The 144,179-nt window shown below is 45.1% G+C and overlaps 1 protein-coding gene and 1 long non-coding RNA gene across 2 annotated transcripts; one reads left to right on the forward strand and one right to left on the reverse strand.

The window, feature by feature from the left end:
• Window positions 1-16,283: 16,283 nt before the first annotated feature.
• Window positions 16,284-109,879, forward strand: LOC146863936 (uncharacterized). Its single transcript, XR_014976588.1, has 3 exons — window positions 16,284-16,532; window positions 54,288-54,439; window positions 108,300-109,879. It is a non-coding gene; the product is annotated as an uncharacterized LOC146863936 (long non-coding RNA).
• A 4,210-nt stretch (window positions 109,880-114,089) lies between these two features.
• Window positions 114,090-115,297, reverse strand: LOC146863937 (carbohydrate sulfotransferase 5-like). Its single transcript, XM_085640699.1, has one exon. The coding sequence runs from the start codon at window positions 115,295-115,297 to the stop codon at window positions 114,152-114,154; it is 1,146 nt and encodes a 381-aa protein (XP_085496825.1). The 3' UTR covers window positions 114,090-114,151.
• Between the last annotated feature and the right edge of the window lie 28,882 nt (window positions 115,298-144,179).

Genomic DNA, 144,179 nt, shown 5'->3' on the forward strand with positions numbered 1-144,179 from the left:
TCCATAAACGAATGGACGCACAAACATAGAGACCACCCCACATACCGTCTTGAAAGGAAGAAAATGCAACTCCACACACACCTATATTATCTATATGGGGGGAAAGGGCAGCTCACGACTGCTACCGGCGACTCAAGCAACACTATTGGTGTGGAAGAGGGCTAGCAGGACCCTGGGTTGGACGAAACGGATTACGTGTCCAACATCGCTCTAGGAGGGGACCTGACTTAGAGAAATACGTAAACTCACCGGGTTCGAGACCTGGGACCTCCTTGGAATCTCCACGATAGGGGACATAGTTGAAAAAGGGGAACTTAAAACATGGACTATATTTAAGCAAGAATATAATATGGCAGACTCTCAATTCCTTAAGTACGCACAATAGCGACATGCGTGGCGGGCGGAGAACATCCCCCATGAACAACTCCCGGAATACGCTCCCCTAAATGTAGGCTCCTACAGGAGGAACCTAGCGGTCTCCTTCACATATAAAAGCATCAACAATAATCTTCCCGACGGCTTGCTAGGTTTATGACCAAGATGGGAGAGGGACGTGAGGTCCCTAGAGGATATCGATTGGAAAGCGGCATTGATGTACCCCATAAAGGCTCGACTTTGAATAATTTAATACAAAATATTGCACCGAACGTATTACGATAAGGAAAGACTCCATGGGATGGGGAGAGAAGAGTCGCCGCTGTGTCTGATGTGCAATATCACTAACAGTGATTTCTATCATACGATCTGGGCTTGTCTCGCACTCAGGCCATACTGGACGCCGGTGTTTGGCTTATTGGGAACGGTCTTGGGAGTAACATTGCCAATGAAACCCAAATTCGTGCTCCTGGGAATCCCTAACGAAGTGGACGTAACTTGGTCTCAGTTTATCTTTGCCTCTTTGAGGCTGGTGCTGGCCAAACGGGACATAGCTAGGAACTGGGGAGTAGCAGACAGACCGTCCATACAGGAATGGACTAAGGGGATGGACTTAAACATGACGGCTGAGCAAGTCACATATCGTAGCAGAAGGTGCCCAAGGAAATTTCACAAGATATGGGACGCCTGGTGAAAACACTTTGGGTTGGATACTGGGAGTGATACGCAGCAGTACACCGGTCACGTGACACAGGAGACTTAGGCAGAGACCTGAGTCTATAACGTTTCACAAGACTATCCCACTAACTTACAGACAACCGTTTCTTGGTCCAAGACACAGTCCCCTCACTACGAGGACAGTTGCCACCAGCATACAATCGTTTTCAATGGCTCATTGGACGGGAGAAGGAAATGGGTCCAATGATAATGATTATATTCACAATGATTTGAGCTCTACTTCTGTTACTGTACCATATATGACTTCCTTAGTGCTGATTGTTCAGTTGCATAAAATAAAAAAAATAAATAAATAAAAGACTCACCTCATCACGTTAACCTATAAGGTCCAGCCTGTAAGTGCAACCACAATATCCAATTAAGCATGAAGCTAAATGCCCAGTTAGGGTAATTCTAACACAGTTAGAGTATCAAGGCGTCGTTGAGCCTTGCATTTCACCAATGAGAAATCCTTTGCTTCCGGTAGCGAAACCAGGTCATTCATATTGCTTCACTTAGACTGCAGAAATTTAAACAGTCATACAATCACCTTTGCAATTAAAAATGTACACAGATCAGCACTAATGAACAACAGTGAGCAAAAACTCCAAAACAGCAGTGGACATTGATAATGCTTTTTCTGCCAAAGCATAGCACCTGAAAGCGATTTTAGGGGTCCAGAAAAAAATCTGTTGACTTTCTCAGGGGTTTAAGAAGAGCCTTTTACAAGAAATTGTCTTAGAAGCATTGGCCTATGTCGATGACATACATCGCACGGATGATGTCTTAAACACACATCTAGTGTAAGAAGATTGCATTATTTGGGGTTTTACTGAACATGACTACAAATTCAACTTCCAAAAAACAAAAATTGCCTATCTCAGAGTCCTATTTTTAGGATATGAAATTTCAAATTAAGGAAAAAGTCTTGCACCACATTTATTGGAAAAAAGCTATCATCACATTTAGACTTTCTCAACTTTGGTAGAGCATACATACCAGAGGATGCACAATGGATTAAACTGTTTTATGAATTAATTTGTCCAGACTTTTCAAGCACATATTGGACACCAGAACATACACAGATTCTGAGAACATTACAAACAGACATGCTTGCACCCAGATACTTACACACGTGTCAACACAACCAACTTGGTGATTTGCATAATTGCAGGATCCACTGGCTATACATATGTCCCTTTCAACAATGGTGATACTGTACCAATTGCATATAAATTACATTTATATTCAAATGCTGAAATGCATTTTGTACTGACAGAAAAAATACTGACTGCAGTTCAGAGAGCTGTTTTAAAGAAAAGACCGTTGGCTCAGGGGAAATGCATAATTGAGCTAACTACAATTCCAGCCTTAGAGGCCATCACTAAGGCCAGCATTCCCAACACAAAAGCCTTGCATCCAAGATGGATACAGTGGGCCACCTCCTTAACAGCTACTGATGTTGACTATGTCTTTGACCCCAGTTTATAAACACAAGAATTACTCCAGTTTGAACAAGAATACCCTATGGGCAGTGACATTTTACCTCTTGATCAGTATGACTATATTGTGTATACTGATTGTTCAGCCCAGCCCGCAGTTGGAACTAAATAACAATATTCTGACGAATGCGCACCTGTACGCAGTGTCATGAGAAATGGAGAATTCCATCCTCAAAAAATATTCACACAATCTTTAGGAGATTGTACCGCTCAGCTGGCTGAACTCAAAGCATTAATTCTGGCAGTAGGGAATACTAATCCTGAATTCCCCAGACTTATAGTGTGTGATTTGTATTACTGTGTTCAGTCTTTTAATGAGCATTTGCATTATTGGCACTTGAATGAATTCAGAGATTCAAAAGTGCATGCTATCAAGCATAAATTGCTTTGGGGAAAGGTGGCATATCTTAAAGAATGTTTGCGATGGGCTCATGTAATTCATCACTGAGCCACCAACGTGTTGGAATACACTTTGTAGAGAATTCACTGGCTGATAAAGCCACCAAAGCAGCTGTTCAGACTGCTGTAGTAGCTGCAATTACTCGTTCACACACAAGAGTGGATGGTGACATCATGGTTACGCATGGCACACCATTGCCTAATATATTTATAGCAAAATACTGCTATCTACTGAGTGCCCAAAACATTCCTTTTGCTTGCATTTACAGAGCGGGAGATCAAGTGATACCAAATCAAGACTGCAGGCTAGAATAGATGTTCATGAGGGTTAGTGTCTGCCCAGGCAAGTGTGGCGGCTACAGTTTCCTTGCTACAGAAACGCTATTGGTGGCATGGTCTTTACAAACAGACTAAACAATATGTCCTCAGCTGTGACATTTGTCAGCAAATTAAACCTTCCACCTCAGCTTGCCCAGTGCAGACACCTCTCTTAGTTTCAAACAAACCTTTGACATGTGTCTATCTGGAACACTGTGGACCACTGTACTGTTTCACTGTCTTCTACAAGACTTCTGAGATGAGCGCTCAAATGATAATAATAAATGTTCTGCCACTGAAGAAGTGAAGGAGCAACTATCAACTCCTGGCTAAATTCCTAAAACTGGGAATCTAGTTTGAGAGTAGATTACCAACAAGAAGGAGGTTGTCCCATCATACCAGTGCCAGTCCTTGGCATTGCAGGTAGCAGAACTGTGATTTTCCACCGTTTGATGGTTGTATAAACAAATTGTTTGTGTCAATTGATCCCATCAGACCACACCATCTGGCCAGTCCTATACAGTAGGCCACGAGGGTTACTCGGTAGTTACCAGCCTCCTCTCACTACCAAACAGGAAATCCCTCTACAAGTATTAAATAATACAGAAATTGCTACTTCCTGACTGGGGACATCAGATACTGAAATTTTACTACTTCCCGTTAATACTGTTAACACAGAAACAACATCAAATATGAATTTATAGTCTTTAACTGCTATTCCCAACTCTACCCCGTGAGGTCCCCTATTTTCGCACAAACTGCCTCTGGTTATATTGCCGACATTGATGAATTTACTTCAGATTCGTCACACACTTCACTGCATGGGATGAATGCATTCCTTTCCTGAATAAAACAGACTTATTTGATTCAACCATTGTCATGTATTCAGATTCCCATTTCACTGCTTTTCTTATTCATTTGGATTGTATTTGTTACAGTTTTCTTTTTACTTCTAAATGCACACCATCTCCCAGAAAGCTCTGCTGGTGAACTGGTAGCTGAGGTATTGAAGCCTCATTCTTCCTGTCCCTTGTGAACATTTTAGCATTTCCTGTCCCTGATGGAATTGTTCGAGGTTAGGCCCTGTTAGAAATGGGGGTCTATAGTTGGCAATGGTTTTCACCTTTGTCTAAGTAGCGACCCTTCTTCCTAGTCAGGGTAAGGGGGATATACTTCCAAAATAACCCTACTCGCCCCTGGTAGCTTGGCAGGAGTAGACAGGCTTATCTCAGAGGCAGTGTACATGCATACAGTAACACAGTGAAGACACTATAAATAGACACCACACCAGTTTACAAAAATAAGAAATACTATATCTAAACCACAAAAGACAACATAAAAACACAATACAGTTCTGAAAAATATGCAGTTTGCATGAAAACCTTAAAATTGTAGACAATATTCCCAAAACACAGTTCTTCCGAGTCGGTAGCTCTGTCCGGGCTACTGCTAGGCAGAAAATGACAGAGTCTAACAATTCCAGCCAACCGCGTCGGTATGGGTCAGCTAAAGCATCAACAGACTCGTAAACAGTACCTTCCTCATCCCATCCGACATGGTGCGATTCGGTCGGGGAAACCATCATGATTGCATTGCAAAATGAAAGCGGTGTAGGGTGCAGTGCCCTCATGATGCGGTGCAGGCAGTGGCTCGGTGACGATTGTCCAGATGGCATCAGTGAGACCAAGGCTTACGGTGCAGGGTGAGACGGTGCTCGATGCGGTGCTGGCAGGTTGCGGTGCAGGAGACAGAGACAGTTGGTGGGAGCTGGCGTTGGTCTGCCCGGACTGCGGTGTGGGACGAGGCAATGCATCGTGGAACTTACGAACCGGTGCCCCCAACTACGATGCAGTCACAAGGTCAAAGCCAGCAGCAGCGACAGCTTCGGTGAGATCAGGATGGCGAAGTGAAGCGAGGCGCTGTGGAGTGCGGTGCCCACAGGTCACGGTGCAAGCAGCGGCTCAGTGGCGGCAGAGTCGGTCGTCGTCGGTGAGACCAGGGTTGCGGTGCATGATGCGGACGGTGCCTTCTGAACTAGCGACAGAGTCGGTGACGGAGTCATTTGCGGGTCCCTTCTCTGTGGCAACTGCAACAGTCAATACACACACCAAGGCTTGCGGTGCTGGGTGAGGCGGTGCTCAATGCTGTGCTGCCAGGTTGCAATGCAGGCGACAGAGCCAGTCGATGTGCAGCAACGGTGATGTCCAGGCAGGGTGAAACAAGGCAGTGAGGAGTGCAGTACCCACAGGACGCGGTGCAAGCAACGGCTCGGTGACGATCGTCCAGATGTCACTGGTGAGACAAAGGAAGCATTGCGAAGTGCGGTGGGGCCTTCTGCGGTGCATTTGCGACGGACTCGGTGACAGAGTCGGCTGCTCCTTTCTTCTGCAGCGACTGAAACCAGTGGTTCCAAAGAGGGTGCTCAGAAGGATGGTGAGGTCTTTGCTGTTCCTGAGACCTCTTGAACGTGTGGCAAGCTCCACTTCAAGCCCTTGGAGACATTTTGCAAGCAGGATACACACACAGTCCCTCTCCTTGGCAGAAAGAGCTACTGCAGGCCAACCCCAGACAGCACATAGCAAAGGGGCAGTACGTCTCCTTCAGCTTTTGCCAGCTCTTCTCCTAGGCAGTGGGTCCTCTTGAATTCCAGAAGTAGTCTAAAGTTCAGGGGTCTGGGCACCGCCTTTTATAGCACAAATTCCTTTGATCTCTGGTGGCAGCCAAAACCAGTTCTGTCCTCTCTGGTGCATTTTCCTGGTAGGAGGTGGAGACAGCATTGTCCAAGGCAGACCAGACCCATTCAGGCATGAAAGTAATCTCCTCCCCTACTCTAAATGCAGCCCACGTCTATTCAGCCCAGTCCTGACTCACCCTGGAAAGGCAGGACACACCTCACCCCCCAAGTAGCTATCTGAACAGAATGCACATCCCCAGCCCCTGTCACTCCAAAGCCAAACAGTCAATACACACACCTAGTAGAGGCACTCTGGATGGCTAAGCAAGAAAATACCTACCTTCAAAAAGTGGTATTTTCAAACTCAGAATGTAAAAATCATCCTTACTAAAAGATGCAACTTTACATTCTGAGTTCAGGCACACTAAACTCTATTTTCCTATCTGGTTCCCATGGGCAGTTATACTTATAAAATGTTCTAAGTAAACGCCCCATGCTACCCTAAGGGACAGATAGCCTTTCAATAGTGAAAAACGAAGTTGGCAATATTTCACTATCAGGGCATGCCACACACATCAAGGCATTTCCTACCTTTCACATACACTGCACCCTGCCCTCAGGGGTACTTTGGGCCTACCTTAGGGGTGACTCACATGTAAGAAAAGGGAAGTTTAGGGCCTGGCAAGTAGGTGCACTTGCCAAGTCGACATGGCAGTACTAGACTGCACACAGACTCTGCAGGGGCAGGTCTGAGTTACCTTTGAAAGGCTGCTTGTGTGGGTGGCACAATCAGTGCTGCAGGCTCACTAGCAGCATTTGGCTTACAGGCCTTGGGCACACACAGTGCTCTGTAGTAGGGGCTTAATAGTAAACAAAAAAAGCTAATTATGGAAATACTAATCCATGACAACAATTTATAGAGGGAGCACTTGCACTTTGGCACTGAAAAGCAGAGGTAAAGTGCCCAAAGCATTTAGACCAGCAAAAATGAAGTCCAACACAAAGCAAAATCACAAGAGGCAAAGGCAAAAGAACAGGGAAAACACACACCAATGATGTCAGGTCTAACAGGTCCCATTTGATATTTTTTTGTCCTACAGAAACATTACATATTCCTTATGTATCTAACATAGCAATGGACCAAGATATCACTCTTAGTAGTATTTCTGATTACTGAGATGCGACCACTGTGAAAAGCATGCTTTTGGAACTAGAATCATATACGATATTCTAAATTGAAGGCTTGGATTTAAATTCTTCTGATTACGGTGAATTGTATTTAATCATCATTATGCACACCATTATATACAGAGTGCTAGTACTCCACGTGCAGTTTTCAATTACAGACAATGGGAACACTGCCCAACACCACTGGTGGGTAGTATACAAACTTATGTGCAAAAGTTTGTATATTTTTCTGGTAACAACCCTCTAGACCCATTTTTTAAAAATTATTATAAACTTACACCTTCCCGAGAGAAGAAACATATGCTGACCCAAACACAATTAATCATTTTAGACTCATTCATATTCCAGCTTTGTTTAGAGTTTGTCTAATACCTAAACAAATGATGATTCTTGATAACATAGTGCGGAACACTCCCTGCCTGGTTTAGGCTAATATTAAAGACATGAATACACCTAACATTCCCTCTTTTGCACGTTTTAACAATTGGCAACACTTTGCAAATTTCACAAAAGAACATCTCAATAATATAATACAGAATGATACATATAATGCTTCACTTTCAGGTTCAGACCGGTGGTTAGTGTGGCCAGTCAACACTAAAGGTTGGCATGAACATTTTTTAAACACCACAATGGGTTTTAAAGCAAACGCAACACAGTTTGTGTCCTGGCAGTTCTGTCTGGACTGTTCCCATGAGGCACAGGGTCAAGATTGATTTGCATATGGCTGTGTCTGAACTGGGATGGCGTGGTGAGCAAAATAACAATGGATTAAACCTAGATCTGTGATTGGGGGTGAATGTTTGACAATGTTCAACATTCCGTCCATCATCTTTTTGTGTTGCATTTTCACCCTAAGTGGGAAGGGTATGCCCAGACATGGGTCCCGTGCTCACTACGCTACTGGAGTCAAGCTATCCTGGCTGATGAGGGCTGAAAGCCCGAAACCGGTCCTAGGATGCTTGATTCCTGTCCAGGGAAGACACGGCCTGGCAGTTCGGTCTGGACTGTTCCAATGAGGCACAGGCTCAAGACCGATTTGCATATGCTATGTCTGAACTGGGGTGGCGTGGTGTGCAAAATAACGATGGATTAAACCCAGATCTGTGACTGGGGGTGAATGTTTGACAATGTTCAATATTCCGTCCATCATCTTTTTGTGTTGCATTTTAAAGCAAACAGACCTCACCCTCGATATGTGCAGACACAAGACTTAGGAGTGGTTACTACCTATAGTGTAGGAAAGTTATGCCAGCAATGGTTGCAACATTCCACTTTATCTGCAGTGAAAGAACATTTATCTCGCCTTTCAGATTACGTGGATTTACAAGATTTCTTGCTGGGCCGTAGATTACCAAGTTCTAAACGTTTCCTATATGCCATTTACAATGAAATGTGGAAGGTTTCTCAACGGGAAGCTGCTAATATCTTAACAGAAATTGACAGGGCTAATTTGGAAAATGCTTTAGCTTGTGTGGACAATGGCATGAGCAACTCACTTTTATTCTTTTAATTAAAATTGTATCATCTGCATTTGATATAATACAGAATAACATGTCTCTCCTACAGCATGGACAAAGTCAGCTAAGATCGATTATGCAATTGAGTTGGACATTACAGATTTCTTTTTGATAACCAATTTTATTGAAATTTTATGGCAAGACACATAACACCTAAAGGCAGAGATCACATACATATCGAGGCGGTTGCATGGATTGACATTAATGTAACGAAGATGCATAGAATTTCAGACAGCCCATAATAATGCAGCATTTCCCCCATGTGCGGCTGTGCTGCAGACGGCAACCACACACTACAACAACTGTGTTTTCCTGCTGCGTACACCAGCCTACCCCTTTACGCCAGCACCTGATAGTTATGGGGTGTGCGCTGCTTACAGGTGCGGGCTACATCCCTCCTCACGACCAGGCATGCCATCCCCAGAATGGACATTGCAGATTCAAAAATCAAACTGTGTGCCATGGAAATATCTGAATGCAACTGTTAGACCTGACCACATTGAGGTGGTCTTCCCTCAACTTTTTGCCTCCCTCCCTCCATTTTTCTGTACTCGTTTTTGCTGACTTCAGGACTCTGCCCACTTTACCACTGCTAATCAGTGCTAAAGTGCTTGTGCTCTCTCCCGTAAACATGGTAACATTGGCTCATACCCAATTGGCCTAGTTAATTTGCTTATCAGTCCCTAGTAAAGTGCACTACATGTGCATCTATTGGGCCTGCAGCACTGATTGTGCCACCCAATGTAGCCCCTTAACCATGTCTCAGGCCTGCTGCTGCATCGCCTGTGTGTGTGCAGTTTATTGCCACTTCGACTTGGCATTTCACACTACTTGCCAAGCCTTAAACTCCCCTTTTATTACATATGTCACCCCTAATGGAGGCCCTTGGTAACCCAAAGGGCAGGGACCTATGTAAGTAAAAGGCCGGGCATGTACTTCTATGTTTTACATGTCCTAGTAAAGACACACAGCTACATTTATTTTTCACTGCAAGGAGGCCTACTCCTCTCATAGGCTAGAATCGGAAATTCCTTAAAATACCTTTATGCTGTAATTCCTGATCAGAAAGAATTAGCTTTTTCATGTTTGCTATCTTTTGGATGGTAATGATAAATGCTCTTTATGGGTAAAGTCGGATTTAACATTACTATTTTAGAAATGCCCCTTTTAGAAAGTCTGTAGTAACAGTCTACAGGAGGTAGCCCGTAAACCCTATAGAGACCAGGGGAAATATGTGTAAAAAAGAACAGTGTCTCTAAGGGTGTTATTTAAAAGACAATTTATCAGGAGCACAACTAATTGCTAGGAACACTGGAGGAAAAACAGGGAGATAATAATTTGCAAAGACAACGATGATTTGTTGTATATATTTCTTCATATATTTAAGAAACATGAAAAGCACTGCGTTTCATTCAATGACATGTAACCTGTGTTATACTGTGTACAAGTGCTCATGAAATCGTGAATGGTGCAAGTAACTCATGAGGAAGTATGTACCGCGGAAAAGGGGGCATAAAACAGAACAAATTATATGCAAGGGTCTGGCGATACTGGTTCTGGTCAAAACAGCAGAATAGTCGGGAGCGTCAAGGCGCGTCCATTGTCTGGGGTCGCAGGGGTATAACTCCGATGTCGGTCACTAGCAGCCTGTGAGTGGAGTGGATCCTCAGTTAGCGAAACCTGAAACACCGGCGCATCGCCAGACCTTTGCTGGCTTCCTCCATACTGCCTGCTCTCAGCCCCCAACACCCTGACCCGGACGCGCCTTATTTAAATCGTAGCACATGCCCCTACGCCTGCAACTGGCTGCCTTCACTACAGCCTCTCCCCATCTGGAACCACCTTCCTGAGGGGTCCTTGTCCGAAACATACCTGTTGGATCGCTACAGCCTTCTGCCTGTGACCACCTAGCTCTCGCCTCTCATCTCTCATTGCCACACTGTTTTGTAACAATGTGTAACCTGGTCCTGATGATGGCCTAACATTGCTACAGGCTGAAACGCCGTCGACTTTTACAGCGAAATTTACTGCGCCTTTTTAGAGAATGCCCATTTAAATCACTTTGTATTTACTTGCATTTATTGTATGGGTAATTCTATGCTCACATTTTGTATATAATTTGTTCTGTTTTGTGCCCCCTTTTCCGCTGTACATACTTCCTCACGTGTCACTTGCGCTGTTCGCCATTTCACGAGCACTTGTACACAGTATAACACAGGTTACATGTCATTGAATGTAACGCAGTGCTTTTCATGTTTCTTAAATATATGAAGAAATATATACAACAAATTATCGTTGTCTTTGCAAATCATCATCTCCCTGTTATTATTACAGTGTTTCTAGCAATTAGTTGTGCTCCTGACAACCAAATATAGTTATCAACAGTTTCTTCATCGCCGTCGTCTCCGGAAGCCCCAGGATGCGGATGTTGCACCTACAAGATCTGGTCTCTAAGTCCTAATTTTCCTCTTTTTCACTTTAAGCCCAAGTGCCATGAGCTTGCAGTCCTTGGTCACTGTATGAAGAGTATTCTCTGCATCAGATACTCATTGTTAGCTTGTCGCAAGTCGTTGGTTGCGCTCTTCCAGTTTTTCTTTCATGGAATCCAAGCGTAGCGTTAGCACCTAAATCTTCCCATCAATCTTAGCTAGACTAACCTGGATCGTCAATAGCAACGATTTCACCTCGTCATCCACTTTGGACTCAGCATGAGATTCTGCCACCATATTGTAGTCTGTGGTCATGTGTTTCTCTTAGGAATGTACTGCTTTTCTGGATTTAAACAGCAGACTTGCAAGTACTCATTTGGTGACGTGCTTGAAAAGCTTGTGCAGCTACAGGGGCAGGAGCAGGATACAGCGGTGCAACGTGAATTGCTGCTCTGGAGTAGAAATCTGCATAGGTGTTAGATGTGATCTAAAGCACATAGAGCGAGGCCGCAACAGTTCATTCTGTGCAGTCCAAGAGTTGCGCCGGGTTAGGTGTCTCCAGCTCCATGGACCTATCATCCCCTCTCTTAAATGGCCTCTCTCCATGAGCTGGGGGGAGAGGTGGATGAGTACTTGTATAGGTGCAGGTGTAGCCCAGTATTTGGTGCAGGGGATTGATTTAATGGCCGTTCATGCTACTCGGGAAGCGCATTTAGATATTGCTGTCCAGCTGGCACATTGTGTACGTATAATGGTGTAGGCTACAGGCCTAGGGGTCTGTGGTTCCTTTTTTCTGCAGTGTTAAACCAATGCAGGCGCTCAGTAATTTCACAGAGCCATGTAGGCCTCAATTGGCCATGTAGGCCAAATTGGCTGACATGTGGTTGTTGTGCATATGTCTTCCCTCCCCCCTCAATGCTGCCAAGAAAAGGGTCAATGCTGTCCTACCTTAAGTGTGTTGGGGGGTGTCGTCGCTGGCTGTCCCCGCAGTCCAGCCTCGATGTCGGAATCTCTTGCCCAGCGTGTTCCCTCATGGGCAGTGCAGCCGCGGCACTCAAGATCGGGGATGTATGGGGGGTGGCAGATATGCCTTCCTCATGCGTTTCCTAGCCCTAGAGTCATATGCAGGTTCAGCGGGAGCAGCAGGGTGGAAGCTGGCGCCTCTGTGCCTGATCTACTAACCTTCAGAAAGGCTCTCAAAACCTGGCTCTTTAGCAACTTATGGACATGCACCTCTCCTTATCCTACAGTGCCGAGATGCCTCTGGGTAATTGCTGTGCTTTACAAAAACATTTAACAAACCATAGCATGCTAGGATCTGTGCCACGCAACGAAGCGCAAGCATACTACTGTCCAGCGTTTTTTCCCCCAAAGTCGCCAGATCCCGACTATGGAGTGACTATCTTGCTCCTAGCCTCGCCCCATTAAATGCAAAACTTGTATTTTTAAATACAGAAAAACGTGAGAATGGAACTTTTTTGACTTGATAAAGAGATAAAAACAGGACAGGGTTTGCTAATGAAGTTTTTTCTGCTACTGTTAAGCATGTATGTTTGTATTACAATGCTCAAACTTCATATATGGGCATGGAAGTGTCATATATATGCTTCCTTTAAAGAGCGCAAATCCATCGGATACCTAGGTTCGAGTTTACTTTCTTGGTCGAATAAATGTGGAAATGTACTAGTTACAGCTTCATTCTTCTCAAATAAATATGGATAAATACCTATAAAACGGTCAAAAGTGTAAACATAGAATACAGACAAAAATGTAAAAAATAAATCCCATAAAACCAGCAGCCCAAATTGTATTATGTTATGAGATCAGAATCTGTGTGAGGAGTGTGGGTGGGGGGTGCTGCAGCACTCCCAAAAGTAACCATGCCGGAATTCAGAAGGTGAATGCTCAGTAAAGATGTCTTTAACTTTTGTGTTTATCTTGTCATATTTGCTGCGCGTTCGAAGACAAAGTTCAAATGTCAGGTTGAGAAACTGGTGTTTATTTTTATTTCTCTGACTGCAAGGTGAGAGGATTTTGCAAAAGAGATCTAGGGGACAATCTTGCTGGTGTACAGGAAGTGAAGGGAAAGGCTGTAGGATGTTACTTAATGTTTTTCCTAACACAGAAGAACTTTTAAATACCTATGAATGAACTATACACATATTTCAAAATACATCACCAATTAGGAAAGAAGAAAATTAGAAAATGCCCCAGCAGCTGCATACTACACCCTTACCACTCTTCTGCTGAATGGGGGTGGCACGTTTGCTACACTTGATTTTGTATGACATTGGATTTTTCACAATCCCTTTGAGTTTATTGATGTAACATTTATGGCAGCAACCCCACTCAGAAAATTGTTCCAACACCACTGAGGGGAAATATAGTACTAGGCATTAGTTATTGGTGCTATGATTTAGGGCTTTGAATACTATTGTCTGCAGTTGGTTAACCATGTAAACTATGCAATCCCCTCAGTTTCCAGTGATTGCTGTTTTGATAAGTCCAGCCTTACTCCAGGATGGGGCTAGGCGTTATGATCAATGCATAGAGTGACACAGCTACCCACACACACACATTCTGATCTTATAAGATAATACAAACATAGGGTCTTCCCCGGGTGGCAGTAGTTCAAGCTACGCCACTGGTTGTCCGGACGGAATCTTCCTCTTTCTGGCTAAAAACGTTGTGTGTTCTTGTCTTCAAGGATTGTTCGTACATCTTACCAGCTGATCCCAAATAAGAGTCACACAAGTGACCAACTGTAGAAATGAAAAGAAGTCTCGTAGACAGCTCTTGTAGTTGTAGTTTATTCTTCAGTTACATCATACAGGTTCCTTTGTAAGTCTTTATGTAAGCCCCACCAGGAGCAGCCTCCTGGCTACTCAGCCCATCATCTTCAACTGCCAACCTTCAAGTCCCAACATCCCTAACATTCTACATGACATCACATTACTAGGCAGAGAACCAAGGCAAGGGAAATGCACAACATTAGAAGCAGATCACTACATATCTTCCCCCTTTAAATATTAACAAAATGAAATAGCATACAATTCTATAAAAGTAGGAAAAGAAGATAAATATCTTAGAATAAACACCATATAACAACAGTACTGAAATGAGAAAACTCTTCTTTTGTTGTAATAGTAATAATAATATTGTTAAAAGTAATAACAGTAATACAATCACAATAAAGCAAGAAATAGACTGTAAATATAAATAAATAAATAAATATAATCAAATAACAGGGAATATCCCATGTCTTCTACTGCATGCACAGTAATATACCATTTACATCCCAGTTACGACCAGTTAATGTAAAGGGGGAATCCTCCTCCCTATACATCCCAACCATTTCCGAGAACAATGTAAAGGGGAAATCCTCCTCCCTATACTTCTCAGTTACCTTCTAAATCTATGTAAAGGGGGAATCCACCTCCCTATACATCCCAACCACTTCCGAACACAATGTAAAGGGGGAATTCTCCTCCCTAAACAAATAACAGGACCAGGGAATATTACATGCCCTCTACTGCATACACACTTACACCTACTGCACAGGGGGAATCCTCCTCCCTATACATATCAATTACCTCCGAGAACAATGTAAAGGGGAAATCCTCCTCCCTATACTTCTCAGTTCCCTTCGAAATCTATGTAAAGGTGGACTCCACCTCCCTATACATCCCAACCACTTCCGAACACAATGTAAAGGGGGAATCCACCTCCCTATACATCCCAGTTACAACCAGTTAATGTAAAGGGGGAATCCACCTCCCTATACATCCCAACCACTTCCGAACACAATGTAAAGGGGGAATCCACCTCCCTATACATCCCAGTTACGACCAGTTAATGTAAAGGGGGAATCCACCTCCCTATACATCCCAACCACTTCCGAACACAATGTAAAGGGGGAATCCACCTCCCTATACATCCCAGTTACGACCAGTTAATGTAAAGGGGGAATCCACCTCCCTATACATCCCAACCACTTCCGAACACAATGTAAAGGGGGAATCCACCTCCCTAAACAAATAACAGGACCAGGGAATATTACATGCCCTCTACTGCATACACACTTACAACTACTGCACAGGGGGAATCCTCCTCCCTATAAAACACATAAAACTACTACGCAGCGCATATGAAAATAATGACCATACACTGCAAATAGCACTGGGGTCCTAAGTAATGGTTACACACTACAATCTTCAAAAATAGCACTGTGGGCCTAAATAATGGGCACACTCTAGAACAACTAAAATATAACACCGGCCCCCTAACCAGCCCACAACTTCACATAATATCCCGAAATATCAACATATGCCCTTCTATACGTAAAAGAACTGAAATACTCACGCCCGCAGTGTTAAATAAGCATCAGACCCCAAAACACATTTTACAACATTTAAAATAATCAAATTACAAAGTGTTGCTCCAGTGAGCACGCTAACATTTCAAAGCATCACCATCTTCCTTCCAAAGCTCTTCAAATAACTCGTGTGTCTCTGGTTTCGCCGTGTTTCTTATCTTTGCTTAAAGTGAATTAGTGCACAAAAATGTGGACAACATTTTCTTTGACTCTCTGTCAATGGTGGAATTACACAAATTACCCTCTCTGAAGTTACTTGTCATGTTTTTCCGATTTAATATGTGAATAAAATCCATAAGGTACCCCTTTTGACACTTCAGTGACGCTACTATTTGTGCTTTGGAACATCACCATCACAACCATCACTGCTCCGATTCTTGGCTTTCCAGATTGTGACCATTCACTACTTTATTCTACGAAAATGAGCCACAGATAATATACTTAAAAAGTCCACAAGGTGGCGCTGTTGTCACAGATTTAACCTGTCACTGTGACATATTCACAAACGATAGAAATGTAACCCACATCCGATCACCTGTAAATTCGTTTGTTCATTTCCAACAACAGTTTGCCATGGAGATGTTAAATAAAACATGCCAACTTCACAGCACTTGATCATGGACCAGAACAACAGCGTGTGAGAAACTGAATGCCAAAGCTCCCCTTATCGCTGCATGAGTGCCTCCATTCATTTCTTGGAAATTTGCATTAAAGGAAAGTTGATGCGTGTGAGTTAGCACAATCCTCTGAACTGCCATTACAATGCCGCTGAAACATAACTGTCTGCGCCACACAAGGTAAATTAATCTTTGAGCCGAGGCATTACGATGTGTTCCAGTAACCATAGGAACAAATGACAATATGGCTGCATCACGTTGTGAAAAGCTGCGTGATGACGTGTCCACCCTAGCAACACGGAAAGAATTACTTTACCGTGACGATGCACTGCCTCTTCACCAACACCCACGGAGATTCCAATACGTCATCAGTAGGAGGAAGACAACACCCAGGGAAGGATCTCTCCACACAGCAACGGTAAGAAGAAGTTTGATACGTTATTCTGAAGGAGTTTGACACGCTTCACCTATCTCTCCAAATTATGCCAATGTCGAATTCTCTCACTTTCAGCTGCCTCATGAACTATTTACAGCTTTCCTCAAGTTCATATTTAAATCGGTAAAATTACTTGTGAAACTCTCTTGTTTAGAGTTAAAATAAGAACATGCAGCTTGTAATGTTGAGTCGATATTCTTTTGAGAAAACATGGATTTCGATTTAACAGACTTGACTCAGGACGCAGTGCGCACGCACCAACAGGCATCTCTAAACACTGGGGCTCGATGTATGCCCCCGACTAATACATCTCAGAGTCATGTGCGACATCCATCTGTGAGGCATCAAACACGCTCCATTATTTCTCAGCTAGTTTCAGGGAGAGCGCCATAATTTCCCTGCACCATTGCAATAGTTAAATTTTTTAGCTTTTCACTCAGCTTTTTACATCTTATCAAGCTTGGGAATTGACAAGGTAGCTGAATCTGGCATCTTTAATTTCCAGGGCGACCGATCTCAGGGTCACTGGTGGGGCAGATGCCAGATAATTTAAATAATTCAGTGTCTTTAATAAAATTTGTACCTTTAGTTGCAGTTTCAAAGTTCTTCTCCTTTTCACGCGTAAATTCTTCTCCAAATCGTCGCCAATGTAGAAATGAAAAGAAGTCTCGTAGACAGCTCTTGTAGTTGTAGTTTATTCTTCAGGTACATCATACAGGTTCCTTTGTAAGTCTTTATGTAAGCCCCACCAGGAGCAGCCTCCTGGCTACTCAGCCCATCATCTTCAACTGCCAACCTTCAAGTCCCAACATCCCTAACATTCTACATGACATCACATTACTAGGCAGAGAACCAAGGCAAGGGAAATGCACAACATTAGAAGCAGATCACTACACCAACGCATAGCGCTGCCTAGCGCTAGTCTACGTTTGGTAGACATTACATGGGTGGAGTATGGGCGTTCACATGCATCCACCCATGTATTTTGACGCAAACCCAGATTTACAATTACTTGTAAAATCTGGTGCGCCTAACCCACAGAGGTGTAGCGAGAATAAATATCTTTATTTCTCCTCGTCACTTCCTCTTTCCATCTGTGCTGCACTCTCCAGCACACATAGAAAGAGTAAAACGCCTCTGAGGATTTCTTTTTTGCAGGAAGGTGTTACTTTCTGCTCAAAAACAAGCCTGCCCGTAACACAGGCACCCACAATGGTGCAAGGGTGCCTGCATTGGCGCTAGGCAGAGCACAGGCCACAAGAGTAAGAAAAGAAAAGAAATGCTCCATATCTTAGTAAATATGGAGTATTTCTGTTCTCTCTCCCTTTCACACAATGGAGCGCAGCGCAGCAATGAGATAATAATAAATGTGCCCCCAAGTTTATATTCATTGACAAAATAAAGCAGTGCCCACTATTTTGCTGATAAATGTGCGTTAACACTTGGATGACTGTCAGGTTTTTAGAATTATGAACACCAATACATATTACAGGAATGCATTCAATAAAATTCCAGAATTGTAGTACACATGTGCATATCTACTGTTATTTAAGGAAATCTGATTCTTTGTGAATTTGCACAGCTATCGGCACAGCATTCATGACTGACAATCAATAAAGTTACTGAAAGACCTTGCTTCTGTATTTTTCCATTTTTTTTAATAAATACAGACAGAGACAATTTGTGTGTATTTTACATGTAAATTTTTTTTTAAATCTAAGAGCCTGAAGCATAACATAATATGACATGGCATGACATAATATAATATAACAACCAGACTTTCAGGTCGGTCACTCTTCTTGAAGGATTTGCCATCACTGTTAGGACTTACTTGATGGTGAGTTTCGGCAGGCTTTGTCAAAACTTACATGATGATTGTCTGCTTCTTCACCAGTGGGTGATTGCAAAAAAACACAAAATGCAACCCACCACTCCCTCTTATATGTACCCACACCCAAAGTGCTCTGAGGCTTTCCGGGGCAGGGGGAGGGAGATGGGAGGTATTGCGCATTACAAAAACAAAATGTTACACTTCGAGCTTCTTGCACCCGGGCTTGGTGTAACTCGCTCCAAACTACGAATCCCACAATGCATCCTTTCTAGAAATCCCTTTAGCCTTGTTTGTGTATCGCCACAAAATCTCACAAAACTCCAGTTCTCGCGTGATTGGCCAGAGATAAAAGAAGGCCTCTCACAATTCACCATGCTTGGCTTACTCACTCGAAGTATTGGACCATGCCCCCTGCATTAATTTCCCCTCTTTCGCGATCCCGACCTTGTTGTGAACTATCGGACTCCTGAAATCTCTGGGGAACATCCAGCGTCCCTGGAATCGGTACGCTTCTCGTCCCACCGGAGGATTCTCTTGTGCATTCTTCTTGCCGGTTCCAGGAAACCTGTTTGCTCCACCTTTCCCATTAGCAGTAGATGCTTGGAGCAGTGACAGCTGTTTGCCAGTTTTCTGTGTCTCACTCTCCTTCATTATTCTTGGATACTTTGTTTCCTCGTCTGTTTGGATTGTAAACCCTCACTCTTTTTTTTTAATTTCAAATATTTTTTATTAAGGAAACAGAGACAATACAATAACTCTTCCGTGTACCAAGATCAAAATAGTCATGTCATATGTACAAATACGAAAAAATAAATGAGTGACAAGACAATAAATGAAGAATAAAACCCCATTCCAGCTCGCATCAACAAATACAGGTACATTCCCATTACATTGCTTCATGTGTGGCGCGCAGCGCCCCGGGACTCGATGGATCAGTCACACCTCACCCAACCACAACCCCACGCAGAGGGACAGACAAAGTATACCTCTCAGGGTGGTTCGTAATGAAAGGAGGATGCATCCAATGATCTCCAAAGCTTTTTGTTTGAAGGGCTCCAGGTAGAAGCCTGAAGCGCCGGATTACTAGACCCCCTCAGGAAAGATAACCACTCCTGCCAGATTTTAAAGCTCACTTCAGACGCATTTTTCCATTTGCAAAGAATCACTTTACATGCCATTGTTAGCATTAAGTCCATCAATTGGCGATCTTGGTCAGTTGTTATTTGTGGGTCCAGTGCCCCCAGAATGACGTAAACAAATTCCTGTACAGGTGTTATCTTAAAAACATGGGAAATGCAATCGAATATTCTCCCCCAATAATCCCCTAATGAAGAACAGGAGAAAAGCATATGCGCAAGATCCCCAGTACCTGACTGACAATTCCAGCACACAGGGGAATCTCTTAATTTACATCTGAAAAGCCTGTCGGGTGTCCAATAGGCCCTGTTGAGAAGCATATATTTCGTCTGGAATAGAATGGGTGAGACTTTATGTGTGAGAGCTAACTTATGAATCACCTCCCAGTCAAAGGATATGCCTGATGGATTTGGCTCCGCTTCCCATACGCGTTCCACTCTTTTGTGTTTTTTCATGGGTAGGGGCAACAACAATTTATATATCTTCGACACAAAGTGACCATCACGTATTAATCGTGGAATATGCTGTATTAGCCAAGGGACATAAGGAGAGAAGCTGTTCGCTGTCAGAATCGATTTAAGTTTTAGGAAATCATAAAAATCCATCGGGATAAGATCATGCCTACGCTGTAAGGTCGAGAATGGCAGAGGAACCCCATCCTCATACAAGTCCTTCACCAAGTTAATGCCCTTCTTGGACCATGACTCCCAGAATATACTACTACCCTTAAGTTTAAGATGTGCATTCCTCCACAGGGACATATACAAAGATCTGTCGACTGTCAAGTTTGTTTTATGTGTTTGATCGAGTCTAAGTAAGGCCCTTCTAGTATTAAGCATGATGTACTTAGAGTGAGGAAGGTGTGACAGGTCCATCGTAAGGAGGGCCTCCAAAGGCGCGTGATCCACCAGTGCCTCCTCAATATTTATCCATAGTGGTGTGTATGTAGGGGATTTTAACAGCCACTGAGTGCCCTGTTTGCACAGAAACGCTGTCTGATAGCACCTGAAGGAGGGGAGACCGAGACCGCCTTTATCTTTTGCTAATTGTAACTTCTTCAGAGAGACTCTGGCCTTCTTGCCCTGCCACAGAAAATTCCCAAACACCTGATCCACCTTAGTAAGAAAAGCATTAGAGAACGTCATAGGGAACATACTGGCCAGATAATTGACCAACGGAGTCGACATCATTTTAAGCGTCTCTGCTCTACCCCACCAGGAGAGAAACTTTGGTGACCAACCGTCTAGTAATGTAGAAATCTTTTTCAAGGTCAAGTCTTCATTTACTTTCAGCGTGGAGATCAGGTCCTTGTCGAAATCCAGCCCAAGATATTTAAAGCACCGCGGTTGCCATGTAAGCCCAGAGTCTCCAATAATCCCCTTATCCCCAACACTGTTCAAAAGTTTGACCTCTGTTTTATCTTTGTTGAGTTTGTATCCAGATACTCTGGAAAAATCTTCAATGTCAGCCATGAGGGCCGAAATCGCTTCATCCGCTCTCTCCGACATTATCAGCACATCGTCCGCATAAGCCGTTAATTTTATAGTGCAATCACCAAACGGTATACCGGCTATATTTGGGTCATGCCTTATATGATATAGGAACGGTTCAATCGCCAACAGAAAGAGTGAAGGAGACAGGGGGCAACCCTGTCTCGTGCCTTGTTGTAAGCGGAAAGAAGAGGAAAAGGATCCACCAGCCCTAACACGCGCCGAAGGGCAACAGTAGAGGGACATTACCAGTTTAGTGAATGACTCTCCTAGATTGAATTTACAGAGAACAGCCCGGAGGAAGGACCAATCCACCTTATCGAATGCTTTTTCAGCATCCAGTGTTATTGCTGCAGTCGGTGTGTCTAAGAGTTTCGCCTTTTCTAGTACATGTGCCAGAATTCTTGTGTTGTCACTGGACAAACGATTCTTAAGGAAACCAGCTTGGGATGGGTGGATCAACTTCGGGAGAACCCCCTGCAGGCGGGCGGAAAGTATCATGGCCAGGAGTTTGCAATCAATATTAATCAATGAGATCGGTCTATAATTTTTCGGTAGCGAGGGGTCTTTCCCATCTTTAGGAAGTACGGCAATTATGGCCTCAGCCAAAGTACCTCTAACTTCACCAGATTTATTAATACCTTGGAATAACTGTAGGAGGGGGTCGACCAAAAGGGAGGGGAAAGTTTTATAAAATTTTGCCGTGAATCCGTCAGGGCCAGGGGCTTTCCCAACCTTTAAGCGTTTAATCGCAGCCTCTATTTCTACAGAGCTAATTGGACCATTAAGATTGACCCGATCCTCTTCCGAAAGCTGTGGGAGATCACACGCATCTAAGTATTCCTTAATTCTAGGTTCCTCCACCGCTTCATTTTTTGCATAGAGGTCCTCATAGAAAACTCTAAACACCTCCGTTATTTTGTCAGGATCTGAGTGTGAGTGCCCAGAAGCATCCTTAATAACACTAATAGAGTTCTTCTGAACCTTGAACTTTAAGTATGAGGCGAGGGACTTACCTGCCTTATTAGACTCACAAAGCTTAAATCGCCTGCCCTTGTCAAGCCAGACTCCCGCCCTCTCACTAACTATTTTATTATAGTCATATTTTTTATTCGCCAACGCAGCAAGAGACATCTCATCCCTATCTTTTAGATGTTTAATCTCTAAATTTCTAATGTCCATCTCCAAAGCCTCCAACTTCTCATTATAAGATTTATTCATCTCTGACCTAATTTTGATGCACACTCCCCTTATAGTACTTTTTAGAGCCTCCCACCTAATGAGATCGGACGTGTCCCCTTGTTTATTAATCTGAAGGTATGATGATATCGCCTCCTGTACAGTGGCCCGGTGCTTGTCACTAGTTAGGATTTCATCATTCAGCCTCCAAGCTGTCTGACGAGAGGATGGTTTAACATTCGTGATCGTTAATGAAATGCACGAATGATCCGATAATACCCGGGGCTCAATGGTTGTAGAGTCTAATCTAGGAACGCCATTCTGTGTGATAAGGAGGAAGTCAATCCGGGAATATGAGTCGTGTGGTGGAGAGTAGAAAGTATAATCCCTCTCCGTGGGATTCTGGAGTCTCCATGTATCTACCAAGTGGAAGCGCTTACACATACTAAGAAAAGCTTTATGAGCTTTCGTTGATTTAAAGATGCATCGTGAATCTCTATCTAAAATTGCATCTATTGGAAGATTGAAATCCCCAGCTACTATGTGCAACGCATTATCCGGGATAGTTTCAAGGTGTTTATTCAGTTTGTCCCAAAAGACCAGATCGCTAGTGTTGGGTGCGTACACGCTAGTGACATAGAACTCTGTATTATCCTTACTCATCTTGGCCGTGACCCATCTACCATCTGCACTAGCTTCAGACGATAAAACCTCCACCTTAGATTTCTTCGCAACAAGTATCAGGACACCATTCTTTTTATTCACAGCCTCTGCACCCACCACCTCATTATAACATTTATTTCTCAGGTGGTAAAACTGCTTTGCCTCAAGCTTCGTCTCCTGGAGCAAAACGATATCACCCTTCAGTCTTTTAACATAATCTAATATCTTCTGTCTCTTCACAGGCTGGTTCAGGCCCTTAACGTTGAGCGACAGTACCTTCAGTCTGTCCAAACTACATGCTCCCACCGGCGAGCTAAGTGAGTTATTTATCATCAGGAGGTTGCATCATCATCACATCAAACACATACTTCACAGTGTAATCGCAATTAAAGCCGCAGTAAAGCCCAGTACCCCCCACACCCACACGAAGCAAGAAGATGGAGACCATGCAAGCCGGAACAACCAACAATAAAAATAAAAAACAAAGAACACATACCTCTATCCCACAAACCCCCAGCCCCCCACCCTTCCCACCCCAACTGAACGAGTTAGACATGGTGACTGGAAAGAGAATGCGTCGGAAACCCCCCCGTGCATAGCTTGTACTGAGAGATAAGAACCATGGACCAGAGGAACTATCCCCCTTAGATTAAGGCCTGTTACAACCCTTTAGGCATCAACACCCCCCCACCAGCGCATCTTACGGGCACCTCATCAACCATTCTAGACCAGTCGTTTAAGCACCCCGTCAATCGCTACCAACCCACTTAATAAACCTGTGGAACATTATGCATAACCATTAACTATCTCGGCCCAGTAAACTGAAACTCCTCTATTCAAAAGGTAATAATTCTAAAACATATCACATGGCTAGGTATCCTAAGCATCTGCAACTGCATACTGCCAATAAAACTGTTTTGGAAAGAGCCCGGAGGCAGGGAATATGCCCTAGGCAGCCTGCCCCATCAAGTAGCATTAGACAGTACATAGCTGTGTTCACTTATAACCTGAGGCTGAAGCCTGCGCTGCTGCCCCCAATGAGGCACTTGTATCCATGTCCTGATCGTCCGGACCATCAAGCATGCGTTTCAATTTCAAAGGATCAGAGAAGAAATGAGGAGACCCGTGGATCAACACACGGTACTTTGCAGGGCCAGCAAACCCATACTGGAAGCCCCTTTTCTTTAGCATTGGTCGCAGCGCCAAGAACGCTTTCCTAACCTCCACCGTCTCTTTACTGTAGTCCTGTGAGACGTACACCTTGACCGATTTCCATAAAATATGGTTGTTTTTCCTCATGAAGTCAAGAATCTGTTCCACATGTTGATATCGTAATGGTTTGCACACAATCGCTCTGGGCCCTTTCTGGTTTTTACTTATCTTGCCTGGTACTCTATGAGCCCTATCAAACTCCAGTGGATGGTGAAAGGACAGATTAGTAGCCTGGGAGAACCAAGACTCCAGGAAAGCCCCGCAGCTAGCATGCTGATCCTCCGACCCCTCCGGAAGGCCAAAAATGCGTAGGTTCCCCCGTCTGTTCCTGTCTTCCAATTCCGCCAGTTTCCGCATAGTTTGATCCGATGATATGCATAAGCGGTTGATGGCTGCACACGACTTTACTTCTAGATCCTCAAGCCTGCTGATCCTCGACTCTGCCTCCACCAATTTTGCATTGGTTTCACGATTATCCTGCCTGATAGCCGCCACCTCATCTTTAGTAGCCTTAGCTAGCTCCCTAACTTCATCCAGCTTATTAAGTATCAGTTCCATCGGATCGGGATTACCTTTCGCTCCCTTGCTGGGTGAACTAGGATTTGATTGATCAGATTTGAGCCTCTTCATGCTTTTCATCGATTCTTTACTATCAGCCATGGTAGACCGTCGAGTAGATACCTTTGGCAAACAGAAAGTCCCAAATTACTTCAGCCTACTCCAGTGGAGTATCTCTTGGTAGCCGTTCCCTCTGCCGACTAAAATGGCGCCTTCCCGTCTTCTAGCAATGTGATTGGAGGGTCTCAGAACATGGCGCTCGTGTTACCCACCAAGCGCAGGGTGCGTGATCACACCATGGAAACCAGTGTAGACGAACAGGGAATGGCCGCACCTCCACTCGTCGGGACCATGGTGCAAGGCAAAAGATTGCAGGCGAGATCACCCATTGGCAGGGAAGTCATGCAGGCTCAGAGCAACACAATCGCAGACAAGAAGTGGAACTCCGTATTCACTCTGTAGGCCTAGCTCCACCCTGGAGGGAGCCGTCTAATCCATGCGTTCTGCCACGATGCCATATACACCATCATCATTTTTACACAGGCAGCACTGAAGGTAATAGAGTCAGCCTCACAACTCAACAGCTCACAGCATCAGGGTAGGCACACATCCCTCGCGGACTGCGGATAGCTCGATATGCTCAAGCGCCCCACAGACTCTGCAGCAGAAGCTTGAGGGCTCTCCTTTTATGTCGCGGTAGCCGCCATTTTGTCAATGCGACATCCATCAACGATTGTTAATCGCGCTGCGCAGCTCCTCCGCCTCACCCTAGATGCGCTCCTGCGCATTCACCGGCTGAGTTCCGATATCCGTCACACTTGGCCTCGATCCACTCCGGCAACCGCCCTGCCTCCGACACCTCTCCCGTCACGCGGTCCCGTAATCTGCCGAGGTCCTCACAGGCATCGGACGGATCGCGTAAGGCTGTGGCCGAGCCGCTTCCCATCAGCAAAACGGCTCCAAACTTCTCCTCTCAGGCCTCCTCACCTTCCGATCACTTTTTCCGCCATCCGTTGCTGGAGAGGAGCGGTGAGGCCCGTTCCTCTGCCCTCATTCGTTCAACGCACGGGCAGAGAGAATCACCGAGCCGCCATCTCCTTCGGCGTCCAAACCACGCCCCCCGTAAACCCTCACTCTGATAGTTTGACTGTGGCAGACGTATGCTAAAGTTTCTTCGAGGTAAGAGTCTTTTCTGCTATTTCACGGGCAGTACACAACCACAAAATTACTTTAATTTGGATATTACGGAAGAGACTTTTTTCTTTCTGGATTGGAACATCGTTCATGTGCTCCTGAAAGAGCTGTGTGATTCTCTACCTTCCTTTATTATTGTGAGTATGTGGTTGTGCGCAAAAAATGTTTAAGGGAGCCAGATAGACACTTAATTACTACTGGTTAGTTTTTTTTGAGTGACAAATTAATATTTAATTTTCTTTCTCTCTTCTTTGTTATTTTTTGTTTATGCAGTGCTTGAGTCACAGTATTGAGGAACCTTTGCTGTATCTAACAAGATCCACTTGTCCTCATCCCCTGGTGGTCCATTCCGTTGTCTCTTCTCTCCCTAGAGGGAGTAGCCATTACTTGAGTGACTACAAGATACTCAGTTGGGCACTACCTTGGGGAAGAGTGGGGGGTACATTTTCGCTCTTGTGGATACACGCTCTTCTGCAATCCTGAGTTAAGTCTTGATAGAAAGCCAAGCCCACGTTTTTTCATTCACCCGAGCGGAGATGGAAAAGGGCACCACATTTGATCCAATGATGGATGGCTCCCTTTCTACTGAATCCCACAATCCCACCATGAATGAACTAGCTTCTTCAGTGGTGAATTTACAGCCAGAACTCTGAATGCTTAGAATAGAAAATTAGCGTTTAATGCAAGAATTAGAACACGTTAAAACACATAGACAGGTTGAAGCACAAGTAGCTGATATCCATCCTAGACACAAAAAAGCTATATACAGCCGGCACATTTTCATGTCCCTCCTTCAGCTTCTCAATCATCAATACCTGGGGGGAGTGGTACTCAACCTGTTAGTCTTATAGTAGTAACACCTTCCCCAGTACCTTTAGCTATGCCGGAAATGAATCAGTGTCATCTGCAATTCCTCTGTAGATTAGCCTCTTTTTCAGATGATGCAGCTAAGGTCGCTTTTGTAATTTCATATCTAATAGGGAATGCGGCCCTTTGGGCTATACCTTTGGTGGAAAACGATGATCCAGTTTTGTATGATTTTCCACAAGTCAAAGAAAGAATGCAGAGCCTATTTGCTAGACACACCTATATGCAGGCCAGTGATAACTAATTATTAGGTTTAAAGCAGGGGTCTAAAGACTTGCTTACCTATATTACCACCTTTAATCATTTAGTCACAGAGACGCAATGGCCTGAAGACAAAAGGACTTCTTTGTTCTACATGGGGTTAAAAGATGAGTTAAAAGACATATTGTCGCAAATAGTAGACCCTCCTGAGGATTGTCCCTCTTTTATTGACTTGGTAGTGAAACTGGATCACCGTTTAAGTGAGAGAAAAAGGAGAGAAATCTAGAGGTGATTTCTCTCATCTTGTAATGTTTCGAGGAGATAAAAAAGAGGTGAAAGATACTAGCAAACCCCTGCAAATCGATATTATTTGTGGACCATTGTCAGTAGAAGAGAGAGACAAATGCAGGATGCTTAACCTCTGTCTCTATTGTGGTAAAGGGGGGCATTATGCCGAGGACAGCCCAGCAAAACCAAACCCCTTTCTTAAATCCCCTATTGTGAAGACTGGTTCTGCTACACAGTTGGAAAACTAGTGGACTTGAAAGAAAAGGAGATCGATCCTTCAAGTTTGTTACTCTATCTGATCTCTCAGTACCTAGCCAACATGATAGCTCATTTACCCAAACATTTCACCATATCTGTTACCTTGATATTACCGTCGCAGGGCAGAAAAGCGTTGGCGATTTTGTTAGATTGTGGGGCAACAGGAAATTTCCTGGACATTACACTTGCCAAATCCCTTGGTGTAGAATTCATCCCTAAATCCCAACCTGAGAGAGTAAGAGCTGTAGACGGTACGGTGCTGTAATCAGGGCTGCTTACATATCAAACAGCGGATGTCACAATATTATGTGACAATGGACTTCGGAAATTATCAGATTTGATTTGATTGATACACCCAATTTTGGAGCCATATTGGGGGTTCCCTGGTTACAACTACACAATCCCCATATAGACTGGGCCACAAAAAAAGTCACATTACGGTCACATTATTGTGTGTTGCATTGTTATCAAGAAGCGGTGCAATGGCAAACACCTGTGTGCAGTGCTATATTCGAACCGTGAGTCACATCCAAATTGCCCAGAGAATATATCAAATACTTGGAAGTATTTCATGGAGCGAAAGCGGTTGCATTGCCACCACATTGATCCTTTGATTGTCGGATAGACTGAATCCCTGGTGCAGATCTACCGGTTAGTAGGATTTATGCCCTAACCAAACCGGAGACTAAATAGCTACTTGAGTACATACAGAACATGTTACAGAAAGGGTTCATTAGACACTCTACATCACCGGTGTCATCTCCCATCTTTTTCATACCTAAGCAAGAAGGGGGCTTGAGGGCTTGTTTGGACTATAGAGCCCTCAATAACGTGATGGTAAAGAACAAATACCCTCTTCCCTTCATCTCCGTCCTTTTGGATCAAGTGCGAGGAGCCAATGATTTATTGAGCTTGATCTCCCTGCGGCCTACCACTTGATCTGAGTCAGGGCGTAGAATGAGTGGAAGGCGGCGTTTCAAACCAAATTCGGGCTCTATGAGTATTGTGTAATGCCTTTTGGCTTATGCAATGCTCCTGCAGCCTTTCAGTTTTTTGTGAATGAGATATTGAGAGACTACCTAGACCTTTTTGTGATCGTGTATATCGATGATATACTGATATATTCACAGTCAGATCAAGAACATGTTAGTCTTGTTAAGAAGATTTTACAACGTCTCCATGAAATCACCTCTTTGCTAAACTTAATAAATGCACCTTTCAAGCAACACAAGTTGATTTCCTGGGTTTTGTAATCTGCCCAGAGGGAATCCACATGGACCCCTCTAAAGTTACTGCCATAACAAATTGGTCAAACCCTAGTACTGTAAAAGAAGTGCAATCATTTCTTGGTTTTGCCAATTTTTATAGAAGATTCATTGTTAACTTCTCAGACCTCATTACAACCATCACTAGGCTATTAAGGAACGGCGTCATATTCGAGTGGTCTGATGAAGCTGAACAAGCTTTCAAGACCATGAAAGATAGGTTTATTTCCGCTCCCATTATTCGTCATGCAGATAGTACACAACCATAGTACTTGGAGGCTGATGCCTCACAGTATGCAGTAGGTGGGTTATTCTCTCAAAGAGATGGCAAAACTAGGTGTTTACATCCTATAGCTTATTTCTCTAAAACGCTTTTACCTGCAGAGCAAAATTACACGATTGGAGAAAGAGAGTTGTTGGCCATTAAATTGGCTTTTCAAGAATGGAGGCATTTTTTGTTGGGATCTCCACATGTTATAACCATTTATTCCGATCATAGGAATTTACAGTTTTTTAAGTCAGCAAGAGCTCTTACTCTAAGGCAGATGAGATGTGTTTCCTTCTTCAGTGAATATGATTTTGTAATCACTTACCGTCCTGGAGAAAGACAAGGTAAAGCAGACGCTCTATTCCAGTTTGAGAAAGAAAATAAACACACCTTGGAACCCCCAGTAACCGGTTGTACCGGAAAAAAAGGTGATAGCAGGGGGTAATATAGATAAAGACGATTCTAAGGTCTTCTTTGAACAATTGACCTTAGCATGTTCAAAACTTGATCCTACCGAATGGTTCCAAGACCCTAATAACAAAATAGAGAGTGGCCTATTCTATCATTAAAACCCCCTTTTTGTCCAGACAGATGACCTCTGCAAGTTAGCAGTGCAATGGTGTCATAACCTACCTCTGGCAGGTCACCCTGGGGGGGGGGGGGGGGGGGGGACAGGACAAATGTGTCAGAGATGGTTTTGGTGGAAAGAAATGCTCAAAGAAATAAGTGAGTTTGTCAAAGCATATCCCACTTGTGCAAGACAAAAAAACTCCCATTGTGCACCCACTGGGTTATTAATGCCTTTACCTATACCCCACATACCCTGGCATTCCATTAGCATGGATTTTTATAACAGACCTACCTGCCACACACAGATTTACTACAATTTTGGTAGTAGTGGATCTTCTATCTAAAATGGCTCATTTCCTACCTCTCAAGAAACTCCCTACAGCCAAGGAATTGGTAGAGGTATTCATTAAACAGATTGTAAGAATACATGTATTACCTTCGTTAATTATATCTGATCGGGTACACAATTCGTTTCCAAGTTTTCGAGAGGCATGTGCACATCATTACACATAGATCATGGACTTTCCACGGCCTATCATCCTCACACCTATGGCCAAACGGAAAGAACTAATCAAATACTAGAGCAGTATCTATGCTGTTTGTTGAACAAGACCACTAGAAGTAGGGTACAAGCACTTCCTTTGGCAGAATTTGCCTTCAACAACACAACACATTCTGCAACTAAAATATCTCCCTTTCTTTTTACCTATGGTTATCATACTAAATTCTTGCCACTTCACCCTTCTTTGACAATATCTGAACTACATGCAGCTAAAGAGCACCACACTAACCTTACCAAGATTTGGACAAATGCTACACAAGAACTTTAGCATGCTAAAGACACCATGAAAATACAAGCAGATAAACATCGACGTACTGCTCCTGTATATGCTGTAGGGGATCAAGTTTGGTTAGCCACCAAAAGTCTCAGACTAGCAGGGACTAGAAAGTTGCAACCCATATATATAGGGCCATACAAAGTCATTAAAATAATCAACCCTGTTACGCTAAAATTAGAACTTCTCCTGAATTACAGATCCATACTGTTTTCATACCTCGTTACTTGAAGTGTATGATCATCCTTTGAGTCCTGAAGCCCCCCCCCCACCAGTCACAGTAGAAGGAGGATTGGAGTATGAGGTTAGACGCATCATGGATTCTAGGAGATATCGAGGAAATTTGCAATACCTGGTTGCTTGGCTGGGATATGCTCCTGAAGATAGGTCTTGGGAACCTGCTGACCAGGTTCATGCCCCTTTGTTTGTACGTAGGTTTCGTGCCCTGAACCCCTCAAAACCCTGGCCCGTTAATAGAGCCTTGGGAGCGATGACTGTTACACTTCGAGGTTCTTGCACCCTGGCTTGGTGTAACTCGTTCCAAACTACAAATCCCACAAATCCCACAATGCATCCTATCTAGAAATCCCTTTGGCCTTGTTTGTGTATCACCACAAAATCTCACAAGACTCCAGTTCCCGCGTGATTGGCCAGAGATAAAAGAAGGCCTCTCACAATTCACCATGCTTGGCTTACTCACTCAAAGTATTGGACCATGCCCCCTGCATTAATTTCCCTCTTTCGCGATCCCGACCTTGTTGTGAACTATTGGACTCCCGAAATCTCTGGGGAACATTCAGCGTCCTTGGAATCGGTACGCTTCTCGTCCCGCCGGAGGAGTCTCTTGTGCATTCTTCTTGCTGTTGCTTCATAGCGTTCGATTACGAGGAAGCCAGAGGCTGCTTGCCAGTTTCCTGCATCTCTCTCTCCTTCATTATTCTTGGATACTTTGTTTCCTGGTCTGTTTGGATCGTAAATCCTCACTCTCATAGCTTGACTGTGGCAGACGTATGCTACAGTTTCTTTGAGGAAAGAATCTTTTCTGCTATTTCTCGGGCAGCACACAGACACCCAAATTACTTTCATTTGGATATTACGGAAGATACTTTTTTCTTTCTGGATTGGAACATCGTTTACGCACTTCTGAAAGAGAGGTGTGAATCTCTACCTTCCTTTATTATTGTGAGTATGTGGTTGTGTGCAAACAATGTTTAAGGGAGCTAGATAGACACTTAATTACTACTTGTTAGTTTTTCTTGAGAGACAAATTAATATTTAATTTTCTTTCTCTATTCTTTGTTATTTTTTGTTGATGCAGTGCTTGAGTCACAGTATTGAGGAACCTTTGCTGTATCTAACAAGCTCCACTTGTCCTCTTCCCCTGGTGGTCCATTTTATTGTCTCTTCTCTTCCTAAAGGAAGTAGCCGTTACTTGAGTGACTACAAGATACTCAGTTGGGAACTACCTTGGGGGAGGGTGGGGGTACATCTTCGCTCCTGTGGATACACGCTCTTCTGCAAACCTGAGTTAGGTCTTGACACAAAACTAAGTAAATATATAACTTATTTATATATATATCTATATATATAAAAACGCGTTTTGGGACCCCCCTTTTTTCTCGGCCCCTGCTTGACGAATCCCCCCGAGACTTTCAGGGTAGGAGCGGAGCGTAGCGCCCCACCTATTTTGAAAATTTCGCGAGGATTCGTCGACCGGCGCCAAAGTTATTCCAAATAGAATGTTGCGGATTTCCTATGGAAACAGGGTCCTAACTATATCTACCTACTGGCGACCGCCAGTAGGTAATATATATATATATATATATATATATATATATATATATATATATATATATATATATATAGATATATATATTCACTGAAAAAACCATAGGTTTCAGGGGCGTTATAGTTATTGGTATTGGAGTATCTATGGTTTTCAAAATGGCCGTCTGAAATTTTGAGTCGGTGTATCAAAGGTTATATTAGGGTGTGAGAAGATGCACTAGATTATCACATGGATGACGTCATCAGTGATGTCATCAGTGATGTCATTTGAGATGTCATCAGTGATGTCATCAGTGATGTCACTGACCAGGTCATGAGTGATGTAATATGTGCCGTCATCAGCAGGGCATTGCGGGGGCGTGAGTAATAGTTAGCTGAACTAACTATAACGGGGGAATTTCTAGGGTTTTGTACGAGGGAAATGTCCAGCTAACTATAACGCCCCTGAAACCTATGGTTTTTTCAGTGAATTTCTAAGTTTTTTTAAATGCCAATTCCTAACTATAACGCCCCTGAAACCTATGGTTTTTTCAGTGAATTTCAAAGATTTTTTAAATGCTTATTCCTAACTATATCAGGCCTGAAACCTATGGTTTTTTCAGTGAATTTCAAAGGTTTTTTAAATGACAATTTTAATGTATTAATTGTTATACTGATTTTTTTGATACTGATTTACTACATTTTTAAAACTATTTAATTTTAGATATATTTTTTTTAATTACATTATAATTACATTATACATTACAATACAAAATATACTTTCTCAGAATGAATTACTTTAGTGTAAATACTTGGCAAATAGGCAACAGACTTTTAAGTACAGTAGTTACAGTTGTTGCAATGGGCAACACAATTTCAAACACAAAGCAACATTGAGCTCAATGTGAATTTCTAATTAAATGCAATTAGTTACTTTATGGATTACTTTTCTAACCACAGGACTGGATCCTAGATTCAGTCCTTGAACATCTCCTGTAAACAGTTGAGTAAAAGCGCTTTGGTTACAGTAGTAATTTTTAAGGAATATTATTGTATTTTAAAAGTTGACACTTAGAATCACCAATGTTATCCTATGGCAGAAAATTCACTTAGCAGGTAAGTAGTGTTATCGTTACTTTTTCTTACTCAGTGGTGGATCCTGGATGCAGCACTGGCCAACCTCCTGTAAACAGTTGAAAGAATGTGTTTAAGTCATACAGACGATTTTTTAGGAATATTTTTAGTTTGTGAAAATAGACACAGAAAATTTTCTGGTGAAAACCACACAATGGATTCCTATGGAAGGAAATACAAGTTACTGGTAAGTATGCTTAGAATTACTTTTCAGAGTCAGTGCTGGGCTAAAAGATGCAGCCCTGGGTTCTCTCCTGATAACAGGTGAGTAAATCGGAATTCGTAGTTCGGCTGGTTTTAGAGGAATATTTGTACGTTTCAAAAATGGACACTTAGAAAATGTTCTGGTGAAAACCACACAATGGATTCCTATGGAAGGAAATACAAGTTACTGGTAAGTACGCTTAGAATTACTTTTCTGGGTCAGTGCTGGGCTAAAAGATGCAGCCCTGGATTCTCTCCTGATAACAGGTGAGTAAATCGGAATTCGTAGTTCGGCTGATTTTACAGGAATATTTGTACAATGGTGAAGGAAGGGGGCGGGGCCTGAGGTGACGTATGCAAACACGCCCTGTGGCACGTTTTAAGTTGGGGAATTAATTCCTCTTCAATCCTGTGGTCCCCTGGGGGCCAACTAGCCCACCAGGTACCTCTAGTATGTGCCAGGGAGCTGCATTTCAGAGAGGTGTTCAGAGGCAACGCCCCTTTTTACAACACTCTGCAACGCAGCTCCGTGGGTCCTTGTGGGACCCCCTGAGCCGGCCTAGGGGTCAGGGTGTTTCTATCCTGCCCCCTTGTTGCGTTTTCTGCCTTTTTTTCGGTTTTCTTGTGCCTCGGTTCTACCGAGGCACAAGATGGCTGCCAACACTTCCTGATTCAGAGTGTTGGCAGCCAATTAGTATTCAGCTCGTGCTCGGGAGGGTTTGGGGAGGGTGCGGGGAGGGTGTGCGGATCCTCCCCGGCCATAGATATCACTAAATTTTAACTCTAATTTTCTCAGGAACTACTGAACGGATTTACACCATTTAAGCAAAAGGCACGAGTCTGAACTGAGGACTACCTCTTTGCCAAATTTGGTGTAATTCCGTTCAGCAGTTCGGGCTGTAGCTGCGACAACAGGTCCTATGGGAAATTGCATGGGGAAAGTGTGTTTTGGGACCCCCCTTTTTTCTCGGCCCCCGCTTGACGAATAACCGCGAAACTTTCAGTGTAGGAGCGGAGCGGAGCTGGCCAAAAGTTTGGAAAATTTCGCGAAGATTCGTCAATTGGCGCCAGACTTATTGGGAATAGAATGTTGCGGATTTCCTATGAAAAATAGGTCCTAACTATAACTATCTACTGGCGACTGCCAGTAGATGAGATATATATATATATATTTTTATATATATATATATATATATTCCAAAACCCAGGTTTCTCACTTCCTAGGAACCTTTTACAATAGAGCGCACTCAAAGCCATCAGCGTTAAGTAAGCAATTTTCCATTTATTTTCGTCTCCACTGCTTACAAGTAGACAAACGCGTTTCAGCGTAACCGCCCTCGTCAGTGTCTATTCAATAGTTGCATAATGAGTTTTTTAAAATAAAGTTTTCATGCAATTCATGGAAATGGAAAATAACGTTTTTAAATAAACATAGAAGAAGGTACAGTGATGCAGACACCGGTAACATTACTGCAGCGGCCATCTTTGAACGATCAATACATTACATTCATGTATGAGTTCATAACTTGGATCTACATATATATATCACTTATTTGCATTTCATGTGATTACCATTCATCAATTATGAATTTCTATTCTAGCCCTCCATTGCCACTAGAACAATTAAAATAATATTTTGACTTTTCGGCCGCATTTTATGAAAATTACGTCCTGTATGGGCTTACCTTCCAAGGAGTCTGCATTATTACATTAAATGGACAATACAAATCATTCCTGTTGTTTCTCAATTTAAAAAAAAGGAAAAACACTCCTCCCCCTTTTTTTTATATAAGAGATTTACATAGGATACAGAGAACCTTCAATTTAACCTATATGGACCCACATTTCCTCTTCATTGTTGAGTCCTTTCGGTATTTTGGTTTGCAACTTTATAATATATTTAGATTCTAAGATACGTAATTTCTTAACCTGGTCTCCTCCCCTTTCAGATTTAGCAATCTGGTCTAGGCAGAAGAACCTGAGAAGATTGCTGTTGCTTTGGTGTTCCATTTCAAAAGACGGGCAACAGGATAATTATGGTCTTTATTAGTAATTGCCCTTAGGTGTTCTAAAATTCTTTTTTTTGTGGGATGTATTGTGCTTCCCACATATTGTTTCCCGCATGGACACACCAAACAGTACACTGTATGATCCGAGTTGCAATTTAAAAGTTTAGAAATCGGGGTTCTCCCTGTTTTCCCTGGTATTGTATAATCTTTCACTTTGTGGCTGTTTTTACAAGCTTTGCATTTCATGCAAGGAAAGAAACCTTTTACTGCTGATGCACCAAGGAGGTGGTATACCTTGACCTCAGAGTGTACATTGAAGGGAACACCATAGAAACAGCCCTTTACCGTAAACCCACAGCAGGAAATACAATCCTGCATGCAGGAAGTTGTCATCCGAGGAGTGTAGTTAACAACATACCTCTTGGGGAGTTTCTGAGAATGAAACGAAACTGTTCCAAGACCCCGGAATTGAATAAAGCGATCTGTCAGGCCAAAGTGAGATTTCAGAAAAGAGGGTATTGCAATGGAATTTTGAACAAAGCGGAGCTCCATTGCAATTCTATTGAAAGAAGCGTCTTACTTGTGGATAAGATAAAAAGTAAAGACGATAAAATCAGGATCATTACCAATTTTACTGAAAAATCACCTGAGGTATTTCAAATTCTCAGAAGAAACTGGAGGATATTGAAATCTGACACTATAGTGGGTAAAGTGCTTACTGACAACCCCCTGGTAACATACAGGAGAGGAAATTCCTTGAAAGACCATTTGGTTCAAAGTCACTATGTAGCTAAGAAGAAGAAACCTATACCTGTTAAAGATTTCTTTCCTTGCATGAAATGCAAAGCTTGTAAAAACAGCCACATATTTAACCCCAGTGGGTGTGTTAAGGGTGCCCAAGTCGAAGCCTTGCCATGAACCATCCTCAAAACGGACCCGTCGTACTTGCAGCACCTCTTTGTCACTGGTGCCGTAGTCCCGCAAGATAGGCAGTGGGACCTTCTCGCGGCTGGGCAAGCCGCAAACATCACGGCACACACGGCAGGTTTAATCCATTATTCTGAGGATATGAATATTTTGAAGGTACTGTGGCGCCCATTGTGGTTTTATTTAAAGGTTGGACTACAAGAACCAAGATTCATAGCACATACGCCCACTGGGGCGGGGACATTAATGTGCGTAGCTCACCTGCCGCTGCTTCCTTCTGGCCAGTGATCAAGGGCGGGAGTACGCCCGAAACGCGTTTGGCTATGTTATTTGTGTGAGGAACGCCAGGCTGTTTGCTTTTGTTATCCTCAGAATAAATGGATTAAACCTGCCGTGTGTGACCTTCTTACCTGGAGGGAACTCTTTCGTTTGTGATATATATATATATATATATATATATATATATATATATATATATATATAAACATAACTTGACTTAACAATAAAGGACACTGCCCAGTCAGTGGCATTCATTTTAAAAAGGAATGCTACTAATTTACATTGTTAGCATCATAAAGGAGTTAAACATAAATAAACACAAAAAAAAAGCAATTCTTTCATGTGGGCAGATGATTGCAGATCTGCCAACTCACACGGTGCCACAGTGTGACACACAATATAGGCTCCCATCACACGGTCACCCATTGAGGAGCCGATATCACACGGTGGCAGGAAAAACTAAGTGAAAACCACTGTATATAGTGGATTTCCAGCTAGTTTTCCAAGGCTTTGAACTGCTAACAGACATAAAAGCGTGTGAAAACACCCCAGGACATCGGCACCAGCCTACAGAAAGCTTGTTATTGTTTTTGGAGGAGGGGGCTTGGGGCAGAGTGGGGGCAAAAGTGCCTTGGAGGTACTTCTCGGCATGAGACCCTGCCACTCCTCACACTGTGAGAGTTTTGTTAAAGTTGGCAGGTATGTGATTGCGATCCTCAGATACTCTCAGCTGTCCTTGGGATATCAGAAGTCTAGAAGACTTTGATCTGTAGTAGCTTGCCTCTGAACCAGTCAATTAAGAGATACTATATTGCAAGAGGTGGCTGCGTAGTCTCTTTTGTTCAAGGCAACTCATTGTGCTTAGGTTCCTGCTAGTTAGCTTGGAGATCAGTTCAGTTAGGTTTTCTACTAAAAACGTCTCATGGAGTTATGGAAATCGATCCTTTGCATTGGTACCAAAAGTTACTGCAACATATGTATAAGAATATATGAGTGTTCTTTGGCTGCGGAGAGCTACTAGGAAATATTTAGTGGGCGCTAGTTTCAAATTTCTGGTGCCTCCGGACACGTGGGTTTCATTGACCAGTACTGTTGAACTTGTTGATTGTTGTCAGGGTTTCTCAATACCCCAGGTCGATAAGAACCATTTCTCCCAGAAAGCAACTGCAGAATTGCTTTTCAAGCCTTTGTACATTTGGGTGGGGGTAATGCCCTACTCCAGGGCCTTCCAGAGTCCACACTGGCACCCCTTACGGGCATCCTACACACCATAGCACATCATCCAGGGCCTGAAGAAATATGATAACATCATCCTCGTCCTCTTGGAACTCCATTGACTCTCATACCCGCCCACCTTATTTCCAAACTAGCTGCATCATTTACAGAGCCCTAACGACAAACAACCTCTCTTATCTTACATGCAAGCTCACCATCTCTGGTGGTTTTGAGCTCACTCACAGCCAGTATACCATCAGACTGCAGACTAAGAAGTGTAAAAAATAAAAAACAAGACAGCAGACCTTTTCCATAAAAGTACCCAGGATATGGAACAACATCCCCATATCCATCAGGACTGCCCAAGTGCTGCTCCAATGTAGGAAAGAGCTGAAGTTCTCTGATGCCTTTTGGCTAGGTTGGCAGTATAGAAATACCGTATACATATATACACACATACATATACATCCTGGTTGGTCAGAGACACTCGAAGCGAGATTGCTGAGTGAGCGCGTTTTTAGCTTTTTAATCCTTTTAAAACTTGTTGAATTCTGTCCTGTCTAGGTGCTATTTTAAACTGTAACTTTCACTCCCTTTCCTCATACCTGTATTCCCTCGCTGCTGCTCCGCCCGCCCCGGTCCATCACGGCTGTGTGCCGATTGTGTGGAGGGTGCAGCCGAGCTAACAGGGGCATTTCCAGGAGGGAGGAGGGGGAGGAGCTGACCTGCCACTCCCTACAAAACACCGATGGGCAAGCGACCGCGCAGACACTCGGAGCGAGATTGCTGAGTGAGCGCGTTTTTAGCTTTTTTTTTTTTTTTAAACCGTTTATTACAAGACTCAAAAAATTATACAAATATGGGCCTACAACCTTCCGGCCGGCCGCTAGCAATAAAAGGAGCATACGATATACATTTATAAAACACATGGTGCTGCGGCCGAGCATGTACAGGAGGTAACATCGTTGCGCGCCACACTATCCAGACCCCATTATACGGTTCCATTTTAAATTAAAGAACAACAAACACAAACAAACCCACAAGGCAATCCTCAATCGGAATAGCAACACGTGCTCCCCTAGAGGGGGGATCCTAGCCATCCATAGGAATCTCAAGAGGGGGGGGAGAGATCAGAACTAGGGTTGGGGACACCTAATGCCCAGGTACCGGGGGGATGAGTTGGCTAAGGGGACGGGGCCGGCGACGGATCGGGCAATAACGGTGGAGCACAGATTCCCCCGCGGTAGGCGTTCCAGGGGCCCCACACTTTCACCCATGTCGCAGGCTTACCTCTCGCCACATACACCACCTTTTCCCGAAACATGCACCAATCCATATGTTCCTTCCAGGCCGAGACAGTCGGGGGCCTCTGGGATCCCCACAGCCGGGCAATATCACGCTTGGCAACCATATACCCCAGAGTCACCCACCACGTCTGCGGCACCGAGTAATCGGTAGGCTCCCACACATTCAACAGGCATCTCCTCGCTTCGGGCAACAGCGCCACATGCGTGACCACTCACAGCACCTCATGCACACCTCGCCAGAACCCCTCCACCTCCGGGCACTCCCACAGGATATGCAGAAAAGTCCCCAGCGCACCACACCCACGCTTACACAAACCGTCCTCAGCATAGCCCATACGCAGGAGCTTTGGCCCCGTCATGTAGACCCTGTGGAGTATCTTGAGCTGGACGAAACGAAGGCGAGCCGGTATGGCCACCTCTTTCGGGGAGGCCACCGCGGAGATCCAGTCCTCGTCGTCCAGCTCCAGCCCATCGGCTACCCAAGCCTCACGAAGGGCAGTCAGCAAGTCTGAGCGGTCGTTGATCAGTTTTTTGTAGATCAGTGAGATCGTGCTGTCAGGGACGTGTCCATCCAGCACTCTATCCTCCAGGGGGGAACACTCCGGGATGGAGGCAACGTCCGGAAAGACGGAGCCCAGCGCATGCCGGACCTGCAAGTACCGAAAGTACTCGCTGCCCTGCAACTGAAATTCCGTCTGCAGCATCTCGAACGTTTTAAATCCTCCCCTCGTCCAGAGATCCCCCACTTTGCTGATGCCTATTAAATCCCACTTCTCAAAGCCCTTCGAGGTCCACAAGGAGCCCAACCGCTCAGATGCGTATAGTGGTGACGCCCGGGTCAAACGGTCCTTCCACCCCATTGCAGCATTGGCCGCGTGCCACACTCGCACCATGACACGCGTGGGGCCCGTTAGGCGAGCGTCGGGCGCGCTAGAGTAGAGCGCTCGATTATAGTCACCACCTGGAAGTAGCATCCTATCCATTTCAAACGCCGGGTTTAAGGCTGGCCCATATAGGCCCTGATTAATTGCAGCTAGCTGGGAGGCCCAATAATACAGTTTAATATCCGGGAGGGCAATCCCCCCATCATACCAGGGGAGTGTCAGCTTAGCCAGGGCAATACGTGGCCTCCCGTCCCAGAACAGGCGGCGCTGCAAACTCTCCACTTCGCGGAAGTAGCGCGCTGGGACGAGGTCCATCGTGTTCTGCAACGCGTATAGGAAACGCGGCAACGACATCATTTTAAACAATGCCGCCCGGCCGAGCGGCGAAAGCGGCAAACGCCGCCAGCGCACGACATCCTCTTTCAGACACTGGAGGGGGGGAAGCAGGTTCCGATCATACCGAGCCTCCGGGTCCAGAGTAATGAAGACACCCAGGTACCTAAATCCCTGCGGGGCGACCTGGATCGGACAGCCCCGCGGGAGGATAGGAGCCTCCCCAGAGAGAACATACACACACGATTTAGCCCAGTTGATGACCAGACCGGAGTTACGACCGAATGAATGCAGAACATCAACCAGTACTATGAGTGATTTGCGTGGGGAAGCTAGGTACAAGAGGATGTCATCAGCGTATAGGGATACGCGGTCCTCATACTCGGGGGTCCAGCGGAGACCACGGATGGAAGGCTCCCACCGCAGCCACTCCGCCAGGGGCTCCAAGGCAAGTGCAAAGAGGAGCGGCGATAAGGGGCAGCCCTGTCGAGTGCCCCGGCCCAGCTCGAACGGAGCCGATACTCTTCCGTTCACCACCACCTGCGCCAATGGGCCCGAATACAGTAATTTGACCCAACTGATGAACCCTGGGCCAAATCCAAACTTCGCAAGCATCGCCCAGATATATGGCCATTCAAGCGTGTCAAACGCCATGGTGGCGTCTAAGGACGCCAAAATGGCCGGCTCCCGTATGAACGGGGCACGTGCGAGCACACCGTGCAAACGCCGCAGATTAAGGGCTGTGTTGCGATGAGGAATAAAGCCGGACTGGTCCTGATGAACCAAATCGCCCACCACGCCGACCAGCCGATTGGCCAGTACCTTAGCGAGAATCTTGGGCTCCGCATTCAGCAGCGAAATGGGCCGATAGGATGTAACCCGGTCCCGAGGTCTCCCCTCCTTGTGGATGACCACGATTGTAGCCAGACGCTGGTCCGGCGGGAGGGAGCCCACCGAGTGTGCCACCAGGAACATAGCCCGGAGGTGGGGTGCCAGCGTATCCGGTCGTAACTTGTACAACTCGATAGGGAGACCATTCGGACCCATGGCCTTGCCGGAAGCGACCGAGCGTATGGCGAGGGCGATCTCGTCGGAGGTGGGAGCGGCGTCCAACAACACCCTGTCCTCCCCGGAAAGGGACGGCAGCGCGATATCACTGAGCAGGGCACGGGAATCCTCTTCCGAGCAGGGAGACACCGGGCAATACACCCCATGGAAATAATCCGCGAAGCAGGAGACAATTTCTTCTGGCTCAGTTACACACACACCATCCGTTTTCTCAATCAGCGGGACCACACGATTCGCTCTCTCTTTTTTGTCCAACCACGCTATAAGTTTACCAGCCTTATCACCCACATCATACAGACGCCCCTGTTGCTCTCTACTGAGGCCCCTGGCCGCCTCCGTGACGAGGGCCCTGTAGGCCGCCTGCTTGAGTTGGAGGACATGTAATGCAGCATCCGTCACCCCACCTTCTAAATTCCCCTCCAACTCGGCTATTTCAGCCTCCATCCGGGTCACCTCCTCCCGCTCGCGCCTCCGGGCATGGGAAATAAGGGATAGGGCCTCCCCTCGGAGTACTGTCTTGAAGGCCTCCCATAGCGGTATGGCCGAAGGCACAGACCCCACATTCTCATCAAAATATCGCAGAAGGGATTTAATCAATGCAGCGCGAATGGAGGGGTCGCGCAGGTACCAAGGATTGATTGGGACCACCCTACCCTCACCCATCGGAAAGACATCAAAGTGCAGTAGGAGCGGGGAGTGGTCCGAAATACCCCGTGGCAAATGGCGTACCTCTCCCACCCTCCCAACATAGGCCGCCGGGACAAGGACATAGTCTAGTCGTGAGAGACTACCATGGGCTCCCGAGTGGAAAGTATACTGCAGCTGCGCGGGGTGTTTTAAACACCAGCAGTCCACTAATCCAAATGTATCCAAGAGGCCGGGTAGCCACGCCTGTGCCCGGGGGAGGTCCCTAGGGGGGTGACGATCCAAAGATCCAGATACCACCGCATTAAAATCCCCCCCCACAACTAAAAGCCCCCCCGGAAGGCCAAGGAGAAGGCGCCCAAGGTCCACAAAGGTGGTCGACTGCAGCCCCGGTGGGATGTATACTGACACAAAGACAACCACTTTGCCCTCCAGTCTTCCCACCAAGACCGTATAACGTCCCCTATCATCGTGGAGCACCTCATCAATCTCCAACGGGAGCGAGTTCTTCACCATGATGCCCACACCCCGTGAGCCGGACGTAAAGCCCGAGTGAGCCACTAGGCGATAGCCACGCCGATTCATGGCGCAGAAGGAGTTGCCAATGAGGTGTGTCTCCTGCAGAAAGACTACATCGGGCGAGATTCGCTTCAAAAACTGCAGGACCACACCCCGTTTGATCCTGTCCCCCAGTCCATTCACATTCCAGGACAACAAAGTTAGTTCCCTACCCCCCATCATATACAAAAGCCATCATTCGTACCCCGGAGAGCACTTTAGAACCAACACAATAATACGTTTGCCTTGTGATAAAAACGAACAACACCCCATCCCTACCCACCCACCCCAACAGAACTCCCCCCTCCCTGCACCCCTGCATGAGCCCAAACAGCCCCCCCAACGTGCAGTGTGCCTGTCGCCCCATATGTAGTTAGACTAACTAAACCCCCTAGAGGAGGAGGGAGAACCCCCAATAGACCCAACACAACCTCCATAGGAGGGGAACTTACAAAAAACTGACGCAGAATCAAAAGTGGCATTTTCGTCCAGAGTGAGGCCCAATATTAGACCCTCAGTCCTGATCCAGCGTGCCGTCTCCCCCCGCCGCCTCCCCCCCGCCCCCCAGATCACGATCCCCGGGCAGAGTATCCAGCCAGTCCCCGGCCACCTCGGGACGATCAAAGAAATGCGCGCGACCATCCACCTCCACACGCAGCTTGGCCGGGAAAAGCATGGCATATTTGAGGTTTAGGTCCCGACGACGGCGTTTGACGCCTAGGAAGCTCAGTCTCTGCTTCTGGACCGCTGGGGTGAAATCAGGATAAAAATTAACCTCCATATTGTCAAGCTTGACCGGTCCATGCAGTCTGGAGGTTTGCAGGATGGCGTCTCTATCCCGAAAATTGAAAATCCGGGCGATGAGAGGTCTCGGAGGGGCTCCGACATTCGGCCTTCCCCCGGGAACCCTGTGAGCCCTCTCCACAGCGAAGAATTTGCTCGGCCCCCGTGGCTGGAGATGGGTAGCAATCAGGTCCTCCACAAAGAGATCCGCCGCCGCCTCCTCGCGTCCCTCGGGCACCCCGATAATGCGGATGTTGTTCCTCCGTGCCCGACTCTCGGTGTCCTCCAGGCGTCGATCCATTAGCGCAGTCGCCCGACTGAGCCGGCGCACCTCTGTTTGCAAGGCCGCCACATCTGTCGTTAGGCCCGATGCGGTGTGGGCCAAAGACTCTACTCGGTCATTGGTTTTGGAAAGATCGGCCCTCACCAGGCCAACATCCACGAGGACCGAGTCAATCTTCTGCGCCAGTGTATCAAACCGCTGGCCCACCGAGGCCTTCATCTCGGCAATGGCGCCCATAACATCTCGCAGAGTCAAATCTGCGGGCAGGTCTGGGGCATCAGGAGGGCTCTCAGGGGGCTTGCGCGGTCCATTGGGCGATCCCTTCTGGAGGGTATAGCGGTCCATACTGTTGGCCTGATGGACGGCGCCGCGCCGGGTCGATTTGGTCTTTGCCTGGTCTCCATCTTGTTTCGTGGCCATGGCCACCAGTCTCCCAGTCGCACCAGCCACGTCGTGTAGGGCAGGAAAGCAGACACGAGCTCCGGGGGGGCCCCCTCAGGGCAGCGGGGTGGATCACAGCCTGCAGGCAGGCAGGGTCTCCCAGCAAGGCCACACCACACCAACACCAAGGGCTCCGCGACCCAACCTCGCAGAGACGACAAGGTGGTGCGAAAGCGAAAGTGCGGGGCACGCGAGTCGCCAGGCCCTGCCTGCCGCTGTTGTTCACTTTGTCACTGGATCACCCCACAGCGCAAATCCGGGGTCCGGCGAGGGGAAGGCCGCACACTTCAATCGGTGCTCACTCCGGTGTCCGAGGTCCGATTCGGAAGCGGCAAACGGGTGCCACCTCAGCTCAGGTTCACCAACATAGTCCCCTCATCCAGGGCAGGATAATGTCAGGATAATCGTAGGAGGTTGCGGAGGTCCTCGGGAGCCTCGCACCTACGCGGCCATCTTGGTTGCGCGCGCGTTTTTAGCTTTTTAATCCTTTTAAAACTTGTTGAATTCTGTCCTGTCTAGGTGCTATTTTAAACTGTAACTTTCACTCCCTTTCCTCATACCTGTATTCCCTCGCTGCTGCTCGGCCCGCCCCGGTCCATCACGGCTGTGTGCCGATTGTGTGGAGAGCGCGGCCGAGCTAGCAGGGGCATTTCCGGGAGGGAGGAGGGGGAGGAGCTGACCTGCCGCTCCCTACAAAACACCGATGGGCAAGCGACCGAGCAGCGGACGCGCCGAAGGCGCGCCAAAGGCAAGCCCGTCTGGGCCAGGACCCCTGATTCTACAATACCACAGAGTAGGATTACTTATACTAGAAAAGAGCTACTTATACTTTCAAAACCTTTGAACACAGCATGTGAGCATAAGTTAAGTGTAGACAGTAAAATGCTGGAGTGCGGGCATTGCCAAACTAAACTAAGGTCAGAGACACAGATCACCAAAGATTCAATTTTGCTTCTAGCACTGCTCAACTGCAGATCACTGGCAAAACACAAGTATGAGATCAAGGACCTGTTAGTTGAGAGCACATTGGATGCCCTATTTCTGACAGAAACATGGCTTAATGATAGCTCTATCCCAGATGTTCTGGATACCATCAGCAATGAGTACAGGCTGGTGAGGCAGGATCGAGTGGGTCAAGCTGGAGGCGGTATCGCTATAAGCCACAAAGCCACTATGAAATGCGATATTAAACAAGCTGACATAGATAACTGTGAAGCTTTTCTATTTACCCTATCAACACCAGAAGGTACCAACTTAGCTGGTTTTTTAATCTATAGACCACCAGGCCCAGCAACTCAATTTATAACAAGTCTGGAAGAAAAAATAGTGCAACCAGCACTCAGACTTAACAACTTTTTGGTGCTCGGGGATCTAAACATTCATTTTGATAATAAGCAGAACCATGACATATGTACACTATATAAAGACCTACTGACACTAAATTTGGTTCAAAAAGTAGGAACCCAAACACATCAAAAGGGTCATATACTAGATCCAATTTTCACTAACTGTGAAGAGTTAGTTGTAGGAGCGCCATGGCTAATCCCCTGGTCTGACCACTACCTAGTCCCCTTTACAATACCCTCACACTTAAAAAAATTCCAACAACCTAGGAGGGAAATTACTGCAAGGAAGTGGAACAACTTTAACTCCGCTTCTTTTTACTCAGGCACTAATAGGGAGGGAACTCAGATTGGACAAAGACATTAATCGAGCGAATGACCAACTGGATTCATGGATCTCCGAGTCGCTAAACGAGATAGTGCCGTGGAGTAAGAGAACTCCTAAGAGGCATAGTGGAACAGCGCTATGGTTTAACAAGAAATTGGCAGAGGCCAAAAAAAGTGTAAAAAGCTTGAGCAAACATGGAGAAAGGACTATTGCAATAGGGCCAAAGAAAAGTACAAACACGAGCTTAAGCGATACCACTCACAAATAAAGAAAGTTAGAGGTACATTCTATACAGAAAGAATTGAAAGAGCCAGAAAGGCCCCCAAGGAATTGTTCACCATACTGAAAACATACGAACACAGAAAGAGATTAACGACCAATCAGCCTATAGGGAGAGCTGCAATAAGATAGCAGAGTTTTTCGCCGCGAAGGTAAAGAATATCTACAACACCTTCTCGATGGATGATAGACTAGGTACCAGCACTAACAATGCTAACCAAGAACCTTACGTAGCAGGGACGCTAGATGAATTTACAATCCACGATCTAGCTGTACTTACAGACATAGCTAAAGGAATAAAATCTGGCTCCCCCGTAGATGCTGCAAGACCAGAGATAATAATGGAGGGAGCTAACCCCATTATGCCATACATTTTAGAGATTATATCTCGCTCCTTCCAGGAAGGTGTGGTCCCCGCTAAATGGAAGCAGGCTATTGTGAAACCTCTGAAAAAGAAGCCACAAATCAAGGACACAGTAATAGAAAACCTACGCCCTACTGCCTTTTGTAGCAAAAATTGCTGAGAGAATAACCAACAAACAACTAGTTGATCACATAAATAAGAATGACCTACTGCACCCTTCGCAGTCAGGATTCAGAAGCGCACACTCAACGGAGTCGGCACTACTCCTTGCCACTGAAGCACTGAGAAAACATGCCGATGAAGTTGATACTGCCGCACTGATCCTCCTTGATCTTAGCGCGGCATTCCACACCATATCACATGAGCTACTCCTCCAAAGACTTGAAGCATGTGGCATCAGGAGTAAGGCCCTGAGTTGGATGGTGTTGTTCCTCTCTGGCCGAAGCTTTAGAGTGGCTCAACAAACCTACCTATCCGAGAGTATGCCTCTGACACAGGGGGTCCCACAGGTCTCAATACTGAGTCCTACTCTTTTTAATTTATACGTAGGTCCTTGATACATAATGTATTGATTGTTACATACGCTGATGATACGCAGCTAATTGTTCTGCTGTCACAAAATGAGGAGCAAGCAGCTACCCGCTTTTCCAAATGCTTGTCAGAGGTCGCGAACTGGATGTCCAACCACTGCCTCAAACTGAACGGAAATAAAACAGAGGTAATGGTGGTGGGCAGGTCGCCAACCATATGGTCATCTGCTTGGTGGCCCGAGTCTTTAGGCCAACTGCCCACCCCAAAAACTGAAGTAAAAAATTTGGGAGTATGTTTTGACTCTGAGATGAACTTCGACAACTAGATTCAGAAGGTTGCGGGCAAATTCTATGGAGCAATGAAGATCCTGCGAAAGATCCTCGATCTTCTACCTTCTAATGCCAGGAAAACAATTGTCCATGCGGTCATAACCTCACAACTAGACTATGGTACTGTCCTGTATCTCGGAGCCACAAAGAGAGGACTAGCCAAATTACAGCGGGTACAGAACGCTGCAGCTCAACTGGTGCTTGGTTTACCCAGAAGAGCAAACACAGAGAAGGCCCTGAAAGAACTGCACTGGTTGGCAGTGGAAAAGAGGGTCACCTTTAAGGCAATGTGCTATGGCCATCGCATCCTCAAGAAATGCGGCCCTAAATATCTTCATCCTTTACTAACCAAATACATCCCTGGTTGGAGTCTGCGGTCCTTAGGGAAAGCCCTGGTGAAGGTACCAAGGATATACAAAGCCAGAATGGGAGCTCGTTCTTTCAGGTACATGGCAGCAAAAATGTGGAACACTCTGCCTATAGCCCTAAGAACAGAGACATGTGAGAATAATTTCCGCAAACAACTAAAAACCTCGCTGTTCAGCAGTACGGAAAACTCATAGATGTCTAGCAAGTACTTTTTCTAGATTGTAGCAGCTTTTACCTCTCCTATGTCTCAGCGCGGGGACACATCGTCCGGTGTAACCAAGCGCTCTATAAATGGAATAAACTAAACTAAATTGGGAATCAGTAAGGCACATCAGGGAAAGATATATATCTTTTTTCGATGAAACTCCCAGGCACTTCATTCACCAGGGTGTACCTACAGGTCTGAAGCACTTGTAAGATGGTGCAGAAAGTGTAAAAGAACTTGGTGCTACCACATGGCCCATGAAGTTTTGACATCTTGGAAATGAGGGAGGTAATATGAATCCTGAGACACCCTCACAGCCCACTAGCGCAGTGATTTACCCCCATCAATGCCCTACACAATCGGCCACAGGTGAGAAGCTGTGGAAAGGGAGAGTGCCTCTCATGAGGAAAAAAATCAGGTACTTCTTGTTAAAAGGAGGCAAAGTCCATCCGATGATTTTTGGTATATCTTTACTGAGATATGCAGGATAAGGTAGACCTGTGATGTTACTGCATTTACTGTCCACGAGGCAGGTGGATGCAGCCCTGCCTTACGGGTGCATGCGGCCTTCTTGGGGACAAACAAGTTATTCCTTGAATTGTATTCCACACTCTGCGGCATTCGTCAACTGTCGATTTCTCAGCAATAATTGATTTGTGCTGGGGATCTGCAGCTGCCGGACGCAGCGGTTGTGGGTGGTATCGAAATGTGAATAAAAACCCATTGATTCAACATTGTATTTCAACATATTGGCGACGATCGGGATTTCTCTTCCCGCAACCACCAACCTGCATTTTCATCTCTTTAAATTTCCATCATTTTATGTTTTTCTCTACTTACCCAACCTCTAGGGTACGGTTGGAGCACATTCTTGCCTCATCTGGTTACCTCAAATTTGTTTACCTGCTTTGATCTTCTTAAGGGAGCACTTCGCATGTGGCTGTCTTTCCTCCTTCCGTCAGCCCCGCCTCTGCTCACACCCAGTTTGGAACGCTCACGTGCACGCCACACCAGGAAATTCCCAGCGTGCCTCCTGACTGCAGACGACATGCCCCTACCTTCATCGCATTGTGAGAGGGTGCATCCTGGCTGCAGTCTAATTTCAAGTTGCATTCTCCCAGCGCTGTGTGCAGTTGCCGTCATACTGGCACGCCCCTTTCATTCTAAGCGCTGCAACAGGGTACACAACACGTTCAGGTAGGAGCCTATTTCCAACATGTACCCTCCCAGCGATATGTGTCCGTCCGCTCACCGGCTGCTACTATCATTATCTCTTTAAACCCAGCAGCTTTTACTTCAAGATTTCACTACTCAGGTACTGTCATTTTACTTACTTTGCTCTCCATTTTGCATCTTTCCATATGGAGCAAGCATTTAACTCAGGTACTATCATTCATTTCATTCTCCCCTCCAAAAAAAGAGATACTTCGACTGTATTTTATTGCATATCTTGTATTTGTTGTAATATTGTAATCACAAACTATGGCTTCCACGCAGCAAATTACACTCCCTCCACCTTTTCTGCAGTCCCCAGGCAAACCAAGCGTTAAATGGCGTCAATGGATTCAAATTTTTGATACTTATCTGGTAGCAATTGATGCCAGCTGTCCTTCATAGTTCCAATGGCCTCGCTGCGCAAAAGGTTTTTGACAATTTGCCTCATGCACCCCCAAGTAGGTTCAGGTGATGACTGGGATCCTTTTAAGGAGGCATTAGCTTGCCTCACAAAACAATATGATGAAGAGCCAAGCATTATGCTCGAGCATCACAACTTCTTTAAAAGAAAGTAGAATGTTGATGAAACTGTGGAAGAATACATAGCAGAACTACTAATCCTTGCTTCTACGTGTGAATTTGGAGCGAATGCAGACATTTCCATCAGAGAACAATTTGTCTTCTCATGTTTCTCCCATTGAGGAGAGACAATTAAGCTGCAGGAATCCCATTCTCGTCGCCAATATGTTGAAATACAATGTGAAGACAGCGGGTTGAATTAATGTTTTATTTTTCACATTTCGATAACACCTTATCAGAAACCATTGACATAGCCAAAGCAATAGAACGCTTCATGATTTCTTCTAAAGCTATCCATGAAGGTCAATCTGTCAAATCAATTGTCTCCCAACCTGAAGCTTCTATTAATGCGATTTTCACTAATAGCAGTTCTGGAAGATCTGCACTTAAGAAAACTTTAGCATGTTACAGGTGTGGATCCAAATCGCACATTGGCAACTCTCCTGGCAAGAAGTGCATGTCATGCACAAAATTATCAGACACTGCCATGTAATGTGTATGAATGTGGCCTTCAATTCCAAAAACTTTGGGCATCTAGGAGATCTATTTGGGAAGATTCTGTGTAGTCTACACATTGTTTCCATTGTCATTGATGTTGCTGTTGTCAGTGGGAATCCAGTCACCTTCCTGGCTATACAATCGAAATAAACAATGGCCACCCCAAACACGCCCTGGGTGTCCGAAAATGTTATACATTTGTCCACTGAGTAGGGGCGTAGCTTGGTCAGTAAGATTGGGGGGGTGTAAGCTTCAGATTTCTCAACAATCATGCTGGCATATCTTGTTAAAGTACTTTATGAGCAGTAGCGCACATGGGGTGGGGCTTGAGCTGCAGTGGAAAGAGAGAGCAGTGTGGATTGTTAAGGCTACTTAAAACACAAAGGTTCTCAAAATAACCAAGTTTTAAGGCAGAGATGAGAGAGCGAGAGTGTGTGTGTTTTTGTAAGTGTGGGTGTGTAAAAATCCAGGCTGAAATCGCCACCTCACTATATCCGACAGAAAGCACCTGTACCCAAATATTTAATACTGAATACATTTTTAGGGGGGTGTAACACCCCAAACACCCCCTCACCCCATGAAGTTACACCCCTGCCTTTGATCAGAAGTCTGGAATACTCTATCTATCCAGGCTATCAGTGACATTGTTGATGTTATTTGTCCAAAAGGCTGTCTCTACTACACCCTTAGTGATCTACAAAAGGTAGGTCTCTTTAATATACTTTGCACTACTAGTTCCTATGCTATTGCCCTTGTTTCACCACAAAGGGGGTTTTCTCAGGATGTTATCTTCCCTCTAGGGTAAGAACCCATCCTTCACCACACCCTAAAACAATTTATTCTCCCAGTTCGAGTACAACAGCAAGCTGCATGCTGGAGTTGCGCTGCCATATAATAAAGTTCAAGGTCAGGTAGATCTAGATCTCCCTGTGTTTTGTCTAGCTTTAGGGTGTCTAAGCACACCCTACTTCTTTTCCCGGCCCATATTAAAGAGGTTTATAAACGTATAAGCTTTACAATTATTTTCTTCCTTCTCCCATATGTTCCTATTGTCACTTCTACCTTCCCTCTCCTGCCTCTAGCTCCTTTCTTTGAGCCCTTAACTTGAATTTGCAATTTCACAAATGTTTTATTAGTTCTTTCAATCCTCTTTCAAGCAGTCCAGCAGAGAGTTGCACAAGGCCCTTTATCATTGTGTCATCTGCCCTCTGGACTGTGTCAGTGCATTTTCTGTATTTTGAGACAGCTCAATACGCTTCATTAAATTCAGTCATAGTGGTGTGTACAGTTGCTGTAGCAGTGCATCAAGGCTTGTTTCAGCACCATAATTTCCAAACATCATTTTGACAAAGAGGCAGTAGGAATCAATGTTGAACTTGGTGATCCCGGGGCTGCATCATGAATGCATGCTGTGTCAGTGGACAAGCTCAGAGCAGGTCCATGAAATAGTTTTTGCTGAAGTTGTGCTGTATGCATCACATCCACTGAAACACAGAGCACTGGTTGCATCTTCAGGTTTCATAGCTTGACAGTGTAGAGCTCATAGGCTAACTTGCACGTTTTCTGAGTTAATAGCAGGCACATGGACCCCTTTTGAGCCTGGACATAGTTACTAAATATGTCAATGTGATGACCCTTGATCTTTCTGTAAGAGGGGATGTGGCTCTTATAGGCATATTTTGCAGACCATCACAATTTGAATCTATAAACAGGGGTGTTGGGTGCATCTCTTTATGGAGGCATCTGCTTGCTTAGTGATCTTTGCTGCTACAATCTCTAGTGGATTCCGTTTGTGTGCAGAAGCTTTCTACATTTGTCTCTGCCCGATTGTTTTTTAATAGAATCTATTGAGTTCAAGCTTACAGTTTTCAATCTTTTTCTAGTCAATCTATTATTTATGTTTGCATTCTTTCTCAGTTAACATCCAGAGATTGTTAAAAGGCTGTTGCTGCTGCTTTAGCAATCTGGTGAACTGATTACCACTCTCACAAGCCAGTATTGAGACTCTTAGACCTGTCAGCCTTAGGGTGGTCTTCTCCCAAACTTTTTGCTTTCCTCCTTCATTTTTGATGATCTCTGTTTTGCTAGTCAGGACTCTGTTCACTTTACCACTATTAACCTGTGCTAGAGTGCTTGTGCTGACAATTTAAATAATGGTAACATTGGCTTGTCCCCAAGTGGCTTATTTAATTTACCTATAAGTCCCAAGTAAAGTGGTAAAACACATATCCAAGGCCTGTAAATTAAATGCTTCTAGTGGGCTTAGAGCACTGATTGTGCCATCCACTTAAGTAGCACTTTAAACATGTCTGCCATTGCAGCCTTTGTGTGAGGTTTTAAAACAGCCATTTCAACCTGGCAAAATAAGCCTTTTTCCAGGCCCAAACCACCCTTTTTAATACATATAGGTCACCCTTAGGGTATGCCATGTACTGCCCAGAGTGCAGGGTGCAGTGTATTGGAAAGGTAGGACATGTACTTTGAAGGTTTATATGTCCTGGTAGTGAAAAGCTCTCAGTTTATTTTTTCACTACTGCAAGGTCTACACTTCTCCCATAGGATAACTATAGGATTACCTTATTACATTTAATATGTCGTAATTTCCAAAAGGAAGTAGGTTACCAGTTCATGTTTGGTGTCTTTGGAAATGCAATAAAAAGTCCTAACGTATGGTAAAGTCGAGTTTTAAGTTACAAGTCTGAAAATGTCACATTTAGAAAGCTTGAATTCTCTTGCCTTAGCCATTTAGTGCCTGTAGCCTGTCTCTGGGTCATAAGACTGGGTTTAGCTGACAATTGGGCTTTGTGTATTCATCCTAGACAGCCACACCCAATAGAGAGCTTAGGTGTGCCTGGATGGGCCATCACTGCAGGGTGGGAGATAGGAGCTGGGCAAAACCCCACTTACACTTGAATAGACAGTGTCCTGCCTCCACACAAAGGGGTTCATACCCCCTGTAGTTAGTTTGGAGTCAGGGCAGGGAAGGCAGGATACCTGGGGACCTCAAAGAGAACCCTCTAGAAGCTTCGCCCCAAGTGGTACCCCTCAGGCCCTGGACCCTTGGTGTAGCTCCACAGAGGCTGAATTGATTCTTGGACTCTTCATAACCGTGAATGGGCCTGTTGGTGTTGAACCTTTGTCACTCGCACAGCCTGGCAATGCAAAGTTCCATCAACCTGACCCGTTACGGAGTCGACTGCTTGCGTGGTGCAACACCGTGAAGCACCAGCCTGGCCGTTTGCAACAACAGGATCTTCGAGCTACTGCGGCAAAAGCCCACAACGCCCACCCTACACTTCGCGCTACATCGACTGCTATACCTAATGCTACCCTGCTCCTTGTGGCCCCCTCTATCGCGAACGGGACCCTATGAGCTGGACTGAGAAGGTAACTTTCAGTGGGACTAACCTAGTCTCTGTAGCCTACCCGCGCTCCATCATGTTTGACCTGAACTGGTGACTTTCTCCCAGTCTCCCGTGACCAGATAGCCACAGTTGGCGTTTTGTGCTTTTTGGTGCTGTTTTACCCTAAAATCTTTAAAAATTCATAATTTCGGTTGTATTAGTTGGCTTTTTGTTGCTTTGGTCTTGAATTATTGTTTTGAATTCTACTTTATTTTCCGAAAGCTGTTGTGGGATATTTTGTTGTGAGTTTTCACTGTATTACTTTATGAAGTGTTGCACACATACTTTACACATTGCCTCTGAGATGAGCCTGACTGCTCTGTGCCATGCTACCCAAAGGTTGAGCAGTTAATGTAGGATTTGCTTGTTATATCACCCTGAAAAGAATTGTGGTTGCTGCTTGAAAAGGGTTTTATTCCCCTCCACCAGTAATCCAGGTACTTACACTGGTGTTCAGCGGTGAGTATTTGGACTTGTATTTGTGCAGTACCAAACAGTAATTTTGTGTCACACTGCCACTCCATTTAAATAATCCAAAACCATATTGAGTTTTTAAATTCTCCTTGATTTGCTTTTTTTTTGTTTTTCCAAATCTACCCTCATTCCTACTACTGTTCTGTCTGAAAACCATACCTGCAGGTATGGAGTTTCAGCTGGTCAACTTGGAAAGCTTAAACAGTTCTGCAAAAAAACATAGGACTGCAAATGAAGAAAGGCACCAAAACGTTGGAGCTGCAGAAAGATGTGAGCACCTGGACAGAGGTCCGCCAGTTGATGACAGCCACCCGAAGGTACGCCAGGTCATTCTATGGCAAAAGACATGGGACTTTACGCATGTGTTAAGCTTAAACAATGGAATAAGATCACTGATAAAGATTGTCCTTTGACGTTACATCGTTATGGCACATTTAATTTGAGAATCATTATACATCTAAGGAAGACGTTGTATAACATGAAACCACCTCCTAGACCTACATAATATGAAGCACTTAATGTTCGGGAACATACAGCACACCTTAGGCAGAGAGAGAAATTTCAAGGAAGCGTCATGAAAGTCATATGCACTTGTGTGGATGCTAGATGGGATGCAGAACAGGAAACATGGAGAACTGATATGAGAGGAAGTTAGATAATATTCTGCATTAACAAGTGAGGAAGAAGGGAAAGATAAACAAAAGGATAAGAAAAAGAAGAAAGAGACAGATGAGGTGGAGAATTTAGCTGAGGACAGTGATAGTGATTCACATTAAGATTTCATAACCAAATTATTGTTAAATCGTCCACCTCCATATAGTGTGATCGAAGCTGGAGGAATAAGTAATGCACATACCGGTGGAAATATTGATGTGCCTACGGCACCAGTAAATGTAAATTCCAATTCAAGGGGAGAGAGTTCAGGGTTAAAAGCCCCTTCAAATTCATGTTCTCTGAATGCCCCAGTTGCACTGGCTCTTCCTGTCACAATTGGTCCCGTAGTTCCCTTATATAAACCTGATTGGCAGGAAATACTACACATACTTTGGCCGTTCCTACTGGAATGAGCATATCAGCTAGTAATCCTATTACCGCGACAATGAGATCAATTCCTCAAGTTACTTTGGTTCCAACACAAGTAAATACTCCATGCAAAAGCAGACCCTACATTAAATCAGACACGCTTTGACACAACTGGAAGGTTTTCTCAAAGATCGCCACCCTTTTTCATGCCCAACACAACTGTGACTCCAAGTGTTAATCATATTATACCCAGGACAGGCAAACCTGTGGCTTCGCCAAGTTCTGACATGTCTCTTTTGAGCTCACCACCTGATCCAAATCGTGGTTCTTTTAGCGGAGAGATTGTTCTTCATACCCCTGGTTAATACCCCTGGTTTCACTTCTCGAGAACTTGATTATTGTTTCAAAGGTATAGCTACTCCAACTGGTAGTGAGAATCCCAGAACAAGGGGAGAGAATACTCAAATTCCAGAGAGGGGAAAAACAATCGATATGGCTAAGCTGAAACTAGAATTACAAGAAATGATACTTGGAAATCTTGACATATCTTAATGAAATGCATATTGGGATGATGAGCTGTTGTTCATGTGTAGAGGTATTACTCGCCATGCAGGACAGGCTCATGACAGGTTGTCTGAATTGACTCACAGATACGAAATTGACTTACAGAAATCTAAAGCTCTACAGATAAGCTATCGATTAAATTTCAATGATCAGGATCTTATTAATTTAAGATCTTCAAGACTGAAATTGCAGATCAAATAATGATACACAAAAATGAAAATGCCATGAATATTTGATAAAATGTAATGTACTCTGACTAAAGGCTCTATAAAGTTTGTTAAAAAAAAGAGTTTATTGTCTATGTTCAAAATTGCAGCAAGCTAGATAGATGGGAAGGCAGATGGGCAAAGAAAAACAAACCAAAGAAAGTAAGATTACAGTTGCCTCCAAAGGGAACTGAAGAAGAGGATGAGAATATACACATGGCCAGGTGGAGGTTATGTTCACATGCCTTGGAGCAGTACTGATCTTGAATCATTCACAAAGGTTTTCTTTAAATTGAGAGAGAACCCAATGGAATTGTACAGACATGTTGATTGGTTTGTAACAATATCAAAGGTTCTACGTACGCATTTGAATACTTTACTTGAAACTGTGGTTCCAGGTGACTTGTGGCTCAAATGCAAAATTGCTGTTTAATGGCTTGAGAAAGAGCGTATGAGACATTCTATATCAAAGTCTGAGTCACTGGTGGTGATGAAAAAGTATCATCAGGTGATTACATTTTTTAAATCAAAAATATCTCCTAAAGATATTGATTGAGTCAAGAGTGATAGAACAATCCAAGAGTCTAAAGAATCAATGCCTGCCTATTATGACAGATTGTTGCAGGCATTCAAGCAGTTTAGCGGGACAGCGACTATTGAGACAAAAGACATGGGACATTTTGTATACAGTTTTGAGTATGGATTGAAATCTGAGGTTAGTTCAAGGATTCAACAGCATTTAATTTGTTGGCAGAATAAACCAATTGACGAGATATTGAGATATGCCAAGTACTGTAGTCACAAATTGGAAATGAAGCATAAGAAATTGAAAGAGAAGTTGATGATAGCATAGATGAAAGCTGCACAGGGAGGTCAGAATGAGCAGTTTGCTGGGAATGTTGATCTCATGCAGGGAATGTTTCAACAGAGAGTTCCAGTGATGCAAGGTGGAAATGGATTTCCACTGCAAGATAGAGGTGTGTTCAGGGACATCTTAAGGATTTTGGGGGCCCTGGGCCAAAAATATTTTGGGGGCCCCTGTTCAGAACAGCTTTGAATTTATGGTCCAATTTGTGCTCCTGTTTTCCATGCCGTTTCCGCTTCCTCAGCTGCGTTAGCGATCCAGTTCACATCATAGGCATTAGCCTATATATTCCCGATGTAAACGGACGCGCGCAGCTGACTGCGGTAGGATTTAGTGTTTCCTGCCCTGCTACTACGTTTTTAATACTTTTTAAATAGTATACGTGTGGCTGAATTACTCTGTACTTTTTAACAATTTCTCCTACCATTTTTTTAACACAAATTTTATTAGGCATTTCAGATAAAACATTACATGGATAATTGCATATTTAAACAGGTGGTAATTACTAATTAGATAAGAAGTGATGTCCGAGGTACAGCTGTGACAGTGCATAATCTGATGTTGATGATTGCGTATGTTCAAACTTTACATAGTATCCATATTCAAACCCCAGAAGGAGTCAAGTTTATTTCCATTGGGTAATGAACTTATGTGGTGAATGCCTGAAGGGTATTATGTCTGATACCCATTTTAACCCACCCACTCCAATCCACCCCTTGAAACCGAACTCAAAACAACAAAGCAGTTGCCGTTGTGATGAAATCTTATTATATCTTGGTAAAGTGTGCTAGGTAACATTCGCATCCGATATTGCTAGGGAGGACAAGGGAGAGGGGGCAAGAGGGAGATCAGGGGCAGGGGAGAAGAGAGGGGGGGAAAGAGCAGTCGTCACACAAAAGAAACAACTGCCAAGAGTCCAGCCACTTTGGGGAAAGGGTCAAGTAGCTACCGCACCAACAGTTCATGGAGTCTGAGAATTAACAATTTCTCCTACCTATGCGCACTTGCACTTTACTTGATTCTGTTTGCCTACACCTCCTTAGCTGCTTCGATTCGCATCTCACTTTTCCTCCAGTCCTGGTCCGCCGCGGCTGATACACCGATTGTGTGGAGGGCTGAAGCTACTATCAGCCACGCAGTTTCCGCTTCCTCAGCTGCGTTAGCGATCCAGTTTGCATCATAGGCATTAGCCTATATATTCCCGATGCAAACGGACGCGACCAGCGGTTGTGCTTCTGGTGCGCCAAAGGCAAGCCTGTCTGCTTCCGTCAGTGTCCCGTGAGCGTCCTGCGCCAGCCATGCTGCCCAGCTCCCCTCCGGTGAGCTTCTTCCACTATATTACAATAGGGAAATGCTGCTTAGCCTTATGCGGCTACCATTATGTCAGTGTACAGCTGCTGATCCGAGCTTGGAGGAAGACTTTCGATGCAATAAGTGCAACTGGTCTCTCCTCCAGCACAGGAAACTCGCACCCAAGAACCTCCCACGCAACACTAAGTGTAAAAACAATAAGAAAACAGAGAACTTAAAGGCCACCCTTTTAAATTGTCACTCTATGCAAAAGCATGAACCACACATTTATGACCTACTTTTAGATGAACAGCCTGATGTTTCATTTCTTACTGAGACATGGCTGTCTGAAGCCTCCAACCCTACTATCACCTCGGCAATCACTATGAAGTATAAAATCCTTAGGAGGGACCGACCGAGAGGGAAGGGGGGGCGGTGTCATAATAATTTACAATCAAGAACTAGACTGCTCTCCCAACCCGATGGAAAACTTCGAGGGCGCAGAGTCCTTAGGCTTCCGCTGTACCTTATTCCCCCATCATATCATAGCTAGTTTTCTGATTTACAGACCTCCCGGTGCAAATGGAAATTTTAGTACCACGCTTAATACAGCCACCACCTCCCTGGACTTAAAGTACAATAACTGCCTTATTCTGGGAGATTTCAATATACATATGGACAATGGAAAATACCCTCAAACAATTTCCTTGATGGAGACGCAGCAGACCTGCAACATCTTTTCATCTATTTTTCGGCCACCCAGGAGAAGGACCATACCCTAGACCAAATCTTTCACAACTTTGACATATCAGTAAGCCTACCTCTTCCCATTACCTGGTCTGACCACCTCCTATTAAAATTCATCATTCCCAACTCTGACACAGCCCCTCGGGCTAACGCAGGGCAGAGGGTCCCTGATTACAGAACGTTCCATAAAATATCCATCCTGATGTTAGCAGATGCCCTCGGTCGTTCCTCACCGGAGCTGTCTGGCTGCCCCGACTTGGACACCCTCTCAATAGATTCATGGCTCTGAACCAACATTGGTGCAGCTGTACCGGTTGTTTCCCGCTCCTCAAAGAGGTTGGCCCCACCAGCTCCATGCTTTAACGATTCCCTCAGATCTAGCAAAAGAAATTGTAGAAAAACGGAACGGAAATGGCGTAAATCCTATCTACCTGAGGATAGGAAGCTGTATAAAGACACCTTAAAAGCTCATTACATTCTCGTGAAGGCAGCCAAGAAAAACTTCTTTCAAACCAAGATAGAAAATGCCTAAATAAGAGTAAGGAAATCTTTAGCATAGTTAAATCCTTTACCGCCCGAAAGCCAGCACAAAGGAAGGGCCATGCACGGAAGAATGGTCTAAGCAAATAGCTCAATTCTTCCACAAAAAGATCTCTGTGATCCAACAAGCCTTTACTAACATCTCAGAGGAAGAACTGATCTTCTACCTTAGTTCTAATAGCAAATTTCACCTCTTGGATCCTCCATCTTTACTAACTTTCCCTGAATTTCGGCTTGAAGAGTCACTGACCCTTCTCCAAAGCATTAAGTTTGGCTCTCCTACCGACCCATGTCCAGCGAATATCCTGAACCTATTAGCTCCCACCATAAACCCACAGTAAACCAGCTCTTTAATGCTTCCCTCTCCTCAGGCAGCATGCCGAAATTATGGAAGAATGCCAAGATTCTTCCACTGATAAAAAAGGCTAAAGCCAAACTGGCAAAGCCTGCCAACTACAGGCAAATCTCCCGTCTTACGGCCCTCTCCAAAGTATTAGAGAAGCATGTAAACAAGGCCCTCCAAAAACACATTGAAGATGGGCAGCTCCTTCATGAGTCCCAATCCGGTTTTAGGGCTAACTACAGTACAGAGTCCGCTCTACTGGAAGAGACTGAATTTCTCAAGGGTAAGCTGGACCAGGCAGGCAAGGCTGTTCTGATACTGTTTGATCTGTCAGTGGCCTTCGATACGTTCCCACATGAGAGGCTCCTGGAGCGACTCGCTAACATCAGCCTGGGGGGGGACAGCCTTAACATGGATGTCATCCTTCTTGGCAAATAGATCTCAGGAAATCTGGCTCCCCCCTTTCTCATCCCCAGTTCCAGCCATGAATGTAGGTGTCCCTAAGGCTCCATTCTCAGTCCTACTCTTTTTAATATATATCTATCCCCCCTTGCATTTCTGATAGGGGAAGAGGGCGCCAAAATAATTTCCTATGCTGATGACACTCAGCTGATTTTTTCATGTGAAAAAGAAACCAACTTTGACGGGGCAATGATTAGGTCTTGCCTCACAAAGGTTTTTAACTGGCTTAAGATCAATCAGCTGAAGTTAAATCCTGACAAAACTGAAGTTATTTTCTTTGGTAATCCAGAAACGCGTGACTGGAGCTCTTGGTGGCCAAAAGATCTGCCGCCCCCGCCCGGGAAAAAGGAGAAAGTCAAAACCTTAGGAATTGTCATAGACAAGACACACTCCATTTGCTTTCAAATCCAAAATCTAACTGGCACTTGTTTTGGCATACTCTGGATGCAAAACAAATTCCTGCCACCGTTGCTGCTTGAGAGCAGAAAGATCGTGATGCAATCTCTGATGACATCAAAGCTTGACTATGTCAACAGCTTGTACCTCGGTCTTCCCAAATCCCTTATCCAGAGCCTACAAGTGGTACAAAACGTGGCAGCCAGAGCCATCCTGAGACCTAAACCCAGATCTAGTATGACCCCTATTCTTAAGTCTCTACACTGGCTCCGCATAAAAGAACGGATCAACTTCAAAGCAATGACCATCTTCTTCGAAGTATTCCATGGCTTAGGAGCCGGCTACCTAAATAAGCGGGTTAATCGCTACACAACATATAGAAACCCTAGGATCTTCCAATGCCAACCTGGCCATCGTGCCTAAAATATGCTGTGCCCGCACTGGAGGCAGATCCCTCAGCTTTCTAGGTGCAAAATTGTGGAATAGACTCCCTGAGTCTCTGAGACTAACCACAGACCTACTCACTTTCAGGAAGAACTTTAAATCTGCCTTTTTAATAACTGATGGGTCTTTTACGAACGTTTTCCACCCGCGGTCACGCGCCAGGACACTCTAGTCTGAGTAGCTGCGCGCTTTATTAAATACACTATTTCATTTCATTTCATTAGGTCCCTGACAGTGCATAGGAACACTCGTCCAAATTCTAAGGGCCTTATTTATGAGGCCTTGCTTCACTTTTATGCCGACGGTGTGTCACTTTTTGTGAAGCACCGGCAGCGTAAACAAGCATTGGCATAGCCAATAGGTCTCGCTTTTGGGATATTTAGTTATGCAGCACAATATCCTTGGTGCAACAACATCAACTGTTGCATGGCTAAGCACTTATAAGGTCCCAAAGGCGAGACCTATTGGCTATGCCAATGCTTGTTGTTTTTTCTTTTGTTCATGAAAGAAATATTTATTTTCCTCTTTGTATACCATTTGTATGCCACCATTCAGTGACGTCTTCAGAAACAACATAGAGCACCCACAAAAAATATATTTACAACATTGGTAATTCCATGAAAATGTGTATCTCAGACTGTGTGGATACTGAAATTGGGGTGGTATGTCTGCCTTTGTACTTCCTGTCTGGAGCGCCAAACACAGCAAATGTACAGGGCAGTAAAAAATACAGCAATGTTCCCTATGCGCTGTATCTTATCTCTTAGCACCAGTGACAATGATTTTTCATTTTCCAAAGACAATCCTCCGCTTTGAGAGTTTGACAATGGAAAATTTAAAAAACAGTGCCGGGTCCATCTTGCTGCAATGGTATAGTGGACCAGCCGGCACTCGGTTATTGCTGAAACTGCTCCTGTCATGTCAGCGAAAACAGTTTTGAAGATAAAAGTTTGCCTGGTCCACTGCCATTACTAGAGTTTGTGAGTGGCTGGAGCTGAGCCAATGGAGATGTTACCTCCTCCTCCACAGCCGCTTGGGGAACCGCTTGAAAACTGTAAACAGTGAGAAGAGTAAAAGGAAGGTGCCAGCAATCAGGATGAACTTAACTATTAAGAAACGATCACAAGGATAAAGTTAAATCAGAGTCTATGTATTCTCTGCACAAGGCGTCAAAGCTAAACAAGCATTGGCCGCGCGGCTGTAAATGTAACGTCGCGCGGCCGTGAATGTCATCGCGATCACGGTGAAAGCGAAAGTGATCGCGATGACACGCTCTGTGCTTGCAAAAATGCGAGTGGTGACGCGTGTGGTGCGCACGCGCGACGGGAATAAGTGCTGTGCACGTCGCGCGTGCTTGTGTGCATAATAGAAGCTGGTGGCCGGCAAGGTAGCACTTTTGAAGCAGCTACTAAATGTCTCGCCAGAGCAGCGCTTGCGCTGGCTCAGGCGAGACCTAAAAATGTGCCATGTTGCGCCCTATTTACAAAGTGACGCATCTAGGTAGATGCGTCACTTTGTAAACCCCAGCACCACATTATACCTGTGCCAGGTATAATGTATGCAGGTTGGGTGTTCCCCCGCAAAAAGCCTCGTAGAAGTGGCGCATTGAAATCTAGGAGAACTCAGTGCGCCAATTCTAGGACGCCATTGCATCAATATCTTACACCTGCCTCACAGCAGGCGTAAGACTAATGCAGGACCTTTCACATGGGGCTTGCCCCATGTGAAAGGACACATTGCTGGAGTTGCGTCTATTTTCAGACACATCCCAGCAATGCATCTCTTTTGCGCCTACAAATACATCAGAAATACTGACGTATCTGTAACTCCTTGCGACATGATGCGTCATACAGTAAATATTACGCATCCATCATGTCGCAAGGTGGGCGCACTAAGAAGTGATGCATCCCTGCTTTCACACAGCGATGCATCACTTCTCATAAATAAGGACCTAAATGCGTTTACATCTAATATTCAGGAATGGTTATGTGTATTTTCAACATTGTAACACAACATTAGCTCACCAATATCACTGCAAATATTCTCTGTGACGCCCTCCCATTTCTTATATGTTAGGCCTTTTTTTGATGTAAAAGAAACTTTTTTTATGTATATTGCATGAAACATAAAAACAACATTTCTCTGCAAAATGCCTGTACTAGACTTACACATCAGGTACATAAAAATAGATTAAAGGAAAACAGTATTTAAAACAATCTGTTTAAGAAATATTCAAGGTCATTAGGGCAAAACTCTGGAGAACGGAGCAGACATTGTCAGGGGGCCCCCTGAAAGGCTGGGGCCCTGGGCCAGAGCCCACTTTGCCCATGCATTAAAACGTCTCCAATTGATCCGAGGGATTGATGTGACAACTTTGAAAAAAAGGGGAATCTTTGCCATGTATGCAGCAAGTTGGGGCATTGGAAGCGTGAATGTCGTTTTAATGCTGATAACATAGCAAATGAGAATCAGATTCAGAATGGTGGATTTGTGCAATCTCAAGGTAACAACATGGGTCAGATACAGCAAGAACAAAGGCAGAGAGTAAAAAAAACAACATGCCCCAAAATCAGGTAATGCAGGTTCCGCTAGCCACAATGCTACATTTGTATACAAATGCTCTTAGATTTGTAACAAATCAGGTTTCAAATGTAACCACAAATCCTTTTGTGAATCAGGGTTCATCTCAGCAGTACTCTATGATTTAAATAGATGTGGATTACAGCTCTGACCTTGCACAATGATGCGTCTGGGAGGGGAGAAGGATTGTGTGCTTGGCGCAACCTTAAATGTAGACCAGAGTGGTTCATTTGTGGATGGTGAGGGGAATGGTTACACCATTTTATTCTTGATCGCTACTGGTGCTACCTACTCTATTATGAGAACAGCAGAGGTTCCCAACCTACCCCTCTTTGGAAAAAGAGTCCAAGTTGTAGGAGTTGCAAAGAAACAATTGACTAGCCCCATCTCAGACGCAATCCCTGTCAAGATAGGGTTCTTTGAGAAGGGACACTGTTTTGTGGTGTGTGATTTGAGTCCTGTAAATCTGCTTGGATGAGACCTTTTGTGTAAGCTGAATTGTTCCATTTGTTGTACCCCATATGGCATTGAGTTTTAGACTTATGAGGGAGGTGTTGTCTCTAAACTTGTCAGTCAGAAATCAGAGATCAGGTTGTATCCCATGTTGATAAAAGATGACTTGCCCCCGGAGTTGAGAGACACTGTGCTACCTGAAGTCTAGGGCTTTTCAGAGAAAGACACATAGGTCTCATAAAAGGTGTTGACCCAGTCTGCATAATAGTAAAACCTAATGCTGAGTATCCGATAATCACACAGTTTAATTTGTCTTCTGAAAGCATTGCAGGGATTATTCCTTTGATTGACTCAATGATTCAGCAAGGCATATTGAAGAAGATTGTGGGGAGTCCATGTAACTCACCCATTACGGGTTTGCAGAAACCTAAAGGCAAATATCACATAGTGCAGGATTTGAGAAAGATCAACTTCATTGTAGTTCCTTGTTGTCCTGTGGTACTGAATCCAGCTGTGATTTTGTTTCAGATTCCATGTAAGGCTGAGTGGCTTTCTGTCATCGATTTGTGCCAAGCCTTTTTCTCCTTATAGTTGCATTTGGACAGCCAGTTCCTTTTCACATTTCGGTTTGGCAGCCATGTTTTGGCATGGTGACGATTCCCACAAGGGTATATTCAACAGGAATTTGGAGCCATTGGTGATGCTCTATCACTAAGTCCTGGTACAATAGATTAACGACCTATTGGTAGCATCAAATACACAGGAGACTTGCAAACAAGATCCAATTGCTCTGTTGAACCATTTAGCTGAGAATGGACAAAATGTATCCCTGCCCAAATTGCAGTACTATAAAAAGGAGGTCCTGTACCTAGTGTAAACTAGGAGTTTCTCTTGGAGAATCAATTACAAACAGTCAAACCTCACTGTATTCAAACCCACATTAACCATAAGTCATTCAGATGTATTGAGACCACTTAGAGTTAAGGACCCATAATTCAATAATAAATATACAAAACAAAACTTTTTTATATTATCATAAAAATTCATTTATTACAACCATAATTTTAAAATCTTAGCATCACCAGAAACAATTTGTTTTGGACAATTAGGAAATATGCATCCACAAATACATATATTTGAACAACAAAACAACTTATATCGATGTGTACAAGAGACAAAACACATGTGAAGCAATACAAATCATCATGACTAGGTTACTTCGATAGAATCGATTTCATTGCGGTCTATCAAATTTCATATGATTAGACACAAATGTTCCTCGAAGTTAAACAGAAATAGGGGAGCGTCGACGAGTTTAGGTGGGTTCTATTTTCTAAACCACCTTCCTCAGGACATTCATTTTTATTGTCTCTCCTAAATGTGGCATTATATCATATATGCCTGTTTAAAAACAAATAAGAAATTATCAAATAACAGAAACCTATGTAATTTGCAAAAATACATTAAAAGCACAATATCATAACATCATAATGTTGCAATTTTATGTCTAACATTACTAATTTTATGAATCAAACATAGTATTTTTATGACATTGATGACAGTTTTGAGGGCCCAGGTCCATTTAAAAACATTCAAAGCAAACGAAATGTCCATTCATTCTACATACTTTCCATGAACTGCTTACACAATCTTCCCATAGGAGTATGTGATTCCATCACTGAGAAAAATCTGTGTAAATACATAGACACTCCTTCCTCCCCATTGATAAGATTAGCGTCTATTGGGGAGATTCAGCTTGTCTAATTATTTTAGAATTCACTCTATATTTGTAGCAAAAATTAAATCGTAAGTTCAATGGCACAAATGATTTAAGGTACCTTTTAAAAAAAAAAAGTAGATATAAAATCAATCCATCAGGGGTAGAATGGTTTTTCTCAATCCTTAATTGTAACCAGACTAAAAAATCTTCTGCAATATAGAGAGGGAGAAAGGAGATAATTTACATACCAATGTTAGTTCAAAGAGCCTTTCTATGTAACAGTGTGTGATTTTTATAGCTATAGCTTTTAACCACACTATATACCCACCTTGAACTTGGATGGTGGATAGTAAAGACAAAACGTTGCAGATAAAATTACTATTCCTTATTAATAGTAGGATATGGTGATCCTATAAGGAATAAATAGATTAAGGTCATAATATCTCTTGTTTATGTAGTTGTTCTAATGCAAATACCTAAAAAAAGTAAAGGATCTACACTGCACACCTTTTATTTTAAAAGACTTCCCACCAGGAGTTAAGTTCTCCTCTGATTAATATTAACGATGGACGGTATGGCCCCTGGCCGTCTGGGAAATACTTCACTTTTTATATTTTCTCATTACGACGCTGGGAAAATAAATATAGAGTCTCAGAGTCTCCCTTGATTATCCTTACATAGCAACGTTACATAAAGAGAGGCGAGCTTGCGTTCTAATAAAAAAGCTCCGCCTTCACCCACAAGCATTTAAACTATTCCTTATCTCAAGGGAAAGCTTCCTCGCCTGAGGACCAACACCGTTCGGTTCCGAAATACGAAGACGGGAAGGCCACTTATGCGCCCGCTTAAATATTCTTGTCAGATGGCAAACACCTGATGTAGCTTAACCACGTCAGCAGGATCACGTTACATCGCGTCCAGCAGCTTTGAGTTTAAAAGGGGAGTATCATTCATCCTCTCTGTTTTAATGCCCGTCAAATTCCACAGCGGGTTAAATCATAGAAATAAAAGAGATACTTCGCATGTGAACCACTCACAAGGTATACAGAACATTAAAACGAGGGGGAAGACACTTAAAAAAGGGGATTCCCCTATTCTTTAAGCCTTCATTTTACAATTATAAAATAATCAATCGATATTTTTTTGTTGCTGAAAACTTGTCTTTTATTCCTCCTAAATGTGTTATATCACTGTGTCTGTGATATAGAAAGCAAATGGAATAATTTCATATATTTGGGGGGGTATCAAATAAATTTCTAAGGGCTCATTGGTGATTAGGCCCACGGCCGTGTGAAAGGTCTTGGCCGGTACAAAACCCTACCTCACGGTCATCTGGGCTTCTCACCAACAATGCTCAAAGACTAAATTAATATCAGGGTTATGGATACTCATATCAAACCTCTTAGTCCACATCTAAATATCACTCTTACGGACCCCCTTTCTCATTGGGTTTGCATGAACAGACCAAAAGTGCATAAACCATTATATTTATTGGAGGAGATGGTTAGCCAATTAGTCTCATCCAATCTTCTTTGGAATTTAAACCTGTTCTAACTGTATCCAAAATGGAAATGTACCACTGCCCTCGATTTTTACGGTTAACAGTTACATTTCCTCCTCTTTTATTCCCTTTAATCTTTTCAATAATGAACCATTTGAAATCGGTACAAGAGTGCCTCCCCTTTTTGTAATGGTCCACCAGTGGGGCATTTTCCTTATTGTTTTTTACGGCTGATTTATGCTCTAGAAGGCGTACTAGTAGTGAGGAAGCTGTTAGTACAAGATTAGACCAAGGCATGATTCATTACAATCAAGAATATGGCCCCGGCCCGTCCACTCCTTCCTCCTCTTCCTCTTTTTTAGACCAAGGCCCAAGGAGGGGCATCAGGACCAATTGAAACTATGGGAGAGGTCAGTATATCAGGAACCCACCTCAAGAAGAATATCTTCAGACCAGGAACCAGAACTACTGGCAGAAAAAAGATTCCTTATCATTATCCTCTCAAACAGACAATTCAGTAGAATTGAATTAGAGGTATTGGAAAAAGGATTCAGCTTTGCACCTACCACTCATATTAATGAATTTTTTGTTGGAAAAGGATCTTAAATACTTTTTCCTGAAAATTTGATTAAAGTGTGTAGTGGTTTGACCTGCCTCGCGCTGCCTGAGCGCGAGGCGGACATTCCGCGTCTCGCGCTGTCAGCGATGACGTAGTGGTTTTGACGGTTGGTGATAACAGTTGTATGTTGTGGTTAGCAACTGTCATTGATTCGTGCCCGTGGGAGCTCGTAAATAAAGACGTGTTGTTCAACGCTTCTGACTCCGTCTAATCTCTACAAATTGGCGACGAGTTCGACTCCCACAGAACCCACAAAGGACTACGGTCAAAAGTACCTGAAGAACAAGACGCTCTCCGCATTCCTCACGTGATGGTCGGTGTCGATTCACTGCCACAGCCTTACGCGAGCGTCTGTCTCCTGGTGAACGATCCGGACAGTCTGAGGTGAGGAAACTTGTGACGACAGGCGTTAGGCGCGTTGTCTTCGCTGTTCGTCCCTCCCTCTCTGCCTGCTGACACACGATCTTCCCCGCCCAGCTCTTAAAGAGGCAGCTTCGTTTTTGTCACCTTCTGTGCTTATGGTCAGCTGCGCAAGGTTTATCGACGAACATTGCTGGGGCTTAGAAAATCGGTCTGGAGGGGTCTAGGCAGTATCTACATGTGTAAAGAAATGCTTTAAGACAAAGAGGGTTACTAACTCTGCACTTGGCAAATAGGACATGACGTGGGCACGAACATAATACATAATTCTTCTCGCAGTCTCTTTGGTTGGAGTAATAGAGGCTGTTTCAAACGTTGTGGCTCAAAAAGAATACTAGCTTTGATGTAAGTTCGTACACCCTTGGTATTGCCACTGTTCACCACTTATCAGTAGGAACAATAAATATACTTACATTTCCTCATTCGTACTCTTGAGGAAAACTTTACATGATGCAGTCTATTCTTCCTCCACCTCCTTTTCTGGACACACCAGGCGAACCTCCTGTGCCTTGGAGAAAGTGGTTTGATGCATTCGAAAATTACCTGGGTGCAATAGGAGCACATAGGTTCAGGCCAGAAAGGAAAAAGTTTTTACTACTTCATTCTCTGGGGTTTGAAGGGAGAGAAACCCTTAAACATTTACCTGATGTAGTGGGTGATGAAGAGGAAGATACCGATGAATACAAAGACACAGTGAAGAAATTAAAAGTCAGATTTGATAAGCAACCCAGTGTGGTGGTGTCTAGGCATAAATTCTTTAAAAGAGTGCAGAAAACCGAGGAAGATGTAGACACATACATTACTGTTTTGAGGAAGTTGGTGGCAGAATGTGAATTTGAAAATTTCAGTGAACAATTGATTCGTGACCAGTTCATAGGAAAATGTCTGGACAAAACCATAAGACAGAAGCTCTTATCTTTGGAAAATCCCTCCCTGGATGAATCTATTTGCATAGCGAAAAGTATTGAAACGTCACAATCTTCAATAAAGGAACTGGAAAGTAAAAGTGTGGAAGTTGTTACCCCTGTCCGTTTTAAAAAGTATGAGAGGAAAAAAGATTATCAGCCAAATAATTTTTTCAAAAGGACTGATATCTGTTACAGATGTGGATATCCCTCCCATGTGAAAAGTGGTAGACTGTGTCCTGCGAGAAATGCAACCTGTCGCAAATGTGGGAAATTGGGACATTTTGACAAAGTATGCCAAAGCCAAAAATATAAGAAAGAACAGGTAGCATGTGCCATGGATGCAAGTGGCAGTGACAGCGATGACACTCTTTGCAAACTCAAGGACATGGTGGTAGTCGTCAGCGAAGGGAACATAAGGAGTGGTAACCCTGATGACTGTATAGATCCCTATGCCATCATTGGAGTAGGTGAAGAAAGTGTGAGACTGCTTGTAGACTCTGGTGCAAGGATCACAATGATCAGTGAATCTTTGTTCAGGAAAAAATGGGGTAACAGACCTCTGCAACCGCCTGACCGTGAACCTGTATCCTATGAAGGGAGAAGTATAGAACTGATGGGGTACTTTGAGGACATCTTGATTTTCAAGAACAGACACATTTATGGGAAAGTTTATGTTGCTGTCAATGGATTAGACATATTGGGATGGTTCCACCAAGGTTTATTCAGTATGATGCTGTGCCCTGGAGCAAAGGAACAGATTCTGGTGGTTCGGGACCAAACCCATGTGGAGGAACTACTCAATAAATATCCCAGAGTGTTTTCAGGCGAATTGGGGAAAATCAAAGGATTCAAACACAAGATTAAGATAAAGAGTGATGCGGAACCGGTAAAACACAAAATAAGGAGTATCCCTTTCAGCATCAGAGAAGACTTGGAAAAAGAACTTTTGTCCATGCAAAAAAGAGGGGTTATTGAACCCATAGAATCGTCTGATTGGTCTTCAGCATTGGTCGTGGCAAGGAAGAAAAATAATGATCTCAGAATCTGCATTGATTTGCGCAATCTAAACAAGGTCATCTGGGTGGATTCGCATCCTCTACCGAATATATCAGAAATGCTGGGTGTAGTCGAAGGTGCCAAGGTCTTCACCAAATTAGATCTGGCCTCGGCATATCACCAAATTGAACTGGACAAGGATTCACGCCATTTCACTGCGTTCAACTCTCCTGCAGGTTTGTTCCAATTTTGTCGAATGCCTTTTGGGTTGGCCTCAGCTGCCTCTGTCTTTCAGAGAGTTATGGTCAATTTACTGAAGGGGATAAAAAACGTGGCCATATTCCAAGATGACATTCTGCTGTTCGCAAAAGACCAACAAGAACACGACATAGTGCTGAATAAGATCTTGTCTATATTCCAGGAACATGGGGTGGTCCTAAAAAGAGACAAGTGCGAATTCTCCAAAGACAAGATGGATTATCTGGGTCACACGATATCAAGTGAAGGAGTCACGCCCAAACCGAGTTTGGTTCAAGCCATTGTTGATGCCTCTGCTCCCAAAGACAAAGCAGGAGTCAAATCACTGTTAGGTCTCACAGAATTTTATGCCCGCTTTATCCAAGACTATGCTACAAAGATTCGCCCCATTTCCAAGCTGCTCCAAGACAGAAGTGAATTTGTGTGGGATGATGAATGCAAGACCGCCTTCGATTGGATCAAGGAGCAACTTAGCACTGTCAAGGCCTTGAAGCCATTTGTACAAGGGGTCCAGTGTACCTTGACTGTTGATGCTAGCAGTTATGGACTGGGCGCTGTTTTGACACAGATTGTGGACCAAAAGGAACATACTGTAGGGTTTGCATCCAGAGTATTAAGAGAAGCAGAGACTCACTATTCAGTCATTGAGAAGGAGCTTCTAGCGTGTTGGTGGGGCATTGAAAAATTTAAAAATTATTTGTGGGGACAAAAATTTATTCTTCAAACGGACCACAAACCATTAGTTGCGATTTTAGGATGTACCAACAGCCGCGGGGCCACTCCCCGCATCGCACGCTTAGCTTCCAAACTCTAACAATTCAACTTTGACATTGTACATATTGCTGGGGGGAAAAATGTAAGAGCGGATGCACTGTCACGTTTACCTGCTAACACCAGTCAGGACATACAAGGGATTGATGAATGTTGTTCTGATGAAAAGGAGGATTATATCATAGCTAGTGTTGAACTTAATAATGTTTGTACTATTGATCAGCAAAAATGGAGAGAGGCGTTGGCTGGTGATGAAGTTTCAAAAAAACTTATGAAATATATTTCCCAAGGGTGGCCCAGGGAAAGGAATGTAGATGTTAACTTGCAACCCTATGTCAAGGTGTGTGATGAATTTTCGATTGAGGATGGTCTAATTTTCAGGTTAGAAAAACTTGTTCCACCGGTGGACATCAGATCCACTCTTCTGACCAAAGCACATGATGGGCACCTAGGTGCCACATTAACCAAGCGTAGAGTAAGAGAGTACTTTTGGTGGCCTAAAATGGATAGAGATATTGAAGAAATGGTGCAAGACTGCACTGTTTGTTCCTCTAGTGACAAAAGTCTTCACACTAGTTGTTCCCCTCTCCAACCCATTCCCCTCCCGGGTGGACCGTGGGAAAAACTTGGCATAGATGTCCTAGGACCCTTTCACAGTTTGCCCCAACAATGCAGATTTGCTATTGTTATGGTGGACTATTACACAAAGTGGCCCGAGGCCAAGTTTGTCTCTAAGGTTGATTCCCAAGAAATCATCGACTTCTTAAGGGAAACATTTATGAGAGAAGGGTTTCCCCAAACTTTAATATCAGACAACGGAGTACAATTTGTATCATCTGAAGTACAAGAGTTTCTTAGAGAATCTGCCATTACTCATCACCGAAGTTCTCTCTATCATCCTCAAACTAACGGCTTGGTAGAGAGGCTTAATAGAGTCATAGGTGATTGTGTCAAGTGGGCTCTTGCCCACCACAAAGGTGTTCCCCAAAGTGTCAGGACAATGTTGTGGTTTTATAGAACCACTCCTCATTCTTCCACTGGTGTGTCCCCCTTTGAACTACTGAGAGGTAGGAAACCATGTACCGAGTTTAGACCGGTTTGGATGTCTAAATGGAATAAATCCAATTCTACTCCCCGAGAAATGGATGAGAAAGTGAGGTCCAAGTCTGCTGAGGTCCAGGTCAAACAAAAAGAGTACTTTGATGAAAGGAAGCGTGTTAAGGTCAGAGAATTTGCGGTGGGAGACAGGATCAGAATCAAGAAACCAGGTTTTGTAAGAAAAGGAGAAGCTAAGTATGGGGAAATTGTGGTGGTGGATAAAGTGTGTGGTAATGCTGTTCGAGTCAATGGTAAAGACTGGTGGAATAGTAACAAGGTGGCGAAAGTTAAAAATGTGCTCAATGACGTCAAGTGTTCCAGGTTGAAAAGTGAGGTCTCTCATAGGATCTCTCAAGGTAAACTTGATGTTCAGAGCTCGTCTCCCAGCCACGCCGCTGTCAGGAGGAGTACCAGAACAGTTAATATTCCTGTTAGATACCGCCAATGATTTTCTGTGTTTCTTCTAGCCACTGTAGTGTTTCTCCTGCTCTTGCTTTCTTTTTCTTTCTCTCTCTCTCTCTCTCTTTCTCTTGCTCTCCTCTTTGCTGCTTTCTCTATTTCTCTGTTCTCTAAGAAAAGGAGATATGTAGTGGTTTGACCTGCCTCGCGCTGCCTGAGCGCGAGGCGGACATTCCGCGTCTCGCGCTGTCAGCGATGACGTAGTGGTTTTGACGGTTGGTGATAACAGTTGTATGTTGTGGTTAGCAACTGTCATTGATTCGTGCCCGTGGGAGCTCGTAAATAAAGACGTGTTGTTCAACGCTTCTGACTCCGTCTAATCTCTACAAAGTGCTTCTTTAAAACAGAGAATAAACAGAGGAGAACAATAATTCTGGCCTTAGACCTAAATCCACCTTTACTCCTAATATCAATCAAGTAGGTAGAAATATTGATGTATTTGAACAAGTAGTGGAGTCAAAAATACAGAACATCTGGGATAATCCACCCCATACAACTAATAATGTAAGTAAGTCTCATAGAGAAGCTATTACATCTTTGAAAAACAATTTAAATATAACCATAAAAGCCGCAGATAAGGGGGGAGGGGTTGTCATTTTTGACACCCCGGATTATGAAAACAGAGTTATGGATCTTTTGAATGTGGAGGAACACTATCTCAAGGTACCCATGAGTAAATGGGCCATTTTAAAAGCTGAAATTTGCACACTTTTCGATCTCAGATAGTGAATATAGATTTTTGAACAGTGATAATGCCATTATTCCTGAGATATATGGCCTACCTAAGATCCATAAAAATTTAGAGAATGCCCCATTAAGACCGATTGTCAGCTGTATAAATTTTCCACTAGTACCATTAAGCAAGTATGTAGATAGTTTTCTTAGACCTTTAGTGCAAACTCAAAAATCCTATATCAAAGACTCGGCACATATGATCAGTATAATTGAGGGATCGATCTTTAATAACCAAACACAACTACTTGTCACTCTTGACATCGAAGCCCTCTATTCAAATATACCCCAGGATGATACTCTAATAGTCATCAAGAACATCCTGGGGCCTGCGGAAAGCAGAGGTGCGAGTATAGAATTTATCATGGAATGTACAAGATTAGTCTTGAAACATATTATGTTTTTATTTAAAGACAGTCTCTTCCTACAGCAGAAAGGGACCAGTATGGGGGCCACTTGTGCCCCCAGTCTGGCATGCCTTTATGTGGAGCAATTTGAAGTAAGACATATATTCAATGAAACTGCAACATTTTACGAAAATGTGAGTAAATGGTACAGGTTCATAGATGATATTCTATTCATCTGGGAGGGAACAACAGAATTTTTAGGAGAGTTTTTTGCATGGCTCAACTTAGGAGATGTGAATTTGAGGTTCACATCTCAACATAGTAATGAAAGAGTGAGCTTTAGTATAAAGAATGTTGGTGGCACACTAGAAATAGAACTTTTTTACTAAACCCACGGATAAAAATACCTTACTGCATTATGGCAGCCATCACACGAGAGCCCAAAAAGACAACATCCCTTTTTGATAGTTCCTTCGTCTTCGAAGGAACTGTTCGTCATTGGATGACTTTTATAAACATTCTGAAGATCTCAAAATAAAATTGAAGGATAGGGGCTATCCTAAGAGATTAATAAAGCAGTCATTCAAACGCGCTCGTTTCTACGACCGCGACAGTATGTTAACTAGCAGAAATAAAAAACAACATGACAGAAAAGAAATGCAAAAAATAGTGTTTGTGAGCCAATTTTTATGCATTAGTAACAAAATAAAAAATATCATCAACTCAAATTGGAGCATCCTCAATGATAACGAAAATAAGAATTTAGACAAGCCATTGTTTGACTTTAAGCGCAACAATACCTTGAGGAAAAAATTGGTTCACACCTATAGAGATACCCCCGATATGGGACAACGTACAATTACAGGGGCCAAAGCAATAGGCAACTATAAATGCAACTATAAATGCAGTAGTTGTATGATTTGTGACCATTGAATAGTAAGAATATCACATAGAATAAACACACCCTTTTCTCTAAAGACCTTAACAACTGTAGAAGCAGCAACATTGTTTATCTGCTATTATACCCTTGTAATTTAGGTTACGTGGGTGAAACAGCAAAGGAACTTCGAGTCCACCTTCTAGAGCATAAATCGGCGTAAAAAACAATAAGGAAAATTCCCCACTGGTGGACCATTACAGAAAGGTGAGGTACTCTTGTACCGATTTCAAATGGTTCATTATTGAAAAGATTAAAGGGAATAAAAGCGGAGGAAATCTACAGTGGCGGTTTCTCCCCGAGGGCGCCGGGGCTCCGCCCTCGTTACTCATACACTCATATTTTATTTTATTTAAAAAAATATGTTTTTTTATGATGTCTTATTGTCTTCTAAATAATATATTACCTCCTCCGTGACAGTGGCCCTTTCGTTGTGGCAGCCGGCTGGAGGTATGTCATGTGACGGTCTCCATGCTTGCTCCCTTGCGTGCCCAAAGAAGCCTAAGTGTTTGCCAGGCCGAAAACCTCACAGCCCTGAAGGCTGTGATGTCATCAGCTCGGCAATGACCTAGCTTCAGGGCCCAGTCTCCACCCCCTAATGGCGTGGAGGGAAAGTTAGCCCCGGGCGTTTTAAGTCCAAGCCCGGTATCGCTAACCCTCCACGTCAATCAGAGAGTGGAGAGCTTGTCACCCAGCCCTTTCCCAACTCATTACAGGGCGAGTTGGGAAAGGGGTGTGGCAGGCGGGAAGCCGAGGATTCGAGTCGGCACAGACTCAACCTCAGACTGCTTCCCGCGCGTGGAGGAACTTTCATAAAAGAAGCAACTGCGTTAGGGACAGTGACTGAAGTCCATTACTGCAGTGCACTGTTGCTGCTTGCCGGTGCGACCACAGCAGCACTGAGTTGACTGCAGGGCACTAAAGTGAACTCAGGAGTCACCAGCAGCCCAGGTAAGGCCCAGGCGGGCATTTTTTTAAGTTTAAGGTAGAGATGCGGTGGGGAAGCAGACTCTAGTCTCGCCAGGGTGGGTACGTTTTTGGACCTGAGGTCTTTAATGGTGCAGGCCGATGGTGGTAACACGAGGAGAATGTGCAGCAGCTGGGGAGCTATCGGGGGCCCAGGATATGCTCACTCCATCTTGTCAAAATAGCCAAACGTCTCGTTAACCCTACAGTTTTCAGTCGATTAAAACACTACAGCTGCCTTCTGGCATGTTGTGCCCACTACTCCTAGGCCCCATTTTACAAAGTCATAACCTGTGGACATAGAACTCTGAACAGCATACTCTAGCATTTCCCCGACATGGCACAGTTCCGTTTGGCGAACTCACCACCAAGAGCAGAGGCATGCATTGCTAAAACTGGCATTCACAGCAGTACATAACCCAGCCCCTAAACGCCTCTCAAATAAAATGCACGTGGCGCTGTGAGTTAAGCTGGTGCCTCGGGCCCTGTGGGTTACACTGAGTGCACCACATGCTTAGTGTGGTGTACCATAAGTGCACCAGACACTGCCTTTGGTGTACGCTGGGTGGAATAGGAGCTGTGTGTGGGTTACACAGTGTGCACGACGAGGCGCAGTGAGTTCAAGCTGGTGCCTCGGGCCCCGTGGGTTACATTGGTGCACTTATGGTACACCACACTCGGCAGTTGGCATGTGTGGTGCACTAAGACACTGCCTTTGGTGTACACTGGGTGCACTAGGTGCTGTGTATGGTGTACACTGGAGGCCATCTGAAATGGTAGAACTAGAATGCACAGCAACATGTAATGACCGGACCTTCTAAGTTTTGCGATTCTCAAGGCATTAACTGGGGCGTGCAATCCTGGAACGTGCTCCCTGCGTGCGCATGAATGTATATGCAAAGCTGGAGCCTGGCCAAGTTCTCTAACACAAGATGCACAGCTGCAAAATACAGTGAAGTACAAACATTCTCATCCATGTTTTCATCCAATTTATTCCATATGTAATCAAAAGTAATCAGAATATTCATTGGACATTTTCGGGGTTTCCTCTTTACTACATTTCCGTGGTACCTTAGATGCTGCGCACACCAGGGTGCACCAGTGATGCGGGTGACACAGGATGCAGCAGCGGGTGATGTGGGTTCTGGGTTACACACACTAGGAGCCGCTCTACGTATTTTGTTCAGCAATCGATCGGTGCTATTGTCTGTTCAAAACATGAATATAGGTTCGCATTCGGGGCCCAGAGGGACCCAGTGAGTGAGCCTCAGTTATCAAAAAGTACTCAATTCTTGGTAATTGGGGAGAGTGGCATTTCTGGATTCAGATTTTAAAACGTGTGAGACATGGAATTCTCTCAGGAATCCATTGCCCCATAGCTCTGTTTCAAGAATACCTTGTAAATAGGATATTTAATACAGAGAACATTATCAGGAAAGCCTCATTAGTGAATTATTATAGAGCAAACGTTTGCTTAACAGAATTACATTTCCTTCAATAAAAGTATTTAGCATTATTAACTGTGCATTCCCTTCATTGTAAAATAACCCGCTTTGCGTTCCTCTGAGCATGATTTGCCAGAGGTTTGCAGAAAATGAACATGCAGATGGTAGAGATGGGCAAGTGATGTTAATAAATCAGCTGTGTTAAGGTTAAAGAGTACAGGAACCAGCACACACCCTTGCTTCACGCCCCGGTTGGCTGCACTTGATACGAACCCATGTATGTGCCGACTTTGATTTTTTTTCAATTTTCTGTGTTCGTGATATGACATCCTTCTTTTAACTTCTTCCATAGTTTTTTTCGTGGATTCCACAGTATTTATGCTTTGAACAGTGGAATTCCATTCCACAATGCAGCTTTTTTCCCAAGGAAGTTTCAGAACTAGTTTTTTCTTAGCTTTGTTCAGCTCAGCAGGGATGATTTTAACCTCATCTGTGAATTGCATTTTTTGCTTCTTACCATGAATCCATTCTTGTTCCTGGTTCCCATACTGTGACATGTTTGGTCCTCACTTACTTCTCCAGGTGTGGTCTCTCTCAGTGTAGGTTCCCTTCTAGGGAAGGTTTTGGTTTGCACTGTGAGGCAAGGCAGTTTTGCATGACAGTCACGGTGGCATTGGGCAGTCACACTGTTTGCATTTGTTTCTTGTAAAGGAGGTGCCCGTTTTTAACTGCTTTCATGCATGGTTGAGCTTCTGCAACAGTATGATTTTGTGGACATAGGGAATGTTGCAGAAGTGTGCATATTTAAATGTATATAATCTGAATGGATTCTGCTTGAGGGAGAACATAACAATTATGTTTTTTTCTCATAAGAACTGTACGGGTCCACAGGTGTGGATTTGGTTGTTTATACGTGATTCTATTGTGATGGTGTGATGTGTTGTGTTGATCAAAATTAGGTACAAAATAATAATGATACTCATTTTAAATAACGATTTGCGTGTTAGATTACGGGTGAAATGCGTTTTCTTAATGCAAGGAGAAATTGCTGATAAAAAGCCAAAACTTTAAGGTTCTAAATATTCGATGTGTAGTACCTCTTTTGGGTTTTCCTGAATTAGGATAATGTCTTGATGTTGATCATTAATTGCAGATTTAACACTGAAGCTTTCCTGGTAATACAGTGCATCACCTGGTAATTCTAAAACATGTCTCCGGAAACAAATTAAATCCAACATTACCAATTGTTATGCTACATATTAACTAAACTGAATGTGATATGTAATGGTATTACCAATTCAGCAACGTCCACCGTATTTACCATCAAGTCTGTAATTGAGACAGTAGGCTTTAGGCCCTGATTTTGATTAGGATTGTAACAACAGTGGGAAGGGCCAAGCAAGTAATAATTGCTGACAGGCTTTCAAAAGTATTTAGATTGGCGTAATTGGGGAATAACCAGTGGAAACATTATTTCCACTGGTAAATTTGCAAGTTTAAGTTTTCTTCAACAGCAGAAAGCTTCCAGAAACGTCTGTAAGAATTACTGGGTGACGCATGGTATTTTTGGGCTACCTCCCTGTATCTTGATGTATTACCAAATGTCTAACCTCAATAGTGGGCTGCAGAATAAAAAAAAAAGTGGACATTTGCAAATTAGTCGAGAGGGATTTCTGTGACCTCAAATTTGATTGAAATTGCACCATTTGTCCACTCTCTTATCAAACTTTTCGCGGGGGATAACCCACAGTACGACAAATATTTTATCCCACACCACTTTCAAATGTCACCAGCCGCCACTGGAAATCTAACTGTTAAACATAAAAATCGTGAGCAGTGGTACATTTCCATTTTGGATACAGTTAGAACAGGTTTAAATTCCAAAGCTGATTGGATGAGACTAATTGGCTAACAATTTCCTCCAATAAATATAATGGTTTATGCACTTTAGGTCTGTTCATGCAAACCTAATGAGAAAGGGGGTCTGTAAGAGTGCTATTTAGATGTGGACTAACAGAGGTTTGATATGAGTATCCATAACCCTAATATTAATTAAGTCTTTGAGCATTGTTGGTGAGAAGCCCAGATGACCGTGCGGTAGGGTCTTGTACCGGCCAGGACCTTTCACATGGCATTGGGTCTAATCACCAATGGGCCCTTAGAAATGTATTCGATACCCCCCCAAATATATGAAATGATTCCATTTACTTTCTATGTCACGGACACAGTGATGTAACACATTTAGGGGAAAAAAGTTTTCAAAATTATAAATATATATATATATAGGTTTAATATTTTATAATTGTAAAATGAGGGCATAAAGAATAGGGGAATCCCCTTTTTAAGTATATTCCCCCTTGTTTTAATGTTCAGTATTCTTTGTGGGTGGTTCTTTTATTTCTATGATTTAACCCGCCGTGGAATTTGACGGGCGTTAAATCAGAGAGGATGAATGATACTTCCCCTTTAAACTCAAAGCTGCTGGACGCAACGTAACGTGATCCTGCTGATGTGGTTAGGCTACATCAGGTGTTTGCCATCTGACAAGAATAGTTAAGCGGGCGCGGAACGGGCCTTCCCGGCTTTTTATTCGGAACCGAACGGTGTAGGTCCTCGCGCGAGGAAGCTTTCCCTTGAGGTAAGGTATAGTTTAAACGCTTGTGAGTGAAGGCAGAGCTTTTTTATTAGAACACGAGCTCGTGTCTCTTTCTATAAATTTCATAAAAATTCTGTGTTTGATTCACAAAATTAGTAATTTTAGACATAAACTTGCAAATGATGATGTTATAATATTGTGATTTTAATGTATTTTTGCAAATTTCATAGGTTTCTGTTATTTGATAATTTCTTATTTGTTTTTAAACAGGCCTATATGATATAATGCCACATTTAGGAGACGCAATATAAATGAATGTCCTGAGGAAGGTGGTTTAGAAAATAGAACCCACCGAAATGCGTCGACGCTCCCCTTTTTCTGTTTAACTTCGAGGAACATTTGTGTCTAATCATGTGAAATTTGATAGACCGCAATGAAATCGGTTCTATCGAAGTAACCTATTTCTGATGATTTGTATTGCTTCCCATGTGTTTTGTCTCTTGTACACATCGTTATATGTTTTTGTTGTTGTTCAAATATATGTATTTGTGGATGCACATTTCCTAACTGTCCCCAAAAAATTGTTTCTGGTGATGCTAAGATTTTTAAATTATTGTTGTAATAAATGAATTTTTATGATAATATAAAAAAGTTTTGTTTTGTATAGTCATGATTGATTTATGGGTCCTTAACTCTAAGTGGTCCCAATACATCTGAATGACTTATTGTTAATGTGGGTTTGAATACAGTGAGGTTTGACTGTTTGTGATTGATTCTCCAAGAGAAACTCCTAATTTACATTAAGTGTATCTGGTACCCCTTCTCTTGGTGAGCTGGGCCACTCCCTTCTTGTTTTGAAGGTCCTGTATCTAGGACATCACATTGAGAAAGGAACGAGGAAGGAGAGAGAATCTCAGTGATTCTGAAAATGAATCCGCCAACTACTCAGAAAGAAGTCAGGATGTTTTTGGAAATGGTGGGCTACTGTTGACAGTGGATTCCCAACTTTTCCCTGGTGGGCAAGTCTTTACAGAGGCTGACACAGAGATGTGTCAGATCCGGTACCATGAGATGACATCTGCATGTGTGTCTTCTCAGAGCTGAGAGAAAGTCTCTGTCGTGCCCCAGCTCTGGGAATGCCTGATTACAATAAATGTTTTGCAGTGAGATGTAGGGCTGCACTGCACTCTCTCAAGACTAACCCAGATGCATGGGAATGCTCACAGACCTGTTGTATATTTTTCAGCTTTTCTTGCCCCAGTAGCTGCTGTTCTGCCCGGCTGTCTCAAAGCTGTAGCTTCCACAGGTATCAGCATTGATCAGTGTGAGAGCATTGTTATGGGTCAACCATTAACTCTTTTTGTCCCCTTTCTGTGGAAATCTTGTTAACTAGCCCCAGGACACAGTACCCCACCAATAGCCTCCTTACTAAGTATGAGCAGGTCACACTTGCGGTGTAAAACATTACATTGACATTTGACATTGAAGGGAGGGACGTTTGGGGTGTGGATAATTGAACTGGGAATTGTGTGTTTTATTTGTGTTTTGATTCTAAAAATATATTCGTCCTTGATTTTTAAAATATACTCTGCTGCTGCCCTTGCTTTTTGCACGAAGCCCGTTTTGATTTAATTCGCACACTCGAGCACGACCGGAACTAGCGCACTTTCGCTAGGAGGTCAGCACTCTAGTCTTTTTCGGCTGGCGCCTACTTAACATAACCCTGGAGCGACCGCGCACAATTTGACATTGAAGGGAGTGACGTTTGGGGTGTGGATAATTGAACTGGGAATTGTGTGTTTTATCTGTGCTTTGATTTTAAAAATATATTCGTCCTTGATTTTTAAAATATACTCTGCTGCTGCCCTTGCTTTTTGCACGAAGCCCGTTTTGATTTAATTCGCACACTCGAGCACGACCGGAAGTAGCGCACTTTCGCTAGGAGGTCAGCACTCTAGTCTTTTTCGGCTGGCGCCTACTTAACGTCACCCTGGAGCGACCGCGCAGCGGACGCGCGCAGCGGGCACGCCGGCGTCGCGCCGAAGGCGCGCCTAAGGCAAGCCCGTCTGCGCCCGTCCGCGCCTCGGACGTGCCTATTGTGCCTAATAATGCTGCCTACAAGTCCTTGCCCTGTGCGAAGCCACCCACTGCGCGGCTTTGCTATACCCGGTCACAATTGAACCAGCTTAATAACTGTGCTGTGATTCCGGAAGCGCCGGCAGTAGGGCATGCATTAGGGATTACTGGCTGCTCTCCCCACGAGGATGGACTGAAGTGTGGACTTTTAAACGTTAGGTCTCTCCCCAAGCACTCAACGGAAATTCAGCTGCTAATTGACGAACATAACTGTGATATATTGTTCATGACGGAAACCTGGCTTGCGCCTGGTCTTGATTTAGAACTTGGTGCTGTTTGCCCCTCTGGGTTCAAAGCCTTTCACAAACCTAGATCTAACGGCAGGGGTGGCGGAACTGGGATCATCTTCAAAGAAATATGGGATTTCTCGCCATTGGATATTGATGAGATCTCGCAGTTTGAAACTCTGGGCTGCTCTCTGAAGGACAGGTCTGGCCATGTCCTGACTGGAATCCTATGCTATAGACCTCCGGGGACTGTGAGCGAACAGTCACAACAGCAGTTTTTGGATGTGATTGGCAATTTGGCACTTACTCATCATAGATTGATGATTTTGGGAGACTTTAATCTCTGGCCTAACGCAATGATGAAAACAGCATATAACAATATTGTTCAATCATGTGCTAATCTTAATCTATCACAACATGTGCTGGAGGCAACACATTCGGCAGGACATGCTCTAGATCTGATATTTGCGGCAGAGAATGTAGTGACTCTGGATAATATCCTCCTAGTGGATTGGTCCGATCACCATCTGATTAGATTCAGAATTCTGTCGATCCCTAGGGGCAGACCCCCCCCCGCTTAAAGATAGTAACAGCGTCCTGGGCAGGGACTGGAAAGCCTTGAGAAGGAAAGCTCAGTGTGCTTCTCTGTTTGATGCGGCCCCTCTCCCTGTTTCAGGGCAGTCGGTTGATTCTAACTATAAGGAGCTCTGCAGCTACATTACGAATACTATTAATCGGTTTGCTCCACTGAAACGGCTTAGGAAAAGAGGTTCCCCTTCGGCCCCCTGGTTCTCAGAGGAACTAAGGGCTTTTAAAATTCAGTGCAAACATGCAGAGAGGCAGTGGCGTAGTCAGTGTCTAACCAGTGATAAGATTATTTGGCGGGAATTGCTGATCAAATACAAGCAAGCTATTGCAACCACTAAAGCGTCGTATTTTGCGGACCTTATTTTAAACTCCCCGAATAGTGTTAAATGTGTTTTTAATATTCTGAGAGGTATTACTAACCCAGAGTGTCTGGCCAATAAGATTATTCCCTCGCAGGATCTGTGTGATGGGCTGGCAGCCTTTTTTCACAACAAAATAAAGGGAATTCTAGAGGGCTTGCAGCATGATCCTGTAACTAGCTGCAAGGCTGGAGCAGAGATACTAACAGTGGATCCGCCTGACCGTACAGTATTCAGGTTAAACGAAGAGGTATCGGCAGGACCCTGTTTAGATCACTGGACGTGTCCATCTTTGGAGGATTTTTCCAATTTGGCTAAGAAAGTCTGCTCTGGGTCTCCGTTAGACCCTATTCCGCAGAAATTCTGGAAGGAATTAGGGTCGGAAACTTTTCCGCACCTTCATCTGATTACTAATCAGTCACTAATTAGTGGTGTGGTTCCGGCCTGTTGGAAGGATGCGTTGGTATCTCCCCTTTTGAAAAAACCCTCGCTGGATCCCGCTTGTTATGGGAGCTATCGCCCTATTTCCTTGTTGCCTTACCCAGCTAAGATAGTTGAACGCCTCGTCAGCCAGGAGCTTTCGGGGTTTTTAGAGAGCAACGGTAAACTGGAGGAGAATCAATTTGGTTTTCGTCCGGGGCATGGTACCGAGACTGCACTGATCACTGCCTTGGATGATTTGCGAATGCGGGTGGATAAGGGACACTCTGCAACTTTGATATTGCTTGACTTATCCGCCGCATTCGATTCGGTTAGCCATAGCATTCTCTTACATCGGCTTGAGGAGGTGGGGGTCACAGGCTCGGCCCTAAAGTGGCTCTGCTCTTATCTGTCGGATAGACGGCAGGCGGTCTTTCTGCCTCCGTATCAGTCAGATTTTTTGCCGAACAAACAGGGTGTTCTGCAGGGTTTTTCTATTAGCCCGATATTGTTTAATGTTTATATGCGACCTTTGATGCAAATCATTAAATCTTGCAACATTATGGCAGTTAATGACGCTGATGATACAATTGATTATCTCCCTGGAAGGTGATCAGGTGGATTCCTTATCTACCTTCCACAACTGTATGCTGGAAATGACGACTTGGCTGAAAAATAATGCCTTGCAGTTCAATGGTGCCAAAACTGAGATCTTACATTGTTCAGTGGGCAGGGTGCCTCTAGCCCTGCCTTTCAATTTCTGGCCTCTTCCATTGGACACCCCCTGGTTCCAGTAAAGACTGTGCGTAATCTGGGGGTCTGTTTCAATGAGAAGCTAAGTCTGGAGTCGCATGTTAACAAGGTGGCCTCGAACTGCTATATGATTATGAGAGGCCTACGCAGGATCCTACCCCTGCTTCCCCTCCATGTGCGAGGCACAGTGGTCCGATGCACTATCCTTAGTCGCCTGAACTATTGTAACGCCTTGCTGCTTGCTTCCCCAGATTATTTGATCCGGAGACTTCAACGTATCCAGGCAGCTGCCGCAAAACTTGCCCTTCTGAGACCGCGTTTTTCCTCTAGCACTAAGGCTTTGTCCGAGCTCCACTGGCTGCCTGTGCAACAGAGAATTTTGTTTAAATCCCTGTGTGTAACCTTTAAAGCTCTTCATGGCCTTGGCCCCAAACCCCTGCAAAATCTCTTTAGCTGGTATATTCCCACGCGCATTCTGCTAGGCAGGCCTTGATTCCCAAGACGAAGAGAGATACCTTGGGAGGCCGAGCCTTTAGCACTGCGGCTGCGCGTCTGTGGAATAGTCTCCCCTCGGAGCTACGACAGGTCCAGGATTTTACACTTTTCCGTGGGCAGCTTAAGACCTGGCTGTTCCCCAGAGTTTAACTCCCAGCCCCCCCCCCCCCTTTTTCCCTTTCTTTATGTCATTAGCGCCAGGATGCCCGTGGGGTTGCAGTGCGCTTTACAAATATTTATACATACATACATTGAAAAGATGTACTACCCTTAAACCTGCTACTTTCTTGCCTGTACCTGGTAATGATGTAATGGAAGGGGAGGGAGCATGACTGTCTTAATGTTACTGAACTATGCATCAAGCCGAGATCTGACATACAAGGTGTGCCACTGCCTGAATCAGATTATGTAATGTTTGTTGATGGCTCTTGTTTATGAGACCATGCAGTAAGCCTTAGAGATGCCTATGCAGTATGTACTGTCTCAAGTGTGATCGAAGCCTCCCGACCTCAAGGAGTATTTTCTGCACAAGTGAGCAAGTTGATTGCTCTTACCAGAGCATGCTGTATTTCAGACCAGCTGAAAGTGACCATTTTCACAGATAGTAAATATGGCTTTGGGGATGTTCATGACTTTGGACAATTATGGTTGCACCACAGATTAATGACCTCTACTGGGTCACCAATCCGCAATGGTGAGAGTGTTCATAACTTGTTGAAGGCATTAGAGTTACCTGCCCAGATTGCGGTTGTGGCCTGTGCTGCACACCCCAACAGAACTGACTATATCACTGTGGGCAACAGGTAGGCAGACAAGACTGCTAGATATTGTGCTTTAAATGCTTAAAGTTTCAATCGGGGATACCACAATGAAAGCACAGGTGAGACAAATTGCAATCTGTTGTTAATAACTACAGTCAATACTTGGGAGGAAGTTAAGAGGCTACAGGAGGAAGTGTCCAAAGCAGAACAGTAAGGCTGGATTAGAGACGGCTGTGCCAAAAGAGATGAGGATGGCATTTGGATTTCAGTAGATGGAAGACCTGTGTTACTAGATAGCTTGTTACCTCCAATGGAGAGACATTGTCATGGACCCGCACATGTAGATAGAGATGCCATGATGCTATTGTTAGAGCAGACCTGGTTTAACCTCAGGTTCAGACTAATGGCTGAAGGATTGTGTCACCAATGTGTTGCGTGTCATCAGTAGAATGTAGGCAGGATAACTGCAGTAACACTGAGTCATATAGGGAGATCAGGAGGTCTCTTCAATAGAATGCAACTGGACTTTATTGAGATGTCCGTGAGCAAGGCCTAAGATATATCCTAGTCATTGTTTGCATATTTTCACATTGGGTGGAAGCTAACCCGACCAGGAGAAAGGAAAGTCTCACAGTGGCTAAGATGTTGTTGAGGGAGTTAATACCATGCTTCGGGTTCCCGACTTCTCTGGAGTTCTGCGTAGGTTCATGAACACAAGAGAGCATTTTGGACATTGTGTTATAACAATTTGCATTCAATTGAGCCTTCTCGAATTGAAATTTGTGGATGAACTGAGTTTTGAAATGGCATTGCCACTTACCAGACTGAGTCAATTCATCCTGGATGTGACCATTAGTAAATTTGAACTGTACGTTTATTAGAAAGAACTTAATAGCTTTTGCCGAAGCAAGTAAGAACAGTACCAAGGCCCGAGTCTGCTGAAGGAGCATAAGGTTGTCAGTTAGAACACAGAGTAGGGCTAAGGAAGACTCACAAAGTTCAGTTCTGTTGTAGCTATTTTACTGAAAAGACATTTGAACTTTGTTTTGCTGTTTGTGGAAATATGGATTTTTCTGATCAGTTATGTCCCCTATCTTGGACCCCAACGGTTTCATGTATGAATCACAAGTACATGTATGCTCCCTCCAGTTCCAGTTATGAAGACGCAAACACATGTGCGTCCACCGTCAACATGTCCTCTTTCAGATCCGCCATGAATAGGCCGGATATTCCATTCCTAAGTATGAAAGGCCACCGGCTTATATGGTTCACTTATGCCATTTTACAGTCCAGGCAAGTAGGCCCCGATTCTGTCATCAAGCTCTTCTTGCCTTCTGCCTCTGAAAGCTCCAGTCTGAGCCTGCATCTGTGACCATGAACTTTGTCTCATTCCCTGCGCGGCTCACGAAGCCTGACATCAGCCTGTTGCCTGCCAAGAAACTGTATTTCACCTTCGAAATTATCTGCTCCGTTCCCTGCCCGATGCATTCCTGTCTAGTAGTTTAAGTAAACATTCTTCCAGCTACCGAGCAAAGGCCCGGCTTCTCTGTCTTTATGCAAGTAATTCATAGCCCTGTTACTATGGAAGATTCCTGCCCTCGCATCTAGTGTAGACACTTAGACGCTTGTACACGCACTAACAGTCAGTATAGTCAGTATAGAATAAGATTCTACTCTAAGAGACCTCTCTTTTGGATAACATGGTTCTTTAAACATAGGATGTTAGATATGATTTGGGGATTAGGTTGACTTGACCCTCCAGACTTCTGTCGCCACATGTAGAGCTAAATGTCAAGTCCCCTTCACCCCCTAGTCGCACGTCAATCACACGTCATACTGCTGCGCGCGCATCTCTGCCAAGTATTTCTGCTGACATTGCGAAATTATTTCATAGGTCCACTCATATGTGACATCATAACCAATGACGTTTTCCTTGTTACACCCAATTACGCCTCCTTCAGCTACGCATGTGAAATGTTATCTTTGCTATCAATTGTTACGCCTCTTGCATTGGCTTCACTGTAATGCCTATTGTATAAAAGTGAATAATTATCAATAATGTATGTACTTCACTTCCTGAACCTTCGTGGTGATGGAACCTGGAGCAACCGATTATAATCGACCATTGGAATAAAGCCCATTCCGAACCTCTAATACCACGGATTCTGCCTCTTATTTACTGAGCTATTTTATTATGTTTCTGTATCAAATTAAGTCCCGGTAATTAAATTATTTACCACATGAATGGCGCCCGAATAGGGACACCCCAGGGTACTTCATGTATCATAAACACGGCTTAGACGCTATATTATTTCTTGATTTATGGGTAGACTACACTAAGGAATTACCAGAAAGTCAGAGGTGGCCCGCGGCTGGGACCTGGGATGCAGAGTGCATCGTGAAAGTAGAGGAAGAATTATGGAAAAAGAAAGCTAGACAATCACAGAAAGACGCCATTGAATTATGGCGTAAAGAATCGTATAGACGTACAGAAAAAGCACGTAGACAGGAAGAGAAGAGTAAAGAGAATTCAAATGAAGTCCGAGAAAATCTATTAATTGAAGAAGGTGCACGAGTGAAATCAGAACAAGTAGACAGACAAAGACATGCCCTTATGAAGGGTATGTATCCCCTTCTGGCCGAGGGATTACCTAAGGCTACTGCGGGGATACCAAAAGACTTGCCACCCCCATTATTTCCAATAAAGGTACATCCCAAGGGGCATCCTAGAACCGCAGAAGATGTTTTTCTTTCCTCATATTTAGATGACGCAGCTCCCGAGTATGCTAACTCCGCCCCACATAGACCACCTGCCAGGGAGGTTCAACACCGAGATCCAGTATCTGTATCTCTACAGCAACAAATTCCGACACAAGTTCCGGCAAGCACATCTGGTTCTACATCTGTTCCTACAGCTACTTCTATAGCTGTGTCTACACCTATAGTTGCTGTATCGCGTTCAACGAATCCTTTCACGCCCGATACCCCAGATGGGGCTACGGGAGGTGCTACCAACATTTTTTCTACGCCACCCAGAATAAATAAACTTACTTTTCAAGAATCTGCACATTCACGTACCCCCAAACTCATAAATGCCCGTACGCTTAAGGAACTTCTTATAGATTGTAGATATGACCCTGTGCCCGGAAAAGAGGACGAAATGACCCTGGCATCACTACGTATCAGACGAGCCGCGGTGTATTTAGGGAAGTTACCAGGAATGACTATGCATCTAGATAATATATACCATTTTGTCCAAACAGGGCGAGATTCTGAATGTATTAACAGAGCTATGGAATACCAGAAAGTGGAAATACAGGGGGAACTGTTACGTTTCCTCATAAATTGTGTGATCAGAAATCAAGACCGACCGGGGGTAGACCCGGAAGCAATGCAAATTCTTACCAGATGGAGCCAGAATATATCAGAAGGGAGACATGATAAGCAAAACTGTATAATAGCCATGTGCCGAAAGATCCGTAAAGAAATAGAACGCCTACACGAAGAGAGATTAGCGGTAGACCAGTTTGAACAAAATGAGGAGGAGGAAGGATCAGGACTGCCCACAGGACAGTCAGAAACCATAGCCTATGTAGGTAGAGGAAGATCTTGTAATAGTACTAGATGTCTTACTGACCCGATACGTCCGATATGTCTAGAAAATAACAGGAATTTTCAAACACCTATAATAAATATAAGGTCCCCCGAGCATTCGTTCCAAGCCGCTGACAAATTACTGCGAGAACGAAGGGGCTATCATTTTCTCGATTCTATGGATGAACAAGAATTAGCCAGGTCAGCCGTTCATTGGGTTGACAGTCCCGGAAAGTATGATGATGATACAGTAGCACACACATTTTTGAATCTCACCCCAGATGAACAGCGTTTAGCTGGGACTTATATGATTCAACAACTTCTTATACTATATAAAAGCCAACATTCAGATCCTGGTCCCTTACCTGATATATTGACTGAATTACTCACGAATAGATGGAGAGGTTCAGGTACTAAGCTAATTAAAGAAATACTAGAATCAAGAAAGCAGTACATTCTTTTCGTATGTCCAGAACATGTCTCACTGCCCATCAAGGAAAGACCGATGTATTACATGGACAGACAGAATCCCTTACGAGAAGTACACCCAATAAAGGGCGAGGACAATGAGTTTAAACGTGTATTTGTATATACGCCCATATCGAAAATAGAATTGTTAGAAATGAAGAAAGTGGTACCCAGTCATGACAAAGACCCAGCGGGTTTCCACCGAGAAATTAAAGACATGTTACTCATGGGAGAGTATACCTATCCCGACATTATGACCATATTAAAGGTATTGATGCCTGCTGGCATTTATGAAAAACTCAAGGAAAAAGAGTGGGAGGTGGGAGACCAAAAGATAGACTGGACAGCATTAGAAAATGAAGAAAAGGCCCGAGGTCCAGGTTCGGGGCTTGGGGACAAAACTAAAGCACTACCAGGTTTACTAGTACAGGTACTGCCACGTTTATTAACCACGAAAAAGGAAGACTGGGGTGCAATTTAAGCCTGTAAACAAAAGCAAGATGAAGACACTAGTGATTTCTATGCACGATTTGAAAAATGTTTTGGTATAAATAGTGGCATAAAAGCAAGTAGCGAATCATACCCACATCTGTTTGTGACAAAATTAGTTGAAAATTCCTTGCCCCAAGTGAAGAATAGAGTATTAAAATTCGAGAGTACCTGGCAAGGTAACACCCCATCACAAATGTTACAAATGTTACAGTATCATCACAATAGAATTAGAGAGGAACAAGATCATGAACAAAGACGCATGAAAGACACGAAAATGAAAATGCTAGTCTCCCAGACAGTTCCAGCTGAAGGACATAAAAAGGGTACGACACATTCCGGTGATTCAGCAGGACCTGTAAAAGGGACATGCAACTATTGTAAACAACCAGGTCATTATGTACACGATTGTACAATCCTGAAGCGTAATATCGCCACAGGTATTACAAAAGAAAGACCACGGCCACTTAGACAGGATCAGAATGAACAAGGAGCCTCGCAGCATGCACAGTCCATGCCAGCTCCACAACAGTCTATACAGTTTGTGCCAGCTGCACCTGCGCTGCCTGTTGCTGCCACACAAACCACGACACGACAGCTGTACCAGACCGCACAGTATGACTATCCTGATTATCAACGATATGCATGAAACAGCCTAGAGAGGGAAGTTGACTTACCCCTTATCGAGGTCCCAGTAGACCAAGAAGGACCTTATGTACATAGTGAATTATTAGGCCAAGATAGAAAATTCCTACTAGATACAGGGGCAAGTCGAACAACCATAAAACGTAGTGAAGTTCCAGGGGCACCCCTCTCAGGCTCACAGAATATTTCCCTTGGTTTTTCAGGAAAACCTATTGTTAATGAAGTATCACAGCCTCTTCCACTTACGATAGGACCCTTGACCAGAACTACAGATTTATTGCTTACTAAATCATGTCCAGAAAACTTGTTAGGTATAAAAACACTGAAAGCTCTAGGAGCTATAATATGTTGTTCTCCGGAAGGAGTAAGATTGTTTTTACGTGATTTCAAAGGTCACTATGTGTCTCGAGACATGGATCCCCGACTACAGACTTTACCTACACATCTATGGGCACAAGGCCCTACTGATGTTGGTTGCATGAATATTACACCATATCGAGTTACACTAAAGGCAGGAGTGGTACTACCACGAATGCGGCAATACAAGTTACCACCAGATGCTGTAGTGGCTTTACTGCAAATCATTGACGAGCTCATTGCCCAAGGAGTAGTTGTGGAAACAGACTCCAATGTATGTAATTCACCGGTAATTCCGATTCTTAAACGAACAGATCCTAAGGCCCCGCCAGTATATCGATTGGTTATTGATTTGCGCGAATTGAACAAGTGCATTGTGCCACAATTTCCTGTGGTCCCAGATATCTCGTCATTACTGACAGCTATTGATTCCGAAGCAACATTCTTTACTGTAAATGATCTCAAAAATGCCTTTTTCAGTGTCCCAATAGATCCGGAAAGCCAATATTTGTTCGGATTTAGTTTAAATGGACGTAGCTTCAAATTCTCACGCGCACCTCAAGGATTTACAGAAAGCCCCAGCATCTATAGCCAAGCACTGAAACGAGAACTCGACAGTATCCACATGCCAGTTAACACTGCCTTGCTTCAATATGTCGATGATCTGCTGATCACCGCTAGAAGCGAACCCGAATGTGAGAAAGCATCACTGACAGTTTTACAATTTCTAGCCGAAAAGGGGCACAAGGTGTCCCCTTCTAAGCTGCAATTCTGTGTCCAGCGAGTTGTTTATCTTGGACACTCGCTGTCCAAGGAGGGAAGGCAGCTTACACCCGACCGCATTCAGTTAATAGCTAACATGCCAATACCCAAGACACAAAAGGAGGTACGGGCTTTCATAGGCCTCACTTCATATTGTAGGCAATGGATCCCTCAGTATGCATTTCTAGCAAAACCACTCATTCAGTTGACAACACAGGAGGCAGCCACATCGACTGTTCTCCCTTGGACTCAGGAACATACACAAGCTTTTGAAAGCTTAAAGAAAGCTTTATGTCAAGCACCGGTTTTAGCAACACCATGTTACAATAAACAGTTTACACTTTTTGTTACAGAACGCGAAGGTACTGCCTTGTCAGTACTCACACAGGAACAAGCAGGATCACACAAACCGTGTGCTTATTTTTCTAGTACATTAGATCCCGTAGCTCAGGCTCTGCCTGCGTGCCTAAAATCAGTGGCAGCGACAGCTTTAGCAATCAGACAAAGCGATGCTATAGTGTTAGGACATCCATTGACAGTTCAAGTACCACATACAGTAGAGGTTCTTTTGAATCGAACGCAAACACAACATTTAACTATAGCGCGACTTACAGGGTATGAATTAACATTGTTCCAACCACATATAGAAATCAGACGTTGTAACACATTGAATCCTGCCACACTTTTACCTGTAATCGGAACAGACCCACTAGCCCATGACTGTATTGAAGTTATTACAATCACGACGAAACCCAGACAAGACTTAACCGATGTCCCATTGTCAGACCCAGACCTGACGTTGTATGTAGATGGTTCATGTATGAGAAAAGGTACAGGAGAACTAGTGGCCGCTTACGCAGTCACAACAGACACTGAAATCATTGAAACAAATTGCATAAATACCTTGTCCGCTCAAGCAGCAGAGCTCGTCGCTCTGACACAAGCCTGTATTCAAGCCACAAATAAAAAAGTCAACATATACACTGATTCACGTTATGCATTCGGAGTTGTACATGACTTCGGCGTGCTGTGGCGAGAGAGAGGTTATTTAACTTCTCACGGTGCCCACATTCAGCACGGACCCCTCATTCATGCTTTATTAGATGCGATACATCTACCCACTGCAATATCAATTATGAAATGTAAAGCTCATACGAAAGTTACTGATATCATTTCTCAAGGCAATGATTTAGCTGATAGAACAGCTAAACAGACTGCTCAAACTCAAACATCCGACATGACAAAGACAATAGTCCCGACGCCAACACATTGTATGACGGTTAAAGACCCTACTCTTGACGTAATTGATATACAGACACATGCTACACCAGACGAAATAAAGAAATGGACTGAATTAGGAGGGATCCAAACGGATCAAGGATGGTTGATGAAGGAAAAGTCTGTGTGGTTCCTTCCTGATTCAATGGTCCAGGTTATAATTAACACTGTACATAGTCCAGCACATCTAGGAGAAAAAGCTATGCTAGACAGCATTCAACACATTTGGTTCAATAAACATTTACGAGCTGCAGCCAAACAAAAAGTTCGTACCTGTATGATCTGTTGTCAGTTCAACCCAGGAAAAAGCGTTCCCGTAGAACAGGGTGGATTTCAGCCTCCTGATCACCCTTTTGAAGTCCTCCAGATGGATTATATCCAGATGGAACGATGTCGAGGATTCAAATATGTTCTCGTAGTTGTCTGTGCTCTTTCCCGTTGGACGGAGGCATACCCGGTTTCAGATTACACGGCCCCGACTACTGCCAAACAGTTGGTTCGAGAATTCTTCCCACGATACGGTTTACCACGTGTTGTTCACTCAGATAACGGCCAGCCGTTCTCATCCGAATTAATGAAACACGTTTCACTTTTGTTAGGCTATCAGTGGAAATTCCACTGTGTCCGACACCCCGAAGCAGCAGGTCTCGTAGAAAGACATAATCAGACCCTGAAAATTAGATTGTCCAAAATATGCAGACAGAAAGGTGTCGACTGGGTAGTAGCGTTACCAGTTGCACTCTTTTACACAAGAATGGTAGCACACTCTCGAACAGGGCTATCCCCGTATGAAGTGATCTTCGGCAGACCACCAAATATGTGGGGGACGCCTATACCACGCAAAATAACTGATATTGACTGTAATATGCTGACAGATTACTTGGCTTCCTTGATGTCTGCACTACAATCTTGTCGTTCACAGGTAGCTGCAGCTTTTCCTGACAACACTGAGGTGAAGCCCCATGACGTAATTCCAGGCGACCTGGTCCTAGTGAGGAACTTTGATCGAAAGACTCAGCTGGATCCAAGGTGGAAGTCGCCGCAGCTGGTCTTGCTCACCACAAGGACAGCCGTGAAGATCGAGGGCAGGAAAGGCTGGATTCATTCAAGTCATATCAAGAAATTTCATGGACTACCAGCGGATGTGAATACCACACCTCGTGTGTCTTCACCCATTGACTCAAAACTTCCTTTTGTTGAAAAGAGTAATTCCGAACTTTATAAACTAAAACTCAGGTCCAATCAGTCAAGCAATTTGATTGTTTAAGTCCTCTCCGAGGTGAAGCGGTTGAATTGTCTCTGACATGTATCCCTTGGACCTGAATAGAGAATGCACCCGAAAAATGTTGAAACGACAGGCGTACTGTAAATCACTGCGTAGTCATTGTACAGTGACGTTATTAATTTTGTTTTCCTTAAGTCTTTTGATAATTACTGCAAGTATATTGTTGCACATATATTATCCTATTTTTAGACACGTTTATAATGTTACTGCTGAACATTCTTTTAGTGAATTACCTCCGCTTGAGTTGTCTTATAGATTTGCGCTGCGCAATAACACGTTTATTAGTATGTTACATCATTCCCATCAGGTTAGCAATGCTACAAATTGTTGGATATGTGGCCGACTCCCTCCCTATCAGAATTATAAAGGAATTCTACCTCTCTTTCCATACCCGTTCACACACAACGGCTCCTGTGGAGCATGGTTTAGCTTAATCAATTCCCTAGATTCGAATTCTGCAGTTTATCAAGATAACTGGGTATGGGGAAATTTGAATTTAGTTTTACTTAAGGTCTGCTATCCTAACAAGGAGGGATTTCCCCAGAGAACAGGAACTGATCTAGAAAATGAAGTGTATGGATTAGGTAATTTTACACTTAACCTCATGATCCTGAACGTTGAATCTGAAGCTACACCAATCTTGCCCGCCATGTCCGTATTCCCAGTAAAAGGGGAATTATGTATAAGAAAGAATGGTTCCATACATATGGGCCATAGTAGATGTACCACTGTAGTAGAATTTAGTGATCAAGGCAAGTCTACATTTAGAGCTTCCCGCCATTCCTATTTTATATGTGGTCAGACGGCATATGTACGTTTGCCTCTAGATTGGGATGGTACCTGCTACATTGGATTTCTTTTGCCACCTGTTTTCCTAGCTCCTCCTGATTATCACAGAAATACTCATTTAGTATATAATAGAGTAAGGAGAGATCTCCCGATAGTCGATTACACTGAAACAGCATGGGAAAAATACACAGATTTCAATAAAGGTCTCTTTCCCTATATAGGTACAGTTACTAATAGTAAGCTGATACGTAGATTAACCAGAACCCTTGAAGCAGTAGTGAACGAAACTATTTCCGCCTTAGGCAATTTAACAGAAGAGCAGTCTGCTATGCGGATTGTTGTGCTTCAAAATCGTCTTGTCCTTGACGTCATCCTGGCCGATAGGGGCGGAGCTTGTAGGGTCATCGGATCAAGTTGTTGCATTTTCATACCAGAAAATTCGCCATCTGTATATAAAGCCATAACTCGCCTTCATAAGATTGTAAGCCAGATACACCAGAATCCAGGCACCTGGACTTGGTCCGGTTGGTTTTGGAGTGTATTATCTACCTTTGGATGGAAGGTCCTATCCTTCCTAGGTATTGGCTTTCTCATACTATTCAGTTGCTGTCTATGCCTACAATGTGGACCAGCGATCTGTGGTCTGTGTGCCACATCGTGCGTCCCATCACCAAGATTTCATTCGTCCCAGAAGAAAAAAGAAGAACAAATGATGCTATATGAACAGATCAATGGATTGATGAAGATTGATATCTCTTGACGGGCAAGTAGGGGACAAGGAGGGAATGTGGAAATATGGATTTTTCTGATCAGTTATGTCCCCTATCTTGGACCCCAACGGTTTCATGTATGAATCACAAGTACATGTATGCTCCCTCCAGTTCCAGTTATGAAGACGCAAACACATGTGCGTCCACCGTCAACATGTCCTCTTTCAGATCCGCCATGAATAGGCCGGATATTCCATTCCTAAGTATGAAAGGCCACCGGCTTATATGGTTCACTTATGCCATTTTACAGTCCAGGCAAGTAGGCCCCGATTCTGTCATCAAGCTCTTCTTGCCTTCTGCCTCTGAAAGCTCCAGTCTGAGCCTGCATCTGTGACCATGAACTTTGTCTCATTCCCTGCGCGGCTCACGAAGCCTGACATCAGCCTGTTGCCTGCCAAGAAACTGTATTTCACCTTCGAAATTATCTGCTCCGTTCCCTGCCCGATGCATTCCTGTCTAGTAGTTTAAGTAAACATTCTTCCAGCTACCGAGCAAAGGCCCGGCTTCTCTGTCTTTATGCAAGTAATTCATAGCCCTGTTACTATGGAAGATTCCTGCCCTCGCATCTAGTGTAGACACTTAGACGCTTGTACACGCACTAACAGTCAGTATAGTCAGTATAGAATAAGATTCTACTCTAAGAGACCTCTCTTTTGGATAACATGGTTCTTTAAACATAGGATGTTAGATATGATTTGGGGATTAGGTTGACTTGACCCTCCAGACTTCTGTCGCCACATGTAGAGCTAAATGTCAAGTCCCCTTCACCCCCTAGTCGCACGTCAATCACACGTCATACTGCTGCGCGCGCATCTCTGCCAAGTATTTCTGCTGACATTGCGAAATTATTTCATAGGTCCACTCATATGTGACATCATAACCAATGACGTTTTCCTTGTTACACCCAATTACGCCTCCTTCAGCTACGCATGTGAAATGTTATCTTTGCTATCAATTGTTACGCCTCTTGCATTGGCTTCACTGTAATGCCTATTGTATAAAAGTGAATAATTATCAATAATGTATGTACTTCACTTCCTGAACCTTCGTGGTGATGGAACCTGGAGCAACCGATTATAATCGACCATTGGAATAAAGCCCATTCCGAACCTCTAATACCACGGATTCTGCCTCTTATTTACTGAGCTATTTTATTATGTTTCTGTATCAAATTAAGTCCCGGTAATTAAATTATTTACCACAGTGAGACAAATTGCAATCTGTTGTTAATAACTACAGTCAATACTTGGGAGGAAGTTAAGAGGCTACAGGAGGAAGTGTCCAAAGCAGAACAGTAAGGCTGGATTAGAGACGGCTGTGCCAAAAGAGATGAGGATGGCATTTGGATTTCAGTAGATGGAAGACCTGTGTTACTAGATAGCTTGTTACTCCAATGGAGAGACATTGTCATGGACCCGCACATGTAGATAGAGATGCCATGATGCTATTGTTAGAGCAGACCTGGTTTAACCTCAGGTTCAGACTAATGGCTGAAGGATTGTGTCACCAATGTGTTGCGTGTCATCAGTAGAATGTAGGCAGGATAACTGCAGTAACACTGAGTCATATAGGGAGATCAGGAGGTCTCTTCAATAGAATGCAACTGGACTTTATTGAGATGTCCGTGAGCAAGGCCTAAGATATATCCTAGTCATTGTTTGCATATTTTCACATTGGGTGGAAGCTAACCCGACCAGGAGAAAGGAAAGTCTCACAGTGGCTAAGATGTTGTTGAGGGAGTTAATACCATGCTTCGGGTTCCCGACTTCTCTGGAGTTCTGCGTAGGTTCATGAACACAAGAGAGCATTTTGGACATTGTGTTATAACAATTTGCATTCAATTGAGCCTTCTCGAATTGAAATTTGTGGATGAACTGAGTTTTGAAATGGCATTGCCACTTACCAGACTGAGTCAATTCATCCTGGATGTGACCATTAGTAAATTTGAACTGTACATTTATTAGAAAGAACTTAATAGCTTTTGCCGAAGCAAGTAAGAACAGTACCAAGGCCCGAGTCTGCTGAAGGAGCATAAGGTTGTCAGTTAGAACACAGAGTAGGGCTAAGGAAGACTCACAAAGTTCAGTTCTGTTGTAGCTATTTTACTGAAAAGACATTTGAACTTTGTTTTGCTGTTTGTACAGGTAAAAACCGACCAAGAGGATGTTCTGTTATCTTCCTCCTAAACGGTCTGACACCAGAGAAACCACAGAGCTTAGTAGTATTAATACTGGTAGATGTAGATGTAGATGCTTAGGAGGGTTTGTTGTTGTGACACTGAAACAAATTGCTTTTCTTGTAATGTTGAGCTTACATATCCTTCTCATGTAGAGGAGCTTAGTTCTACAAATGCCCCTCAAATACCATTTCCTACCGAGAGTAGTTTAGCTTCAATTCATGAGAAAGACTTACATGTAGATGGATCTAGAGGAGACTATTCATTGAATGTTTATTCCAAATTGCTTTATGAATATGTTGACACTATGGATGCTAGGGATTGTTATGTATGCATGCGATTATCTGCTTCAGTTCCTGATGGTATAACTTACCACCATCATCCCTTAACATATGGAGTCACCTGTAGTTTATTGTTGATTCTATTTTATGGGAAGGGTGATTTTCAATATTATTATTTGAATAATGATTTGGCCTTTTCAGATGGTCCTGTGTTGAAGCACTTGAATCATCATCCTGTTGCTAAAACGTCAGAGATGGTTGGTCAATTCTTCAGACCTACCATGACATTAGACACTGCTTATGCACATAGACATAATTTAACTTTTCTTTAACAGCTGTAGAGAAAACATTAATAGATTCAATAGAAGACAGATGAAGAGATATATTGGCTAGAGCAGAAAATCATTCAAATGTACCTCAATGGGCTAAAGAAGAAAGTGATCATAGGCTAGTGGGACAGTTAGCAGAATTAGCCTTAGATTGGCAACACAAAGGTAAATTAAGGCTGTTTATTAGAAAATCCAAAACAGACACAAATCATGTGGGAAACGGTGAATGCGATCATACCTTTGAAGTTCTTGGAAATTGGGGATTATATTTTGATGGAGCAGATCCTGTTATTCCTGTAGTTTATTATATTTGTGGGAAACATGCATATTACAGGTGATCCAAGAGATGGTATGGAACATGTTACTTGTAGACACACTTTTTCTATAAATCTATCATGTGGGACATCTTGGTGCAATAATACCATCTGTAGTAGTGATGCTGAATTTGCATAAGATTAGAAAGCTTTCCATTGTAGTTGATAAGTTGTCTTCAAGTACAGCTGGAGGATTGTTAGTGATAGATGTTGAGATGTTTGGTATTAGATCCACGAGTTTGCATAATAAACTTGCACTAGACGTCCTTCTTGCGAAAGAGGTCAGAGTCTGTGAGATGTTAAAAGTTAAACAATGTTGTACTTACATTCCAGACAAAGTAAGAAATTGAAGAAATACATTAAGAACATTACTGACTTAAAGAGAGATTTGAAATGGTTAAAAGCAGCAGGTGCATGGGAAGCAATAGGGAATGGATTTTATGCTGTAGGCAGATGGTTTGCAAACCTAGGGAGTGGAATTTTTGGAAGCATCTTGAAGCCCTTAGTAATTATTGCTCTTTTTGGATTCTTTTTCTTTGTAATCTATAAGGAATAAAAGCGTGCACAAGTGAAAAGATGAATGAAGAGAAAGAGAGCAGAAACAGAACAAGAAAACAGACAAAGCAAATACTATGATGACATGAAGTTTCTGGAGGAATACAGAAGAAAGTTGATGAAAACAACTAGAAGGATTAGTTACTTACCTGTAATCCTAGTTCTCATCCAGGGGTATACTCATCAAAGTCATAATCTATGAATAATCCCCGCCCACGTGCGGGATCCCGGAGCATATAGAAAATACATATATATACATATATATGCATATGTGAAAACATATACATGCAGCCTAAAATGTTTCAAACATGGCAAAAATGCTGAAATGACATAGGTTTGCATTGTAGTGCCCCTAACCCATAAGGAAAAAAGGAAGCACTAAACCAATTGTCTCACAACAATGCTTTATTGCCATAAAGCAAACTTGTAATTGCAGGCATTTGCCTGTAGGCTGCAGCAGAGTATCAAGAAACAAAGAAAACTGACACCTTGCCTTTAAGGCATTAGAGTAGGGGGGCCGTGCCTTTAAGACCTGTAGGAGACCCCCTGCTCCCATGATGCATCACAGGTGACAGTTCTTTTTGACGGTGCACATGCACCTGAGTAGATCTGCAATCAAAAAACAATAGCTTAAAGAGAAAAAAGCTCGTCCGGGGAGGTGGGTGGGTCGCTTATGACTTTGATGAGTATACCCCTGGATGAGAACTAGGATTACAGGTAAGTAACTAATCCATCTCATCCAGGGGATACTCATCAATAGTCATAATCTATGAATAGAGTAGCAAGCCCATGCCCAAAGTCTCGCGGATGAGCAACAGAGCATATAGAATATAAAGTAAAATCACATTCAAACAGCAGTTATGCAAATAAATTCCTCAAAGAGGCCTGCCCCACCTGGGCATCGGCCTGTGCGTCTGAATCTAGGCAGTAATGGTGTGTGAAAGTATGTATCGAGCGCCATGTAGCTGCTTTGCAAATTTCAGATATAGGAACGTTGTGAAGGAAACCTGCAGTAGAAGCTTTCCCTCTGATAGAGTGTGCTCTTGGTCTGACCTGTAGAACCTTGTGGGGTAGTTGATAAGACAAGGCTATACAGGAAACAATCCATCTAGAAATAGGTCTTTTGGAAGCAGCCAGCCCGGTATTTGTTAAACCATAATTGACAAAGAGCCTGTCAGACTTTCTAAGTGAAAGGGTTTTAGCAAGGTAAAACTTTAATACCCTCCGGAGGTCTAAAGAATGTAAGGCTCTCTCCGGGGGAGTGGTTGGCTGAGGAAAGAAAGTGGGCAACGTGTTAACCTGATTTATGTGAAAATCCGAGACCACCTTGGGCAGGAAGCTCGGATGAGTACGTAGCACCACTCTATTGGCGTGGAAAAAAGTGTAAGGCTCCTTGCAACACAGGGCCAGAATCTCACTTACCCACGGGCTGAAGTGATGGCTACTAAAAAAGCAGCCTTCCAGGTCAAATGCTGCAAAGATGCCTTATGGATAGACTCAAAAGGAGCACCCATCAATTTGGAGAGAACGATGTTAAGCTCCCAGGGAGGAGAAGGGGACCTCACTGGTGGGAACACTTTCTTAAGCCCCTCTAGGAAATCTATGACTACAGGCAGTTGGAAGAATGAAGCCTGGGTAGGAGACTTTCTATAAGCTGTGATAGCAACTAAGTGGACTCTGATAGAGGTGTACTTTAGACCAGACTTTGCCAAGTGCAGTAAGTAGGGGAGAATCACTTGCTCTTGACCTTGAGTCGCATCAAGAGCGTTATCCCTACACCAAATGTAAAACCTCTTCCACTTGAAGGCATAAGACTTTCTAGTGGAGGGCCTCTTTGCTTCTCGAAGAATGTTCATACAGTCAGCCGGAAGATCTAGATGTCCGTACTGAATGACTTCAGGAGCCATGCAGTCAACCGGAGGGAGGGGAGGTTGGGATGGAACACTCTCCCCTGGTTCTTGGTCAATAAGTTCGGGAGGCAGGGCAACCTCCGGTGTGGTACCTCTGACAGCTGGAGGAGATCCGGGTACCACCACTGGCGTGGCCACTCCGGTGCTATCAGGATCATCCTTGTGTTGGTCCTGTAGAACATCTGTATGACCGCTGGGATGAGAGGGTGAGGAGGAAAGGCGTACAGCAATGTCTGCGACCAGCTGATAAAAAGTGCGTCCCCCCGTGATCCCTGCTGGGAGAACCTGGCAGCGAAGATGGGGCATTTTTTGTTTGCCGCATCTGCGAACAGATCGATGTCCGGTACTCCCCATTGCCGGAAAATCTCCTGGGCGACGTCTTCGTTGAGCATCCAGTCGTGCGCTTCTACGAAGTCTCTGCTGAGGCCGTCTGCCTGCACGTTCAGGGTTCCTGGCAGGTGAACTGCAATGATTGAAAGGCCTCTCGCCAGCAGCCACTGCCAAATGGATTGGGCTTCCAGAGACAGGACTCGTGACCTGGTGCCTCCTTGCTTGTTCAGATAGAACATAGTTGTTGTGTTGTCTGTCTGAATCTGAATATGGCTGGATTGAAGAGACGGATACAGGGATTTGAGAGCCAGATGGACTGCTCGTAGCTCCAAGAAGTTGATGTGATAACTTCTCTCTGTGTTGGACGAGAGACCTTGTACCTGAAGCTGGCCCATATGAGCACCCCAGCACCGCATTGAGGGATCTGTGACCACTGTCTGTGTTGGAGCCGTCTGATGAAAAGGAACTCCTTGCAGCAGATGAGAACGTTTCATCCACCATCAGATGGAGTCCCTGGCAGCTGGGTGGAGAGAGACACGATCTTCCCAGCGACCTGACCTCTGCGACCATTGGTCTTCGAGTGCTTGTTGTAGAGGCCGCATGTGAAGGCGTGCATTGGGAACAATGTAAATGCACGAGGCCATCGACCTGAGATGTGAAGACACTTGGCTGGCTGTGGGAAGTGCAGTGTCGAGAATAGTGTTGCACTTGAGAAGCATTGATGACTCTGTGGAGTCCAGGGAGGCACCCAGATAGTGTATCCGTTGAGTGGGGTTGAGGACCGACTTCTTGTAGTTGACTTGCAACCCCAAGGACTGCAGCAGGTTGAGGCAGTACGAGAGATGGCGCTGGAGCAGCGCAGGTGTGGAACTTTTCAGGAGCCAGTCGTCCAGATAGGGATAGACGAAAATCTTCCGCTTGCGGAGGAAGGCAGCCACCACCGCCATGCACTTGGAGAATGTGCGTGGGGCGGATTTGAGGCTGAACGGAAGCACTCGGTACTGGTAGTGGTGACGAGAGACCTGAAACCTGAGGAATTTGCGATGTTTCACTGAGACAGGAATGTGGAAGTAGGCGTCCCGTAGGTCGATGGCACACATCCAGTCTCCCTGGTGAGGGTGCGGAAAGATTTGATGCAAGGCTAGCATTCTGAATTTTTCCCTTCTGATAAACCTGTTCAGCAGGCGCAGATCGAGGATAGGCCTGTACTCTTTGGTTGCTCCTCACTTCTGAACTTGAAAGTAGCGGGAGTATACCCCCTGGTTTCTTTGGAGTGGTGGGACTTCCTCTATGGCTCTTTTGGAGAGGAGAATAGCTACTTCGTTCTGTAAAAGCCGATTTTGAAGTCGAGGAAGGTGCTTCAATTGTGGGGGCACTTGCGGAGGGGGAGACTTGAACCTTAGCAAGTAACCATGCCGGACAATATTCAGCACCCTTTTGTCTCTTGTTATGGTTTCCCACTCTTCCAGGTGAAAAATGATACTCCCTCCTACCGGAGTGGCGAACAGGCGCGGAGGAAGTAAAGCCTCACTGTTTGGGAGGCTGCTTCGAGGTGGACTGCTGCTGCTTGGCGTTCGCTCTTCCTCTGCCACGACCCCTCTGCTGGAATTGGGGCCTCTGTTGATTCTGGGAGGACCATTGAGGGGTTTGAACCCTCTGTTGAAAGGAACGTTTGTCACCCTGATAAAAGCGCTTCCGATATTCTTTGCGCTTTTCCAGCCCAACAGCCTTGACGGTATCCATTTCTGTTTTAATTTTATTCATTTCGTCATCGGCGTGAGCCCCAAACAAGGAAGAGCCATTAAAAGGCTGGTTTAAAATCTTCTTCTGCGCATCAGGCTTAAGGCCTGTCAGTCGCAGCCATGCTGAGCGCCGAGAACAGACTCCATGGGAGTAACCATGAGTGGCGAGATCTGAGACATCCGCTGCCGCACTTATGATTTGATTGGCTACAAGCCCACCTTCAAGAAGAATCTCGTTGAAGTCCTGCCGGTCCTCTTTAGGAAGCTTTTCAGAGAACCTAGAGAGAGAGTCCCAAAGAGATCGGTCATATCGCCCGAGAAGGGTTGAGGCACTTGCAACTTTCATGTACGAAGCTGAAGTACTGCGCATTCACCTGCCATAGGAGTCCATCTGTTTACTGTCCTTCTCTGGGGGGACTGAAGATGACACTGACGCTGAGTGCGACCTCATGGCAGCCGCCACAATGACTGAGTCCGCTGGTGAATCAGCTCTGAGGAATAAGGGATCCTCGCCTGTGGCCTTATATTTTTTGGCGATCCTGGAAGGCACGGAGCCTACCGTAGCAGGGGTAAGAAATGTGGCCATAGCTGGTCCCAAGAGTCCTGGCACCAAAGGAAGCAGAGGTCTGGGAGCTGTGCGATGGTGTAAGGTGTCAAATATGATCGATGTGGGAACCACAGGGGTGTGCAATGTGATGTTTAGTTTCTGCGTACCCCTACCCAGGACATCGCAGAAGGTAGCGATGTCATTGATGAGAGACACCCGAGATGGAGGAGTCGAGGAAAAGGTCGGAGAATAGTCCTGGACCGAGGACCTGGTGGAGGAAGACAGTGCGGGTGATCTGGCGCGTCGTCTTTTGTGGGGACGATCGCTGTGATGAACCCTGGACCTTGATCGGCGTCTAGAAGGTGATTTTTGTCTTCTGGGAGGAGACGGACGATCTCTGGACCGTGATTGGCATGTGGAAGGCGATCTTGGTCTCCTGGAAGGAGACTTGCTTCTCCGCGGTGAGATTCAAGAGGGTGAATACGTGCAAGAGTAGTCCAAGCCCGGACTTCTGCAGTCACCTGTGCCCAAAATTTCCAGCCGGCGAGGCGAGAGACCATATCTTGTAGCTTTAGGAGATTTATCCGGAGAGATTTGCACGATATGCAGTCCAGGGGATGATGACTAGTCCCCAGATGACGATCTGGACCTGGACATCACTTTACGCGGGGTCTCTTCTGTGGCTGCTGTCGTTTTATCCCTCGACGTCGAATGCCTCGACGTCGATGAAGTTTGTGTCACCATCGGCGTCGATCGAGGGGATCTGCTCTTGGAATGCTGTTCCGCTCTCGCCGGTGGCCTCGACGTCGATCGCCTACGGCGATCTGGAGACCTCGACGTCGACTTTCGACGCCGGCCTGGCGATCTCGACGTTGTCCTTCGCTGTCGGGCTGGTGATCTCAACGTCGACCTCCCATGACGTCGGGTCTGCGTCGATCTTCTTGACGTCGAGTGATGGGTCTTCGACGAAGCTCTCAACGTCGACAAGCCCACTTGCGGCGAGATGTTCGCCGTCGTAACTCTCGAGGCCGACCCCCTCGAGGGTGGCGGAGAGTGTCTCGACGTCGACGGAAGCCTCGACGTCGACGGAGACTTTCCGGGTCTCATAGGACCAACAGCCTTCGAGCCCGAAGTGCTGTGCCTCGACGCCGACTTACTTGCATGCGGCGGAGAAATCTCGACGTCGAGATGATGTTTCGTCTCTTGACGCCGAAGAATGCCTGGGTCTTTTCAACGACGACTTCAACGTCGACGGCGAATCTCCTGGAACTTTCTTCTTCCTGGGCTCAGGAGAGGTGGTATGTCGCCGTTTTCGGTGTGTTTTGGCTGAAGAGGGAGGTTAGAAGGGTCCATGGTCGCCTCCATGACGGCTTCTTTCCTTCTCCAGCTGGGCATGAAGCTTTATGCACTCTCTATCGCGTAGAGTGCGCCTGGAAAATTTCTGGCAGTTGGGGCACTGGTCAGGATTGTGTGAGGATGGAAGACATACAATACACACTGAGTGTGGATCTGCCAGTGCCATCTTATTGCCACAGGAAGGGCATTTCCTGAATAAGGCAGGCATTCTGACTGGAAAAAATTAGAATTAAATCAAAAGACCAGCAGAATAGTCTTTAAGGAGTCAGAAAATGTCGAATTTTCTGAGAAAATCTGAAGAAAAGTCACTTTCAGTCAAAAAACTGAAGGGCTCAAGCTCCAGGATAGAAGGAGCCGGAAAAAAAGAACTGACCTAACTGTAACCTGTGGTGCATCATGGGAGCAGGGGGTCTCCTACAGGTCTTAAAGGCACGGTCCCCCTACTCTAATGCCTTAAAGGCAAGGTGTCAGTTTTCTTTGTTTCTTGATACTCTGCTGCAGCCTACTGGCAAATGCCTACAATCACAAGTTTGCTTTATGGCAATAAAGCATTGTTGTGAGACAATTGGTTTAGTGCTTCCTTTTTAGGTCTCGCTGAGCCAAAGGCTCGAAGAGACATTTTATATGTGGGATTTTCAAAGTGCTACCCACAGTCTTTTGGCTGGCCTAAACCTTGAGTGCACGATCACATGCACGTGCACAGCTGCTCCCACTCCCCCCTCCCTTCTCTATAGCTTTCTTTCACTTTAGCCGCTTTGACTCTTGCATTCCCCCCTCCCTTCTCACCCAGCCCTTTGATGCTCTGCTCGATTACTTTCACTTTCGCCGCTTTGATGTTTGATCCTGTTTTCCTGCCTTTCGGGCACTCACAAATCAACTTGTTTTGTCTATCCCAGGAAATATTTGGCAGATCGGTTTGGAATGGAACTCAGTAACCCACTGATTCACAAATGCCTCGTTGTTTAACCACTACTGCTTATTTTACTTTGAGTGTGAGGCGCGTGCAACCAATGCTTGTTTAGTTAGGGAATTTGAGATGTAGCCCCCTGATTCTCACTGACTAAACTGCGCCCCTGCCCACGGGAAGGTAACAAAAGTAGCGGCACAAATCTTGTTTGAGTGCTTTGCAGCAATTTACTTTAATACGGGCTCGGTTTGAGAACGATCATAAGGAATGGAAAATGTTATCTTGAAAACACATCACTTGTCAGTTGGCCGCTTTTTTTATTGCTGTTAATTGTGGATTTATGATGTACTGTTATAGACTCACTTACGTTCACGGAACTGGAGGTTTTGTTATACAATTAAAAACACTTTTAAATATGTGAGAACACACATCATTTGACGTAAATTGCACGTTTCAAAATTAAACCCCGATCACTGCAGCTCAGAGAAACAGAATTTATGTCTAGTTTGCAATTCACAATTCTTTTACTTTAGTGCCCTCTAGGGGTACATTTTTTATTACAAATAATTATTTTTCTTTAATTCACAATTTTCTCGTCAAAACATCGCGAATGCCAAATAAATAATACAGAAGATACCCACAGTTTCGTTTGCTCTGTTAAGTCCTATGAATTGCTGAGAGATGCCATAACCATGCGTCGTAAGCAATGCATAGTACGATGATGCAAGTTAACTATTTCCCTCAAAATTCTAGCAGTCCTAGTTGCTAGGTTTTTGGAAATCTCCTAATTTGCAATGGAAAAAAATATTTTTTTTACAAATTGCTTCATTGACCCGGTTTTGCTTACTGGTACTGTCCATTGAATTCTGTTGGAATTCTTATTTTGAACAATACAAACAAGCATTGGCATAGGCAATATGTCTCGCCATTGGGACCTTGAAAGTGTTTTGTTATCCAGCACAATATGCTTGGTGCAACAACATCAACTGTTGCATGGCTAAACACTTATAAGGTCCCAAAGGCGAGACCTATTGGCTATGCCAATGCTTGTTTCCTAATGGGCTAGGGGTACTACAATGCAAACCTATGTAATTTCAGCATTTTTGCCATGTTTGAAACATTTTAGGCTGCATGTATATGTTTTCACATATGCATATATATGTATATATATGTATTTTCTATATGCTCTGGGATCCCGCACGTGGGCGGGGATTATTCATAGATTATGACTATTGATGAGTATCCCCTGGATGAGAATGAGATTTATCCATCTGATAAAAAGATTCTTATCTTGATGTGATGGCTTGATTTGCTATCAGAGGGGAGATTGGAGTAACGTAAATTTTACTACACTCTTACATGTCACAAATATGCAATATATATACATGCACCCAGCACATATTCCTTGTGTGCCCTAAAGTTATTAATGTAAAGTGTTGTACTTGACATCACTATTAAAGTGCATTCACTGTAGGATTAGAGACTCATGTATACACTGTATGCCTTAACTGTATTAAATGTAATACTTTTTAGAGACCTGATGAATAAACCATCCTCATACTATTTAAATATGTTTACCTAGAGACGAAAACGTTTTATGTAATGTTTGCACTAATGATTCACATTTGCATTGATTATGTTGTTCCTAGTCACAATTAGAGATGTGTATTCAAAAGTTATTTTGCCTTTATGAAATTTAACATGAATCTAATGTACTGACAGTTTTATTCAGTTGTGGTTAAATGTACACATGCATATTAAATGGGCACTATTGATTTAATACGCTAAACTTTACATTGTTAGGCCTGTATTTCTTCTTGCATAAAGTATTATTTTTCATTTTTTGCTTGCGTGTTCTTTCCTTGCAGGTACATTCACATGGGTTGTTAGCTTGAGAATAGAGACAATGCTGTACTACCGATAGAGAGAGCCTGAGAAAAGGACTTTGACAAGGAACATGGAAAGCCAGAATGGCAACTGAAAGTGTCCATTTAGTAATTTAACAATGAGCCACGGCTACTCAAGGACAATACCGTTCCCATGTTCATCCTAGGAGAAAGCACTCATGTTTCTGCTCACAACGTGAGAATGGAAAGGAGAATGGAGCCCCTACTGATGCGAACAGAGTGGTGTTTCTTTGAAGGATTTAGTGGAAATAACTGATATTCACAGCTTCTTTCCTTTGGACGCTTAGAGGTTTAGACCTCTATATTTATCCCTCTTGATTCTCTGCTGAGTATGGCTTAGGCTAACACATATTCCCCCATCCCAGGAAGACTCTTGACCGAACTTCTGAAATGCTGACACCTTCCCGCCCTACCCAGTATTTTCCTATTTTTCTGCAATTCTCTGTTTTTTTAGATCCTGTTAGGTTATAAAACCATCCTCCTTAGTTTGGACTTTAACTTAGATGACTCTGGACTTTACTCGTGTATAGAAGAGAGGACCAGAAACTCTTCTCTGAGCATCAGATTCTGCAATTGATCTTTTGTATTGCTGTGACTGAACTTCTTGTTTGCCTTCTGTTGGTACGCCTAAACGACTTTAGTAGGTTGGGTTTTTTAGTTGTTATTTTGTACCTTTATAGAACAGTACTAAGATTTGTTTACCTTAACCTGACTGTTAATTTGTAACAAACCTTCTTAACCATTGTCACTGATTCCTGGTCCTTATTGTGTAGCCAAATGGGTTGCACTGTTAATTGAATTTTATGTTAACTCCCTTTACCTCTTTGTCGGCGAAAAATAAGTCCTCCCTACAACCAGTGGTAAGAGAATTGGCCCAACGCTGCATCAGTCGCTATTTTTGTTGTTGTTTGATTAACAAAGGCACAGCCAACACTTATATATTAGTGCTAAACATTGATTAGCTCTTACTAAGTGTCATCATGTGAAAACATATCAACTCTGGCGACATAAAACATGGATCACATACTTTACATTTATTTGTTCAAACATTTGATTTGGGGGCTACTTTTGTCCTTTACACTCAAGCACATAGGATCTTAGGTTGCATGACAGTTTCTTCCAGTCTTCAGTATATACATTGGCTGATTCCTCAGTACGTTGTCTTCTTTCCTATTATAGGTATTTTCAATCTCTAGTGATCTTGGGCCAAGTGCAATGATCTTCATGGTCGTCTCTGGGCACAGTAGTTACAGTACATCCCTAACAACTTGGGATCCATCTGAATCTCCATCTAGAGCCGCTACTTCACTCGGGCGAGCTCTTAGATCAGACTACGGCCCTCATTAAGAGTCCCCCAATTTTATGTGCGATAATTATCGTAAGCGCTAAAAATACATAACATAGTTTACAACATTTATTGTGTGCTATATGTATTGCTCATTATGAGTTTTGTCCATAAAATGGGGCATAACATGCGGATGTCCTGATATTCACAGTGCATTTTTCATCCCAATAAATATCGGCTGGACCGACATGCTGAGATTTATGTGGAGGACCCAGGTTTTATCACAAAGACTGAAAAACCCATTACTTCAATATGTACCATAACAGGAGTTACAACAGATATAGGACTTTATCAGGCCACTGGTAACGAGGGCCTCAGATGCAAGCCAAATGTGCTGTATCCCACTGAGAAATTCTACCCCTTCCCACTCTTACGTGCTTTATCATCGCTTCCTTTTCAGCTGCTTCCCAGTTTAACTAGCCAGACTTCCAAGTAGTAATTTTCTGTGGTAGTGGAGACCGCCTGTTCATTCCTATCGTCTCTTAGTATGTACAAATATCAGGTTGCCAAATTTACAATTTAGCTTTTTCATTTTTGGTGTAATCATCAGCCCTAAAAAGCATGTAATTGGGGTGTTAGTGAAATGTCTGCCTGCAAGACTTGATGAATCTTGCAACGCCTCTTCCCAACATTAAGAGCCAGACTTTCCCATTTCATGTCTAAAAACCCAGCTGCATCTGGGACCACTGTCGGACACTCTGGTGCATTCATCATATAGTCTTTTAGGTGACAGGTAGGTGAGAATGAGATAGTTATGTTTTATGTGTGCATTTCGGGACACTTGCTAGCTATAAGTGTAAAGTTATCCATTCCTCATCTGTCATTTCTCTATTGGTACCCAGTACCCATCTTGTTCTGTTAAGTTTCCACCTGCAGTGTACTAGCATCATTCCTTTCTTAGGTCTCCCCATTAATGGTGATAGTGGGTGGTCAAACACATTAGCCCAGATTTACCAGGACTTTTATTCGCGTTACCTTTTTAATGCAAACCCGATGCAAAATGTTGTGTTGATATTTACAATCCAATGCATTTCGCAGTTTGCATTAGATTGTAATCAAAAGTAACGCATAGCTACACAAGGCGCTGTCTTCCATTACTTTGCGTATAAGGGGGGGATCTATGGATGGTGCAGGGTTTTTGACACAAATCCCTATCTCCAAAAATTTGTAGATAGGGGTTTGCGCCAACATTTAAGCTTACTAGTAGCATGCGAAATGAAGAGAAATGTATTAATTTCTGCTTGTTTTTACCTGTTTGCATGTGTGCTGTGTTCTGCAGCACACCCACAAATAGGGAAAGGCTTTAAAGCATAGACTGGAAGGGACTCCTTCCTGTAAAAAAACTATGCTTACCACAAAACAGATACCCTTGCACTACGGTGCAAGGGTGTCTGCATTGGTGTATGGCAGGATAAAGGGCCAGTGCAGAAAGAGAGTCGAACAGTGCACATCTTAGTGGAAATGTTGCTGTTATGATCTCTCCCATTCAAACAATGCAGCACAGGAACTTTACTTTCTCGGTTGCATTGCATGATTTCTTAGTAAATGTAGGTCATTGTGTTTTTGGACTTACAAAATACCAGTTCTCAATGTCACCAGTCTCCCACCTTTTCTGTAATAAGTGCTACTTATGTTCAATGAAAATCATCCCAAGCAACTAATATTATTAGTATTGTCACATCAGGCAAGATTACATTAGTGGCCACAATATATACAAGATTATGAGCAGTGACCACCTCAGTGCTTCAGGCAGGGTTGCCACAGTAATGTAAACAAGCATAGGTCCCGCCAATATGAGAGCTAGTGGCTTTGTCAATGTCTTTTAGTCATGTTGTTTAGTAGCGTGGCTGCACTTCAGCATGGCTAAAAGTCAATGGCATGGCGTAAAGGAGAGTGACGTAGAGGAGAATGGAGTAGAGTGGCATAGGGTGGAGTGGCGTAAAGTAGCATAGAGTGGAGAGGAGTGCCATAGTGTGACATGGAGTGGCGTAGGGAAGAGTGGTGTAGGGTAGAGTAGCAGAGAGTGCAGTGGCATAGAGTGGAGTGGCATGTAGTAGAGTGCATAGACTGGTGTGGCATAGAGTAGGGAGGCATAGAGTCAAGTGGCATAGAGTGGTGTGGTGTAGAGTGGAGTGGCATTGTCTGGAGTCGCGTAGACTGGAGTGGCATAGAGTGGCGTAGAGTAGTCTAGAGAAGATTAACATAGAGTAAAAGGGCCTGGAGAGGGGAGGAGTGGCATAGTGTAGAGTGGCATAGAGTAGAGAAATTAGAGAGGCGTAGAATGGCATAGTGTGGCGTGGAATGGCGTTGAGTAGAGTGTTGTAGAGTGAAGCAGAGTGATGTAGAGTGGCATGGCGTAGAGTGGGGTGACAAAGAGAGGCATAAGGTATATTGTTGTAGAATAGAGTGGTGTAGGGTGGGGTGGCATAGAGTGTAGTGTAGTATAGTGGCGTAGAGTGGAGTGGTGTAGAGTGGCATGCAGTTGCTTAGAGTATAGTGGCATGGCGTAGTGTGGAGTGGCATAGAGGGGTGTAGAGTGGCACTGTGTGGAGTAGAGTGGCATAGAGTAGAGTGGTGTAGAGTAGAGAAAGTAGAGTGGCGTAGAGGAGAGTGGAATGGCGAAGAGTGACATTGTGTGAAGTGGAGTGGTGTGAAGTCGGGTGGAGAGAAGTGACATAGAGTAGAGTGGCATGGAGAAGAGTGGCATGGAGTGGCGTAGAGTGGAGTGGCTTAGAGTGGAGTGGTATAAAGTGGAGTGGCGTAGTGCACAGTGGCATAGAGTAGAATCATATAGAGTGGGGTGTTTTGGAGTAGAGTGGTGTGGAATAGTGAGCAGAAAGGTAGAGTAGAGTGGCGGTGAGTGGCAAAGAGTAGAGTGTAATGGTGTAGAGTGTAGTGGCATAGAGTGTAGTGGTATGGCATACAGTGGGGTGGAGTAGATGCTGTGGCGTAGAGTGGAGAAGCATATAACTGAGAGACTTGGAGTGGCGTAGAGTGGAGTGGCGCAGAGTAGAGTGACATTGAGTGGAGTGATACACAGTGGCATTGTGGGAAGTGGAGCGGCCTAGAGTACTGTAGCATAATATGGAGTTGTGTTGAGTAAAGTGGCGTGGCGTAGAGTGGTGTGGAGTGCCACATTAAATGAAAATGGAATGCATGTTGGCCACAATGTCACTGCAGTCAAATAAGATTTATTCTGATTTTCTAAGTGTTTCTTTCTGCATTTTTCTGTTTACGAATGCTTGGGTTTACATGGCAGTTGCAAACAGTGAATAAAAGACCTAAACAGGGCTGGCTTTTCGTCGCCTTGAATATAGCTGCCCTGTTGCAGGTGTGCCACTGTTAAGATGTTTATGTTGTTGGAAATTCAGTGGTTCCCTCCCCTCTAATTGAGGGGGGTAGAGTGGAGAGCTTTGTGAAGTGGGAGACCCGCTGGTTTAATGCCGATGTCTCAAATCCACCAGTCTCTAATTAATCCCAAAAGTTTTAAATGTAGATTTCTAAGAAATAAAAGGAGCAAAGAGATGAGAGTGGGCCACACTAAACCGACAGGCTAGACCAAATGAAGAGCTCATTCATGCAAGAACAGTGGTGCAGATTGAGAAGAAAAAAAAACACAAGAGCGGAACATTGTGGAACTCCAAAAAGCGCCGTTAAGAAATGAGCAGATTGGCTGAACCAGTACACAGAGTAGGAGCAGCCACCAAGATAGGGTGAAAACCAGGGGAGTACAGTTTCAGGGATCCCAAGCAAGGAAACAGTAGTAAGAGCAAAAGGATGATCAAACATCTCATCAGCAACAAAAAGGTCCACACTAATCAAAGGAAAGGTATGTTTAGGCGGAGTAACCAAAAGTAAGACAGCTGGTTACAGATAGGAGAGCAGTTTCTGTAGAATTAGCAAGTACCTAAAATAAGTGAAAGATTTTTCCTGAGAATTAGATGCACATTTTATAAACTGTGTTACTTGCAAATACATTTTTAATAATTTTGGGAAAAAGAAATAAAAGACTGAAATCATTTCCTCCCAAAGCTGTGGTTTGGTTCTCAAATAGAAAATATCAATGGTCCTGACATGCAGGGAATTTTCTTTCTGTGTTTCGGGTCCATTGAACATTTTTCCAGCCCAGGGCTGCTATGCCTTGCATGGGAGCCACAATCAGGAAACATGTATGGCAGAAACCCACTGTAAGTAGGTTGACCTTCCAACATACTTCCCAGTGGCGCTGTGTCAGAAGGGCCACCAGGTAATAGGTTTCCAATGGCAGAAAAAGTCTAGGGTCCACCATCAAAACCGAGTGATTCCCCAACCCATGAATGAAGCTGGGAAATCACATGCTTGATGGAGCCACACCAATTTACAGGTTGTTCATGCTCTACCAAACCCTAAACAGGCCATTGTCCTGTTATGATCTGAGTGCAGGCTATGTTTTCAAGTGGCTATTATGTCCTAAATATATAGGGCCATGCTAAAACAAATTGTGTTTCTTAGGCAACACTAGGTCCAATGTGAGGTTTTTCTGCTCTTCTTCTGACTTCAATTGTTGATATCCAAACACATCCATTGCTTGCTGGCAAACCTTTTGTAGTAACTTTACCTTCTGGAAACTTAACTTGTGCCTCCAAAGATGGGCCATCTTCATCGAGTCTTTGGTATAAGATATGAAGCCATTTTCCTGAGGACCAACATTATTAGTTATGTTATAGATCCAGGATTTTATCATAGGAGACATACTGAGGCCTGCATAGTGGTACAATTCATTAATGTATCCCTGCGGGTCATTCACTAGATCTTCGTAACGTACCATGATGTAACGATTGTTAAGGAAATGGTGTGAGTCACGCATGGCAGTCTGATGGATGTTTACTTGGGCACGACAGATCTCATGCATTAAAAAGAAGATGTTAGGTTTGCCAATTTTACTTCTGCCCAAGATTATGTTGTCACCCCTCAGACCACTGAAGTGTTCCCGGGATGAGAGGATAGCTCTGGGGTCCCGTACAAGATGAAGGATCTTCAGGCTCAGCTGCGGGTCTCTTAATAAGGGATACAAGACCTTCAGGTCCAAGAACCGGACAGTCTTAACCACAACATGGGAGTAGGTTTTGCAGGCTTCCTCCACTTTGTCAAATGCACTATAAAGGCATTTATTCTTACATGTCGGCCTGTCAATTATGTCAAAACGATTGAGGGCTTCGCAGGCTGGCGGAGAGCAGAGTGCGCGGACTTCATGCCACATAAAGAGATCTGAAATATACTTTGCCTGGGACAAGTAAGGTTGAAATGCAGACATGTCACACATGAAGATGGACTTGAGAAGATCCCTCATTGGAAAATGAAGGAGCGTAGGGTTCTGATTGTGGATTTTAGCCCACACATGTCTGGTTGGCTCAAAAAGGTAAAAGACATTAGGATTTTGGTTAAATAGCTGCCCCACAAAAGAGGATCCTGATCTCCAAGAGGTCAATATGAGAAGATGAGTTTGGTTAGACCTTTTTGTACTAAGAGTGATATTAGCTGCTCGCTCGTGGATGGTGTAGCTGGTGTACAAGATCATCAATATGGCATTGAGAATCAGGAGGTAGCCGTAGAAGGTGCTGAGCGTTCCAGTCATCCTGTCCCAATTCTGCGGTAAGCATGAAAGCAGACATTCATTAAATCAATTATGACTATTTTAAGCAATAGCTCTTTATTACACACACATAATCATCTGCCTTGTTCCTTCAATCATAGCAGTTATTATTATCCAAGTCAATAGTACTATATTTATAATTCTTGCAATGACGAAAGAGAAAGCAAACTTTAAAGTGAATGAAACTGACAAATGAAGGAATAGAAAAGCACAAGGAGACTGGTGGAACGGATGTACTCATTGGAAGAGAGAATACCAATTGCAAGTGAGAGAAGAGGCGAACAGTGGTGAGGCAAAAGACTTGTAAATAAAGAATGCTCTAATGCAGTGATTGTTACCCTTTTCACTTCTGTGGACCCTCTCTTATTAATAAATGGAATGCGGGAACCACCAGGGAATCAATATTTGAATCAGGTCACCCCCCCCCCCACTGAGATAAAACAGGAAGCCGGGGACTCTGTTCTAAGCAATTTTAATGATTTGAACCTCAAAACAATACACGTAAAAAGCAGAAAAAAGCATTTGTCAAACAGATACATAAATGATTAAATATAATTATTAAAAGAAATATAAATAATCGAAATTAAAATTCTATTGGGAAGGTTGGAGCTTTTCTAAATTCAATTGAGGCTGCCCGTCATCCATACTATGTTCTATTTGACGCTCTTACACTGACCCCACAAATCAATCTGAGAATAACAGCTTTATTTTTAGCCTCCAATTTCAAATTACTTCACAATTACAGAACGGTTTAAAATGTTTAATTTTATTCTTTGCTTCTTTATTTATATATAGTTCATTCATCTGTTAATATTATTTATTCTTTACACAATCAGGGACCCAAGAGAGGCCTCGCAGACCCCCGCGGTTCACGGACCACAGGTTAAGAACCACTGTTCTAGGGGATTGTCATATAAAACTGAAGCAAAAGCAAGTTGAAAAACAGAGCACTAAAGATATGCAGCCATCCTGCAGCTCACTGTTGTTTCTAGTCAAGGATGTATGTTTGCAATATTTCTATGGGTCTCTTTCTTAGAACTACTGTTCATTGGTACATTTAGTTGATGTTTTTTGTCACAGGTTCATAGTTGCCACCTTTCATGATACTATCTATGGGATTAATATTCAGCACATGCACATACACATGCCTATCCAATACCATAGCAAACCTTTCTCCGGCGTTCTCCGTGATTTTATTCACATCTTGAGATCCTGGAAATTGATATAGATAAATCTCGGACGGAAAATATAGTCCCTTTAATTCAAAGTCACCTGAAATGTCTGCCCAGGACACAACAGCCATATTCTGGGGCTCTTGCAACCTGTGTTCTGACTGTGTCTATGAAAGATAAACAGAAAGAGAGACTAATAACTGAAGTCCCAGGTTAATTCAGCCCTAAGCCTTTAAAGTAAGGCAAATATAGGGAAAACGAATTCTGTTTTGTCACTGAACCCACATGGATCCCAATTAAGTTATTTGAAACTTTCTGGGGACAGTTTCTATCTTCTTTCTTTAGGATGGTAGGGGAGTAGAGAATACTACCAACTTCTTGGGAACAGTCAGTATTAAATCCTATCTATAAGAAAAGGCATGTGATAATCCATCTAATAACAGACTAATCGACCTCCTTGACTTGGATGCAAAGGTTTATACAAATTATCACGCAGTATCAACAGATTTGGATCAAACCAACTGTAGGCCAGGATTAGTATCTCGGTGTTGGCCCTTATAGTAGATAGGTTTACATTGCATGAGAACAAAACACTTTTTTTGTTGCTTATACCAAAGTTTAGTTTCTAGTTGATCAGAGTATTTTATAGTCCAAGTTAATAAAATATGACATAGATCAAATATGATTGCCAGGGAGCCAGCAACCAGGTTCTAAAACCTGTTAGAATTTGCTTATGAGATGAGATGGAAAAAAAGTCTTGCTTGGCCAGGCCTAAACTGGGGTGGCATGGTGAGCAAAAGAATGATGGATTTCACCCAGATCTTTTGACTGGGAGTGACTGTTTTGATTTGTTCTTCATTCCCTCCATCAATTGTGTGTCTTTTGAAGATTTTCTATAAACAAGGATTTAAAACAAGGGTTCGGTCTTGTACCCCTGTTATTTCACCTATGCATAGCAGACTTATGGGGTCAATTAGAGGTTGGTTGAGTCGGAGCACCATTGTAAATTGGTGGAATTCCCGCCCCACCAAGTTCATAGTTCTCTTGCACCATTTAAAGGTGGGGGAAACACTGGGTTTCTGACAGCGGAGCCACAGATGGCTACACCATTGGAAACCTCCCGCCTGGTGGCCTGTCTGCCACAGGGCTGCCAGGTCACATGATGAGGGCGACCATCATTCGATTTCCCTACTCGGCACTGCCAGGGAGTCCCAGGCATGAACATTTCTCAATGGCCCCACACACAGGTTGAAAACTCCCTGTCAATCAGGGCCTTTTGTGTTTTTGTTTCTCAGCAACAAACCCCAGCTTCTGGGGTTGTATCTGGATCCCAAAAAATATTGCTGAGCAGACAAACAAACACAGTGCTCGCTCAGCAAAGTTCACATCCTTTATGGCAACCGCCTCACCAGCAGTTGTAGTGAATTATTTTATGATTCCTGCCAGGCAGGCGACAACCACTAAAAAGGGCAGACCTCCAATGACTCGGCAGGCTGGTAGGTCCTCTGCCAATATCAAAATAAGTCAGTTGGACTTTTAATAGGGGCAATGCACTTTTTGGGTCAAGCCTGGGAAGTGCATATGCTGCTCTATGAGACATGCTGTATTGGAGTATGTACTTGAAGCCCCGCCCACTCTCTGCCCATATTTATCATTGGCTTGTGTGATTGTCTTTCTTAAATGCTGCGTTCTGATTTGTTATTAGGCTTGTTAGTCCCTCCTTAGTACCGCCTTGTCTTCATTTGTAACCTCCCACGAGGACTGGCCCTTTTACTTCGGTTGTTACACGGTACCTCTTCTTTAGTCTGTAAGCACTATTTTCTTTCATGAGTTTTTCCTACAGCAGGAGGGCAGAAGGGGCTCTCATGCACAGTTATGACCACCGGCTTGTTTATTTAACTCTTAGCAAATGGGGAGCTCTTCAGTGGCCATGGGAGACAGAAGTGGGCAACTAAGCGATGCCTTCAAGCATTTGGAATGCAATAGGTCTCGCAATTGCGAGAGTTTAAGATATTGTCATTGAAATGACAATGCCTTTTATTTATGTTTTAAAAACCAAAACAAAAGGAGCTGGTGAACAGACATGTTAAATACCATGTTCGTAACTACATGCATATGTTTATCTGGATAGGACACTAGTTGTCCTCCAGCGCTTGCTATGGTAGTATAAAGAATAAGTTAATTGTCAATGTATGGAGAACTCAGATTAATAGCTTTGAAAAGAAAAATGTATCAGAAAAATAATTTTCAGACGGTAGAGAACTTGCTTTTTTGAAGGTACATGACTACGGTAGAGTTCCATTCTCACGCTTTTTGAGACGCTCAGACAGAAAAACTAACATTTAAGTCTGTCTTTCAGTCCAACACAAAGGCTAGTTATATAAAAATCTACCCTGCCCATCACTTTCTACACTAGTTATGATGGCAGAGACCAAATTTTATTCTGTGTTGCTATATAGTACGATTATGGTTTGCAGGGAACTGAATAGATTTTTAAATGGTAGCCAGGCAAGCTATTTATGATAAAATGTTGTGTTTAACTAAAGCGATACCGCAAGCTAACCTGGAGAATGTGGTGAAACAGTTCATGCTTGGAGAAGTGTCTTATCTGGGAAAAGAACGAAAAGAGATAGACTATGTCACTGGTGTAAGAATCAAGTTATACAGTTGGTGAGGACGAAATCAGTTTATAAATAGTATTTACAATCTTGTCTCGCACTGAAAGTACATCCACGTTAGCCTTCTTCTAGTAGATTTTGCTGAATAGTAATATAAATGGGGCATGGAGAATTTGCATGCCTTTGTTGCAGTTTGTGTGGCCAAGGTGGGGAAGCTCTTACACACTTACACACTTATACCCATGGCTATGAAATTGCTTCATTATGGGGAATTATAGGTCCATGCATGCAGCGTTAGAATGCTTCTACAGTAGGGCTACGATTAGATTATTTTCCTGGGTATTAAAATGTATTAATATGAGAAAAGACTGGTTTCTCCTTCAACTGTTAGCAGCATGTGAATACGGCAACAGAATACAGAAAAGGTTTTTAAAATGTAGGATTAAAATAGTTGGTCCTTTGGGATCCGTGGCTAGTTGAATTTTGGCTTGTGTAGAATGTAGGGTTGCACTGATCACCAGAACAATGGGGCATATGTACAAGCTCCTATCGCCATCACAATGTCACTTGCAGTGATATTGTGATGGCGATAGGGGCCTTGCCTTATTTACAAGGCAGTGTTAAGCCACTTAATGTGGCTTAACACTGCCTTGTCAATAAGGCCCTCTTTCACGCTATGCCTAGCGTGAAAGGGAACGGCAATATGGGGTTAGTGTATGATTTTACCCTCATCTTTGTTGTAATTTCTGTTTGGTGTGTTGCATCTGTGACCCAAGAGAAGTGATAGGGAAAGCATCAACTAGAGAAAATCCTCAGAATTTACTCAAAAGACATTTTTCTGCATTGCTTTGGGAGGGTAGAGGTGAGGACCTGATTATGATGCAAATTCTAAAGATCAGGTGTTGTGTTGAAGTGTCAGAGGGGCTTTGTTTTAAAGGACACTGGCCCTTCATGCCCACTCCCCTTAACCCCCCCTTTGGATGACGTGATTCATCGCTGGGCACGCTCCTTGCTCTTGTGCACTGTCTTATAATATGGACGATCTCCTCTCTATGTTGAGAGAGTTAATTTGCGGGCTGATTGGATGCAGCAATTGATATAAGCTATTACGGTGCCCATCAAAGTGGCTTGTAATATTTGAACAGCTACAAAGGTATAGCTCACAAAATTCTCCCTATCTGGTTACCTAGTGAACTACAGTGACCAGGGTCCTAAAGAAAGCCTTTTGATCCTTGAATGGACATATACAGAAGGCTGAAACAGGTTGACCATCATTTAGTGTTGAATGAACCCTGCTGCAATATTTTTTTTTTGTTGAAACTTTATTTATTTTTTGTAAACAAACAATAAAGAGATCTGCATTGATTACAGTTGTCGTGTGTGTGAGAAATACATTTCGATAGTAATGCCCCCTCGCCTGCTAACAATACGTAAGCCCGGTTCCAGGCGGCAACATCCCGTTTTTCATAACAGCAACCTAATCCGTCAGGATCTATGTGATTAAGCAATGCAGCACTGACCATCAACATACCCATCCTTTTCGTAAGAGCTCAGCCATTCAGATTTTGCAATATCAAACCCATGCGCTATCCTTAGTCCATACCCGACGCAAGGGGACCCGCCGTTCCTCACCCACCCCAAGGCACACCCGACCACACCCCAACACCACTGCCAAACCTAACCTACCCCCGTGGGCACTATTCCTGAGCTGGAGTGTGATGGGGAGGAGCTCGGCAGATTAGCGATATATGTTCTGTATGGACCCCAGATGTCTTTGGGACGGGCTATACTAGGAAGGAGAGTGGAGTAAATCTCGCTGTTTATGCTGCAGTAAGCCATATCCGTGAGCCATGCTTTAGCTGTGGGAGCTGCCCCACCGCCCCAGCGCCTAGCAATTTCTCGTTTTGCTAACCGAAAGCCTAGAGCACCCTGCTGCAGTGTTAAGTCACTGCTGAGTCACCCACAAAAAGCAATGACTGGGCCCACCATAAGGTGATTTTAACCCACCATCATTTGATCCCACCACATTCCCTCAGTATCAAAGCTAAAGGGCTATGAGAACAGCAATAGCTATTAGTGGACCCAAGGTCTGGAATGAGCACAGATATAGAGAGTAGCATGAAAATGGGGAGGCTGATTGGGTGACAGTGGGAGGAACGTAGAGCAAAAAAGGGTGGAGGTGGGGAGGAAAGGTGGCGGTCATTGATAGTGCACACAAGTGTATTCTGGGATGAACTGTATGAGGCTGGTTGAAAAGCTTGCTCTTTGGATCCTGGAGACATCAGGGGTTAATGGGCAGTAACTACAGTGGGTGCTTTAATTTACCACCAGTGTTCTAGGGCTATAAGTACTGTTGCACCCCAATTCGCTAAGAAGTAGATTTTGATAACATGGGTCCCTATCACAGTGTAATTCTAAGGAAGAACCTTGGCGTTCTTGTCTGTCCTCTGAAGTCCGCCAACTGCTTATTTAAACTCTGCCAGTCAGTGGGGCAAGGATGCTAGACTAAATGGAACAATGTGTCAAGTTTGCTATGATATGCCTGCCATCTTCCCTAGTTTCATGGTAGCTTGATGGCAAGGCAAGACAAGCCAGCCTGTACAGCTGAGATTCCCACATAAACTCCTAAATTCAGACCCAAATTCTCACCATCGGGATCCCATCGAAGTTCTGAAAAATAGTTACACTTGCTAAAGACAACTTCTTAGAAACAATTTGTTTCAGAATAAATGGGCAGCCATCAGTCTGATCAGGAGGAGTTCTGGTGCAATTGCCACAGACAGTGAACAGAGGTGATCAATTAAAGATCTCAACTAATTCAATGATAATATAAGAGTGCTAGATGTAAGACAGTAAAGTCCGATGTGGTACTAAACCTCAGGGTTTCTGTATCTTGGATCTGGCCAGTCACAATTATGATTTTCTTTTGGCATGGGTGTTCACTGGACAAAGACTCTTTTAATGGGACATGGAACAGTGCAGATGATGTGCTGTTTTATAACAAACAATTCGGTGTAGAGTGCGCCCTCACGGGCCGGAGGACAGTGTGGGTAAACCATTAGGGCCCTTTAATACATCCATGCTACTATTTTTAGCTTAGTGTGGAACATAAGAGCTATAAAAAAAGGCACAATGCTTGAAATATTCACTATTTAATGTTAGACCTTTCCATACCTACACATGTTTTTTTTTTTATTAAAATGTTTTTTATTTGCATTCAGTCAAATAAAACAAAACACTGTGGGGTACTATAGGCGAGCAGAGAGATGGCCAATATCAACTCACATTGCATAGAAGTGACTGGTGACGGGCCTTAATTTGATAGCCGGCGGTCGGACCGCCACCTGCTATCACAGCGTTCAGGATACCGCCCGCCAAGCAGGTGGTGGTCCGACCTCCCAATTACGGTTGGACCGCTGTGCTGGCAGTCAGAAAGTGCTCTTTAACATGGTGGCTAGTGCTGGAGCCCAGGAAAAGTACGCAGTGTTAAAGTGCATTTGGTGCACATCCATGTGCTATATGCCATGCACCATGTGGTGTAGAGGCCCACGAGGGACGGAGACCATATTTGGGTCCCCCAAAGTCCCTTTCCAACAGCCTTTTTATGGCGCCATGAAAAGGCTATTGGAAAGGGATGTTGTAATCCTGACGATGGTGCTAGCCTCGGTACTGCCTTCAGTTGGGATCACTGTTCCGAACGCAGCCCCGTCTGGGTCACTGATTATGTCAGAGACGGTGGTCCATTCCCTGACAGACATTGGTACGACCGTCAGCATCGTAATGTGGAGGTCAGACCGGAAGGCTGTCTGTCGGTGGGACTGCCACTGAAGGCCTGTCGATGGCGGTCCTACCGACATCATAATGAGGCCCATAGTGTCTGACAAACCAACAGTATAGAATAGGGGCAGTAAGGGGGTCCCAATACACAGCTCCTAATCATGGAGGTGGTGTGCAAAATCGTCCCTATTCCTGCAGTCCAGGGCCCCACACACCTATCATTGCATCTAGACTCATCCAGGAGCCCAGAGTCAGTCATACCATCACTCTTTGAACAGTTCAAGGGGGCACCACCGGGTCCGTGATCGTTCCCTGCAACTTGGTAGTTAGGGAGGAAATCCCGAGAGAGGTTCCTCCTCCATGATTCACCCACTAGTGTCCAGTCTGGGGCAAGCCACCAGTATGGCGTCCCAAACAGGCAAGCCTGTTTATGTACACTCCTAATCTCTTCCTTCCAGATAGCTTCCCTCCCGTAGTCCATCCATTTCACCAACTCCAACCCCCATCTATACACATCAGGGCCACATTCTGATTTCCAGCTCATTGTCAGTTGTCTGCAGGCAACAATAAGCACCACGTCAGCAAATATATCTGTCACCTTCAGAGTCAAATTACGGTCATGCAGCCTCAATAAAAACTATTGGGGAGTGAGCTTGATGTTCCGATCAGTTGCCCATATAATGACCTGGAGGACAGTGGTCCAGTAAGGTATCAACGTCTAGCAAGTCCGCACCATGTGGAAGAAGCCCGTATAATTCACATGGCATTGAGGACAGGCCGGCGCCAGGAACACGGTATGCAGTTGCGGGGGGTGAGATACACCCTGTGTAAGTATTAGAACTGAATAAGCTTGAAGCAAGCATTCCTTGACATCTTGGGGGTAAACTCCAGCACCTTATTCCAATCTTGTCAGACAATGGCATCCCCAAGTCCTACTCCCAGCGTTGGTGCAGACACGTCAGGTCCAGCTGCGCCTACTTCAACAGCGCCCTGACTAGTAATGTGACCATCGTCATCTGGCTAGTGATGATAAATAGATAACTCAGGCAGTTCAAGTGGTTTCGCAATACCACAGTCCCACCACTCCTGCACCCCATGTAACAGAGTTCCATGAAGCAGAAAATGTGCCTCTGGGAGATCATATGTCTCCTGCAGATGCAAGAAATGACAGGTCTCGCCCTTCACAAATAAATCACCCATTATAGTGATTCCCCAACTCCTTCCGACGGTGCAGCCCCCACCAATCCCCATTCGGCCCCAATGCTGGACATTCTCCTGAGGCGGACGCCTGGAGTGCGAATTTGCGCTATTTTTAAAAACAAAATCTATTGTCACTTAACTTTGTGTTTTTAAACTCACCACGCTTGCAAAGCATTTCCGTGCACTTGCTCGCCCCTGATCGGCCCGCGCAGCGGACTCTAGCGCTGCCGCGAAGCCTGACCTGAACACTCCTCCTGACGCCATTACCGGCGAGGACAGAGGCCACGCCCCTTTTTCAGGCCACGCCCACTGCCGCTGATACAAAAGACGCTGATTACAAGCGCCATAACCACAAGCAACCTATCTCCTGAGGCGGAAGCTGGGAGTGCGAATTTGCGCTATTTTTAAAAACAAAATCTATTGTCACTTAACTTTGTGTTTTTAAACTCACCACGCTTGCAAAGCATTTCCGTGCACTTGCTCGCCCCTGATCGGCCCGCTCAGCGGACTGTAGCGCAGCCGCGAAGCCTGACCTGAACACTCCTCCTGACGCCATTACCGGCAAGGACAGAGGCCACGCCCCTTTTTTCAGGCCACGCCCACTGCCGCTGGTACAAAAGACGCTGATTACAAGCGCCATAACCACAAGCAACCTATCTCCTGAGGCGGAAGCCGGGAGTGCGAATTTGCGCTATTTTTAAAAACAAAATCTATTGTCACTTACCTTTGTGTTTTTAAACTCACCACGCTTGCAAAGCATTTCCGTGCACTTGCTCGCCCCTGATCGGCCCGCGCAGCGGACTCTAGCGCTGCCGCGAAGCCTGACCTGAACACTCCTCCTGACGCCATTACCGGCGAGGACAGAGGCCACGCCCCTTTTTCAGGCCACGCCCCCTCCCCTCCACCCCCTTCCTTCCGCATAAACCATGTGCATCTGCCGGAAGCGCAGCGGACGAGCGCAGCGGGAGCGCTGTCTGCGCGCCGAAGGCGCGCCTAAGGCAAGCCCGTCCGCGCCAGACCGAGTCCTTAGCCCAGGACCCCTGCTTCGGCCACACCTTCTCCCCTGAGATATACCCAGGAAACCCTCCTCAAACTCAGGGGCTCTCCCTCCGCTCCCTGACGCAGCATTATCTCCCTAAAGGATGGACATTCCTGCTGCGCAAACTGTCCATATAGGCTCACTCCACGACTCCCCCTGAAACCACGCTGGCTCAATATGGCTCTACTCAATTGCAGATCCCTCCCGAAACACCAAGCAGAAATCAACATGCTCCTGCAGGATTCTGAGATCGAGATCCTCTTTCTCACCTCTCACCGAAACTTGGATCAACCCCAACTCTGACCCAGACATAATCCAAACACTCCCCCCGGGCTACCTTATCAAACACCAGGACAGACTGGGGGTAGGAAGGCAATCATCTACCGTGATCACCTGGCTTGCTATTTTAAGGACAGCCCAATTCAGGACTGTGAAAATGCCCAGTTCTCTATCCACTTGCCACCATCCTCAACCCTCTCGGGGATATTAGTCTATTGTCCCCCAGGACAGCAACGACTTTTCTGCAACTCCCTTGTGGAATCCATCTCCTCTCTTGCTTGCCTGACCCCTAACTTTACGGTCTTAGGAGACCTAAATCTCCATTTCGACGACCTAACAAACAAAACAGCCGTCGACCTTAAAGAAGACCTAGCCTCCCTTAATCTCCACTTGAAAAGCAACCAGCCTACCCATTCTAAGGGCCACCTGTTGGACCCTATATTCACTAACCTCACGAGACTAGTCGTGAATACCCCCATACCTGTCCCCTGATCAGACCATTTCTTAATCCCCTTTAAGCTTCAACGTTCGGCTGAAGCACCGGAGAGACCTCCTCCCCAAGCACCATCCCGCCCATGGCAAAAACTGGATACGGCCTCTTGGGCCCAAGCACTTGCCTCTACCTCACCAGTGCTGGACCCAGACCCCTCCAGAGCAGACGTTCAACTACGTGGCTGGATCGATCAATCCCTTGATGCTATCCTTCCCGTCAAACCCCTCCCCAGTAAGAAGAAAACCCCCAAATCTCCGTGGTTCACCCAAGAACTACGCCAACTCTGGAAAAAGTGCAAAAAAATTCGAGCGCCTTTGGAGAAAGGACTGGGCGACTGAAAGCAAAAACGAATACAGGTCCGCCATGAAGCACTACAAAACCTGTATAAAAAACACCCAGGCAACCTTCCTAGAGAAAAAAATATTAGCTGCAGCTAACTCTGCCAAAGAAACCTATTGCATCGTTCGCCTTCTCACTAAAACCCCAGACCCTTTGCCCACACCAGACCAATCGGGCACCAGATGCAACCAGCTAGCTGAGTTCTTTGCAACAAAAATTGATAATATACTCAAAACCCTCCCATCTCCCATTACCTCCGAACTCCCCGCTAACCCCCCCCCCCCTTATGCAGAGGCTCCACGCCTCCAAACATTCTCCCAGGTCACCACAGAACTTTTCCTGACCACTTTACAATCCGTGAAGAGCGGGGCTCCATCAGATCCAGCTCCTATGAGCAAATTAAAACTGGTCGCCGCCACTGTCGCCCCTCCACTCACCCACCTGATTAACGCTTCCCTAGCACTAGGCATTGTTCCAGCCAACTGGAAGAAAGCTACAGTCAGGGCACTTCTTAACCCTTTCGCTGCGGCGGGAATTCCGCCGCAGCGCTGGGAGGTGCGGGGGGGCAGCGCGGTGGTGCTGTGCTCATGACGGAGCCGCTCCGTCATGAGCCACGGTTGAGCTGTGCTCATGACGGAACGGTTCCGTCATGACTCCGCCCATTTGCGTTGTCCCCCCGCACAGGCGGGGAAACAGCGCCGCGTAGGCTGAGCGGCCGCCAACGGCCGTGACATGACGGAACCGTTCCGTCATGAGCACACGGCAACCGTGGCTAATGACGGAGCGGCTCCGTCATGAGCGTGCAAGGGGTTAAAAAGCCCCACCTCGATCCAACGGACCTATCCAACTTTAGACCCATTTCTCTCCTCCCGGCCATCAGCCATGTGGCCGAGCAAATTGTCAACCACCAACTATCCCTCTTCTTGGAAACCAACAATCTCCTGTGCCAATCCCAGACAGGGTTTAGACCTGGACAAGGAACAGACACCGCACTACTAGCCGTGGTCGAGGAGGCAAGAACCATCATAGACGCAGGAGGATCAGTGGCAGTGATCCTCCTCGATCTGAGTGCCGCCTTCGACACGGTGGATCATGCCATCCTCATCCACCGGCTCAGCTTGGTAGGAGTTTCAGGCACCGCCCTGTCCTGGTTCAAATCCTTCCTTGAAGGCAGAACCTTTCAGGTGTCCGATGGCACAGTTATGTCCAGAGCTCTTCCTCTCCAGTGTGGGGTCCCCCAGGTCTCCTCCCTGAGCCCCACACTTTTTAACGTCTACATGTCCCCCCTAGAGGACATTATAGCCCCATTCGGCATAAAAACAGTCATGTATGTCGATGACACCCAACTGGCGGTGTCCTTAAACCAGTCGAGTAAAAGCCTGGACAACCTGGCAGCTTGTCTTGAGAACATCTTCCACTGGATGTGCGAATCACGCCTGAAATTAAACGGAGAGAAATCCGAGATCCTCCTCCTGGGAAACCCACGCAAACTCCCTCCTTCCCTCTCTTGGCCACTCTGCATGGGATCACCTCCCACCCCCAAATCAGAAGTCAAGAGCCTTGGTATCTGGTTGGACCAAGAGCTCAACTTTAATGCCCAGGCCAGAAAAACCACAGGCATCTGCTTCGGTCTCATTCAAACAGCGCGGAAGATCCTCCACTTGATCCCCTTCCAGTCCAGGAAATTGCTCATGCAGGGGCTGGTGAACTCCAGACTAGATTACGGAAATGCCCTTTATCTAGGGGCCCCTGAATCGGTCATTAACAGACTGCAATACGCCCAAAACGCGGCTGCCAGACTCCTAACCGGGACCACATCCAGATGCTCCGCCAAACCGGCCCTCAAAAGCCTACACTGGCTCCCGATTAAGGAAAGGATCACCTTTAAGACCCTTTGCATTTCACACAAAATAAATCAAGGCAGAGGCCCGCCGATCCTGAGATCCCTCGTCAAACCCCATCAGTCTAACAGACAACTCAGATCAGACTCCCTCTCCCTGGCCAGCGTCCCCAGAATAAAAAAGGCCCGCTCTGGGGGGCGATTGTTCTCCTACAATGCTCCAAAACTGTGGAACTCCCTTCCACTTTCCATCCGAAGAGAACACAACCTACTTGCCTTCCGTAGGCAACTAAAAACATGGCTCTTCCCATAATTCTTCACCTCCTCTCCCCCCCCCTCCGGAACAATAGGTCGACTGACAGCGCTGGGACGCCCCAGGGTAGCTACGCGCTTTATAGCTTTATTCGATAAAAACATATCATAAAAGCATTTTTCACATTTAAAAAAAAAAAAAACATTTTTAACAACAATCATCAACATAAAAACATTTCATATCCGGAACAGCATGTTGGGTAGGGGGGGTCGTTCACTGGATTAACAGTTTTCTTGCAGTTCTTAGACGCCAAGCCCAACCCAAAAATTTTGCCATACAAGTGGAAAAGAAGGGTCTAGCATCTGTACGTAAAATACGCAGGGCTTCCAAGTGAGAACGAGTTCCCAGACACCTGCAAAGGGGCTTCAACCACCTACGTCTCGGGGCTACATAGACACTACATTCGAACAACATGTGGGACACAGACTCTACCCTTAGATCACAAAAGGGGCAATAGGGTACAGTTTGAGCGGGCGGTTTCCAAGTGGACATGAACTCACATAATGGAAGCACCCCCACCCTAAACTTAATGTACAGTGCTCTGTCCCATGAGCTCTGAATGTTGTCTAGATAAGGTTCCCTTAACGGTGACTCTTTGACCGACAGAAACAGAACTACAGATTTACAATGATTTGTACTTCGGGCCCTCTCATTGTCTACCCATGCCCAATAAACCTTCTTTAGCTGTTGTTTCGGGGGTGCAGATTTATTGGCCCAAGCCTCTCCTAGGCCTAATTTGTAGAGCAGCTTTTTTACCTCCCTAAGCCAGATGATCTTATGTGAACCCGGTAATGACAAAATGTCATTCAAAGCTTCTGCGTAGCTTCTTAATTCCTGCACATTCCAGATTCTGGACCATAACAAAAGTGGGCGTAGTTTCGCTTGGTCGCAGATTGCCCGGGTACCTGCATCTAGCAGCAATGGGATTGTTGGCGTGCTGTGGGGCAAACCCGTTAGGTCTTTATGGAAGTTGTTCTCAAGGTGGGCCAGAGTGTCAACTCTATGAGTGCCCCACAGCTCAGCACCGTAAAGTGCCGCGCTTACAACCCTAGCCCTATAGATATCTAGGGGAGCCCCAATAGGTTTTGATGATGAGGCTCGCTGTTCCTTGAGCAACGCACCTGCCACCCTTTTGTGAGTAAGGAAGATTTTTTGGTGGTGTGCCTTCCAGCTCATGGTGTCACTGATGCGTATACCCAGGTAGTCAAATTCTTTGACGCGATCAAGTGGGACAGAATCTAGGACCGGGGGATAGACAGATTTTTTGGGCGGGTTAAGGACTAAAAACTTAGTTTTGCCTATGTTTATGGCCAAACCCCTTCCTACACAGAAGGTTTGAAAGCTGGAAAGCAACGATTGGATGCCCATTGGTGATTTTGAAATTAGGAGGGTATCGTCCGCGAACAAGAGCGTTGGGATTTTCCTTCCAGCCAGGGTGGGTGCATCTGATGGTTGTTGTAGAAGATGCTCCACCACTCCGTTAATATAAAGAGAAAACAGAGTGGGGGCAAGCACACACCCCTGGCGAACGCCTCTGTCCACGGGGATACGAGATGTTTTCTCTCCCTGTGCACCCCATCTAATTTGGGCGAAATTCCTATCGTGAAATTTTACGAGCAGCGACAGCAAATAGGGAGGGAGGCCTAACCCATCGAGGACGTTCCATAAAAGCGCGCGTGGTACCAGGTCGAAGGCAGTCCGCAAGTCAATGAAGACTAAATACAGACTGCCCCCTCCCAGCACCACCACTTTCCAATAGATCATTAGAAGGCGGAACATCTGCTCGATTGTGCCTGTTCCTGTTCTGAAGCCCGCTTGAAGATCTGACAGGATGTGATTTCCATCTGCCCACTCGATGATCCTGCCCAATACCACCTTCCCTGCTACCTTTTGAGAAGAGTCCAATAAACTAATTGGACGGTAGTTCGCTGGGTCGTCCCTAGAACCTTTTTTAAAAATAGGTACGACCTCAGCACCCCTCCATAAGTCAGGAAAGACTCCACCCAACATAACTTCATTCAAAAGCGAGGCAATTAATCTACTCCAAAAGGATGGGTAATTCTTGATTAGGTCTCCTGGGATTCCGTCAGGACCCGCTGCTTTGTTCGAGACAATACATTGGATTGCTCTCTCTACTTCTAAGCTGGTGAATAGGCCATCATAGCACGGGAGGTTGATTGTAGAATTAGGCAATAAACCCGTGGGTGGGCAAGCTAGCTGGGGGGGGCCTGGAGGAGCGGAGTACAGTTGTGAAAAGTGGTCGAACCATACGCCCCCTGTAATGTTACAAGTTAGCTGCTGGTCAATGGGCTTTTCCCTAGATCTTAATAGGTTCCAGAACCTCTTGGCGTCCTTCCTAGTGCTAGCCTCTACTAAATCTCCCCAAAAGTTGAAATCATAAACCTGTTTAGCTTCAAATATGGTTTTTTTGTAAAATTTTCTAGCAGCCCTAATAGCAACTGCGTCTTTGGACTTTAATGTCACAACAAGTTCCTTCTTAGCTTCACGACATTTTGCAGTATACCACTTGTCTGACTGTTTAGGCAAGGTTTTCGAGGGACCCCTACGAGTGGTTTGGGGAACAATAAATAAGTCACTCAGTGCCAATACAGTCTCAGTGAATAGAGGTAAGATCTTGTTATCGGTTAAACTTAAAGTGTTCATCCGGGGCTCCACCTCTTCCAAAATAGTCCCGGCTTGGGCCATCCTTGTGTCATCGGCTAAGACTTTTGCCCACTTTAAGCGCCTGCTACAGTTTGCGGGGACTAATTCGTGGGAGGATTTCCACTTATGACTGGGTGGGCCTTGACTTCCAGCCTGCCAAGGAGATGAAATAGATAGCGATAAGGGGTTGTGGTCGCTATCACCCGACACTATAACCTCCATATCTAGGTGATGTTGCCAGAGGTTGTAATTAAGCATGATATAATCAATCCTAGACGTATGGTCTTGTCTGTTATAAGTGTGAGCACCCATATGGTCAGATTTGGATCGGCCATTTGTCGGTCGCAAATTATGCTCCATACAGAGGGCATTGATCTCTATTGCGTTTTGCGACCATTTGGGAATCGGGTCAAGATTCAAAATAGGAATACCTCTCCTGGTGTCCTCCTCAAAAGTGTCCAAGATATCTTCGCTGGCCAAGGGCTCAAAACAGCAGTTGAAATCGCCTGCAAGCATTATATGGGAGTCCGCATTGCAGGCAGCCAGGTTGCGGTTTAGGCCTGTGGGAGGTAGATGGGATACACCGCCTTTGGCACCCCTCAGGTAGATGTTGAAGACTTCCATACTTCTTCCCCCTTTGTGTGTTATCGTTAGCCACTGGAGATCCGATGATTGGGTGTTTCTTTCTTTTACCCTGAAGCCCAGAGCAATACTAATCCATATAATAAGGCCGCCTGACGGGCGACCTTTGGATCCTTGTTCCTGGACTGCGGGGATAAAAAAGGTGGAGAATCCCACTCGGTGTCTTGGCTCCAAACACCAGGTTTCCTGAAAGAGGCAGATGTGAAAGGGTTCCAGAAAGTCGTTCCATTCGGGGATGTCAAAGTTACGACCAAGACCAGCCACATTCCAAGATAGAATTTTTAAGACAGAGTCAGCTTTTGGAGAGACCTTGATGGGGTCAATAGGCATAGGCATAGGAGAAACAGTCGCACCCACAAGTTTTGAAGACCTCACAAGTGGCTCGATTTGCTGGAGATTGGAGGTCGCATAGGGGGCAAAGCAGATAGAATCCGACTGTTCAAGAGAAGTAGATGCAGGGGGGGTCATGCAGAGCAAATTTGACCAATCTTCCCTGCTACAATTTACTGTTATGTCCAATGACAATGTCACCCCATCAACCCTTGCATTGTTGGATCGTCCTACTCGGCTTATTACAGGCTCAGGGGCAGGACAATCAATGGAATGATGCCTTTGCGAAGTTAAGAATTCCCTTCGGGGTTGTTTGGGTGATTGCACAGGGAGTCAATCCACCTCCTCTAAGCCACCAAATCTATTATAAGTAGAGAGACCATTCCAATGTAGGAGGGTCTCCCGGTGGCACCGGGACCTATTCGGCCGTTGGTGGTGTTGGACCAATGACCAATTATCCCCCTGGTTACAGTTAGGTCGGGGAGGATAAAAAAAAGATAGTGGTTTGGGTTTGACTAAGGAGTCATCATTACTGGGCCAACTACAGATGTGGTGCGCCGTGTGTGGGTCTTCGAAGGTCACTACTATGCAGTCCCCCGGACTGGATTTCAGCGTTGGCCCTACCCAGGGGGTTCTGCGAACCATCAATACGCGACTTCTTCTACCATTGGGGATTGGTCTGTTGACATTTAACCAGTGCATTATTTTATTTTTCAGCGACCAGTGATTTTCAAATTGGCCATTACCTATCATGGGAACACCCGTCAAAACAACCACATAGTCGTTTGCCTCTGGGGGAAGGTCAATATAGCCACCTCTAAAATTATCTTTGACTGGGGGAACCTGGGTTTCACTGGGAATCGGTCTATTTAGTGTTTCGTGTTTGGGAGATTGCAGGTTACGTGTGGGGCCTCGTGGGGGAGCCTTTGGTTTAACGCGAGCTTGCTCCACCGTAACTGTCCTTGGTTTGGGGACAGGTTTTATTGTGGGTGGTACTGAAGAGGAAGCTAGATTGGTTTGGGGTGCGGTAGGTTGTGGCGTTGAGTCAGCTGCAATAATGCCCTGGTTTTCCAGACTTTTCAACCCAAGAGTGGCCAGAGCAATAATGCTCTTCTCCATTTCTAACAAGTTATTTTCTATCCTTGATAGTCTTAGGTCTAGAGGTGACAAAAGTTTTTTAAGTGTGTCCCAAACCACCTCTATAAATTCTTTATTATTATTGGTTAACCCGACTACTTCGGGGTCCTCACCTGCTGGGGTATTAAGGAGGGGAATAGATGGATTTTTTCCCTGCCCCTCACTACATGACTGAGTATTAGGGGTATTCTCTACTCCAGCATTGGATGCTGTGATGTTGGTCATTGGCAGATCTTTTGGAACAGCAATTTTCGCTTTCTTGCGGAAATAAGCTGAGCGAGAATTGAGTTTCCTCTTCGGTTGTTTGCCACTGGGGATATTATTAGACAGGTTCGGGAGAGATACAATGGGGACAGGGATGTGCACACTAAGAGGTGTCGATGGGGTTTCCTCATCCTTACTTCCTGAGGCAAGTTGGGGAATAGCCGGGGTCGGTGAATGGTGAACATCTACCTGAGTGACTATACAATGTGGGCGGGCTGGGCGCTCAGGGGTGACAGAAGTGGCTATGTGGCCTAGGGAGGATTTCTTGGAAAGTGCAATTACTTGGGACACTCTTCTGGCGGCATCTAGTTCTAGCGAGACCCGGGATTGGAGCTTGGATATCTCTTCGTCTATGGCTATGTTGGTGCGGGTTATAAAGTCATCCATGGGGCCACTGATTTGTGACCCACGTATAGAAGACTTGCTACGGGTTACCCTTGGATCCATAGCGCTAAAGCACTGTGACAAAGGTAGGTCTATTTCCCCTCAGTTATTGATTTAGCTTCCAAAAATATCGAGCCAAAAGGGGTGGGCCAGTCCAGTCCTCTCAGTCCTCGAACGGCCTCAAACGGCCCGCTCTTTGCCCGGTCTTAGCCCCGGACGCTCTCGGACGCTCCCGCGCGCTCCCGCGCAGCGTCACTCTCCGATATTTATGGGCCAAAGACCAATGGGGTGTGTTGTAAGAAGTTGGGGGCGGGGCGTTCAGGGAGAGCGGGGCCAGGTGACTCAGCCTCCGGGACCGGGACTCCTGGGAAGGTGAGTCCCGGTTCGCGCTCGCAGCCCTGAAGCCTCACACGCCCCCACAGAGCAGCCAGGCAGGAGACCACAAGCAGGCGGTGAAGGTGAGGAGATTCCGCAGCGGGACCCGCGAAGCGGGTTCCGCAAGTCGTGGGTTTAAGCAGCCCTTACACACAAGCAGCGCCGGCCAGGTCCAACAAACAGCGTCCCACGAGGAAAGGGTCCAGGTGCCTTTTAAGTTGTAAGAAGGTGGGGGCGGGGCGTTCAGGGAGAGCGGGGCCAGGTGACTCAGCCTCCGGGACCGGGACTCCTGGGAAGGTGAGTCCCGGTTCGCGCTCGCAGCCCTGAAGCCTCACACGCCCCCACAGAGCAGCCAGGCAGGAGACCACAAGCAGGCGGTGAAGGTGAGGAGATTCCGCAGCGGGACCCGCGAAGCGGGTTCCGCAAGTCGTGGGTTTAAGCAGCCCTTACACACAAGCAGCGCCGGCCAGGTCCAACAAACAGCGTCCCACGAGGAAAGGGTCCAGGTGCCTTTTAAGTTGTAAGAAGGTGGGGGCGGGGCGTTCAGGGAGAGCGGGGCCAGGTGACTCAGCCTCCGGGACCGGGACTCCTGGGAAGGTGAGTCCCGGTTCGCGCTCGCAGCCCTGAAGCCTCACACGCCCCCACAGAGCAGCCAGGCAGGAGACCACAAGCAGGCGGTGAAGGTGAGGAGATTCCGCAGCGGGACCCGCGAAGCGGGTTCCGCAAGTCGTGGGTTTAAGCAGCCCTTACACACAAGCAGCGCCGGCCAGGTCCAACAAACAGCGTCCCACGAGGAAAGGGTCCAGGTGCCTTTTAAGTTGTAAGAAGGTGGGGGCGGGGCGTTCAGGGAGAGCGGGGCCAGGTGACTCAGCCTCCGGGACCGGGACTCCTGGGAAGGTGAGTCCCGGTTCGCGCTCGCAGCCCTGAAGCCTCACACGCCCCCACAGAGCAGCCAGGCAGGAGAGCACAAGCAGGCGGTGAAGGTGAGGAGATTCCGCAGCGGGACCCGCGAAGCGGGTTCCGCAAGTCGTGGGTTTAAGCAGCCCTTACACACAAGCAGCGCCGGCCAGGTCCAACAAACAGCGTCCCACGAGGAAAGGGTCCAGGTGCCTTTTAAGTTGTAAGAAGGTGGGGGCGGGGCGTTCAGGGAGAGCGGGGCCAGGTGACTCAGCCTCCGGGACCGGGACTCCTGGGAAGGTGAGTCCCGGTTCGCGCTCGCAGCCCTGAAGCCTCACACGCCCCCACAGAGCAGCCAGGCAGGAGACCACAAGCAGGCGGTGAAGGTGAGGAGATTCCGCAGCGGGACCCGCGAAGCGGGTTCCGCAAGTCGTGGGTTTAAGCAGCCCTTACACACAAGCAGCGCCGGCCAGGTCCAACAAACAGCGTCCCACGAGGAAAGGGTCCAGGTGCCTTTTAAGTTGTAAGAAGGTGGGGGCGGGGCGTTCAGGGAGAGCGGGGCCAGGTGACTCAGCCTCCGGGACCGGGACTCCTGGGAAGGTGAGTCCCGGTTCGCGCTCGCAGCCCTGAAGCCTCACACGCCCCCACAGAGCAGCCAGGCAGGAGACCACAAGCAGGCGGTGAAGGTGAGGAGATTCCGCAGCGGGACCCGCGAAGCGGGTTCCGCAAGTCGTGGGTTTAAGCAGCCCTTACACACAAGCAGCGCCGGCCAGGTCCAACAAACAGCGTCCCACGAGGAAAGGGTCCAGGTGCCTTTTAAGTTGTAAGAAGGTGGGGGCGGGGCGTTCAGGGAGAGCGGGGCCAGGTGACTCAGCCTCCGGGACCGGGACTCCTGGGAAGGTGAGTCCCGGTTCACGCTCGCAGCCCTGAAGCCTCACACGCCCCCACAGAGCAGCCAGGCAGGAGACCACAAGCAGGCGGTGAAGGTGAGGAGATTCCGCAGCGGGACCCGCGAAGCGGGTTCCGCAAGTCGTGGGTTTAAGCAGCCCTTACACACAAGCAGCGCCGGCCAGGTCCAACAAACAGCGTTTATAAATCCGTATTCAAATTCAAATTCAAACCAGCAATGGAAGCTCACTTGTGTTTGGTAATGTAGTGCACGTCCTCTGTGGTGCCCTCACCCAAACGTAGCGCGCTGTTCTGATTAGTACATTTGTATCTAGAACCATGGAAGGGGGCATGGGCTTTTTCAAGATACTAGTCAAAAGGTCCTTTAGGCCACGCTCTTGATGGGCCACTCTGTCCCACAGCACAGATCTCTATTGAGCTACCCACTGTAGTTGGAACGCCAGGTAATACATTTCAAACTTAGGCATGGCCCACCCACCCTCCCCCACTAGCAAGCGCAATTTCTGCAGCAACACACAGCGCTGCAATATTCTCCAATATAGTGTCAGTAGGATCCCATCCAACTCTTGATAGCACCTCTGCAGAAGTTCTACCGGAGGGCCGCAAACAAATAGAGGAGTCAGGGAAGCACCACCATTTTCGAGACAACTATCCACCCACCCGCCGACAACTGCAGCGTGGTGCAGAAGGCCACTGAATGTCTTAGGGTGGCAACTGCATGGCAAAAATTGCCCTCATAAAGCATGTCCATTGTACAGTAAATGGCCACCCCCAAATAATGAATAGGGGTAGGTTCCCACCTCGAGTCGGGGCAGACGAGCGGAGTCTGCTCCCCCTTTGATCGTCACAGAGAGGGTGGGCACAGGATTCGCACCAGTTTACATCCAGATCAGAGAAGTGTCCAAAACCCATAAGGGCAGTCACCACTTCCCCAAAATCAGAGTCCTCCAATCTCATATAGAAAAGCATGTCATCTGCATACAGAGAGAGATGAAGGCAGTCAGTAGAAAGTAGTAAATCCCGATAGTGGTCACCCCGCCGGTTTGTATGAGCAAATTGCTCCAGAGCCAGGGCGAACAACAGGGCACCTGTCTGGTGCCCTGCTCCACCGTGCACACCTCCGATACCATCACACCAGTATGAACCCGAGCAAACGGGCTAGTGTACAAGAGTTTCATCCACTTGATGAAGGGCAAGCAAAGTGGCATACAAGAACTCCCAGGGATCCGTACCTAATGGTCCAGGGCAAACAGCAGCTGACAACTGTTAGGCATGGTGCTACGTGTAGGAATAAAACCGGTTTGGTCAGTGTGGGGAGTACATGTGTGGTAGTAACCGGTTTGCTAGTACTTTTTTTCGTTTTGATTTTTTATCATTTATTATCTCATCCTTGCATAGTACAGATGCATTTGGCATACAAACTTAATACAGCTAGGGCAACATAAGTAACAACATACAGTATAAAAACATAAACATACAGTGCAGTACATTGAGTCCGGCCCTTGTTTACTGCCCCATCCAGGGCAACAACCTTCCCCACAATACTCATGAATTAGTTCGCTAGTACTTTACTCAGGATCTTATAGTCAGTGTTAAGCATAGAAAGAAGGCAGTACAAGTGAAGAAGAAGTGGGTCCTCATCCTTCTTAGGTAGGGACACAATTAAGGCCTCACACAAGGAGGGAGGGCGTCATTAAACAGGGCCACAAGCTTAGGGACAACCTCTGCAGCATACATAGGGTAGAATTCTATGGGCAGGTCATCCAACCCGGGATCTGTGCCCTCGCTATTGCCTTAAACGCACCTTGTACCTCCTGCTTAGTGGCATCCACACCCAGATGAGCAGCCACTGCGGGATCTTGGACTACCAGAGAGGAGTCCCCAATGTAGGTCAGCATATTCACCTTGCTGACCCCAGTTCTTGCAGAGTACAGATCCCTATAATAACAGGGGAATGCAGCATTAATCCTCTCCTGAGTAAAGATGTCCTGTCTCGAAGCCTCATGCTCCTGGAGAATAGTATGCCTTCTCACCTCATTAGCCACGCGAGCTTTCTGCCCTACTTGTCTCTCAAAGCATGAGCCCTGGCCACATAGGCCCTATAATCAAATTGCCGTATTCCACCAGGGTGAGCAGTTTGTCTTGTTTGTCCAGAATGCGCTCCCTACCCTCCGGGGTCCTCTCCAGCTCACGAGGAAGGCCATCAAACACTGCTTTCTGCTGCTTAATATCGTGCAACTGAGCATGCATCCCAATTTTGTTACAAATATATAAACCCCAAGTTACCACTGCCTTAGCCTCCCACTCCATCCCCAATGATGAGGCTGAGCCTGTGTTATCAAGCCTTGCTCACCCTGAGAAGCCTGGCCCGGAAGCCCTGATTCTCCAGCGTTGTGGGTTCCGATCGTCAAGTGAGGACCACTTAAAGGAAGCCAGCAGGGAAAAATGGTCGGAATATGTTCTCGCCAAATACTCAACATCTACCACTTTACATTACATTGCCATACAGCTATAAACTCTATCTAGCCATACTTCTAAGTCTTGTAAAAACCAAAGTGATAGGAATGCACCTGTGCCTCTGGGTTCCACACCCTCCAGCAATCTATAAGGCCCCACTGTGTGGCCCAGATGCTGACACCCTCTGCCAGCATATGCGTTGGTGTGGTAGTGCAAGAGGGGTGCAATCTGTCAGGCACCTCCTTCCCAGATCCTCGGAGTGGTGTCGATGCTCTATGGGGGCCCACCTCCCGATAACACCAAGTCCGGAATGTAATACTCACAGACTGTTGGAGTTATCAAGCGGGGGAAGGAAAGGGTAGGTACAGCAGGGAGGGAGACCTGGAAATGACACAGGAAAAAAAACAATATCAGTAGGTGTTTCACAACCTCCCAGCCCAGATTCAAAACAGATGCGTGTGGAACACTAGAACAATGTGCCTCCCCCTACCTGTAAAGGAAAATAACCAGAACCATGAACACCAGAAGAGAGTAGGGCGTTTGTATTCATCTGCCTGGCACTAGGGAGGACAAAGAAGAACAAATACGTTGAGTGATACCCTGTTCCCCAAACCCTCAATGGATCGTCCACTTCACAGAAACTCATGTAACACGTACCACAGAAACATGCTGGTATGGCTTTAGGCGAATATTGCGCGCTTCGCCCTATGCTCTCGCTCTCTTCTGGATAAGGAAAGAAAAGGAACAAACACAGGACAACCAACTTGCTGAGTATCCTGAAGGGTGGCAGTGCATTCACAGTTTATAGGTTTAAGTAAGTAGCCCCGAACATTGATACTCCTCGATGCCCTGTGGCTCAAGAACATGCACCTCTTAATCGCTGGGTTCCTCTACAACCCCTGTGATGCCAATGTAGCTGCCTGAGTGTCAGGGAAGGGGTTCACCAATCAGGCGTTCTGCCCCACGACTCGGGCAATGAGGTACTGTTAACGACTTGTCTGTCCGGGCGCGGCCAAAGCTGCCTGCTTGCTGCCGATAGACAAGACGTAGGATTGTAGCACAAAAGTTCATCAAAATGCCCATAAATAATGTTGTCACATCAAAACAAACGACTGTTGCGTACTGGTCTCTTTCCCTATACACAACAACCTGTAGCGAAGTCCCCTGTAGAGGGTGCTTCGTGTCCCCTCTGCACGAGCCCGGCTCTGGGCTCTTCCAACAGAGGAGGAGCGCCGATCAAGGAAGCGGAGCCCCACCTCTCGTGGTTTCAAGACCTCAAGAAATAGCGGTACCTGGAAAGTGCTCTTACAGCACTCTTACCGCCTGAGCCTGCAGTCCTCTGGTGACGGCTGGAGACCGCAAACAACCTGAATCATCGGCAGCGCCCTCTTCCCGGGCCGCTGCCTTTACGCGAATTCCGGCGTTGTCTTGCGGTCACGTGGGGCGTGACTCGCGGAGGATGCCGGGAGCTGTAGTTTTTTAGCTGTTTACTTCCTGGTTCACGCAAGCGGTACAGCCAGCGCGTAACCGGGAAGGGTTCCTGACAGAACATCCCTCCTTCGGAAGGCGCTGGCTGGCCGAGGGTTTGTCGGGATGCAGGCGATGGAACCGAGCCACCAACCGAGGGGCGTGTACCGCCCTGGCAGGTTCCCATGTGTTTTCCTCGGGACCATATCCTTTCCATGCGAGCAAATACCAGAGCTGTCCCCGCACCCTCTTGGCGTCCAGGATTGTTTTAACCTCGTATTCCTGCTCCTGGCGTACCCATATGGGGTCAGGCCGTGGCCGCGTGGGGCAGTGGGACGTTTTCAGAAGCGAAACATGAAACACAGGGTGGATTCGGAAATGGGCTGGCAACTGTAGTTTCACAGCCACAGGGTTGATGTGTTTAACCACTCGATAGGGACCAATGTACTTAGGGTTAAAAACACTGTATTTCCTGAATCGAATATATCTAGTTGAAAGCCACACCCTATCACCCTTTTTATATCTCGGACTCGGTCTTCTGTGTTTGTCGGCCTGTGCCTTGTGCCCTCAGCAGATTGGAACGTGTCACAAGTAATATCTTGTGGATGCGTGATAGCCTCACCCCCACTTCAGGAGTTTTGTGTCTTTTGCTGGGGAGTAGGAAGGGGTGAAACCTAGGGTGAAAGCCATAGTTACTGAGAAAAGGAGAGTGTTGTGTTGAAGAATGTGTGGTACTATTATACGCTATTTCCGCCGCCCATAACCACTCCACCCAGGCTTCAGTGTTGCTCTTTACATAACATCTCAGGTATTGCTTGAGGGTTTGATTAAGTCTTTCCGTCTGCCCGTCTGTCTGAGGGTGGTAGCTAGTGGAAAGAGAGGAGGAAATATGCAACTCGGAGCACCAGGTTTTCCAAAAAAGGGCTGTGAACTGGGCCTCTCTGTCTGACACTATGACTTTGGGAAGGCCATGTAATCTGACTATGTGTGTCAGCAAGATGTGAGCCAATTGTCCTGCTGAGGGGCATGTTTGCAGGCAAAAAAGTGTCCCATTTTGGTGAGAGAATCCACGACCACAACAATCGTGGTTTTGCCTTGATCCCGGGGTAACCCGACGATAAAATCAACAGAGAAACTTTCCCATGGCATGTCGGGAGTGGGCAAAGGTTGCAGCAGTCCTTGAGGTTGTTGGTGATCTGTCTTCATCTGAGCACAGATGGGACATTCTCGGACCCACTGCAGGATATCGGCACGGACGGTGGGCCACCAGCAGTATCTCAAAACCTTTTCCAGGGTCTTGCGTCCGCCAGTGTGTCCTGCACATGGGAGACTATGGCACCATGAGAAGACCAGCTTACGAAGTTCTTGGGTATGAATCAGTAACTGCGCGCCTTTCATGGGGAGCCCTTGTTTCAGACGCAATTCTGGATGGTACCTAAGCCAGGTTCTCCAGAGAAAGATTTGTATCCCTCTTCTGGTCTTCTGTAAGAAGCTGTCCATCTGCACAACACCGAGTACCTTGCTTGGTTCGATGATGGATTTTGTTAGGAATTGAGATCGGTTGATCCAGGTTTTCTTGCCTAGACAACGCGTCGGCCTTTTCGTTGTCTGTGCCTGGCCGAAAGGTGACAATGAAGTGGAATACTGCGAAAAACAATGTCCACCGAAGTTGACGAGGCGTGAGATGTCGTGCGGCTCTCACATATTGAAGATTCCGATGGTCAGAATAGACCGTTACCTGGTGGACCGCTCCCATCAACCAGTGTCTCCATTCTAGAAAGGCGTCCCTTATGGCCAAAAGCTCCTTTTCAGCAATGGTGTAATTTTGTTCGGCTGTATTTAGCTTTCTGGACATGTACGCGATTGGATGCAGGTACCCGGTGGTTTCGTGCCTTTGGGATAACACGCCCCCACCGCAATGTCAGAGGCGTCGGCTTCCACTATGAACGGTAACCGTGGATTGGCGTGTATCAGTATCGGTGCCGACGTAAAGGCCTCCTTTTTAGCGATCAAATGCCTCTTGCGTTTCCGTGGTCCACAGAAAGGGTGTATTCTTCCGTGTCAACCGGGTCAAGGGTGCCACTAGGTCCGAGAAGTGTTGGATAAACCTCCTATAGAAGTTGGCAAAACCCAACAGGCTTTGTATTTCCTTGATTGTAGTCGGACGCGGCCACTCTATGATCGCCCGGATCTTTCTTTCTGCCATGATTTGTCCTGAGGGGGTAAGCATAACCCCTAAGAATTCAACCGTGGTGACGTGGAATTCACATTTGATGATTTTACAAAATAACGAGTGATTTTGTAGAGCCTGTAGTACCTGACATACATGGATGACATGTTCTTCCTCATTAGACGAGTATATCAATATGTCGTCTATATATACTACGACAAAACGGTCCAGAAATTCTCTGAGGACTTCGCTGAGGAAGAACTGGAACGCCGCCGGTGCGTTGCATAGTCCAAAGGGCATAACGAGGTATTCAAATAGGCCGTACCGTGTCTTAAAGGCGGTTTTCCATTCGTCCCCATGGCGCATCCGCACGAGGTGATATGCCCCTCTGAGGTCCAGCTTTGTGTATATGCCTGCCGCTCTTACCTGCTCCAACAGAACAGGAATCAATGGTAGCGGGTATCGATTTTTTATAGTGATAGTATTCAATGCTCGATAGACAGCAACGTAGATCTCCATTGGCCTTCGGTATGAAAAAGAGAGGTGATGCGGCCGGAGACCTGGAGGGGCGTATGAATCCCATCGCCAGGTGGGTGTCCAGATAACTGCGGAGGTATTTATTCTCGGGTAGCGTAAGAGCGTATAAGCGCCCACTGGAATCACAGCGCCGGGGACGACGTCGATCCTGCAATCGTACTCCCTATGCGACGGAAGCACCGCGGCTTGGGTATCGCTGAACACGCTGCGATACCGTTCATAGCATGCAGGTAAGTCTACGTTCTTTTCTGCGGCTGTGGCGATGTGATGCCTTGCTGCTAATGTTTCAGAGGGTCTCTGTAGACGGTGGTGGCAATGGTCCTGACAGTAGAGAGAATTCAGGCGCAATGACTTAGTGGACCAGTTTATGGTCGGTTCATGTTTTTGCAGCCATGGGAGGCCCAGGATTACCCCATACTGTGGAGCCTGAATGATGTTAAAAGAGAGCCATTCTTGGTGGTATCCTTTATACGTAACCACATATTCAGTCGTGTTGTACCTGATGGGTCCAGCTTCGAGCTCCTTTCCATCCACTGCATATACCGGTTCGGGATTGGGTTTGCCAACCAGGTGTAACCCTAGTCGATCTGCTTCGTCCCGGTCCATAAAACAGCCCGTGGCTCTGGAATCCACCATGGCCTTGATGTCTTTCTGCTCCTGGTTGACACACAGACTTAAGGACACAAAAAAGTGTTCAGCTTCGGATACGGTGAAGAAGTTTACTGAAGGGATAGAACATGTGCTTGAGGGTTTCCCTTCTGGTTGCCTCAAGCGTTGCGGTATTCCGTCCCCTGTTCCGCCGTGGCTGCTGCTGCTTGACTGAAGCGAGAACGGTTATACTTGGGTTTAACAGGGCAGTCACGCAGGAAATGTCCTTTTTTGCCGCAATACAAACATAACCCTTGTTTGCGTCGGTAGTCCCTCTCACTAAGCGTTAAGGAAGCTCACACTGCCCCGATCTCCATAGGTTCTGGTTTCACAGGGGCTTTTTCTGGGGTAAACCCAAGATCAGGTAGGGGTCTATCCCTTCGTCTGTGGTCCCCTTTTCTTTCTCTTAATCGATGGTCAAGACGTAAGGTGAGCTCAACTAACGCGGCACATGTACGGGGTTGGGGATCAATTTGGGCGAGAACGTCTTTCAGCTCGTCGGTGAGACCTTGATAGAAGATGGCTGACTGTTTGGCTTCAGGCCAATCAGTTTCTGCTACTAGCCTGCGAAAGTTATTAAGGTAACTAACCAGGTCCGAGGAGCCTTGCCGCAGCTCAAGAAGATCCCTGTCAGCGGAGAAGGTCTCGGCTCGCCGGTCGAACGTTTTCTCAAATTGAACCCTAAATTCCTCCCAATCATAAAGCAAGGGATCATCTCTACGGACTATGGGAACTGCCCACTGTGCCGCCTTCCCCCCAGGTAAGAGATCAGGAAGGCTACCCGAGCCTGGTTGGACGTGAACATTTTGGGTTTGCAGGTGAAGTGCAAAAGCACCTGGGTCATAAACACCTGAACCTTGTTTATGTCCCCATGAAACCTCTCAGGAGGGGCTAAGGGTATTTGTGATGGTAC

Source organism: Triturus cristatus, chromosome 2_1 (assembly GCF_964204655.1).
Source record: "Triturus cristatus chromosome 2_1, aTriCri1.1, whole genome shotgun sequence".
Lineage (NCBI taxonomy): Eukaryota > Metazoa > Chordata > Amphibia > Caudata > Salamandridae > Triturus > Triturus cristatus.

Bases quoted from the DNA above. Each gene is read 5' to 3' on its own strand.
- LOC146863937 (XM_085640699.1), bottom strand. From the start codon at position 115,297: ATGACTGGAACGCTCAGCACCTTCTACGGCTACCTCCTGATTCTCAAT.